The following is a 144,179-nucleotide window of genomic DNA, read 5'->3' on the forward strand; positions in this document are numbered from 1 at the left end:
ATGATGTGAGGCATAGTGTGATGGGTCGATTTTTCCGATCACAAAGAGACTATTTGTCGACAATTTAATGAAAAATTTTTGTTGCTTTTTTTGAAATTGTACCCATGCTTGGTAGCTAACCATGGAGAAGCCATACATGGTGGAGGAACCCCATCTCAGAATCGTAAGTGATGTTAGATATGCACAATATTTCAAGGATTGTTTGGGAGCACTAGATGGTACTCATATTAGAGCCACTTGTTCCTAAGAGGATGTAGAAAGATTTAGGAGTGGTAGGAAGGACTTTACTTCTCAAAATCGTTAGCGGCTTGCTCATTCGACTTGAAGTTCACATATTACTAGTTTGGGAAGGGACTGCACATGACCAAAGAGTTTTGGATAACCTTCGTACTAGACCTAATCCATTTGTTATTCCTTGGTAGATATCTATAACATTATATTTTTGGTTGATTGTTACTACCTAAAGTACATGTAATAACTATGTAATAACTTTGATTTTTATTTTATAGGTAAATACCACTTTGGACGCGGGATATGGTAATGAGCCCTGGGTCTTAACTCCATATCGAATACAAGATACCATATTAGTGAATACATTACTATTCGTGAGCCTCGAAACTTTAAAGAGTTGTATAATAAGCGGCATTCGCAACTTAGAAACACAATTGAGAGGGCTTTCGGAGTATTGAAGAAGCGGAGGCCACGTTTTTTATTTTTTATTTTTGCTTATTGAGTTAGAATAAACTTGGAAGTATCAAATAACAACTTAAAGTTGTGGGCTAATGCTAGATCATGTTGACTAGGTTCAGTGGTGTAAGACACCAAGAGATATCGCTTCTCGAGGTAAAGAGATTACTTTCAAATTTCATACAGATCCCTATTTGGTAACATTTTCAGATTCAAATTGTTTCTTAAGGTATTCATTTTTACTACATAGGCATTTCACAAACGAAGAATACCACCTTTAGCCTAATGTAAAGAGCAAGCAACAGCAAAAAAATTGTAACGCCAAGGCAAATTCAATATCATCAAGCATGGAATAATAAGAAGCAAACAGAACAACTCAGCTGCCGCTGCCATACAACACAAAATACAAAAATATTTTGTACACAAAACACTAATGCTTAACGAAATACAGTTTTTTTACAAAAAAGCTAATGCCTCGGTAAGCCACTAGAATGTAGGAAGCAAGTAATTTCGAAAATTTTAGTGTTTTCGACTGAACGAGAGACTTAATCGGAAAGAATTTCTCACTTGATAGGAAAGAATTTTCACGTAATCGGTAAGTCAATTGCCGAGTGAAATATCTCAGTCCCTCCCAATACAAATTCTTCTGCCGAAAAACTCAGGAGCATGGAAAGTCAGCCATCAAAAGCTTCCTACACAGATTTCTTCTACAACCCAGTGAGATGTACCCGAAAACATCCTCCATAGAACCAAAGCCAAAACCACGGGAATAATAGAATTATGAAAGTTCTTTTTCTGAAAATAATAGAATCACCCCAAAACCACGAGAATAAAAAGAGTAACATTAGACAATCCGAGAAAAAACTCTCCAAACAACACAATATAAAGCATTCTCAAAATAAGACCCCTTACCAAAAATAATGTTTGAATGAATGAAAGAAAATTCACAAGAGTAAAACTCATTTTGGAGTTTTCATGAACATGGGAAATCTTGGGAAATTTCTAAGTTCCTGATAAGTGCTTGATAATCCAAGAAGAAAACTCTCCAAACCAGTGTAGTCAAGGCAAGACACAAAGAGGCGCGCGCCTAAGACGCATGGCGCACTTTAGTGCCTCGCCTTGACCAAGGCGCAAGAGGAAACATAAGGCCCGAGTTTTTGTGCTTTTTTGCGCCTTTTGTTGAGGCGCGCGCCTTATCAATTTTTACAGTTTTTTCATTTTTTTTACAATTTTTGCTATACATGACACATTTACACTCGATCCAATTGTTGTATGATACAAGAAATTGTACAAATTTAGTAAATTTCATTGTGGAGTACATTTTAAATTTAATTTTGACTAGTTTTTGTTAAGTTGTATGGATTGAGAGAAGACACAAAAATGGATTTAATGAAGATTTATGGGATTCTAAAATTTGAATCACGCGTTCTATTTTATGAAGAACTTATTTAGCTCATTTCGATCGGTTCATTATTTTAGTTTATTGAAGTTGAGCTAGATTGTATTGAGAGATACGAGTTTTATTTTGCTCTTTACTTATTGCTTAAGATTTTTCTTTTAAATGACTACAATAGTTTCATGTTTACAATCACATATAATTAATTTTAAAGTTTGGCTAAGCAAATCAGTGATAATTCATGTCATATTTAATATTTATTTTATTTTTTATTTGAGATAGCTATTTTTTTATTACTACACGCCTCACTTCAATCAGGCGCGTGCCACGCCCGCGCCTAAGGCACAAGAGGGTGTTGCGCCTTAGGTGCGCTTTAACACTTTGACTACACTACTCCAAACAACATGACATTTTAAAAATAAAAAAATAATTAAAAAAATAAAGAGAATAAATCCCTAATGGAGAGATAAGACTGCATATTGTAATGTTGCTTTTGATACGATATACCCGGGACCTCTAAAGGAAAGTCTAGAACAATTTGTAAAAGAAGATGCGCAGGACGGTCATGTGTTTTTTAATACAGGTTGGGGTCTGCCTAACCCCTAAATGCTTCAAAAAAAAAAAAAAAAAAAAGTTTGAATGAAGGAGAGAATTTCCATTAGTATGTCCCATTTTGACAAAGTGAATTTTCAAGAACTTGGAATTTTCGATTGATTTTTCACTTAGCCTAGTGGAATTTCTCAATGCCTCCGCCTTTATATTATCGTATGAAATTTTCAAACCAAAAGATGTATCCATAAAGATTACATTTAAAAACAAAATGTTTTCACATAAAAGAAAATGAGAAATTTGTGAATTCGTGTTGAAAAATACAAAAATTTTAAAAAAGCATACAAATAACCCAATAAGAAAACCCACCGTACAAAAGGAAATATAGACTGTTTGTTTCTATGAAGAACCCTAAAGGGTGTAAGAACAGAGTAAATTTGAAAACCTGTGTTTTTAACTAAATGAGAGAATTTTAACGAGTAAACCACATTGGGTAACACAAGTCTACTTTGAATTTTCACTTCTCAAGGTGAAATTTCTCCATGCCCCTCCCGTTGTGTGAATTCTTATTAAAAAAACTCACAATCGTGGAGAATCTACCAGCAAATGTTTCCGATCACAAGATTATTTTCTATGGCCAAGTGAGACGCACCTCAAATATCAACCAAACCAATATACAACCAAACAGTTACTCTTAAATATATCTTTATTTTTAAAAAAAATAGCAAGACGTCATGAAATATCCATAATGAGCTGTAATCCAAGATAGTTACCAAGTCATTAGGAAAGTTCGGTGTCTTTTATTAAAAAGGATTACGCAAGTATCATTTTAAAGAAAAAAAAAATCATAATTTCGAAACTACTCTCTCTGATTTTTGCTTGCCCATTGTATTTCGTAATGTCGCAGTAAATCTTCCTGATGAGTATAAGACTATAAGTAAGCCACTTTCAACTTTATAACAAGAAAAGTAAAAATAAGAAAAAAAGAAGCTCAATTGTTAAAAAATGGCATCGTCTCACACTCTCCCACCTAGCTCTCTCTAGCAGCACAACACTTTCCTCCACCGCTCACTAATGCACCATCATTCGCTCACTCACTTGGTGAAGAAAATAGAGTTCGACAAGCCTATGTACGATTTTTGACATACACATTTCCAGTTTTTACAGTTTTTAACTCTCAAAAATGAACTAACAATATTTCACTAGGCTAAGATTTATGTAGGCGGTGTAAAGGACTCATAGCCCTGAATAATAAGATGAATAACTTCTAAAATTTCCTAAGACCTCTTTAATAGGGGATTTTTGCATTTTGGTCCTAGTGATATAGTGATATTAGAGTTTGGTCCACAATTAATCGTTTATTGCACTTTGGTCCAAAATTGCCGTTAAAGTGTGTTGACTGTGAGTTGACCGAACGGCCCATGTCTATTCCGTCCATATATTTTCTAAAATGTCCATAATACCCTGCACATGTCTTACACGTGACTTACTTGAGGACCAAACTGCAAATATTGCTATTAAAAATGGGACCAATTACTAAAAACTACACATGACATCATCTCATTCATTCAATCCAAGACAATTAAAATTTTTTTTCTTGAACACCGCTCCACCACCACCTCCACCCTCCATAACAATTTGAATCACCACCACCACCACTATCTAAAAGCAATGGTTGCCATTAACACAATCTTTGAAAAACTCATTCTCATATTTTCACAATCACCACCACCACCTCCACCCTCCATAACACAATCTAAAACCAATTAAAAACTCATTTCTCATATTTTCACTTTACAATTATATTTTCAAATTTGTCGGCAATCTTTGAACATTCAAGTTTGTTGTTGATCTTTGATACTCAATTTTTTTTGGATTTCAGGTTACAATAAGAGTTGTTAAGATTTTTGTCTCATTTATTAGGGAGTTTAAGTTGAAATTTCAAATACCCAATCTTATTTTTAAAAAAAATTCAAAATTAATTTTTATAGTCCTATATAAGACAAATGATTTTGATCTTTGTATAAAGTTAAGAAAGCTAGATGACGGTGATTGTAGTAGAATGGTGATGAATGAAGTGATAATTAAGTAGATAAGAAAGTGGTGGTGGCTGTGGTGGTAAGATACGAAGAATATAAAATGTAAGTTTGGGACTCGGTTAGTTGAGATACACATGGTGTAAGACGAGCTGTTGATTAAAATCAGATGATTAAATGATAGCTAATGATTTAAGGGTAAATATGGTACTATAAAATTTTAGATGGACTAATGAGGCCAAAATGCAATAAACGATTAATTGTGGACCAAACCCTAATATCACTATTATCACTAGGACCAAACTGCAAAATACCAGTTAAGTGATGGCCATTGATTAGCTTCACATGGCAGTACACGTGTCAGGGTAATTTGGGTATTAAGTACACGTGTTAGGATAATTTGGGTATTAAGAAAGTATAAACGGACCTCTGTCAATTTGGAACCAAAGTGCAATAAACGATTAATTGTAGACCAAACCCTAAATTCGCTATTAATAGTAGAACCAAAATGCAAAAAACCACTTTAATAGGGTATAAGGGATAACCTTTGAAAAGCTTGGCTACCAACAATAAGCATCTTTGACTATTATTAATCTTCACTTAAGTAACCTCTAAACCCGAGTCTACGATTGTACTAAGTGAGTCACAACTTTACCTTTCTACACCTTGCTGAGTAAAAAACATTAAAAGTTTAGAAGTATTCGACTCTGCCTACACTTTCAATTCCATGACAGTAATAAACAGAAATAAATGAATAATATGCCTAGGTTTAGAAAAAAAAAATAGCACTTAGATATTATCAGTCTACTACATCTTTAATAAATTTTGACATACCTCAGTCAAACTGAATCAGACCATGAGTAAAAAGAATGAAAAACAAAATGCGTGAAATTGAATAAAGAAATGATTATGAACACAACTTTGGGATTTTAACTAGCATTAATGCTTAAAACACAAACAATTAGTAAAAATAAATGGCTACAATAATGATGGTAGATAAGCAACCAGGAGCCTCCTTCCCAATTGAATAGTCACTATTACAATATGTAAACATAAAAGAGGGAGGGAGAAGTACCTCTGCATGCACAACAACAAAGGTGTGCAGTAGATACACCATAGAAAACACCAAGTCTCATATGGTTCTTTAAAACAAACACCATATAGAGGTAAGCCGGTCGTTAAATACAAGTTCTGGCATACCAATGTCAAAATAAAACACATTTACAATAAATGGATAGGAGATACTAGATATGAAAACAATAAATGATTAGGTAAAAGACATTAAGATTCATGCATAAAAAAAGGTCTTAACCTGCTTTATGGAAAGCCAAAAAAACCCTGAAATAGATTAACTAACGTGGGCACTTAGGATTACAGAAAAATTGATGATAACCAACGTGGACACTTAGGACTACATAAAATGGTCGTAATGTGCTTTCTGGAAAGCCAAAGAAATCATTTTCTGTTACAGGGTATCCAGGCTGCGTGAGTGCCCACTGGAGAGGAAGCATTTTTTAGTAAGATACAAATTCGTCTTTTGTCATACCTCTATTCCCCACACCAAGCATAACTGGATCAGTTCGGATTCACATGAACCACATAAACTAACACACAAAATATTTGGCTGAATTATGTCCTAGACCGCCACTCGCCTACTAACTACTTCACTATTTTTGCTTCCATACTAGCAACAAACACATGCAGATGATTTTAACAACTTAAGACATCAGCATATTCCCACAGCAAGCTCAACATGCGCTTCATTTAAGTCAACTCTAGAAACCATAATGGAATTTTTTTAAGTACTCTGCACGTACTAATATAGATCAGACACTGAAGAAAAATATTATTATACGAAAATATCTTACTTTTACCTTTACCAAGTACCATAAGTCTCGTAAGTAGTCCTATAAATATAAGTAAAGTTATGGTACCAGTAAACTATAAATTGGGCAGAAAGGCATGTAGTCATAATAATGTAAATACCACCTAAAGGCAAGTTATAGCAAATACAACTGACTCTTCTCGTCACACGAAACTTCCTCTCAAGTTTTGCATCATATCCATTTATTCTCTACCATCTCAGCCGCATCCAACCCAAATTCCTCATTTTCATCTTGAATGTGCAATTGATATCATCTTGAATGCTATCTAGTAAGAAAGATGTTATGAATTTTTTTAAAACATTGGAAAAACAAAACAACATGAAGAATAGTTTGAGATCCAGATTTAGAGGGGAGGATATTAGCATATTTTGTCAAAAATATATATGTGAACTCGAGTGAAAGTGTTTTAAAAAAAAGGCAAAGTTTTGAAACGAAGGAAAAACAATTTATTTGTAAGTAAGAGGGGCATGTTCCAAACCAGTTAATATTAGAAGAACATAGAACTATTTACATTTTTAAAAGGAAGTATCATGGAAATGTATTTCTTTTGTAAAAAAACAAATGCATTTTGGCAATATTAGTGAAAGGTTTTCAAACAAGAAACACAAAAGAAGTTGGGTGTTTATGACTGACTGATTGAGATAACTTTGACAGGCAAGTATCACATGATACAAAACTTCCATGAAGTAGGAAAGCCAAATGCCAAGTGAAATTTCTCCACGCCCCTCACGCCATGGATTCTTCTGTTGCAAAATTCACATGCATGGAGAATACATTTGCAAATGCTTCTTACCGCATGAAACTATTCTGCTACCAAGTGAGATGTACCCGCAAATATCCCCAAAAGAGTAAGTTAGATATAGGTAAGAGTACTTTCAAAATCATGGAGACGGACACATTTCTTTTATGGAAGAAAACTTTTTTTGGAAAACAGAAGAATAAAACACCAAGTTCTTTTTTGTAAACATTGAGTTTTTTTGTAAGAAGTCTTTTTTTTCGATAATATTTTAGAAGAGGAAAACCATTGGTCAGCAATCAGCATGATACAGAATAAGATGATAAAATATTGAAGAAAAAAAAAACAATGGATCCTTGTTTTGAAATTATCAGATGAAATAATTTTAGCTTCACAAAACCGTTACCAAAGGGTTCTACCCGAGCTGGACTAATGAAGATTCCCTAGTCCCTAATAAAGTAAAAGGAAAATAGAATACAGGACAATCAAAACATGCAATTTCTAAAACAATACAAAAAGTAGATCAATTACAACAAATAATTGATGCGAACAACATACCTTAGTCTTTAGTAGCCAAGCAGGTATATATCTCTTCTACATCATCTCTGTAGGACCTCTGAGACAAGTAATGACAGAATGCTGAGGACCTCAGTTGTAAAGACAGAAGACAGACCTATACACAAAGGGTGTTCCAGCGCAAACTAGTAAAACATAATTCAACCCCAACCTACAGCAATATAGAGCAGAAGAAAGCAGTAAATCATATAGTGTAATGGTGGTGATAGCTCCTTTTGTAACACAGGAGTCAAAATCTGTTTCATTTTAGCCTTCTTTGCCATAACACCAAGGGAAACTTTTCACATCATAAGAACTGAGATAATGTAACCAAAATAAATCAAAACCAACTGACCAGAATTAAGTAACTTGCAACTGTGACCAACTTATTTCAAGGATCTCTAAGAATTGTTTCCCACATTCTGAGATTCGGACATCACTACAAGGAGAAGAGGCGGCCAACATATAGATATATGGGTGGGGAACCGCTTTTAGTATGACACAAATTCGTCTTTTGTCTTCAGCCACATCAAGTAAAACAAGATCTATTTGTATTCACATGAACCATGTGAAACAGACACGGTTTTTGGCTTCAGCCACTAACTTATCGTTTGTTTATTTTTCGCTCCAATACTAACAACAAATACATATACAAACAATATTAACAAGTTAACAATTCACCATTCCAACAGACAGCTCCTAGCAAGATAAGAAAATGCTTCATTAATGTCGACTCTAGAAACTATAATGTCAGTATGATAGGTGGGTAATCAATATGGGATATTTATAAATATATCAGACCTTGAATAAAAAGTATTTTATATAAAAATATCTTATTTTCATCATTCCCATTTATTAGAAGTGTCATGAGTAGTTCTTGAGCTATTTCCTGCCTTGGCCTGTCCCCCTAACAGAAAAATGACCAGCCCCTTAGAAGCCTACTCTTCCGTTGTAGATTCCCTCGATTGAATCTCCTACAGGATCTGCTGCTGTTCTGCACCCGTCTTTATACCTGAAACCATTGACCAGAAAGGAATCAAGACCAAATACTACTCAGTAAGAGGATAAGTACACTTACGTAAACTCCAATTACTAGCTACGAGTCATTAAGGATATCTTCATGAACAATTAAAGTAAGACATAAGACATTCTTACAAGTCGTATGACATTCTTACTTAAAAACCGTCCATTCAAAGTAAATAGGACATTAATACCTCATTGCAGGGTAAACTGAAAAATACAAGTCGTAAGACCTTCTTACTAAAAAGAATTAGTACAAAATGCGTTAGCATCTCATACTTAATGAACAATTGAACCTGGATGGTTTTACTAAAAGTAATAGAATACCTGTCAACAACGCCTAAGTAATATCTGCAAGGGCATCAATTACTTAAATTACTTGGTCATGAATCACGAAAAAAATTACAATTACCTTAGAAACTGAGGATGCTACCATAGAAAAGCCTAGTTTCTTTGATGACAAGAAAAACTCAATTGCTAACTCAATTGCTAAGAGGAGAGAGCTGTTAGTTCGCTTTTCGTGCAATTGCAGTTTGATCTATTCTAGATCAAATTCTATAGTTTTCCAATGAAAACAATAAATTGAGATTAACATATAACTGATTTACATATAAAAACATTAGTAATCTACTTCATTATTTTGTAAGGAGAATAAGACATGCATATATACCTCCATGGTAGTGAGATGGAACGGATTAATTGATGTCAACATGATACCTTAGTATTAGTAGTGAGGACATCAGACTGCCTCAGATGTTTGGAACCGTCAAAAGAACAACTAAGCTTTTGTTGGAAATCTCTTTTACATCGCCTGTGTTACTTAGTATAAAGGGTCTGACAGCCAGGCAGGTTGTCAATAACAACAATTGAAAAGAGGATAACATAAGCAAGGACCATGAGTATGAGAGCTAGAATTTACCTGAATACAGTCAAGTGCGCGCTATACAAACTCCTCAAGTACTCGGAGACGTTTGCTCATCCAAAAATCCTTGAGCAAAGTCGTTACAATTTTCTTAGTGTCAGAGTATCACACACTCATAGGTTTCTGAGGAATTGGAAATTTCAAATAATTGCAGCATAGATTTCACTAAGGATAAACGTTATAGAATTCACCTACTTCATATACGTAAATAGAATCTCAGTTCATACAATGGAGACATTACTTCTAAATAAACACGACATGGGACCCACTGTTAACTACTAAATGTTATATTATAAAAAGATCACTGGATATTCATGGAAGTTAAAGATTTTACAGTCTGGGGGTCCATATATGTTAAATGAGGAATACTAACTAAGGGAGGGACTTGGAGCAACCATTTAAAATAGTAGATTTTTTGCAGATTCCAAGATAGATGACTCTGTTAAATTTTGAAAGCATGGGCATCCAGAAAATAGTATTTTTAGGGTAGTAGCTCCGTGCTACTTCCTTCAAGAGGTAAACTTATATAAATGTAAGTCAAGAGATGGTACCAGTAAACTGAAAAACTGAACAGATATGCATGTACATGTATATACAACCGCTAAAGGCAAGTTACCACAAGACAGCTGGCTCCTCTCGCTCACTGCAAGCTTCCCCTCAAGCTTTGCATCAGACACATTTCTTCTCTATTTCTTGGAAAATGTGAGTCATTACCATCTCATGTATGAGAGTTTGAAACCAAAAAATCGTCATAGAGGAAACGGATAAAAGAATAGGAAATTAATAATGATAAGCCATAAACCAAATGATCTGGGATAAATAGATAAAGGACTCGAGATCTCTACAACCGGGTACAGAGATCATCTCTGTAACCGTGTTATCTTGCCGTTGATCCGAATCCGAGATGTGTGTGTGCTCCGAGATGTGTGCAGATAAATTAGTAAAAATATGAAATACAGGGGAAATAAGGATATTAAAAACCACACAATCAAATAAATATATACAGCAGGCTCTCAAACAGGCGTACTTATACGGACCAAGAGAAAAAAGTGGAAAGTTATCATGTAATCCAAGTCATGAGTTTGGTCAAACAGAAAAACTCTAATAAAGCCAACGAAGGAAACTCTCTCTCTCTCAGAACCAATAGGTTTGCGTCAGAATTGAGGATATATATATTCAAGTAAATAAGTCGATGAGTGTAGGGAATATAATAGATATAAATCTATGTATAGATAAAGTAAAAGAAAAGAAATCAATGTAAATGTGAGAGCAGAGCGTTTAGAGAAGAAACAACGTCGGGTGTGTTTGATTGTACGGGCATATGGGGGATATTGATTGATAGGCTTACTTTGTAGAAGAGAATTCCCGTGAAACAACTCTCTTTGTTTGCTCACTTGCACCGTGAAATTTCTCCCTCTTGAGGGTGGAAAAGTATATCACCGGGAAAAACTTCATGTGCACACAACAATTCCTCCATGACATCAAGTACACCCTTCATTTAAATTAGCAAAAAAAAACATACATTACGATGATTTTGGAAACAGGAAATACCAGTACTGTTTAATATAGGAAAATAAACTTGGCAAAATAAAAACGTGACATAACTGGGTCTGTTTGTATTCACTAGAATCATGTAAACGCACTAACATCATTGAATCATGTGTCCTAGACCACCGGCTGTGCCGACTAAAACAAACACAAATACATAAGACGCTAACAAAGTACAAGTGTCGTGAATAGTTCTCAAGTTATTTCCTACCTTAAGACCCCAAATAGCAGGTGCATGGAATACTCTAATGTCTCTCTCACACTTAATGTATGTGTCGCCAAGGATATCTAAGAAAGAACAACCTGCTTTATATGAAGTACGGTCATCAAGGATGCAACAACCAAATCAGAAACTTTAGACCTGTTTACTAGATGGAACTCCAATTGTTGGGATCTCTTTTGTGCTCTGGGTAATGAGAACAGTGAACAAAAATTTAGTACAACTATTAGACTGATATTATTATAACTTCTTTTTGGTGGTAAAACAGATCTGGAATAGTGGAGAGTATTGGAGGTAGAAACCCTAGAACATCGCTCCGGCCTTCTATCGAAACACTAACCCAGAATTCTTCTGAATCGTTATTTTTCTCCAAGTGTCTGAGTAGGGTGCAAGTGGATATCTAAATATTCGAATCCCATTCAAATTCGTATTCGAAAAATTGGATATTATCCGAAAATTTCGAATTCGGATTCGGATATTTTTTTTATGTCCGAACTGGTTTCGGATACGGATTCAGATACTGACATATTCGCATCCGATAATATCCGATCCGATTTAAAAAATTAATAGTTATTATATATAATTAATTCATTCATTTTTTATTGTACAAAATATTATATAAAATCATAAACTAATAATATAAAACTATAATAACAAAATATTAATAATAAATGACAAATATAATATTTATACTAGTTTTTATAGTGGTAAAATGAATTATTCAAAACAAATAAAATTTTAATTAATTTTAATTTTTGGATCGGATATTATCCGATATCCGTTTCGGATATCCGAAATCGGATTCGGATAATTTTTTTAATATCCGTCGGATTCGGATATCGGTATAAATTTTCGGATTCGGATTCGGATATACCCATATCCGGATCCGAACCTATCCGTTTGCACCCCTATGTCTGAGGGGGTCCCTTATTTATAGGTATTGGGGAGGTCATTGGTTGCGTCAAATCTAGTAATCTACGATAGCGTGAAGCGTTACGAACACGGGTTAAACATGTGACAAGCTAACGAAAACACGTTTTCGACACGGAAGAAACACGTAACGCTACTCCCCACGTGCGAAGCACGCTGTTATTTGATGTTTTGAACCATCTAACGGCCCATCATAATGGACTATTTCTATGTCTTGGGCCTTAATAAGAACCAACAGGCCCATGTCTGGGATTTTGGTGGTGTAATCCATTAACACCCTCGTTTTTCACTGCGACAAAGTATATTTCTCTGTGGTCTGAACTCTGACCAAGCTCTTTCACTACTTCTCAATTCTCATCTTCCAATTTGCAGGCTCACCATACAGAAGTTAACACGGAACTTATGGGAAAGCCGTTTGTATTTGTTGAACGCTCATAAATTCTAAAACATCGTATCCCCTCGCCCTCGCCTCTACCAACTTCTTCTCCGATATATATGGCTTTGCTTTAGTTATATTTGATTACTTTACCATGATGATAACTATATACTAGAATTTTCACCTGCTACTGCAGTCACTCCCCTTCCATTTAACAATGTCTAGGCGAAACCGAATTTGGCCCTTTTTCATATATATTAGATATTTCTTCAAGTTATAGGCTCCCTTTTGTGTCACCAACAGTATGTAACTTACTTCCAACCAGAACTTCATCCACAAAAATGATATATACACATAATAGGACTGCTCCCAGAAATAGCTCTTCACTCCAAGGATCGGATCAAGATGAGATCTCAGGATTCTCTTTCTATCAAGACAAATTTTGCACTGGCTCATCTCTCTTTGAGGTGTCAACTGATTCCAACAGCATTTCCTTTGTCCGATCCTTCTTCCCCAAAACCATTATGCTGCCTTGGTGCTTATTGCCGAGCATAAGCTGCACTCCTGCAACAACCATAGTTTGGCCTCTAAAAAAACTCTGAACAAATTATCTAATAATACATGTAGCTCACTGTATCAAATGAGATTAGAGGCATTGAGCAGAACAACCACGCAGGCCCACTCAATAAACCTAGATGAGAGAACTTCCATATTAATTTAATAAGAGGAGATTATAGGAGAACCTAGAGCAAGAAAATCATGATTCACAAGTTATAATGGGCGTAGTGAGTGCATATTAAGGTTAAACAGACCAGATTCAATGTGCCCAACAAGCAGCTGTACATAGAAGATTAAACGATCGCAGACGCCCCTAGGCCACATCATTCATATTCCCATCATTCATATTCTTGGGTAGGAAAGAAAATGGTAAAAATACAGACGAGTCACTTGTTTAGTTCTTCAGATAACAGTGGCTCACAAAATTAACTAGTGGATCTCATTTACAGACAAGTATATGACTATATGTGCTAGGTTTAAAGTCAGATCTCCTTATCTGAGCAGTTAAAAATGCTACCAATGAAGAGCTGCACACACACAAGTACTTGAGAAGAAGACTGGTAAATAGGAGTTCGTTCCATACCTCTTATGCTGTGCATCTGTGGGGTGTGGGGTCCAATGCAACGAGAGAAGTAAACAACACCAAAAACCGTGATTTAGCTTCCCTAAAGAGCACCACCATCTGGATGCATACTACCTGCACTGGCACTAACTGCCACGATGAGAGAGATAACATCAGATGTGCTGCCAGTGCAAAGAATCAAATGATGTAAACAGTTTAACTTTTCACTGTTCCAACAGACAGTGCCTAGCAAGCTCAGCAAATGCTTCAATAACGTCGACTCCAGAAACGACAATGTTAGTAACTTAATAGGATAGGTGAGTAGTCAATATGGGATACACATAAATAGTCAAGCCTTAAATAAAAATTAATTTATATAAAAATATATTACTTTCCCGCAGTGTCGTGAGTAGTTCTTGAGCTATTTCCAGCCTTCAGAGCCCATAGTGGAGGGTGCATGCATGTCCCCTAACATAAAAAAGACCAGCCCTTTAGAAGCCCAGTCTTCTGTTGTTGATACCCTACCCAAGGTTGCATTTTCTGTAAAGTCTCATCAGCGGTTCTTAAAGAGTTACTTGTAGCCATCCTGGTACAGGATGTGGTGCTGTTCTGTGTCCGTCTTCATACCCTGAAGCCATTAACCAGAATGAAATCATGGCCAAAGACTACTTCGTAAGATGATAAGCTCACTTGACAGAAGAGATACTATTGCCATTTTTATGGAGAGAAGAATGAAAAACCTGGTTTGTTACAAGTACGAGTCATTAAGGATATCTACACAAGTAGTAGATGCAATACCATCATCAGAAGCTTTAAATTTGACTATTTTTTTTTGTTTGGTAAGCCTGTTTTAAATGAGATCAGTAACTCTTTGATGCTGGCGGGATTCGAGTCCCAGACCTCTGGTATCATCACCCAAAGGTTTTACCGACTTTGCTAGTCGGCACCTGCAAATAATGAAATATTTAAATTTGACTATTGAAAAGTAAGGTTGGATAATAAACTTGTAAACATATTATGACATAGTTGACACTTGCCAGTACCCAAAATTCTGGTCTTGAACATCGGTAGTGTTGCAGTTTTCATATTTTAGCTAGTTCACACTCTGCATATATAAAGTAAATAGGACAATAATACCTCCATTGCAGGGTAAACTGAAAAATACAAGTTGTACGAAACGGTCTAATAAGAACCATCAGTATAAATGCCTACATCACTACTTCATGAACAATTAAAACTGGATGATTTTACTACAAGTAATAGAATAATTGTCAACAAGACAGCCTCAATTCAGTGAAGGATAGTATCAATCTTATTGTGCATCTTAACATATTCCTAGCTTAAGTTCCTTCAATTAAGTAAAGTCTGCAATAGTATGAATTAGTAAAAATTACAAGGTCACGTTTCAGGAGAAAAATTTAGAAAAGCCTCCCTTAAGAAATCGGGGTATAGTATAGGTCACCATAGAAAAGCCTCCCTTCTTTAGCGACAATATAAACTCCATGGGTAATGGGAGAGGTCGGTCGGTGCTCTTTTTGTGTGATGTTGGGCTGTAATGTGTTGGGTAATTGCGGTTTGATTTCTATCAGTCCAAATTCTGTATTTTGCCAATGAAAACAACCAATAGAGAATCCGAGATTAGATACAACCAATTTACATATAAAAACATTGGTAATCTACCACATTATTCTATAAGGAGAATCAGGCACACACATATACCACTGGTAGTGAGACGAAAGGATTAGTTGATGTCAACACAATACCATAGTCTTAGCAGTCCATCGACATATCTGAGGGTCTTAGACTGCCTCTGATGTTTGGAGCCGCCACAAGAATAACTAAGCCGTTGTTGGACATCTCCTTTATGTCGTCTCTGTTACCTAATAGAAAGGGTCTGGAACCAGATAGGCTGCCAATAACTACTATATATATATAAGCAAGGACAATGGAGTGTGATATTTTAGAAAACAAAAATATTAACAAATAAAACACTGATTTTGAAACTGAGAGCGTCAAAACGAAAAAATCTGAAATGAGTTCAGAACAAACCCTACAATTACTAACTTTCTTCTGAAAACAAAGTAGTTTCTAGACAGTAAAAAAAACATGGAATTAATTTAGGGTTTACGTGGAATTAATTCAGAACAACCCCTAGAATTACAAATTTTCTTTTAAAAACGAAGTATTTTCTATACAGTGAAAACAATAATAATAATTGCAATAGTAGAGAAGAACGAATTTAGAAATCAAACCATCCTGATCGTTGTTGCGACTTGCGAGAGCTCGAACCGTAGACCTTCACCATCTCCTCACTCCCACCTCGTACCCTAGAATTACTAATATTCTGTGCATACGATTCAGCTAAAAAATACTTCAGCTAAAAAATACTGTCAAAATTTTAAAATTCAAAACCAAAGTTTTGTGGTAAAAATCTCAGTTGGTAGCAAATAAATATTGTGAAATAGGAAAGCCTACTACTTTGATTTGCACCAGCCAAATCAAATATTTCCCATGCCCCTCCCTCAGTTTATTCTCTCCAAAGAAAGTTCCGAGGGTGGAAAATAGATTACCGATTCATGAAAATTTTCGCAACAAACTGAGTTGTGTACCATGGATTCACTTGTGCAAAAAACAAAACATAATTTTGGTCAGAATATATTTTTTCACAAAAATATTTGCGATAAAGAAAGAGGGTAGACTTTCCAGAAAAAGGAAATCAAATTTTATTTCTAGAAAGAAAAATGAATTTCTAGGAAAATTGAGCAAATAAATGCTAAAAAAGAAAAAGGGCTCTTTCAAGTCACCAGTGTAATGAGCGCTAAAGAACTACAATGGTATTGATGAGGTGTTGATTTAACAGTAAGAAATTCCAAGGGTTTCCAGGTACAAACATGTCTATTCAAAATGTAAGATAATATGTGCATTACCCATCATCTGGTCTACGTGGAAGCAGTAGGTAATAGAACAATAAAGGAGTCCAGCCAATACCCAATACACTGAATACAAGGTACAGCATGGAGGTGTCTGTAAGACAATTTTGCTATGACAAAAGCATCAAACATTGCTTATTTTTCACAAAATACGTATGTATAAAAGTTCTCAAAAAGGAAGATATGAAATTGTTCCCACATTTTAAAAACCGTCAATTACTATTGGAAAAAAAGTATTTTGGCAACATATTATACACGTGAAAGGTTTTCAAACAAGAAGCACAAAACTGTAACTGAGAAAGGTAAGGTAGATCTTTGAAAATACAGGAGACATACAATTAAAGAGAAGCAATTTGTAAAATGTTTAAATTGTTTAAATAGTGACATAACATAAATGTTGGAGAACCAAAATACTTCGCAATCACAACTAGAGAATTTTCCAAAAAAATTTGAGATAAGGGAAATTTTATTTCTAAGGATGTTACTTATTATCTCTGCAAATTTGAGAACTTTTACAGCTCCAAAATGGAACTAAACGGGCCTAAATCAGGAACTTGGTACGCGTTTCCACGGTTCCACCACCTAAATCCAACCAAAATATGTGAAAAGTGGGAAAACCTTGGCAGTTCTAAAATGGCAGCAAACTTTTACCAATAGATGTTGGTAGTCTACCAAACCATTTTTTCAACCCTAGCTCACCTGCCTAAGCCCATGATTCATCCTCTGTTCAACACAAATTTGGTCATGTAAAAGTTCCAATATTACGGGTTAAACAAGCACAACCTGGAGTGGTGAATTTTTAACATGAAGTGGTCTCAAAAACCAGAGAAACAGATTTGGGTGGAGAAAACCATTATGACATCATATTCTCTCTCAAATATATTTAGGGGTGTAAGAACAAGCTAAAAATAAAAAACAATGTGTTCCTTCCTTTTAATTAAAAAAAATGTGCTTTAAAACAAATTCAAGGGAAAACAATTTCGGAAAAAAAAAAGGTTTTCAACTGTGAATTGAGTAGTATATCTGATGTTGCCTAGAAATTGTAACATGTGTCGTCGTCGATCGAATAAAGAAAATGCCGAAAGGTATATGGTTTAGTGTTTAGAAGAATAAAACATATAAACTGGGGTTTCCAAGGTACTAAATAGGAACACATATGACTCAAATCTTATACAGTTGGAACTGTATAAGAGGGGATCAGGCAGAGAGAGAACAAATTCAAATGGTGTACTTGGAAGGTGCTCGTTCCACAACACCCCCACCCCACACACACACACACACACACACATAAATTGAATCCCAGCATCCAATAGCACACCATAGGTACAACAGACGAGCATGCATGATTATATAGGTTTTCAACAACTTTGAAAAATAGATCATCCTACAGACCGAATTACCATACCATATCGATTTAATTTGAGAACAGAAACTAAAACCAGTAGAGAATAAAAAAAACAAAGCAGAACCTACCGGGGTGGAATAAGACACATACCCCCAGTTATCTTCTTGTAGAGTCTCTGATCTTATAATTATATAATACAATCAAACTCCTAAGGAGTCGTTCTAACAGCAAAGTCTATAAGAATTACATCTCCTGGTTTCTCCCCTTCTCTAACAAGAACCACTAGTCTACAATCTTCTCATCCCACAAGGAAAAACCACAACAAACAGAAGTAATAGAACTAGTATCAGTTTTGATTGGAACTTGGAAGTAAAAGGTATATGGCTAATTCTGTGTTCTTTTGAGGCTAGGGTTTTCAAGGCACTAAATATGAACAAATATGAGTCAAATTGAATCACATTTCAAGGCACTCAAGTTGGGGTTTGAGGTTTCTTAGGTTTAGAAACAAAAAAATATAACAAATATTGAGCTAACAATCTAATTAGATTACTCGAAAATCAGCATATGCAGATAAGAAAATTAAAAAGTAAGGGTTTGGAAAAATTTACCCCAAAACTCAAACGACGATATTCCACACTCCTCAAAGGTTTCGGGGAGCGTCTAATGCTCAAAGCACACCTGACTACGGGAGAGTGAAAAGGAGTTGGAGACTTGGAAAACTGATGACAGTACTGGCTTGATGGACTGGGCTTGAAAACTACGCAAGGTGTACAACTAAGCAGGCATTGGGTATCAAGTTTCGGTGAAAACGACCTGATATTCTTGGAGGCTTCATATTCAAGGAAGGTTCAAAAATATTAGATGAAAAATATATCACAGGTTAATTTCTGATTTATTCCTTTCTTCCACTATTTATGGTTGTAGATGCATAAAAGGTGTGAGCAAGCTTCGCATAAAAAAACAAGCAGAATTCAATTTGAATTGAGAGAAACAAGCATAATTCAATTTGAATTGAGAGAGAGAGAGAGAGAGAGCTCACATCCATGGTGCGTCTTCAAACCTCGATCCTTCATTCTACAGTTGTCGCCAATAAGAAGAGTTTTAAGTGGAACCTACAGAATACATCATCAAATTTCAGAACAAAATCCAACCTAGAACTGAAATAAAAAGGAAAACACAACGGGTTTGATAATTTACTACGTTACCCTTTGGAATTTAGTAGATGTCTTTCCTGGAATCACCAATAATCGTGTATTTCAATAGGGTAGCTCCAAGCCTTGAGTTGAGGAGGCTATCCTTAGCATTCCTCGTCTAATATATTTGAACCTCAACCTACAACTTCCTCTCCACTTCATATCAAATAGACCAATTGCTCCTCTATATCGAGGAAAAAAAAAACAGTTACCATAATGAGTAGATTAGAAGGGCCAGGTTTTAGAATGTTCACATTTAAACATTGAGATAATATTAAACAGTAGGAAAATCCAAGGATTACCTGCTAGTATGCTACCATTTTGTTCGTAGTAGTAGGTAAAGGACAAATGAAGAGTCCAACCAACAGCCAATAGCTGACAGATGTACATTGCATACAAGGGTAAGGCGCAGAGCAGTCTGCAGACCGCAGCACAGCTGACTATGCCGCCAAAATCCACAAACAACAAACAAGGTCATAATATTATCGGAAAAAAAAACAAGGTCATAAAAAGTACCAATAGCTAAGGAAAAGATAAACAAAGGATATTGACTCACCTACTTAATCATATACAAACGTGAACCAGTAACTAGTTACGTCATGTTCCATAGGACCAATGAAGGTGGATAACAACAGGGTGTGATAGCTCAATATTTGTTATATTTTTTTGTACAAGTAGAAGAGAGTACATGCAGTTCACTAAAATATTACGTACATATAATTCAACTAAAAAAAACGATCAAAATTTTAAACCAAAACAAAGTTTTGTGATAAAAATCTCAGTTGGTAGCAAATAAATATCGTGAAATAGGAAAGCCTACTACTTTGATTTGCACCAACCAAATCAAATATTTCTCATGCCCCTCCCCCTCAGTTCGTTCTCTCCGAAGAAAAAAATTCTGAGGGTAGAAAATAGATTATAGAAGCTTCCTGCTATCTCATGAAATTTTACCGCAACAAACTGAGTTGTGCACCGTGGATTTTCTCTCGTGCAAAAAAAAACACAATTTTGATATAAATATATTTGCTATAATAGAGAATAAGGAATTTAAAAATCAAACCCATCCTGATCTTATGCTGTTGTGACTAGCGAGAGCTCCAAACCCTATCTTATTCCCGCCTCGTATTCTTTCCACTCAGAGAAAAATAGATACAGAAATAAACTACTGGACGTATTTATAGGTTGTGTGTGCTTATCTTGTACGCGCGTAGGAGATAAGCTAACTAATAAACTTCCAGCTGGCATCCATCAACACGGTTTAAACACGGAATAGGCAATTACCACGTGTACCATCTTACTAAAAAGAACAAATATAGCCTTCTAAATGTCCTAAATACCCCTGGAGTTAGGCACGTGTTGCAACCTTTATATATATTTCGACCCTACTTATCGGCAACCTTTATATTTTGACCCTACTTATCGGCAACCTTTATGTCGCTGATAGTATATTTCTAGCACTTTTGCAGATCAGCAGATACATAGGCCTATAGCAAATCAGTAGTACACTAGCTTGTACTTCGGCATATTTACTAGATAACTGCTAAGTAGTGGGGGCGTGAGCGGAGGGTGGAGAAGAGAGAGGGAGAGATGGGTTTGTGGGTGGGGAGAGAGAGAGTTAGGGTTTGGTTGAGGGGAGAGAGAGAGAAAGGGATAGGTGAGGACAGACATACAGAAACCAACCAACTTAGTTTTTGTCCGCATACCATTCCCTTTCTGCCTATATCGTTCGCTCCGCTCATTTGATAAAGACACATTTTCTTCAAAATTTCATAGCAGCACCAGCCATCACAGATGAATAAGTTCAAAACGATGATCAATCTCAATTCGTATTAAAATTATTAACTCATTCATTCTAGAGCCTTATGATTGCACCACATCATTTATTCTCACACATAATAATGCTCTTTTTTTCCTACTCGCAAAAACAAATCTTCTACGAATATAGATTTTCATAGTGTTCTTTTCCTTTTGAAAAATGACTAAAAATGGTATCAAACTTTACACTTTTTGACATTACGAGGACCAAATTTTTTTTCCTAACAGTTTGGGACTTTTCTTTAGGTGTAAAAGTCTACTAAATATATAAAGGTATGTAGCATAATAGTGAATGTATGTTATTAAATGCATGTTTTGTAACATTACATTGAACATGTGTATTATAAATTAATATTAATAATAATGTCAACGACTATACAAATGTATACTATAAATTAATTAATACACAGTATATAATAACTAATAAACATGTACATGATAATATTTATATAAGTGCATGTGTTTGATATATTATACATGTATATATATGATAATGAATGCGTGCAATGTTAACAATTGTAGTACATGTATAGAAATAAACTACTGGAACCTAGGATTGATTGAACATGGGAGATTATGAATAAGATTAAAAAAATCGACCATCCGCCAGTTGGGACTCCAAATCGGATAGACTCATAGACATGTCATCGAAGTCTTTTCTAGAGATGGGACAATCTAATATGCACCGTTGAATGATTGGCTTGATGGATTGGTCCATGAGGCTAACCTTCTATAGATGTATAACACACTTAAGAAAAAACACAATACTCATTTGGGCCCCTCTAACATGGTCACTAATAAACATGTACATAATAATATTTATATAAGTGCATGTGTTTGATATACTACACATGTATATATATGATAATGAATGCGTGCAATGTTAACAATTGTAGTACATGTATAGAAATAAACTACTGGAACCTGGGATTGATTGAACATGGGAGATTATGAATAAGATTAAAAAAATCGACCATCCGCCAGTTGGGACTCCAAATCGGATAGACTCATAGACATGTCATCGAAGTCTTTTCTAGAGATGGGACAATCTAATATGCACCGTTGAATGATTGGCTTGATGGATTGGTCCGTGAGGCTAATCTTCTATAGATGTATAACACACTTAAGAAAAAACACAATACTCATTTGGGCCCCTCTAACCTGGTCATCCATAATGGGCTGAAAGGGTGGCCAAGGGCTTGATAGTTGATACGTTCTCTATTGATCTGCCTTGGCCCCCCTTTGCATTATTAAGTCCAGTATTACACGAATACATGACAAGTATTTTGTACAAATATCATATTGGAAAATATTGATCAGACTCCAAATGTGTGTTTTTATCCTCTTATATTACTACATTACAACTATTCTTACACATATAATAAATAGACAACTCATGGCTTTTACTATCATTTGTAGGTTATAGGCCATTTTAGACTACTTATCGTAAAATATACATTTTAGCACTAAAGGAGTTTTATTAACGATGCTTAGGAAGACTCGAGTTCATATGAGAAAGTGTTAAAAAGTCAAGATCAAAGTCGTCAATGACTCAAACCCAAAAGTTTGAAGATTTTGTCTTTAGCTAAAAAGACTGAAGATGATGTCCTTATCTCAAAAGTGGTATTAGCTTACTCTTGTTTGCCCTAGCTTGCTCAAGAAGAAAAGATAAAGTATAAAACAAAAATAAAATTAAGAAAACAAGCACATCTAGATAAGGAGGGCAAATATGTAAATGTAAAAGTATGGGTATATAAACAAAAAGTGTATAAATAAATCATTATCCTTGGCTAGACAAACCAATGATTGATATCATTACTCATGTTTTTATTTATTTTATTTAAAGTCTTTTTATTTGCTTTATTTTATTTTCCATTATTGTTCTTCAAGTTCTTATTTAATTAAGTCTTTTCAATCAAGTTAATTTATTTTACAAGTCTCTATCAAGTTGTTTTTATCTACATGTTATTTCAATCACATAGTATCTACATGTTAGATTGTGATTGTTTAATATAAATGTTTATAGGTAAATTTACCTATAATAGAGAATGATGTTTAACTTGAATAGGAAATGTTGCTAAGTAGTTGGTGGGTATAGTATTTATACCTTCGAAATCACTCCCATAATATGCAAATATGAGTAAAAGTTCAAAATTTACATTGAATTTGCATATGTTTTGTTGTATTATAAAGGTATAATCATCACTTAGCAACTTAAACATCGTCTATTTCAGTTTAAACTTTACATAAAAAGATTTACAGGCAAACAGGAACATTCTTAATAGTATTAAAAGTTTGGATTGTCAGATATTTTGATTGACATCAAAGACTACAAAATCTCATTATTCTCAAATGACGCCACTGCCGAGGATCTCAAATAGCATCGTTGTCGGGAATCCAATAGAAACAAATGGAATTGACCACATCAAAGACATTTTAATTAGAAACTTTTAGTTTTCTATTCCTTAAATTACTAGTTTCCAATTTTTTCAAAATGACCATAAAATTGTTTTTTTTTTCAATAATAAAATTGTTGAATCTAATTAGAAACTATTGAAAAAATACAATTCTCTTGGGCTTGCGAGTTTACTTCTCCTCTCAATATCTATCCCTCTGCCAATCAATGACCAATCAAATCTGTATAGCCACGATTTATGTAGCAAGACTATTAGCAAATTATATTAAATGGGCATCAAACATATCAAAATATATCATATAAGAAAGTATTTACCTTTAATCGTCCTTTTACATTACCAGATCCATTATTTTAGATTTAAATGTCATTGTATTATAGCCTTCTTCAATCTCCTAGGCAACATAACAAATGAAATGAATAAATCATCATCTCTGTATGAGATCTAAGTCATACCTCTCAAACCAAACATATGGACATATATTAAAAGAGCAAGAAAAAGCGAAGGGAGATTTCGTTACCAAAATCCCTAACCCTTCCTCGCACCAAATCAACCCTTCTTGTTCTAACATTCTAGATCTATTTGAAATGTAATATCAACAAGTTTTTCTATGAATATTCATGAATGTTTATTGCTTAGTTTTTTCCTTGTGCTTGTTTATTTCTCTCTCCAAGTGTCATCGAACTCCACGTCATCAATGAAATCTAAGAATTGCAATATTACCTACGGTAGTCTCACAATCTACAACGAGCACAAACCAATATGTGTGAAAATCATTGAATTGAAGAAGGTGGCAAAAAATAAGCGAGCAAATGTTACAAAGTGCAAGGGTGTCAAGAAGGGAACACCAAAATCCACTTAAATGTAAGGTGTTATGATTACGTATGTGGCCGACAGTATGTGGTTGACATGTTTTACTATGCGCGTGGTATCTTGAATCTCTATGACTGGTGATTTTGAATTCTTAATATGACTTGTATAAAATAAAAATGGTTAGTGAGGTAACAATTATTGTGTTTAATTTAATTGTGAATGTAGTTTGTAAGAATGCTTGTTATATGTATAAGAAATGTTTGCATGCCTGATGATAATTATGGTCCATCCTCCATTTGAGGGTAATTTGATAGGTTCTAGAGTGCAAAATGAAGACACTTTCGGAAAAATATGTTTTTATAAAAGGTGTTAACTGAAGTGTTAAAGTGTTCAAAATTGAAAGTTAATTGGGGAATGAAATTTTACCCTGGGCATGGGTTGACTTATTATTCATATTAGGCTATAAATATTTGTGTTTTATTCAATTATGAATGTATGTTGTTAGTTTTTCTAATATATATACTTGAAAAATTGTTGCGCTGAGTGACGATAAACTATGGTTATCCCTCATTGGAGCTGTGAGTCGGATGGTTTCCAAAAGTGTTGTGTTGAGCCCCAACGAAACATGATTAAATTGTGTTTGTTTAATGTAAATATTTATAGGTAGACTTATTTATAATAGATAATGATGTTTAACTGGAATAAGGAATGTTGTTAAGTAGTTGGTGGGTATAGTATTTATATTTTTGAAATCACTTTCAGAATATGCAAATAAGAGTAAAAGTTCAAAATTTACATTGAATTTGCATATGTTTTGTTGTATTATAAAGGTATAACCACCGCTCAACAACTTAAACATTGTCTATTTCAGTTTAAGCTTTACATAAAAAGATTTATAGGTAAACATGAACATCCTTAATGGTATTAAAAGTTTGGACTGTCAGACATTTTGATTGACATAAAATACTATAAAATCTCATTATTCTCAAATGGTGCCACTACCGGGGATCTCAAATAACGCCGCTGCCGAGAATCCAATATAAACAAATGAAATTGACCATATCAAAGACATTTTAATTAGAAACTTTTAGTTTTCTATTCATTAAATTCCCAGTTTCCAATTTTTTCAAGACGACCATAAAATTGTTTTTTTTTTTCGATAATAAAATTGTTGAATCTAATTAGAAACTATTGAAAAAATACAAATACAATTCTCTTGGGCTTGCGAGTTTACTTCTCCTTCCAATATCTATCCCTCTGCAACGACCAATCAAATATGTATAGCCATGATTTATGTATAGCCACGATTTATGTAGCAAGGCTATTAGCAAATTATATTAAATGGGCATCAAACATATCAAAAGATATCATATAAGAAAGTATTTACCTTTAATCGTCTCATTGTTTTGGTATCTGTTTACAAATTTTGCATTCTTTTTGATAACGATGATGAACTTTTATTTATGTCTCTCTGTTTATATTTCTCATATTGATGTTGGTTTTGTTGTTTTAGCAGCAAAGAATAATATTGAAATTTGTAGGTGTAGTAAGAGGTAACCGTGTTTGTGTTCCTCCACCCCCTTCCTCCCACCACACGACACCTCACCACTGCATAGATGGATTGCTTGTTAGTTCAGTAAGTGGTTATAACTGTGTTTGTGTTGAGAGCCAGCATATCGGATTTTTATCAGCAGAGTCGAACTCCATGAACAGAACTCTGCCATCTTAGGTTTCGTTTGCAGCACCTCGTGGCCTACTTGAGCATTGGCAAACCCGGAACACCCAAATAAAATGCCATGGTCCAGTGGTTCACCCTATTCAGAAATACATCTATGAAGATTTTATCAAAAAAAAAAACCCTATTCAGAGATCACCAGCAGCTTTAGAAGCCGTGGTATCTTCCTATGAATTTCAAATGCAAGTGCATACCGATTGAGATGCTTACCGAAAAGGTTCTTTGTTGGAGAGAGCTGCAGTTCTCTTCATCATGACTCGAAAATTGAGTGTGCATACATTGTTGTCAGAATAATTGCAGGCTTAGGCAAAATAGTTAGTTTCAATGTAATGGGTTCCATGTATACTGCAGTTCTCTTCATCGTGGCTCAAAAACCAAAATGTTTCAGGTGTGCAACCAACTTTATTCCTGGTATGCTCCAGGAATAAATGACGCTCCTTTTTCAACTGAATCAAGGCAGAGGGTCCATTACACAACAACACCATTATTAGAGGACAACCTCAACAATCGACCACATATTTCCATGTACACCCATTTAAATTCAGAAACGTCAAATAAAATTACACCAAAGCAGCTTCAGGTGCCTTGAGTGATCAGTTCCAAAAGAATAAGGTCCAAATACATTTGTACCATCTATGTTCATGCAAACATTAATAGGCCATCATAAGTTATAACAATACAAACCTGAGAATAGGAATAACTTTTTCCTATTTTATTCGACAAACAGAGCCAACTATGAATGAGAAAATTAACTAAAACCCTAAAGAAAGCTGCTGTAACTTTTGACGCTATACGAGTTTACAAAAGCGAAAACTTACTAAAAAAAAGTGGTGTTATTAGTAAAACAGTAACAGCTCAATCATCTAAGCCACTCTAGGAAGTACAAACAGTAAAAGCCCAAACAGAAAAGCTATGTTCATACTTCACAAGATATAACTAAAATTTGGAATATGTTACAATTACAAAAGCAAAGGGACTAAGGAGGACAAAGACAATGATAGACTCTGTACTTTTAACATGTCTTCAAAGCCAAGCTGCATGTTGCCTGGAGTATGTTGTTTTGGTAAGCAAAACAATGAATCATGAGTCATGACATCTCTAAGCAGTTACTTCAGAACTCTCTGGAGAGACCTTGGATGTTCTTGAGAAACCAAACATCTTGTTAAGCGCACTAACATAGGCTCGAACGCTGGAGACAACAATATCCATTCCTGCCCCAGTTCCACTGTCAAGGACAAACAATTATAAAAATGGGAGGAAAATGCTATTACCTTAACATAAATGATAAAAACAGAGAAAGACATCAATATTCCGCACCTGAACGTCCGATTAATGGTTTGTCCACTAATAGCATGAGTAGATGTATGGCTATTCTCTCCAACAATTACAACCCTTGTGGAGGCTATTGCATCAATGCCTTCCGTGACTGAGTTCATGGAGTACTCAAGAAGAGACACCGATACCTACAAGGGGAACAACGCGTATTTGATTGCTAAATTCAGACAAGCTACACAACTGGTAAGAGCTAAAACAAAATTTGCCAAATGAAAATGAGCCAAGAAGGCTGAGCAAACCAACTAAAACAGAAAAGTTCTCAACAGCCCTAACTTAACCCCATGAAAATGCTCCATCTAAATGGGTGTTCACTTTTCAAATACGACCATTCCTGATGAATAACTCCACTAAGGCAATAGAAAATTCTTCAAATATAGCCTCTGGCAAAGCTAAATGTAATTGTATTAGACTAGGCTTCAGATCAAGTATTTGGGAATTTTTCAGTAGTGTAGGGTAGCGGTATAGCACAATGACAGTTATACGCTGGCATTAATGGTAGCGGAAGGATATGATAGAACTGCATCCTTTTTGTACAACAAATGAAAATGAAAAACTAGCTTTTTAATGGTAGTATATATTATTTGTAAAGAAAAAGTTTGTTAAGCATAGTAGATTTAATATAAAAATGCAGAAAATGGAGTCCCCTAAACTCCTTAAAAGCTTTGGAGAAGTAATTAATACAATTTTCAGTTTCCTTTTTCTCTTTTGTGTGCATGTGTGTGTATTTTTTCTATCATCTTTGATATAATATTCATATGAATGCACAGTGGACTTGTCCTGCTTGTATTTACTACGAGTGACTACTCTCAACTAACATATTAATGTTATTTACTACGAGTAACTACTCTGGACTAATATAAAAATGGATTAAAAGAAACCTTTTACTTTTTCAAAATTACACAAACCTTGACAATCTGATCTATGGCTTTGTAAGCTGCATCGACTGGACCTGTTCCAACTGAACAAGCAATATGCTCCACTCCATCTATACCAATAAGTTTCACAGTTGCTGTAGAAAGACCAAGAGTCCCACATGTAACCTGTGTTGTGACTTGTGAGTATTAGATGTAAAAAAGCTTAAAAAGGCTATCCAGAAAGAAGCAGGAACTAGAAAGACAGTAAAACAATGTGGAATACCTGCAGATCACCAAGAGACCAAATGGCCTGTGGCTGGAAAATTTCATCTGATATCAATGCTTCTATGTCGCCATCAGAAAGATGCTGCAAAAATAAACTTTTCTTAGGATAGTAATGTCCAGTAACGGTAGTGCCAACCCACAAGTGCCAGGAGGCAATGATGCATGCGGTTTGCAGTTTGCACTAAACCCTTAACTACATCCTGGGAGGAGATTGTAAAGTAAACACCAACTTCTTATCAGAGACAATGCTCCAAACTTTCCCCAATTTAGGACTAGCACCAAATCCACATAGTATTACTACTACACAGGCAAAGTTTACAAACAGATGCAAACAAATAACCAAATTGTATCAAGACATCTACTCACTTTTTTCTTCTCAGCCACTGCTTTGAAACGCCAAAAGACGTCATCAAGATCCTTGCCATCTAATTCATAACCAAGCTAGAAAACAAAAAAAACACAAAATTGGAGAAAGGAACCTCAAAAATTGTCAATGGAGAAAGTATAGGAATAATCATACCTCCAAGAGTCGAGATCTTAGAGCATGCCGTCCACTGTACCAAAAAGGAACAACAATATGTTACGTTACAGTTTACCTCTTTTTTATTTTGGGTTAATTAGACCACCACCACCACCCCCACCCACCCACCCAAATTATATACTGGTTTAGGCTAAACCCCCTATTGTTTAAATAATTAGCCTTAAATACCCATTTTGTTGCAAAATGGTTGGCATTTCAATTATTTCCAAAACTGCCCTTATTTGACCCTTCCATCTTCTTCCCCAATCACTCAACCTCCCAAACCCCAACTTGATTCCACAATACAATCACAACCGAAATCCCATAACCCCAACACCAGTAACATACTAAACCTTAGGTAAACCCAAGGATACTCAATTTCAACCTCCAAATACTCAATTCTTCTAAACCTTAGTCCAAAACAAATTGGATTGAGTGGGTTTGACTAAAAATTAAAACCTTCTGTTCCAAGAGAGCTCACAATATAGTTTCAACATTTTACCAAGTAGGTATCGTTTCAAATTCTTGGTACTTGGGTTATAATTTTGTATAGATATGGCAGTGATAATGTAACAAAAATGGAGTAGGAGAGTGATTGGGAAAAAACATAATGGGGGGAAGTTCTGGAATTAAATGAAACATCAACCAACATGGGTATTTAAGTCTAATGATTTAAATAATAGGGGATTTAATCTAAATTGGTACATATTTTAGAGAGTTTAGTCTAATTAACCCAATTATTTTTATCGTTAAGGTATTTTAGTAATGCTAATCCCAAAACCCCCTGCCCTGGTGAAGGTGGGAATTGAACCCAAGACCTTGGAGCCCAACTCCCAATGCTTGACCAGTGGCTACTGGCCACATCCAAAATGAATATGGTTCAGCGCTAGAACTCCCCTTCTCAAAGGAATCATAAACATGGTTGTTCATATCTAAAATCCTACACCTTCAAAGTTCAAAACAAGCAAAACAAATAAAAAGGTATTACAGGGTCATGCTTAAGGTTGTTCAGATCGTATATCTTACACCTTCAAAGTTCAAAACGAGTAACCCAAATAAAAAGGTATTACAGGGTCATGCTTACATGATTTATATTCAGAATATTCCAAAAATGTTGCAAATTGACAGAAGTGTTTTAATTCATATAATTTTAAGTCCAAATACTTGATTATGGGCTTATGGTGGAAATACAATTTCAATCAGCCAAGGAAGCACATAAGATGAAAAACTAAAAGGTGCATACCTAAGTTTTCCAAGGACAATGCCAGAGTCATTAGATCGTGATAATCCAATATCTTCAGGAGACATGATTTCGTAAGTACCTTTGAATTTTAGCATTCCGTCCTACAAAATAATGGACATATACAATTTAATATAAAGTTTAAGTGGGATTAAAGCACTAATTATGAACTAAGAAGAGCAGAACATAAGGACTTGAGCATCAAGTAAATAGTAATAAATATAGATAAAATAACAACCTGATGAATACCACTTTCATGGGCGAAAGCATTCGCTCCAACAATCGCCTTGTGCGGCTGGACATGCAACCCTGTGAACTCAGCAACCTGGAAACAAAAATCATCTAATGAGAAAATCAGATAGCCACAAATAACAAAGGTAACCGAAGATGAATTCACAATACCATCTTGCTGGCCATAACAATATGTCTAGTGTTAACCCCAGTGTGAAGCCCTCCAAGTAGTTCCTTCCCACGACATCTTATAGCCATCACAACCTACACAAAACAGTAAGAGAACCTTCAATTTTTCGGCAGTAAAAGAAAAAGTCCTAATTACTTATTAAACTGAAACGAAAAACCATAGAGAGAAAAAGTTTGAAAAGCATAATAGCTCGTTGAAAATCTAAGAAAATAATAATTACCCTTGTAGGTTCTACAGCATATTTTAAATGGATTGTGTACTTAACAATTAACTTGGAATTGATGTCTCAAAAATAAAATAAAAATAAAAATAACTTGGAAGAACTTTAAGAGCCAAATACAATGTCTCAACATCTACGACATAAAGGGATTGATGACATGAATGGATGAACAAGAGTTTCACCATTAATTGCTGCCTACGTACCTTGACAAACAGGGATCAAGGCTTTGATAGTTTCTCAAATAACAAGTTAACAGGTTATCTACGAAACACGCTAACCAGTTTATAAAGATCGTGCATGAACGGAAGAATTCCAATCTAATTGTGGACTCCCTATGTGTCACGGATTTCAAGATAAATCATATACCAGGTATGACAGGCTTGTCACACTCTAGTTGGATGTCAATTGTCAGCATAAGAATAGTCCATGTGTGGAAACAGTATTTCACACCCACAAGAAGCATCATTATCACATGTGTATGTTGGCAGCTTCAGATAGCTGTGAAAAGTAAGAACGATTTTCTTGGTGTTTGCTATTTATCTTAATTCTAATTAGCCTTAATAGTTTTGTGTTGGGTCTCCTCAGCCATTGAAACTTTGTTGACTTTTTTCTACAAAACTCATATTCGTGCTTAACTTATCAATTTACGCTTACACATTTGTTCCTTAGCAGATGCAAATACTATTTTTGTCATTCGATGTATGTAAATGTTAATTTATAACAAAATAAAAAACAATGTGGCACACGGAAGAATTTATAGTGACAAGCAAGTAGACTTATATAAGTAATGTTTCTAACAATACAAAATGATGTGAACAAGAGATAGCCAATACCTTTACAAAACTACTACCACTAAACCAGCATATCATATTCAAATTTAAAGTTATTTTATGACCTATCATATTTCTTGATATACAGCTCGTAACACAAGCATAAGAAAAAGAACTTCATACCTCCTCCAAAGAAGCATTTCCCGCTCTCTCTCCAATCCCATTGATAGTTACTTCTAACTGCCTTGCACCTGCATATGCCCCCTAAATTAAGATGACCCAATAAGTAAGTTCACTTCAATTTTTCTTATCAAACACTACTTCTCACAACAAATAATAACATACCGCAATCGTATTGGCAGTGGAAAGTCCAAGGTCGTTCTGACAATGTGTCGATATTATCACATTATCTATTCCAGGGGTATTCAACTTAATATCGGCAATCAATTTCCCAAATTCAGTAGGTAAAGTATAACCAACAGTATCAGGAATGTTAAGAGTGGTCGCTCCTGCCTTAATAACTGCCTCAAGAACCTCATAAAGGTACTCTCTATCAGACCTGATACAACAATGAAATCCGCATATACACATCACTAGTCACTAGTCACTAGTCACTAAATAGTAAAATGTCAGTAAATAATAATTAAAAATCGAACCTTCCGGCATCTTCAGGACTAAATTCGACATCATTACAACCCAAACTCCTAGCATATCCAACCATCTCCTTAGCAATAGCAATAACTTCCTCTCTCGACTTCCTCAACTTGTACTTCAAATGAATCTCACTCGTCGCAATAAAAGTATGAATCCTAGGCCTCTTGGCATACTTAACAGCTTCCCAAGCAGCATCAATATCAGCTTTATTACATCTAGCAAGACCACAAATAACAGGAACATGCCCATCATCATCAATAGCATTACCGACCTCTCTGGCAATAATCTTAACAGCTTCAAGATCATCATTCGATGAAGCAGGAAATCCAGCTTCAATTATATCAACCCCGAGTTTCGAAAGCTGACGTGCCACATCTAGTTTTTCTTTACTAGTCATTGTTGCTCCCGGGGATTGTTCACCGTCACGTAATGTAGTGTCGAAGATTCTGACATAGTTTGGGTCGGGTATTTTGTTTGGAATGTATTCGGGTCGGGTTTGAGAGAGAGAACACTTTATGGATTTGTTATAGGACAACTTTGATGATTTGGAGAATAATAAAAGAGGGCTGGTTGGGTTTAAGGAAGTTGGTATTTTTGATGATGGGGTTGTGGGAGAGAAAGTAGGGTGGTTTAAGAAGAGAGTGGCCATTTTAGATGGAAAATACGAGGAAACAACTTTGGTAGTATATTCAGAGGTTCACTACACAAGTGGGATTTGCTGACTGTGTTGTCTAATCCAACTTCGGGTTCGAATTGGGCCGTCAGAATTTCTGTGTGGGTTTTTATGTCATGTGGTTATCACTTTATTGGAGTCACGGTATTGATGTGTTTATTCAGACATGTACTTTTCACTCTTTTAGGCTTTTTAGCACACACATTCACGAGTTACGGTTTATAGCATTCCTAAACTATTCAAATACTGCTATCCATATGTCGAATGACAATTATGTGTTTACTGTTCACATTGTTCTCAAATTTGGTTTTGGATTGTGTTTTCTTTAAGTATCAATTTGAATTGTTTTGTTGTTGTGAAATAGTGGAGGAAATTGAAAACTAGTCTTAAGTTTCTCATACTCGGGAATTGATTGTTGCTGAAACAATTTCATTTGTTTACTAGTTGTTGGGTTCCACTTCTCAACAAAATAAAAGCAAATCCTGGAAAAATGGGTTGATCATTGAGATAGAAGATGTTAACTAGATTTTCTTGAAAATTTTAGGACTTGTAAACATGAGCAAAGTTTGGAGAGTATAAATTGTAATGGAACTGGAACTATAATGAATCAAATTTTGTAGCTGATGGGTTCGCAAATTATGTTTCCCATCAAACTAGCAACCAGCAATGCATTGTAAACCCACGAGCACATCACCCTAAACTACCTGATCAGCTCACTTATTTAGCTGCTTTATGTTATTTCTGGTGAATGAAGCCACCATCTTTTGTTGTAAATAATGTATCTTATAATTTGCAAGATATATGTATTGAGAGATTCACGAGCTATTAATAATAAAATGTTATCTTTAGTAAAAAAAAAAAAAAGTATATCAACGTCACAAATATTTTCTAATTGAAAATGAACAAACTAATACAAAATGATCACGCCTCTTGAAATTATTTAGTGTCATTCTAGAAATAAAAGGCATTTCCCATGCACCTCTTTACTTACTATTACAGAATTACAATTTATTTTTCTTTAGCTGTTGGACTTATTAAGATGGAGCAACAGAGCTATTCATGTTAAAGTTTGGTCAAATCGAGTCGGTCGATGTGTCAAAAAATGTCCACGTAAAATCTACGCAGCAATAATAACAGAGAGTGGCTATATAAAGAAGCAAGTGAGCACCTGGTTTTGGTCTCAAGATCCAATCGAGAAAAATGGATTTAATGGAAACAGCATCGGGGGCACACTTTTCAGGTCTACGTCTCGATTCAGGAAAACAACTAGTGTCATCATCCACACCTTCTTCTCCCCACACGCCTTCTTCTTCACTTCTTTCTTTCTAATAATAATAATAATAATAATAATGCCACGCCATCATCACCCGATAAAAACAGACAACCCTTCGTGATTGGTGTTTGTGGTGGCACGGCGTCGGGTAAAACGACTGTTTGTGACATGATTATTCAACAACTTCACGACCATCGTGTCGTTCTTGTTAATCAGGATTCTTTTTATCGGGGCTTAACTGCTGAGGAAGCTGAGCATGTTCAAGAGTATAATTTTGATCATCCCGGTATGATTTATATATTAATTTTTATTAATTTCAGTTATATGGACAATAATATTGTTTTTGGGATAGATGCTTTTGATACTGAGCAACTTTTGGAGTGTGTTGAAAAGTTTAAATCTGGACAAACTGTTCAAGTTCCTATTTACGATTTCAAAAATCATCGTCGTTGTTCTGAAACTTTTCGACAGGTATGTATGTATGTATGTTGAAGTTAATTCATAGTGTGGAGAAAGTTTAAATTACCAACCTTTGTTCTTTATAATACTCCAGGTAAATGCATCTGATGTCATTATTCTAGAGGGGATTTTGATTTTTCATGACCAACGGGTTCGCAACTTGATGAATATGAAGATATTTGTTGACACTGGTAAATTACTGGTATCTCGACATACTCATTGTATATTAAATAAGGTTTATGGGACTCATATTTCAATTATTTTTCATGTCAAGTTTTATGTGTTCACCTTATTCATGTCAAGGTTTCTGTGACTCATGTTCTGTTTATTGGATTTAGATGCTGATGTGAGGCTTTCTCGTAGAATAAGGCGTGACACCGTTGAGAGGAGTAGAGATGTGAACTCTGTCCTTGAACAGGCAAGTAGGATTTCCTACACCATGTATATCATTTTTTTGGACTCGATAAAATTCACAAAGAAAAGAGAGAAAAATTTCAAGCACGCTAGGTAGGGAAGTTCTTTGCTTGACTATCACCAATTTTATAGTCTAAATGCTTTTTGAAGATCTTATATCCAAGCATACTACCTCAAAATGGATATTACCTTATAGCCATTTTCTTAACTGTGCAGTATGCTAAGTTTGTAAAGCCAGCTTTTGATGATTTTATCCTGCCTTCAAAGAAGTATGCTGATGTGATTATTCCTCGGGGAGGTGATAATCACGTTGCTGTTGATTTAATTGTACAACATATTCGCACAAAGCTTGGTCAGCATGATCTGTGCAAAATCTACCCCAATGTATATGTCATACAATCAACATTCCAGGTACCTTGTTTTTTACTGATTGGTTTTGTCCCCTAATGTTTCAGCTGTATGTTTTTTGTTTCACTCAAGGGGCACAAGCTCTGTGTTCTTTGGTTGCCCAGTCCACATGTAAACAGAGCCATGTCAGTCATTCCCCATTTGTGATTTGTTATTCCTATGCACTTGTGCTCATACTGAAGACTGTTGTGACAGATAAGAGGGATGCACACGCTAATAAGAGACCGAGAAATAACAAAGCACGATTTTGTCTTCTATTCAGATCGTCTTATTCGTCTGGTAATTTCTGCAAATCCTCTCTTCCTTCTTTTACGTACAAAATCACCAGTTTCCTAATGTTAACATATAAATTACATGTCAGGTTGTGGAGCATGGTCTTGGTCATTTACCATTTACAGAAAAGCAAGTAACGACTCCTACAGGTTTGTCGAGGAAAATAATTAGCATTGCTTTGTCATGCTGTTATCTTGTGGTCAAGCCCAGAACATTATCTTTTGTTATAGTTATTAATTTTCCTTCTAATTCATGATAATGCAGCATGGAAGGTAAACCCCTAACTCCTCTCCACATTATGAGAGTGGAATTTATACCTAGGAGATTGTGAACAACCACCCAAGGCCTGACCTTAATCACTGATTACATTCCCTCCAACTCCGGTAGTAAAATATCGCATCCAGAAAACATTTCATCGGGGAAAAGAAGGCCTCAGTGAATACTTTCCCTTAACTCAATCAGACCAAATTTAATGGCCTTGGAAGATTATTTAGGGAAGGGACAGAGAAATGCGAGATGGATCAGTATTGGAAAGCACTTCGTGCTTAACCCAATTTTGATCTCTCATGGTGTTCTGTTCCTCTCGTGTACCTTTTAAATCTGCCTTGTGTTTCTCCCGATTTTCAGGGAGTCAAGCATCAAATGCACCCTTGCAGAAAAATTCTTCTGGCAAGTGAAGTGTGTAGATTTGTAATGGTTGTAGCCCACTAACTTTAATATGGCAATAGACACTCTTCTAGTCCATCCACCTCATTTGACTCTCTCACACATCCTAAGTTTGTTTTCTTTGCATATTGTGCCTAATAAGTTACTTTTAACTCTCTTGGCATCATTCCAATCCATGTTATTTTTTCTCCAGGATCAGTTTATACAGGAGTTGACTTTTGCAAGAAATTGTGTGGAGTATCCATTGTTCGAAGGTGAGCCATAAATATTCATTTATTTTTCGTTTGTTGCCCTATTGGAATATATTTTGTCAAGTTTTGTGGTCCCACACGAATTCTTTTATAAGCCGTACTGATGCTCAGTTCTGTAATAACTGGTCTCTTATTTAAAGTATTTTAGTTGTAAACAACAAATTGTTTTGAGTACCCCAAAGTTGGAGCTTTTAAGCTAAGCCAAAAAGTATTTTGTAAGCAATCTGAATTTAAACCTATTTGGTATTTTCTTTTGCCTGGAAACCTCTATTTGATATTATTTATTTGATATTCGGATAGGTCGAAAAAATTGAAATGATTGAACACTGATTTTCCAATCTTGCAGTGGTGAAAGCATGGAAAATGCTTTGCGTGCTTGCTGCAAAGGAATTAAAATTGGGAAAATACTGATCCACCGAGAGGGAGACAATGGCAAGCAGGTCACTTTTTGCAAAGCCATTTTGTTACTTTCTTTTTGTTTATTGAAAGGTTTCCTAACCTGTATATTTCTCACAATTTAGTACCCTCAAACAGCTAATATATGAGAAACTACCTAAAGATATTTCCGAACGGCATGTCTTGCTTCTAGATCCAGTTCTTGCTACAGGTATGCAATTGGTTTGTGATGTCTTTGCTTGTTATGTACATAGATTTGCAGCACGGGTCCCTTTTACAAAATTTGATCTTTGATTTCTAGAATAAACCTGAGAATATGGTCACTCACTCTGAGCTTAGTGCAGTTACTCTATATGCTAGGCCTATACGGGTAGGAAGTAGGATGATAGAGACTGCATATTGAATTCATAATCAATTGATATCTTTATTCAAAATCATTTTTGCACTCTGTTGTCTAATTTGCTACTTCTCTTCTTTTTCTCTAGTTTTAATGCATCATGTTGATTTGTGTTCATTGGCATAATTTTATTTTCATATCTGAGAAGTAATGTTAGGGTAGTAGTTGGTGCCTGCTTCTTTGGTGGACTATATTATAATGACATTTTGTTTACCGACAAAAGACTGATTTATATAAGGATTGAATTGTATTGTTACTCGCGTTGCATCTGCAAAATGTTATTTCAAAACAAAGTATTCAGAGTATGAGTGTTTGACCAAGCACCATAACACTATCCCAGACCATGTCATGTGTTGTGGGCAGGTCATATTGCTTTTTTCTGGTGTCCAAACTTTCTTAAATTTACAACTACAGTTAGTATTGATATAGATTTCTATCCTCTGGGTTCCCTCAGAAAATATTATATACTGTGGTTTTTTTCTAGGTAACTCTGCTGGCCAAGCAATTGAGCTTCTCATACAGAAAGGAGTCCCAGAGTCTCACATTATATTCCTCAACCTAATCTCTGTGAGTGTCTGAATTTGGTATTGTCCGCGGCTGAGCATGTCCTGGTTTACTCAGACATTTTTTGTTTTGTTTTCTTTAATTTTAGGCACCCGAAGGAATTCATTGTGTTTGCAAACGGTTCCCCTCATTGAAAATTGTGACATCTGAAATTGACGCTGCATTGAATGAAGAATTCCGTGTAATACCTGGAATGGGAGAGTTTGGTGATCGCTACTTTGGCACTGATGACTGATTGTGGCAATGAACTAGTGGCGTCATTCCCTTGTTAAACCTAGAAAACAGTATGGAAACACATTTCTAATTTTTTATTTTTTCTCATTATTCGATATTCAGAAGCAATCGAGTACACCATTACTTCATATCATTCCAAAGTATCTTTAAATATTTGGAAAGTGCTCGGAGTTTTCCTGTTTTTTCTCATATCAGAGTGTTCCATAATCGTGTACAATGCATAAGTAAAATTGTAGAATGCTTTATACAGCTCTATGGAACAGTATGATGTAAACAACTACCGTGTTTTGTGAGGGGTCAACAGGTTTAAAATACTAGCTGTGTATATAGCATCTAACAGGTACCTTGCAGCAACGTTTTTTTGCCAAAATGTAATTTGTGAGTTGTGACCGCTCCCAATTAAAGGAACAATGTAAAGAAAATACCTATCTTGTTGTCAGAACAATAAAGTATATTCCTTGTTTTCTTCGAAACTCCTTCATAAGTTGCTCTGCAGTACCTGAGATTGAGGTCTGATTAACTATTGCTAAGAAAGACTTGTCTATCTCATCCAGATTGAGTTGAATATTTGAATATTTAGCTGTTTGAGCAAATGTGATTAAGGGACTGGAGACATGCGAAAGTTTGAGTGATTTCAGTCACGGTTTTTATGTGTTTATGCAGTCATTGGCTTTCCACCCTTTTAGAATACATTCAGAAGTTGTGATTTTTGTATTTGATTTGCACCCTAGTTTGTGGAATGTATAAATAAAGAACTAATGGTCTTGTGTCAAACGACTGGGTGGTGACAAATTATGTGTTATGTGTTTGCATATTTCTTAAATTGAGTTCGGATTGTGTTTTCTTAGGTACTGTTCGTTTTGTTATCATGAGATAGTGGAGGAAACTAAAAATTAGTTTTAAATCAGTCTTACGAAGAATGTTAGAATTTATTGTTGATGAAACTATTTCATTGGCTTAGTAGTTATTAGTCTACCATTCTAGGCAATAGAGAAACAAATCTACAGTTTTATCGTAATCAGACAAACATATTCACATGGTAATGGAGTTGGTAATTGAGTGGGAGAAGATGGTCAGGAATTTCCCTATCATTGTGGGGTTTGTTTATTTGGTTATTTGTTATATTATTAAGTTTTGTATTATCATCCCATTTTAACAATAAAATTTGACATTAGCTTTAATAAACATGCTTTTACAGTTTTGCCCCTGTCCTTTTTATATATTGACAATTTTACTCTTTATTTTTTATTATTGTTTTGCCCTTTACTTTTTTTAACTGTTTTATCTAACTGTTTTATCCCCGTTTTTTTACTATATTGAAAATTTTATCCCTATTTTTTAAAAAGTAAAATCTAGAGTGAGGTATACCTGTACTCTCGAATTTGGGCTCTCCAATGACCAAAGTGAAATGACCAAAGTGCGTGTGTACTGCCCCACAGAGTCTTAAATCAAGAGCTGAGCATCCAGGGCACCGGTGCAGCAGGAGTACTCTAGAATTATCATAAAAAAAAAGCACAAACTGCGTGCTTCTATCTAGTTATTTTTAAGAAACATGAGCCGCGTGAAATTTTGAGTTTAGTTTGGCTTCCGTGTCAAACTTGCGGATAGTACTGTATAAAGCTAAGATGCATCATCGCATCAAGCCCTCCTGTTGTATTCATAATGTGCGCACCGTTGACTTTCGTCAAATTGAGTCGGTCAAATTATGTCATTCACTCTCCTCGTAAAATCACACGATAAGAGAACAAGTCCCAGCACTCGCAACAAAAACAACTAGTGTCATCATCCACACTCATCACCCGATAAAAACAGACAACCTTTCGTCATTGGTGTTTGTGACATGATTATTCAACAACTTCACGACCATTGTGTCGTTCTTGTTAACCAGGATTCTTTTTAGAGGGGATTTTGATTTTTCATGACCAACGAGTTCGCAACTTGATGAATATGAAGATGTTTGTTGACGCAGGTAAATTATTGGGCATCTTGTCCTAGTTCTGTTTCCTCTTTAAGAAAAACGAAAATCTACTCATTGTCTAAATGGATATGTACCTTATATAGCTGTTCTCCTAATTGTGCAGTATACAAAATTTGTAAAGCCTGCTTTTGATGATTTTATTCTGCCATCGATGTGATCATTCCTAGCGGAGGTGATAATGACGTTGCTATTGATTTAATTGTACAACATATCCGCACAAAGCTTGGTCAGCATGATCTGTGTAAAATCTACCCCAATGTAAATATCATACAATCAACATTCCTGAATGTGTTTGTCCTGTTCTTTGGTTGCCCAGTTCAAATGTAAACAGAGTCATGTCAGTCATTCCCCATTTGTGATTTGATATTCCTATGCACTTGTGCTCATACTGAAGACTCTTGTGACAGATAAGAGGGATGCAGACACTATTTAATTACATATTTACATGCCAGGTTGTTGAGCATGGTCCTGGTCATTTACTATTTACAGAAAAACAAGTAACGACTCCTACAGGTTTGTTGAGGAAAGTAATTTGCATTGCTTTGTCATGATGTTTTCTTGTGGTCGCATACCGTCTGAAATTGTAACTAAATATCCTGTTGAATACTTGTTTTTGGTTTTCAGACTATTAATTCACACTCACTCCCTTAAAGCACAAAGCACACAACACATCGTGTGAAAAGGACTTGTTTCCACTTTTCTGCTCCCTCAACAGTTCTACTTACCTTCAATTTTATACCACCAGTCCTAAAAGTATCAACCATGCATGCCGATATCAGTGATCCTGGGGCCCAGAAAGGTTATAACACCAAAACACAACTTTGATTCAGACTAATTGCTGTCCCAGATGAGCTAATCCATCTCCAATAATTTTTGCTGTCCCAGATCAGCTAAATCCCATATCCAACTCAAAGCAAGTTGCTCTCCGGAAACTGACGGCAGATTTCAAGCAACAGGTTATATTTACCAAGGCCCAAAATATCAATATCGATCAATATATCGGTGTACCCAAAAACCGATATATATCAAATATATCGGATATATCTATTATTTTGGTGACAATCCCAAACTATTTAAAATATCAAAAATATTAGATATATTGGACATATAATATCAGAAATATCAAAAATATATCAGAAATATATTAGAAATATCGGATTTATATTAAAAAATGGTCAAAATATCAACCGATATATATTGTAAATATCATATATATCAATTATATTAGCGATATAAAGTTTTATATAAGAAATTCCGATATATATCGGAAAAAAGAGTTCTATATTTGGTGAATATATATCAAAAATATCAATATCGGTGTACCAAAATACCAATATATATCAACAATATATCAAATATATATCCGCGATATTTTGGTCCATGATATTTACAAGTTGTACAACAGAACAGAAACAAGCAGTAGAGCGAACACAGATTTGTTCACTGCCCAATGGAATTCATGTGATTTTTTACCTCCCTTACAATAATAGCCAAATTGTAATAGCCAAATTGACTTCGAAGCTTTGCAAAGCGAAGCTGACCCTCTTACATGGCACCTGTGACGTAAGAAAGGATAAACCAAACATGCTTTTGTTAACTTTGGATTTCTTCAAGACCTGCTCTCTCGCATTCCATTCAAACGATACACGATACACTGTATAATACTATAATAGTATGTGCACAGCGTATTAATTTTGATCACTGACTGCATTTACCTTTTAACTACCACAGAACTGTTGATCCGTCTAAGTGATATTTTACATGCTACACTGCTACTATGTACTAGTCTATAAGGTAACACCATCAATAAATAAAGAAAATAAACTTACTCCCTCGGATAAAAAAGCTCCAGGATTGAAAATCTCCATTTGTCAATTAAAATAACGAACTCTATGTAGTATGGAAGTTAGACTTAAGTTTCATCTATGACAATACTACTTTACATTCAACTTAAAGTGTCAGACCTAACATACGGGTACTGGCTCCGAATCCTATCACTATATTTAAAAGATAAAAGCTACAAAAAGAACATTTTTGCATCAAAAGAAAACCATAGATCGCTTCCCTGAAAAGATCCCGAGACAATGACTGGAATTACAAATGCAGAACTCCAAAAGGCTCAAGGATAAGAACTAAGGTATCCATCTTTCTTGTGAAACCATTCGCAAAACGGGTATAGGTTAAAACCTGACTGTAGTGTACATACAAGGATTATCCACTTACTTGAGTGACATACAGAAATCACTGGCACAAGAGATTCAGATCACCTTTTAAGAGTTAGATGAAAATAGGAAGGTCTGATAATGGGATAATCTGCTGTTAAAACTGTTGGCATCACCATTTCCACTGTGCCTAGGGGAGGCTAGAGGTGGGAAATCTTCATCTTTCATCTGATAATTCCTCTGGCCCACTAATCTGGAAAATAATCAAATCCCCCTGTTAAATACAAGAAAACCATCACAAGCAAACCCAATTGAGATTACTGTCATAATATATAAGTTATCAAAGTAAATCATGTATAGAAAAATATATGAACAATTCATACACATTTATCATATTGAATTTATGGACAACATTTTAATTTTGAATACTAGCAAAAAATTACCTTTGAAATTGAGGAGAACAAGGTTGATCAGGTGAAGAAATTGCCGAACCTCCACGAAACATTTGTTGCTCGTAGACACCCCTTCCTGGACTGTCTTCACCATTCGGTGGAGTTTCATTCACACCTGACATCTGCACTGGCCCAAGAGACCCAAATTCAACCTGCTCGCCACTCAAACCATAACCAACATTTTGGTCGTAGGAGTATAACATAACAACAGAGGGGACACCAGGTCCAGTTGGTGGCATACCATTGGAGTTCAGCATTTGATATGGATACAAACCACAAACACCATTAGAAGAATCAGTATTAGAGGAGTTTGAGGAACTGAATGGGCCATTTTGTGTGTGGTATGCGGACAAGGACTCGTGCCTAAATGAATCCCATGGTTTGTTGGCTCTGTTCTCATTTGATGTACCCCGGTCGGTCCTTAAGCTTGCCTTATCAACTTGACTTCGACCATTATGGCGCCCCGAATATCGTGATTTTGAAGTAATACTCCAGTTCCCTTCTCCTTTGTCACCAAGATGGTCATTGTGGTCATGACTGTAGTTCCCTCTGTGATTTTTAGTACCAGAAGACGGTCTATCCCTCAAAGGAACTTTCTGAAAATTGAAAACAGTAATCAGCTTTCCATACTTAAATTTCACTCAGTTCCAAATGCAAGTAACATTCAAAGTTTATTGATGAGAGAATATTGAACGCTAGTGTTAGCGAGAAAGTCCAAAACACAGGTGCAACAAACACAGACAACTCCAGATAACTCCAGGAATGATGCTATGCCTGCACAGAGCACATTGGACATTCCGACACACCGCAATTGGTGTTCTAATTTTCTTTTTCTTTTTGTTTTACTAATTGGTAAAAAGTGGATATACTCTATGAACTGTCTACGAAACTGCAGGATGGGGTATCCTACATGCATCAAGAGAATCAAGGAAAATCAACATATCAAACAATCAAAGATTGGGCATATCAAATTTTCGCATGACAAAAGTCCAATAGTGAGTCCTATATAAACACAAAACACCACAGGTTGAGTCCCTCCACTAATTGGTAAAAAGTGGATATACTCTATGAACTGTCTAAGAAACTGCAGGATGGGGTATCCTACATGCATCAAGAGAATCAAGGAAAATCAACATATCAAACAATCAAAGATTGGGCATATCAAATTTTCGCATGACAAAAGTCCAATAGTGAGTCCTATATAAACACAAAACACCACAGGTTGAGTCCCTCCACTCCTACCATCGCCCAGTGTGTCACAATTCCTTTAATTGGAATAGCTACGTCCACTATCCTTATGCTCTGTTGTAACAATGTCTTTTGTTCCTCTCCAGCCAACAGCCCCACACAACTCCAAGATTACTAAATGATAGCCGACTTCGAAGTTTTGGCAAGAATGGGTTATTTTCCACCAGATCAATCAATTTTGCTCCCTTCTCCCAAGTACTCAGGGATTCAACCCCTTACCAAACTTCCTATTACTTATCTTTGGAAATGTAAGATCCCATCTCAAGTGTCTTTCTATATGTGGCGTGATGCATGAGAACAGATACTTACCATGGATAAAATTATTTGAAGAAAGACAATTATTTTTAGTTTTTGCATAGGGATAGTCTAGGGAGGCTTGTGTAGGGTATTTGGCTGGAGAACAGCATAGCAGTAAGCATACTAATGATAGAGCGATTTCAATAGAGGAGATAATCATTTCAACCAAAGAACTTAATTCCCATTGGTCATAGATATGGGAAGAATAGTGTGATACTCCTTTTGGTGAATTTGCATTCAGATGGGAGTCGCTGATGGGCTGTGCTAAGCAAGTTTTAGCATATTTACTTTTACACTAAATTGATATTGTATTATTTATGTAAAGATATCTCGTCAACCTTGTATTCTTTCTTTTTCATATATAATAATATGTCTCTATCTATACCAATAAGAAAAAAAATAAAAAATAAAAAAATAAACAAGTCAAAAATTTCATCAGTGTTATACTATTATTCTATTTAATGTAGTGTGGATGACAAGATGAAAGTTTTATTTACGAATTATTAATAAATGAACATAGAAATGATTTCACTGTTATTTCCTCACCCGTGTCATAGCTTTTCAACATTTTTGTATCTCTGAATCTGTTTCGGACACAGCACATGTGTCTGTGTCCCTGCTTCCTAGACTACAAAACGACCCTATGTCAGTGATTGACTTCTGCAAAATATCCATGAACATGGACAAAGTAAGGAATGACCCGTTGTAAGAAATAACTCATTCTAGTGACATAAGCATACGAGGACAAAACCCAAAAAACTTTTAATGTACCAACCATTTCTTGCTACTTGCAGATTGAACTGAGAGTGATTAATATATAGTTACATACTCTTATGGTGCAGAATAATCAGCAACTGTGTAGTTCTGGGTCTGATTGAATCATTGTAGTGATAATAAGTAAATCATTTCTGTGAACGCCACTTCACAAAGAAAACTTGATACCGAGAAAACAGTCAGGTAACAAGTTAGTGGGTTACATATATTAACATGCAAATCAAGAAAAAGGGCTCTCCCATGTCAATATCAGTGGCCAAATTCAGCATTTCATTTCCAGCAACCCAGAAGAGATTTTATCACATGGAGATCAACTCATCTGCGCAATAATTGTGACCGTGTGGGAATATGGTCTATCTATTTAAAACCAACAGAACAGGAACTACATCTTGATAAGCTAGGATATGAGCCAGGCAACATCTTTACAGTGCACGTATAGAAATGTTTGCACACTTCAAGCACAATGCACCTATTTTTGCATAAGTAAATAAATGAAAACTATTCCAGATTAAAATTAAAATCAGCCACAAAGGTGATCTCCTTAACATACCGTATTTGGAAGATATGTCCCAGTCCCACCACGATATCTAGGGGTTTCGTCACCATAATGCTGATAAACACCTGCCGGCCTACTAGAGCCAGGCTGGAGAGGTGTAACAGGAATGAGTCGAGGCCCATAACCCATTTGCGGAGTGAAGTGGTTCACATTAGACAAAAGAGGTCTTCCCGGACCCTCCCAAGGGAAATGTCCCTGCATATACATTGGTGGTACCGCAACAGGTGAATGATAAACAAAGGGCCCATGCGGCCGTGGATTTTGACAAAAACGACCATATTGCAGATTTTTCAAATGGCTGGTGAAATCACTATGCAGAATATCAGTTTTGTGCTCTTCCAAAGGCTCCACAGGAAGCCCATTCGACATAGTAGTAGCACCTAAATCAAAGAACTCTGTGGATTCAGTACTCTGATCAGGTTGGTATATAAGACTTCTCTCCACTCTCTCTTCCTTACCACACTGGCTAGAGGATCCTTCAGAGTCTTCCGTCTCAGTAGGATAGTTATATATTAAGAACGGAACTGGTGGTCCTGTAGGGTAAAATGCAAAAGGTACCACCCCAGAACTATCCATTGCCCTATGCCGTAAATGTGAACCTACTAACATCGGAGTAATGGGTAACATAGATTCCGACCCACTCACCTGTGCTGAGTCATAGCTAGGTATCTGGCGGCTTTGGCTGTGTTGTGAAGCCACACATGTGTGCCCTGTACTTGTTTCTGTCACTTCAGTGCCCATGGTTGAAAGAGGAATCCATTCTCTAATGTCATCATCTGTACGTGATGAACCATGATCAACTGATGCACCCTCATATTGCCAGCCACTCTTACCTTTCCCCAACACAGTAGATGATGCAGGAGAAGGAGTTGTTCTCCTTCCACGCTTGTCCCTCGTTGACCTAGAGACATTCACAGATGATCCATCCCATGAACTTTCAGAAGATGCTTTGCTTCTTGAAGAACTAGTATGTGATGTGGCTAAAGATCTCATATTAGCACTTACTTCAGTGGAGTAAGCCTCATTTCCTCTGTTGTTGTCATAACGACAGGGTTCATCTTGGTCTTCTCTTACCAATCCTCTGTTTTCTTTGGCAAATTTACGGTGATCTCTCATGAAAGAACTTCCAGAGAATGGGACTGTAGTTGAATGTTTCTTGTCCTCGAATTGCATATACTGGATATGTCCATTAACATCACTGAAAGTTCTGGTAGAAACTGTATCATCTTCATTCCAGAAATCCTGGTCACCATGCTCTTGATTCACTTCTGACAATTCTGGATCCACACTATCTGGGCCAACCTTTTCTTCAGGATTTGATGTCAGTCCCATGCCAGGGAAATAATGGGATAACGGTGATGATATTAAACCTTGAGGAATATGTACATTTGTGCCCCAATGAGGGTCAACAAGGGGAATACTTGAGGGAACCATTCCCGACAGGTTTCTCTGTGAATAACCAATTGAAGCAAGAAGGGAAGGTGGTATGGGAAAAGGTAAGCGAGGGGCACCGATATTCATTGGCATCTGAACTTGTCCACTGTAACCATGGACACCAGAAGATGCCATCAAGTTCACACGGTCCTGCTCTTCCTGATGCATCTCCATTGTCTCAGAAAATGAAGGAGGCCCCTCGCCAAGTCTATTCAAGCCAGATTCATCACAATTATTTAAAGCACTATTAGAGTCTGCAGAAGTATCAATACTGAGATGAGATGAGCTATGTCTCAATGATGATGGATCATTGGTTGACGATCTGGCATTACAACTGCCAGAAACTTCAGAGCCCCAGTTCTTCTTCCCACCACTATGACCTTGCCTAACAGACTCATTGTGATCTTTCCCTGTTACTGTTGCCCTGTTACGCCTTCCTCGGGATGAACTCTCAGTGGAAGTGTCCAAAAGCTCTGGACTAGAACGCGTCCTCGCAAATGGATATCTTTCCTGAGTATCATTCACCAAGTATTCTGGTCTGGAACTTCTCCGACCCTTCTCAATATGCAAACTTTTGTTAGAGCTAATATTCCAGACCACTTGATCAGAGACCCTCGAGCCGGTCAAGTTGCCGTTACTTTTCTGGCCCTGAGTATGAGAAACAGAAGACATATTACTCTTTCTAGATATGCTTTCTGAGGTGTGGGTGCCACGCTGATGGGCTATACCAAGGAAGGCATGGTTCCCCTCAGTCTCAGATTCTTGACTAGTACAGTTCTCATTCTTTTTTTTGCTGCTTACAATATTCTTGAGATTCCTAGGCTTATTGGGGAGATCTGAATTTAACTGACGCAAGGGACGCAGACCAGCACTACGAGCATCAGGACGGTTGCCACTGCCATGTCTTTCCCATGTGTTCATGAAGAACTGATTAATTTCAGGAATGATATCCTCTTTCGGACAATCAAGTAACCTGGCCAGTCTTTTAGCTCCAAATGCAAAGGCACTACGAATTCTAAAGAAATTACCTGGAAAAAGTGCAAGGTAAAATATTAATGATTTTGGAAAATGAGAAAAAGAATGCCACAAAGAATCACCAGCCACCTAAAAACTTCATATACAACATATACTTTCATATTACATGTAATCGGATATATTGTAATTGCTACATTTTGTTATTGATAAAAATAGCGCAGCAATTACATCAATACCCTATACCCACTTCCCTATATCAATTATCCTAAACAGTTTCTAATGTACAAAATGACTCGTGTACGGATATTACAGCCGAAAATAAATGACAGCTGTCTTGCAGTCGATATTTAATTTAAGAACAATAAGAAGTAAAGTAGTTTAGAATCCGATACCTTTACTAACACTGCGTCCAAGGTTGTTGTTTGTACGCAATGGATCAATAACATTAAAATGCTTAGAAACAAATGGTTGGCCTTGATTTTCTTGGCCACCAGGGAAAACGGCGTATGCTGAGCTACAGCCGTCAAGAAATTTTCTGTTGAGTAGTAATTCTCCACTATCCTTTCGAGGTGATTCAGCTGTACGGCATTTTCCAGAGAAAGTAAATTAGTGGGCAAATAAATACATAGTATGACAAGAATTAAGCTTATCCAAAATCCTAATTTCAAAATTAAACATATCAATGATCTCTTACGTGTCTAATATTATCCACTATGTACTGTTTGAAGTGGAAAAAAAAAACATATGCCCACAAGCTAGTACTGTTTAAATGATACTAAATCTCACCTCAAGGTGAGGCAGTGGGTTAAGTCACTGAGGTGTGCGCCTTGAATCCTTAATGGTAATATGATATAAACCAAAGATTATGCTCACAGATTGGCGGCATACATGTCAATTCATACTCCTCAAGGTTATAATACCTTACCTTCTATATCTCAAGAGCAAATTTTACAATTTTGAAGAAAGCGATGGAAGAATTGTTGACTTAATTGTGGCAACTTTCTAGCCACATAGCAAGGACACTCTTTACTTACATTTTAGTTAGTTGGACTATTTTGTAATTTGTATTTCTCCTTATGTACTACAATTTTTAACTCCGTTTTTGCACAGCACAAACAGTTTAATCAGAAAGGTAGTACGATGAAGAGTATGACATGACGTGGCCCTCGAAATAAAAAGGAGATTAGTTAAACCTTCCAAACTATTTCTCATTCCTCTTTTCAATAAAGAAATCCCTGCTGAGATTCTATATATTCATATATTTTCTCTTGTTGTTAAGCAGTAGATTCTAAAGTTATTCATATATTTTCTCAGTAACTCTCAGATTAGCATTGAGCCATGAATTAGAAGAAAAAAAAAGAAGCTTATTTATGTATCTATCTTTACCCGTCATATCCGGAAGTGACCTGATAGGTACTGGACCCCAGAGGCTAACACAAAAGTTTTCCCAATCGAAGTTACTGAAGAACTCCAGAAAACGATAAAGAACCTGTATATGTACAAAATAGTTAAGGTGCAAGATCAAGCAACATGGTTTGCAGGAAACATAATGACTTGAAATGTGTGATAAATATTACCTCAAGTGGTCCAGCAAAGGACTTGTTATATACATGGAAAATGTATAGAACCAGTGTTTCAAGAGCATATGTTGAAATAAGTCCATGATGAGCACCCAATATACGACTTTCATAATAACACCATGCCTTAATTAGTATGATGCTGCGCTTGAAAAGATGATTTTGGTTTATCTTATGATCGACCTATACATATGAGAACTATTGGTTAGAAAATTCATACAATAAAAATGCAGCTAACTTTTTTTTGCTTCAGATTTAGTGCAAGATGCTCATGTCAGCAGCTCACCTCCTCAAGGAAACATAGAGTACACAGACCACCTAGTTGGTTAAAAGATATGTCTACGACAATGTTTTCTACAAGGCATTTGATTATCTTCACCTGTAAACAGAGAAAAAGTTAGTAGAGACCTACTTATGTATATCTTATCGTAGAGTAATTACATCCAAAAGTAAGGCAATGCGTAAAAATTCACAATTATCTCCTGAATAGTAAACCAACTCTACTTTTAGATAAACCAAACAGAACAAATAAAGTAATACAGTATGGCAAGCCCAGTGCTACATGTGGAGGGAGGGGGTAAGAGGATAGTGATTCGACCTCCAGTAAAACTCAGTGACTCCTCTGAGGGTGATCTCTCTATCATTGAGACCAACTTCACATAAAATCAAACCACTTGTAAACTTCAAAGCTTTGATATTTTCATCAACATCTGATGCTCCTTTTGTGTGTGTTCTCTAGTACTCCCACACAAATAGTACTTTCTTGGTTTCGTACCCATAGAGATTTTTTATTAATAAGTAAAATATCTTTATTTTGATATAGATACAGTAGCAGTTACCTCAAGACCAGACTACAAAAGCCAAATGAAAAAAGAAAACCCCAAAAACATAATACTGAAAGGACTACAGACAACAACTATTTGAAAAAACACAAACAATCGCTCCATATCCAATAACAACTGCTAATTATATTATCTTCCAAACTGTGTCCAGCTCAGTTTCGTCACATGTGAGAAGTTATAATTGTATAACAAAAGCTCCAGGCTTCTAGAAACACAATGTCTGCAAAGAATACAGCTGAATATAACTATTGGGGAACGACAAAAAAATAATACATACTTCTGCCTGAATGTACTGAACCTCTTTCACATGAAATTCAGCAGTCTCACTCTTCTCTTCATTCTCAAGCATAATGCGAACATCATTAGCCCATGTGTCCTTTAAACTCTGATTGTCGCTAAAAGTTGTCAGATCAATGTCCCCATCTGGTAAGTAGGTTTTCAAAGGCACAGATCCAAAGGTAAAAACCTGCAAATAAAGATGTAAGAATCGAAAACTATAAACGAATATTGTATTGATTAAGTAAAGCTATAGTATACCTGACAAGAGAAGCATTTAGTGATAAGGCGTTGGACGTAATCAGCAACAGCATTCCTAAGTTGTTCAGAAGGCTGGTTTGGCTGAATACGACAAATGAGCTCTTCAGTTCTCTCTTCAGCAATACACCATCTGTTTCTATCAACAACTCCTCCACCAGTCATATGATGATAACCACCTTCCTCCTCCTCCTCTTCTTCTTCTTCTTCATTATTATCTATTAATCCATTCGGCATAAATAAGTTACCCTCGTGATCTTCCATACCACCACCAAAAAAAATACTAACCCGTTCTAATTTACACACAATTTTTTTTTTACAAATTTACACGCAACATTTGTACAACTGCAGATGAAGGTGGAATTAAATCAATGTCGACGAATTTTAATTAATCTAACAAATGAAAAGAAAGTTTGATTGAGATAAAGGAAACCCTAGAGAGAGAGAGAGAAAAAAAAGGAGAGGTTGATAAATTCGATTGAGAGATAAACTGGTTTTATGGATCGGGTTGGAAAATTAGGGTTCAGATTTTTTATTATTATTATAATAATTTATTATGTTGTTGAGAGAGAGAGGGCAAATAAAAACCAACGGAAGAAAAAACGAAAAAGAGAAAACAGAGATGGGGAGAAAATGGGCTTTTTAAAGAGGGGTGGGAATTACCTGGGTTCTGATTTGTTTTTTGTTTTTTAACATTTGGGTTTGTTCTTTGGCTGTGCTAATATCTCCGCCGGGCCGATTAATCGCGTATTTTTTGTAAACTGATTAGTTTTTACTGATTTTTTAATTTTTTTCACTTAACCGATTTTGATGACCAATTTCTCATTAAACCGAAAAAAAAATTATTTAAAATATCGATTCTCCATCTCAAAAAATATGTAAAATTAACTGTATTAATAATAATATAACCAAATCAATATACAAAGCCAAAAATTTACTTATTTTTCTCTTTTAATGAAAATTAAATATACAAATTGTTGTATTATCTCTCTAATAAATATTATCGCTTCTCAATCTCCTTATTCTTTTAAATATTTAATATAATTTTTATGTTTGACATATATGTAATATTCCAAAATTATGATTATGAGAATTTGATATTTTTTATTATATTTCGAATCACTGTTTAGAAATATTTGATATGATTATATTATTATATATTTTGAAAACGTAAAATATATACCTCCAATAACCGATTAATCACATATCACATATCGCTCTTCGACCGATTAATTTCGAAAACCAATTTTAACTGCACTTAAATCTATGGGTCTTATTATTTTAGTTGGAATGGTTGCTTAAAGTAGTCGGAGTGGAATCTTTCTAAATTTAGTGATTGAGTCAGTGTTCTCGGTTGTGTATTCATCTTCTGTATCTCGTCTGACAAAACTATTCAGGTCTTAATTTGACAATCTTAATTACGCATTAATCCGAAGGGATACGTGGCATTATGCGATACGAAACACCCAGATGCACGTGCAAGCCTTTAATAAGTCTATTCATTGACTAGTTTGACACAAAATTTACTAAATCCTGGGTCCAGCCCACGTCAAAGTCCATAAAAGCCTTTTATCGGTTGCTTAAGATTGAATGATTGATATCTTTTCGATCGAATTATTTTTCCCAATAGGAGAGATGAAAAAAATGCACAGAAAATAAATTTGTTTGGGTTAATATAAAGATAAATATTCCGTCGGGGTATTCAGAAGATCATCGAAGGTGTTATGCGCAATTCATTGACAAGGTTAGTGTACGTATCTTGGATTTTGATGGATTATCACCAATAAAAACAGACAAAATTAACAAAGGTCTTGGGACTACATTTTTTTTTTATTTACATAGCTGGGTGTGGAAAATTACCAGACCTCAAACTCTGTGTCCCAACATTAGCCTCTTCGGGGCTTTATGGATACTGAGATTTACAGAAGAGATTATACGTAGTAATTTACACACCGCTGACTAGTTCCATTGTTGCTAACTTGAAGTTCTCCAAGTTCTGTTCATGGCTCCATGTGTGAGGAGATTGTGTTGCAGTCAAAAGTGGCCACAAATGATCCAACCTTTCTCTCCTCGTTCTTCGTACTACAGATTTCGTGTGTTCTCTTAAGATGCCGTTCACAGCCTTCAAGTAGTTACTTGAATCATGATCTCTTAGGATTGTTCCTTCTGAACCATAAGCGGTTGGATCACTTAGAGTCTCTAGTGGGTGAGGTGAATTGAAAAAGGCCCTAAGAGCACTTGCTACCCCTGCGTAACAGCTAGATTGGGACTTGTCCAGCTCATAAAGGGCACTTCCAATAGGGAGTAAAGGGTGATGTGGAGATGACTTCTCATCTGGCTGTAGAATGAACAACTGTCCTAGTGGCGTATACAACATTTTCTGCACAAATTAACATGATTTACAAAGTGAGCAAAAGAAACACTCCATCGTTTTCCACTTTTCCCCTTAATAAAAAGGAATGGAAGGAAACTAGAAATTCAATCATGATTAAATACTTAACTAACAACTGCAATTCTTGTAGTAAATCTGTAAATGGTCAAGAACATACTTACATTTCTATTAAGGCAAGGATGGGATCGAAATGAACCATTCAGACCCTTGAGTATTCGTGCTATTTGATTGGGATAGTTGCAAGCGAAGGCTCTTGGGACAATATCTCTGTGCATCATTACGCATTGGATGTGACTTTCATCCAATCCCAACATATCAAGAATACAACGCCCTCCACAGAATACAAAAGGTGATCCAAATGTTACCACTGGTAGTAGAGTAGAGGGTTTCACAATCCCCCTCGACAAGAGCATCAAGTTGACTAAAAGGGAGAGACTCCCGCCTAAGGAATGCCCGGTAAAACGAAGTTTTGCTCGCTCTCCATATTTTTTCAAATGATTTAGAATTTCTGGCAGAAATTGCTCATATATCCCCTTAGCAGCTTCGTAGATACCTCTGTGAACCAAAACATCTGTTCCCTACAACATAATCAACAAACTCCTTAATAATGTTGTAAAATCGTAACTCGTATCTTAAACCGTAGAGGTTAAGAGTCAAATTAAATCTTAAACTGTAAATCGTAAGATTTTTTTCCCAAAGTATTTTAGACTTCAAACAATATATGTATGATTAGAAACCTATACATGAATGAAGTTTATGTGAATTTTTCAATGATTTCCAAATTTACTTAAGTAAATAACACAAAATGATTCCAAATCCAAATTTAAATCCAAGAACATACTAAACTACATGACTCCATCAATCATTGCATAAGGTTTACAAATTTACATAACCAATAACGACAAATTAGATCTCTTGCATCTCTTATTCTTTGTTTGGATTTTATTCTCTTTATTTTTTTTGTTGAAGTTCCAAATAAATTTTTTGTATATAAACTGAAAGATTTAAGATTTAACTTGCGATTTGCAATTTTTAGACAATTCACATGTGATTTAATGCGGGTTTGACAATTTCCGATTTTGCCAATGAGTCAACTCGATTTATATGAGGTTTGAGTTAACTCGCGAGTTATTTTTACCGATTTCTACACCACTGCTCCTTAAATTGTTGGTGTCCACTAGTAGAATATGATCTAAAAAAGATCCTACAAATTAAATAAGTTGAAAATACTATATCATATGTATGAGCAAGCCTCTACTAAAACCACGTGAATGCAACCTAAAATAACAAGACAACATAATTGATCCCAGGACTCATATCACCCAGAAATATTATATACACCACCTTCAAAACACAGACCACACCAGCTAAAAAGACATTTGGTTTGGCCATTTTCATGTGTGTTTTGGAGGAAGAGCATGTTCCTTTCTACAGTCCCACGACCAAATCTAGGCTACAGGATGAAAGGTTACGCTAATTAGTACCTCAAATTTGGCAGGTTCAAAGAAGAGGTTTGCCTGCCAAGATGATGAGGAATCTGAGCCCTGCCATCAAAGTGGGCAGTCAATTCAAGTTAGTTTGCTGGTGAAGCCCAAATTTTCATTAGTGAACAGTGTAATAATCATGGAAGTAGACTATGTACCTGAATAACAAAGCAACGAGTATACGTGCTTGGATCATCACATACGAACCAGTCACATGGTGATGAGTGAAGGGATCGAAGCTCTTTTGCAGCTTCTTGTTTCGCAGCCTCCTCCGCAGCAACAACAGCTGTCATTGCTGAGGCTGCAACATAAGCTGCTATCTCAGAATTGTACATCCGAGAAGGATACGCATAGCGCCTCCTGTTTACAGAGCTGCTATCCTTTTTCATAGTGTTCTCTCCAATGTTATTTTCCTGTGGTGGTTCCGCTTGGGAGTCTTCTTCAGGGTCATCCTTGTTACCCAATGCGAGAAGATCCTTTGCACGAGAATGGAGATACGATGCAGCAGTTGAAGCAATATCATATGCTACTGATGGTCGAATGAGAATCTTAGGCTTGGAATTCTCTAAATTGGGTTCCATCCAGGAGGAGGATATGGGCGCACAAGTTGAGTCGTGTTCCAATTGAAACTTTATTGCAGCCTCAGCTTTTTTTTCCAAGGAAGACGTCACAAAATGAAGATCGTAATACTTTCGCAAGTCTTCAGCCTATAAACAAGAATGGAAACATAAGGATGTTCAAGTTACTCCAGTCTTTGCACTTAATAAAACATATTGCCAGCTCCTTTTTTTTTGCAGGTGGAAAGTTTGCCTAGCATCACTTTTTGGTTGAAATATTTCAAAAATATAATTGACAGAATTTAATCTACACGTAATTGTCAAAAAGAAAACAGAGTTCATTTTAAAAGCACACAACCATTTTACCAAAAGTTCAGGACCGAAATAATTCAATTTGTATTAATGATTTTGTTGACCAAAATTTCCTGAGTTTCGAGAAAGTTGGTGTTTATAATCTTCATTTTTCTAAAAATTCCCAAGGTTTATGTATTTTCGACATTCAAACAATGTTCAGAAAGGACCAAGTCTTGAGTTAACACCAGTTTTTGAAGTGGGCATAAAATGCAGAACTCATCAAATAAAATGTATCCTCCATTGTATTTCTTAATGCCCACATAGATCAGGTTAATATGCCTAAAAGACCTATACTATTGTAAAAGGGCTCATATATATCAAACGAAACACTCAAATCAATTTGAGTACCACCTTAAATTGAATTAGTTATATGCTTTTGTCAATGATGTTAATAAACAAGAGAGAAGAAATTACCTTAATTTGTGGAATCACGTATGCCAGGTTGCAGAGGAAAGCCAGTTGAGAGAAAAGCTTAGTACCGGACCAAGGGACTGGGACCAACAACTTAGAAAACTTTTCTCTATCATATATCTCCTCCTCCTCAACTTCATATTCCACCTCACAACCTCCTTCTTCTTCATCGCCTTCTGAGCTTTCATCTTCTTCATGTTGTTGATCTTTCGGTTTTCTATTCCTCCAAGTACCGCGAAGTTCCAAAAGCCTTTCCATCCAATTAGTTCTCTTCTCCAGTTCTGTTGTCTCCTCTTCCTCAAATTCGCTTTCGTCCGAATGGTCAATAAAGCTAGTCATCTCCTTATCAGTCTCAGGATTGAAAAGAAAAGGATTTGAGGGCGCAGAAGCCGAAAGAGTGCTTGGGAATTGAAATAACTTATCTGAATGACTATGCTTCAGTCTTGGTTCAGCCGATGTTGCTTGTACGGAACTAAGTGCACGGCGTAGCTGGGGGTCAGAGTGAGATCTTCGCATACTACCTCCATTATATAGATCTTTGTTTGATTGTGATCGACGTAGATTTTTGTGTTCTTTGAAGATGTCTTTTCCCATTGTAGCACTAGAGATGCTCACTGAACTGCATGCCATGGTTATGATCTAATACAAAATTTCTTCTCACTTATTTTCTATATATCTCTGCCTAGCTCTCTCTTTTCCTTCGTGTTCTTTCCAATGCAAATAGGCCTGTAAAACAACCAACCGTGTCAGTGAAGACTCTCTCTATGTTTCTCATTGTGGCTTCTGATTTGATGGCGGAGTTCTTGAAAGTTGAAACTATATATACAAGGTGGAGGAATCCTATAGAAATAAATAGGCTAAATAAAATCTGAAACCACCAAAATGCCATTAAACTGTGAGATGCTTTTGGGATCAAAACTAATTCCAGTAAATAGACTTGGTCACATCCTAATTTTAAGTTTTAACCACTTTGAACCGTACTATGGAACTAGTCACAGGAACAATTTGACATCTCAAAAAACAAATAAAATAATAAAAACTTAAAATTAAATACGAACAATTATAAATAATAAATAAAAAGTGTCCAGACTTATGATTTTATGAATTGAAGATGTAATTATTTCAAAGCTTGAAGCTGATTTTTCGGTGGGTGGTGGACTAGTCGGTATGCCATAAAAATACTGTACCAAATAATAAGGGAGTCTCCGAGTGGGCCTAGGTCAGTATTGTAGTAAACTTTATGTTGGGTGGCAAACATAATTTGAAGGCATGCAATATGTCAATTGTTGTTCCACGAGTGTTTTAGATCAGTGTTAGCTCCAAAGTGTGAAAATAGTAACTTGCACAAAGGGGCAGGATCATCATCGAATATATGTTTTCTGTATGGGATGAATGTATGAGGCATCTACAATCAATTTTTTTTATAGCAACGAGTAATATGAACAGAATTTGCTATTGCGTTGTGTTACGCTGTGTCAAATAACGTGAAACTCCAATTGCATATTGCCAAAAACATCAATTGGTGTATATCGCCCATTTTTTGGGAATCAGATCCTAGATTTCAACTCTTGGTGTAGTGTTTAGAAAAGGACCATACATTCACTTTCATGTTTTTAGCAGAGATGGTTCTGTCTAATTGGAAAAACGTTACATCAAATTTACCAGGAAATGACAAAAAACAGGAAAAGTGACATTTTTTCTTCGTCTAATCCCGTGGGCCAAACAAACGGTTATGTTTTGTCTAGGGTGACTTCGGATCGGATCGGATTAACCTCCTTCGGAATTTTTCCAAAAAAATTTCGGAACCTAATATGCTAGCCAAATCCGATCAATTTTTTTCGGATTCAAAATAATTTCAATTTCGAACTTTCGAAATTTCGAATAACTCAATTTTTCGAATTTTGGTAAATTTTCAAAGATCTCTTTACTTTCAATTATTTTTTGGAATAAACGTTCATGTAGAGGAGAGAAAACCACGTCCACAACAAACAAAGAAAACCCATTTTCACTCAAACAAGTTGATGTTTTGTATAGTATTTGTAATGTTTAAATCTTTTTCGTGTGTGGAAATAAAAGCGTGAAGTGTCTGAGATAAATAATGGATTACTCTAAGTAGCTTTACATAATATTCTATCTATCGGAATTTGGCTTTTGTAATCCGGAAGTCATTCAATAACATTTTTTCATATCATTGTTGTTACGTGCAGATTGTAATGACTTGATAGAGTGGTCCGCAAAACGCCATCCCGTGGTAAAAAATACGTTTTGTTATGTTTTGTTTTGTTTTTGGAAGAAAAAACTAAAATGAATGAACGGTCGAGAGAAGAGTTGGATTGTATATATTTTAAAAACAATTTCGGATCGGATCGGAAGAATTATATCCAAACCGATCCAATTTTTTCGAATTTTCGAAATCGAAAATCATCGCCCTTACACCCAAAGCCAAACCAAGAAAAATCGGAAATTCGGCAAAAAGAGACACCCCTAGTTTTGTCTAGAAAAAACCGAAGCTAGCGTCCATTAAACAGTCTCAACCAAAATCTACAGCTTAAATTAATTTTGAAACCTTGTAAATTCCCTTTAAGCATAAGGATAGAATTGTACATACATGCTTCAAGGAGTTACTTGCGTGCTAAAATGTACGTGCGAGTGTTGCCAATGAGCATGTGTTGTGTCGCATACCTAGAAACCAAGCAGATCGATGTTCATATCGAAGAGTTCGTTGATCATTTCAAAACAAGACCCTCTCTCTCACCACGTCCACCACCTTGAAGATCTCTCCGTGTTCACTACATAACACACAAAACCCCAAACACAATACAAGTCAAATTTAAATAATTAAATATTTAAGGTAATAAAAGTACAAAATCATTGATCCCTCTTAGGTACTATTCCCTTAGGCTTTCACGGTGTTCAACGTTCTTAGCCTGAAAATTTGTTTTATTTCTAGTTCTTATAAATTTACTTTTATAAGTACGACTGATTAAATTATTTTTTATTTCAAAATAGAATATATTCTCTAATATATTCTTTCACGGGAAAAAAGGTTTTGAAAAGAACAAGAACTCCTCACTTCACTGCTAAGTTAGGTGAGCGTGAGTTGCATGAATGCCACGTCCTTATTTGCCTTGCTCTCTGATCAGGATTCAGGAAACAATCGTGATTGGATTAGTTTGACTGAAAATGTCCTTAGAGAAACATAGCATTGGTCACTCTGCTTATAGAAAAAAGGAGGGGCAGTATTGAAGTTTCACCCGCATGTTCATGCAAGGGAAAATTTGCATGATTCAAAATATAGATGGAGAGAAAAATGAAGATTTTCAGGAAAATTGCTTAATAGATATACCTAAATTTCAAAATGGCTTCGCCGTTGATGTAATCAGATCTCTTCAGTGGAGCAGATATATAGATGTAGATGCAAATGTGATAGTTTGGTGTGCTTGGAACAACTTCTAGAAATAAAAATAATGAACGGGAAAATTGGGTGAGAGACTGGAATATAATGACTTAATGAGTAATGTGAAGAATCTGAAACGATACAAAAATGTGTTCTTATTTTTTCTGGTTATGTATCGCAACCGATCTTCAACTCCCTCTCTATTTTTCTGTATTTCTATTTCCGTGGACTCTACACTGTGAGATCTGGTGTTCAGGAGTCCAGTTTACATATATTGGCGGTATAGCAGAAAGGAAGGTGCCAGAATCTAAGCACGTGTTTGTTTGTGTCTTTTGATGACTGCCACTTAGCTAAACGAAATTTGTTGGCCACCAAGATATTTAGCTACCCTTTTAATTTGAGTATCAATACTGATTAATCTGGAAAAAAAAATGTGGATTCAGTTGGAAATATCAGGATTTCGATTCAGTACAATTCTAGAAGCTCTAATATCTCAATACCAATATTGATGGCACCTGCACGATCCCTATGGCGTTTAATATTTAGTATTGGTAGCTATCAATATATGTTGGTTTTAAATTTGTGATGTTTTATTTAGAAAAGAAAAATACATGTTAGCGAAAAAATAAAAAATAAAATAAAAGACATAATTTAGAAAGAAAACCAAGTGGTGTTAAAGTTTTGGTTGGTATGACGTTGTTCAAAACGTGGCCTTTCAACTCTAAAACTTATGTTGTTGTAAGCTAATGCTTTTTTATCACTAATAAACATCTGATTTGATTTGGTTTTATTAGTTCATTACTACTAATAATCACATCACGCTCAGAGTCAGAAACGTTACTCCCAACACTTGGGTTTCGATCAAGGCCCAAAATTTCGATATCGGTTAATATATCGGTGTACCCAAAAACCGAGATATATCGGATATATTGGATATATCGGATAACTTTTTTCTGCAAAGTTTCATCGGATATCTGTATAGATCTCCAGATATATATCCCGATATATAGGAAGAAACAATATTAAATTATTAACAACTCAAAATATATCGATTATCTCGAAAAATTATACGATATAAACTTTTTTTCGATATACTCGAAAAAAAAGGGTTCAATATGGCGAAAAATGTACGGTGTACCAATTTTCAGATATTCGGAGATATCAACGATATTTTGAGCCCCGGTTTCGATATTTACTTAAACTTTCAATCACAAACTCATCTGCATCATCAGAGATGTTAGCCAGTATATTACAAGACTAAAACACTAAAAAAAGCAAATGTACTATTTTTTTTTGACTAATTTATGCAATGTACTATTTCAATTTGAGCAATTGACATAACGACTGTAATTCAAGCCAAATTAGATTTGTCGGAGTGATAACGTGCCAGGTGAAAAAAAAACTTTAAATTAAAAAAACTCTAAATTAAAACACAAAATTGTAAAGAGAGGTAAAATAAAATTTTAATACAATGAAAATATGAAAACTTACTTCAATTGATGTTGAAGTGATCTTAAATTTCCTGTCAATTTCAATTTAAGGGTTTTTTTCACTTGACATGTCATCACTCCGGCAATCTAATTTGACATGAATTACAGTCGTTATGTCAATTGCTCAAATTAAAATAGTACATTACATAAATTAGTCTAAAAAATAATACATTATTTTAATTGGTAAACTTCAAATAGTGCATTGCCCTTTATAGTGTTTTAGTCTATATTACACGAATCTACTTGTATATAACATTAGAAATCAATTCGTGAATGTAGTTGTGGTGTGCCAAATCATATTATATTATTAATTAATATTGCCAGAAGGACCCAACAACTTTATTCCTTTTAATGTGGAAATCATTTCTTTCCATATAAAGTTTCCATCATTTTCAATCAATTTGTTGGTGAATTGATTATAGCTAAATAGGTTAGTGCATAAATTTGTTGGTGAATTGATTACAGCCGAAATAGGTTAGTGCATAAAAAACAGAAGGGTAATTTAGGTACTTCGTATTAATTTTGTAGGTGAATAAGCATAAAGTTGTAGACAAATGTTCGGATGCATGTAAAGCCACTTATAGCCACTTATAGGCATGGCATGCCACTTCTCTAAACTCTATATATGAGCCTATTTCGCGCCAATTCCAACTGCGAAAATAAAATACAAAATGCGCACGTGTCGGGAAGATTTCGAGGAATCTTCGATATAACAATCACAGCTGGAACTGAGCAGGTCAACGTACATTTAGGCCCATGCAAGACTTGGGCCAAAGTTTAAATAAAGATTATTTTGGGCTATAAGATTGGATCGAGCTCTAATCAACAGTCAAAAAGCAAGGGTGCAACTTGGTTCGGGTTAAACCATGACCGGCTAGTTAAAACCCGAATACTAACAAGTTTGGGCTGCAATAAGTTTTTATTGGGTTGGGCTTGGGTTGGAAAGTAAAACCACCCCGACTTTAATTCAGGTTGGGATGTGGGAAAATCCTCCGAACCTAAGCCCGATCAATATCTCGATAATTGCTTGATTTGTTTCGTTCATATATTTTTACTAGCTTTCAAACTCGTCCTACGAACGGGTGCCGTTATATTAAATTATTAGGTATAACCCGTGACGTACGGCACGGTTTGTTATTCGGCATTAATTATATTGAATGCATTTGCTTATTATGTATTATTTGAAAACATAATTGACTTAATCAATCTCAATCGCAACTGAGCGTAAACCACTAACATTTCAGTTACATGAATGAATCGCTTACATATAGTTAGTTATTCACACAATACCAATGCCTGAATAAAACTCATGTTAAACCTGTTTCTGTCACCTGATTGCAATGCCATGTGAAATATGGTGTGGCAATGTTAATGTTTATCTAAAATCATAAATTTTCATCATCAGTTAGTACAAAGGCTCTTATTCCAATTTTGTTTGTTCCCCTCATCAGTTATTCATATTCAATAATAACACATTAAGATAAGAGAGAGTTCGTCTTGAAACACTCATCCCTATAGGGATATCCTCGTGGTAGCCCAAAGATTTGGGCTACCGCGAGGATATCCCTATATAGGATGAGTGTTCGATCAACGGTCCGAAAATCAAAACAAAAAGGAAGAGAGAGAATATGGGTTTGTTTTTTATTTTCGGACCGTTAGATCTCGGATCCAACGGTCTCGGCTGGCGTCCCTATAGGGATATCCTCGTGGTAGACGAACTCTAGCCCAAATCTAAGATAAATGGGTTTCCATTGACAAATTACAATAAGTAAATAATTGTTATGTTGTACTTCTGCTATCTACAAAGATAGATCCATACCTTTTAATCTTATAGTCGCCAAATGCTTGGCACATGTGTGTATGTCACTTTCGGTCACTTTCCAGATTTCCTATGATTGTCGGACCGATAAAAGACCAAAGACAACATCAACATTAAAAGACGACTTCGAGAGAGACTTTAAGAACTTAACGACATTTTCATGGACTACCGGGAGCCCGACTAATATATGGCACTTTGTAGATGATTGAAAGGAACCGAGTCGCCTCTCATGTCCCATAGTACATAGCAAAATCCAATACGGTATGGATGTAGTCTAGGGCCCACGGAGACTAACATGGGGTCCTATAAATTCATTCGCAAAGAGCAATTGAACTACAACCGACTTCCTTTTGAATCCCATTCTCTGCCATCACCATCCTCATCTTTCTCGCCTTCTCCCATCGATCCGAGGCAAAGATATATATTTGACAACACCACATAGTATGCATCATCGCTTGCACCATTCTCGAGAATTGACCATACCAACCTCCGGCTCCACTTTCGCTTTGCCATTTCGTTTTCGAGTAAATCCGCAAGCTCCAAGCAAAGCCCCCTGACGACATCATTTGGCTTCATTGCCATTTATAGAGCGTAAATTCATTTGGAGGAAGACTTATAGGAAATACGAATGAGAAGATATCCTTTTCATCAATAATCGGGAATATGTGACATAAATATCCTTTTATCAATAATCGGAAGAGTTTTACAAAGACTCTAAACTCCGTGAGTGCAACCCTACCAACCGCAAAGATTAAGAAATATTTCGACTCTAACTACTAAGGCGTCAAACGAAGGCATCCATTGAATCGAACACGTTGTCCATCACACCTAATCGCCAACGCTTGAGCTCTCTGCCTATATGCCGCTTTAGCGGATAGATAACATTTGTGAGTAAAACAAGCAACTTAAACCAAAGAAAAGTAGCCGTCACAATTTTTCATTGAAGATCAGCAACTGACATCAGTATCAAGTGTTTATAATCTGCTCATCTTGGCAAATAAGTTGCCACAAAACTGAGCGTCCTTCTTTTTGTACTCCTTAATTTTTTTTCCTTGGAGACTTTATACTCAAGCTTTACGGCCCTGTTTCAATAAAGATTAAACCCCAACATACATTCAGTCAATAGACATTGGACATCAATGAATTAGGTGGTACGTTACGTTGAAAAAGGCATAATGCATACCTGTTGTTGGGTTCAATTTCCAATGCCTTCTTAATATCAATCTCAGCCAGGTCCAAATCAGCCAGTTGGATGTAAGCTTGGGCTCGTCTATAGAGTGCCTTGACATTCGTACTCGCAAGTTCTAGTACCTACAATATTATTAACGGAACATTAATCCTCGGCCCCTTGCTTTGATGTGATTGAGTTGTAGGTATAAGTTGGTCTTCAGTTACCTTTGTGCAAACCTTCTCTGCCTATTTGTAGTCCTTTAACTTCAGCTTGCAAGCTGCATTGTTCAAAATTTATCCCCTTACTATACCTAAATGGGTCTCACGTGTCCTTGCAGCTATAATTATCTCTATTATTAAAAGGGCTCAATTAAATTCCCAAAGCCCAAAAAAAAAAATCACACACATCCACAAAAAACACAAGTTTGACAATCTTGTAGTATGATACTTATGTTACAAAGGTCATGGATCATGGATACCATTGTTCGACTTCTCATTGCGTACACGATGCACTTCTCTGCCAATCCCATTTCCTATTATCCACTCTTCATTGGTTGACTCCAAGATGAAATACCATGTTACTGAATACTGATCTTTCTCAAGAAGGATAGAAGATCAACAGAGAAGCTTAAAAAGGATGATGAGAGGTTAGAAATGTGGACAAAAATAACATTGGAGTTTACCCAAAAGGAAGTGCCTAGGCTTTTTCACGTAACCAAAGTCCATGTGAGCAATGACCATATTCCCTTTACCAAAAACAAATGAATATTTTCAAGTGATTCTCGGATCATATTCCTATTTTGGATAAATCAGCATGCACCAAAAAGCTGATCTCTTCTCTCTGATCTTACATCCATGTGAGGCACATGTCCACTTAGTATCCCTGTTCTTCAAATCAAGATTGAGACTTAGATTCTTGATAATCATAATTGTCTACATTTGGCTTGTCTAGTACATGCTCTTGAACTGTTGATACACCATTACACCCTAATAACTAATAATAAATAAGAACATGGAAGTGCGCAATTATACTCACCATGTACCACAATTTCAGGGAAAAAGAAAGAATTATTGACACCAAGTGGATAATAATGATTTTTGTTTTATTTCATATCGAAGTCAAATGTGTGAAAATAAAAGTATATATGTATTAGAATGAAACAAAACATTGTAGGGCTATATAAGTGAGCAATATGTTGGAGAAAGTAAACTGAGTATATTTGAGTGATTAGCAACTTTAGGTATATTCTTAGAACCCTAAATGAAATCCAAAAGCAGTCGTTGAAGAATACATACCAGGGAGAAGATGGAGTTCTCCCACAGGAATTCTTTGTCTGAGCATGACTGGCGAATGAACAACTGTGTTGGGAATGTTTAGGAGTGAGGAAACACTACCAGTAATAGCATTCATGCGTAAATAATAGATAAACTTATATGTACGGCTATACTGTGCCTCGTTCTTTAAGAATGTTATTGGAGCTTGATCAAGCTTCTAGAAGAGACATATTTATGTACGCAAAACTTCAAAGATTGAATAAAAGCAACTATATCAAGAAGAGATGAATTTACCAGAGGAACACTTGCATCAATGATATACCTTTCGATGTTCCAGAATGAAGCCGACAATGCATAAGTTGGGGAAAATTTACATTGAAGGAGTGGGCTGAGTCCCAAAGAATTGCTGAGAGCATTGAGATCATCAAGGCTGAAACTCACAAATTGGCAGATATATAGATCCTGTAAATATTTTAATAAAGCCGTGGGACTAATTTTCAACACTATATTTTCATGATAATCAGAGGTCATAATCGAAAGTGGCTGATTATATGTCAATATAAACCTTCAGCGGTCAATCAACCATAAAAAGCAAGGAGCATAAATGGCTAAGAACCAATATAAGGAAAAAAGGAAAAAAAATAGCACCTAGGGGTTTGAGATTTTACATGATATCCGCAGCTAGAAGCCATATCCTTTGTGCTGGTAAGACAAATGGGGCATACCGGTGGACATCCATAAGAAAGATTCACGAGACCTTAATAACTTCTTCCAAGATTTGATTGCTCCTGGTTCCCCCTAATTGATTTATCAAAAGGGCAAAATAGCCTATTAGTTCTTCCTAGCTTATCAGAAAAATGCTTTGATTTTTATAAATAAAACGCATACACAAGAATAACAAAAGGCTAAATAAAAGACCTACATTGTTTTTTCTTAAGACTTAATCATTGAAAAGTCCCTTAATGATAGCTAAGAAGTAGGTTGTAGGCTCTTATATATATATATATATATATATATATATATATATATATATATATATATATATATATATATATATATATATATAAACAATAGTTTGGTGCACAAAGTGTGGGAAAATATGTTGCATCTAAAATGTATCAAACGAAATTAATAAGTTAACCTACAATGACAGGTCCTTAAATCATTGTAGAAGTTAGAAGAGATAAGATGGCAACATGAAAGTTTGACCTTGTTATCGAATGTTGAACTTTCAGGTGGAGCTGTCCCTCTAGAGGTTGCTTGGGATTATATGGTGGCACACTATGCTGGAAACTGCTGGACCAGGACGGTTTCTTTGTGCTAAATGAAGCAGCATTGTAAAGCGGTGGTGAAAGAGGCACCCTTTCTACTAATTTCCCATTCCTAGAACTGCTTTAAAAAATGCCTCTAGAGTAAGTGCATCGTTGTTATGTTTATGTGGAATATGCTTAAAAAAATCAGACGGTTAAAAGCAAAACCTTTAAAGGAAAGACGTCTCTTGTTACCCCAATATATTAAAGTTCACTGTCGCTTTATACTGTGCCGAAATTCCATCAAAGCTGCAAGAGCAAACTCCGTGTTTTTTCTGTATATAGGCATATTCTTTGACATAATTTCAGTAAAAATCACAAACTGAAAGAGAGAAATATAAGGTTGTGATCATAAAATATGTGACGTGCAGTACAATCAAACAGAGTAAGGGGTGTTATTGTCGCCCGCTAGCAATTACCTTGAAATTATGAAAAGCTCGAGCAGGAATATTGTCGTTAAATGCCTTCATCATATCCCAAGGTCCATCCCCAACTCCCACTAAAATAATCGACTATGAGTATTCATTGGAAAAAAAGAAGCATCAAGGACATGATTTTGCCAAAAATTAATAAAAGTAATAATAATAACCAAGAGAAACCATAAATGTACCTTGCTTTTACAATTGCTCCAACAGTTTTGTGATACGTGTTGCTTAGCCCAAATTTGAGGAGACGAAAACGGAGATAATGACAATGATTATTCCTTTGGGTTTGGTTGTATTCCCTTAGCCTTAATAGACTGAATAGTGTTGTTGTACATCATATCCATTGCTCTTTTGTTGCGAGTCTAAGATTGCCTGAACATATCCACTCTCTGGTATCCCTTATGGCCACATTGGTACCACAACATAGACAGTAAACCTTTCTCCAGCTTTATTTCTTCCCCATTTTTTGAGCTTTAAAACTGAGATGTGAGCCAAGGCTTAATCTTACGGCAAAATAACAGCCGAATACACCCTTATTTGCCGTGAGTGGGATTGGTGGAGGTAGCCAAAACCAAATTATAATATTAACGACGTTAGACCAAAAAATTGTGGTACTGAGTTATACTAAACAAAGACAATTCGTAAAGCAAGAAACAGTGTTACTGAGTTGTACTAAACAAAATACTTTAAAAGGGACTAAGGGCGCAGCTAATTCAGGGAAAGAAAGGTCACCCACAAACAGAAAAAGAGAGAAGGAAGCGGCAATATAATCACATATGCTACTTTTCATGATATAAATAGTTTGTAGAAGCATGCTAATGTGCAAAGACCATCTAAATCAATTCCATTGACAATATGTGTTTTAAGTGGCAATTAAATAGATAGATACCATGAGCTCGATGTCCACATAATCTTAGCCAAGATGTTTTGCTAAACAAAGTGCATCAAGTCGTGAAGTTTTGTGACCTTCCTAATGACAACCATCCGACTTTGGCCTGTAAAAAACACAGCAAATATTAGTTCATGGCACCGAGTAGACCAAACTTTATATGAATGAAGAGGTCATTATATGTTAAGCATTGGAAAAGACTGCTATTGAGCTTGTTGATATAGTGGAGGTGGAAGCACTTATTGAAAATTAGAGAGTCCACAAAGTAGGTCCATAGTATTAACCTTGAGTCCAATTATCATTTTTTTCATCGTGTACATTCTGCAAGTTTTGTCACTTACAGTACAAACACAAACAGGGATTATATCACGAAATTTCTCATTTTATTTTCTAACAGTGTAATGTATTTCGGATAGTTCAACTGGAAGCAAAAAATATGATTTCTTCATCCAATGTTGGTAACAAAAACACAAACACACATTGAGCGGGTACAAAAGTAACACAACAAAATCTATCAGAACTCAAAAAGGACAAAAAAGAAGAACAGTAAACAATCAAGGTGGCTGTTATGTCAGCGTAGAGTTTTATCTTTTTTTTTAGCTGTATTACATAAACAGAGTAATAAAAAATCACTTAAAATAGATGATCAAGTAGTGGGCACAGGGGTTATGAAAATGTTTGAACTGTCCTCTACTAAGCAAGCTAAAAATCCTGAACCCAAACAATAATATAATGCTGTAGTAAATCGTAATTCATAATACGTTACCTTAGCTTTCTTCGGTATCTTGATGATTGTCTTCATATTTATTAAAAAGTTGAAATTGAAAGCATAACAAATGGATAAATTGAACTATTTGTTCTCCAAAGGGGTTAAAAAATGTCAAGAACGGTGGTTGACATCCTCATCTTCAAATGGGTCATATTGACTATCATATTCCTCTTCACTTTCAGCATGCTCATTCTTTTCCATTATGAGACGCTCTTTCAGAACTTTATTTTCTTCAATCAGCTGCTGATAACTTGCCTGCATAGCTTGATGTTCTTCAAGTAGTTTGTCAAAAGCGAATTCTATTCGTCGGTAGCGCCACAGTTTTTTTTTTTTTGTCCTTATAGTTGAAGTCTTCGATTTTGCAGCTATGGGCTTCTTGTAAAAAGCAATTGCTTTCTTTGCAAAGCATCCCCGTTCGATGTTTTTGTCATGTGAACGTATTCCTAAGAATATCTTACTTTTTTTTATTCGAGATTTCAACTTCTACCCATGCCTCATATAAATTTTCGTGTAGGGTGCATCCGTAGGAACTTTTGCGCATGTTGAAATGCTTGAGCATGTGGTGGAGTATGGTTTTGAAAGAAATGGTGTAAACTGACATACCCGATTCCATGACCTACATATTAGGCAAAATTGTTAGTTGTGCTATGGAATTGAAAAATACTACCAATGGGCAACCAAGCAAGATAAACAATATGCATGTTCATAACCACAAGGAGAATGAATTAAAGTTGTTAGTTTATAATTGAAGAAGACATAGAAAAAGGTTAAGCCCTAAATTGTTTTGCACCACTTTTGCATAGACAACCCAATACAATTGCAAAGAAGCCTGTAGGGGCGCTTGGCTATTGTAGGGTTCTAATATGGATTTTATATTGCAGTACCATTATAAGTTGAAAGCATAAACCAATGCGTGGGATGATAAAATGATGCCTGGGTGATTAACTTAAATGCATTGAAGATAGTATGATGTAAAAAAAAGAGAAAAGAAATAAAGAACTAAAAAGAAAGAACATAGAAAAACCAAAAACAGTACGCAGAAAGACAGTTGGCGGCGCATAGATAGGGTCAAGTAACGCAATCATAATCAATTTCTTGTCAATGACACAAAAGCAGTATGCAGATGATAGGGATGTACAAAATCAAATATTTGGTTTAAACCTTTGTGGGATTTAGAAACGAAATAGCAGGAGAATTGAATAGGCCAAAAAAAAACAATCAGAATGGATGTGGAAGGAATTTTAGCGTACAAATGAAGACAATAATTTAGTATAGAAATGTTAGCATAATTTAAAGTTTTTGGATTCGTGGTGACTGCTTTGTGAATCTCTTTTTTAGTGTTGAATACAATCTAAAAACACACCACTGAGAGAGAGGGAGAGAGTAATAATTTGAAAACACACGATCAGAGCCAAAAAGCTCCGGTTGTTAGGTTGTTTTTATTTCTTTAAATTGGAAACCAAAGACATGAATTCCCAAAATTTATACAATAAACCAATTGAGTTTTTCTATTACACAAGCATAAGAACAATAATAAGGGAAGGGAAATAAAGGAAAAAGTCAAAAAGTTTAGTAAAGAGAGAGAATAGTGAAACAACCATGGCTCACCTCTTAAAAAAACTTGAGGGCGTCTTGAAGTTTAGGAGGTTGTAACAAAAATGGTGCCAAACACTAAGTTATCTGGAGGATGTCTACACCAAGTAGCTTTGTTCAAAGTGTTGAGGAGAAAGGTTGCAGACTCGCGGGTTTTATACTAGTATAGGTGAGAGAACAAAGCGGGAACGTTACTTGATCCATTACTTCGTAACCGACTACTTTTATCTTTATGAATTTATTGGGCAGAAAATGTGGACGAAGAGGCAGGCCTGAAAAATGGAGTTAATTTAGCGATCTATTATGTTGATTTCGATTTTAATTAAGTAACGGTTCGGAAATGGTGTTTAAGGGAGAGGATAAAGGGCAACGCGTTAAGCCCACATCGAAGCCCATTAGGATTTTTTTTTTTTTTTTTTTTTTTTTTTTTAATTTTTTTTGTTTGATTGGATGATGGTCAATACATAAAAATGGCAATCAACATACATTAACCCATGTAACGGTGAATAATAATATTCCGTTTAAACCTTTATTAAGCTCTTTGTAAGCTGTTAAATTTCAAAGGTTAGTTAATCAATACTCTCCATGCATTGTGAACTGTTAGGAAAAAACACAAAACATGGGTTCTCATCGAGACTTTATTTCCATTGTTATTTCTAATCTTGACAGTGAGCTTTAGATGTGCTTTGTTATTGTAGTCGTACATTGTTAAGGCTGCATGGCCACCCCAGGAGCCCTTGGGAGGTGTTGCTTCGCGTGTAGCAAGAAATTTGTCGCTGGATTCACCGGGTACTTTGCAAAGATTATCCATTCTAAAAACCCAGCATTATATGTCAATGAGAGGTAAGACTGCATAATTTAACTAAGTATATTCATTGTAAATAAATAACAAACCTTTGAGTGGAAGGAGTTGATTGTGAATAACATTGTACAGAAGAATCACTAAGTCTTTATAAAGGAGGTGCTTAGTAATGTGCTTTTTTAATGCTATAAATACCAAGCCTACGTATATGTATAGTTTCTATATATTAATAATAAAATTATTTGCTGACCCCATTTGGTATCAATTACCAAGATTATCAATGTAAAGAAAAGTATAGTATATAGTAAGTTACCTAGATTTGAAGTATTTGTTGGGTCAGTATTTTTTCTTTAGATTATTTCTTCAAGGGAGTGAATTTTGTATGTCCATATTTGTAGTTGGTAATTCTACCATCCATGGGGTAAAGAAATAAAATGTATATAGTAAGTTATTATGCTCAAATATAGAATGGACTACTTGTACACGAAGCAGATCCTAATATATTTGTTAGTGGATCCTGTTACCTAATATATCATAAAGTAATATGTGAAGACATGCTATTTGGATTTTGTTAACTAATGTTTTATTATATGACCAGGATGACCAAATCAGATAACTTCTTGAAAGCGGTAAAAAATTCTGATTGGAAATAGTATTGCCCTAAACCACGATCAAAGATAGCATAGAAGCAAAGAAAACAGTTGAACTGCATAGACTTCCTTTCAAAGTCAATCACATTAATAGGATGAAAGCTAATTGAATGTCATGTTTTCTTTGCTGGTCGGCATTACTGTGATTTAGCAAATCTGAGGTTGAACTGGGATGGTAGCATAGGAGTAGAATTGGTTGCTTCCAAACCGCTACCTATATTGAGCCAACCTAAACGGCCTCGCACCACTTGAGAATTAGGATCCCGGTTACAAAGAAATGGAAAAAAAGAAAGGTACAAATGAAAAAAAAAAAGGGGGTTAAAGAAATCATTCAACATGAGGAAGTCGTGGTTCTTTAGATTTTTAGAAATCGTGAACTAACACTCTCGTAAAAAGGCAAAATAAAAACAATTCTCCAATCGTACCATATTTTATTTGCAGTTAACATTCCTCCCGAATAGAACTAACACCCTAGAATGGCACAAGTAAGCTTATTTTACCTAGAATAAAAAAGCAAAGTTCCATTTTGATAGTATAGAAAGACCAAAGAAGGAGACCTAACAGTAATCTGAACTCAGGGTCTCTGTTAATCACTAATGCCAAGCATGGGGATTTCAAGTGGCTATAGTGGCATGGTAGGGAAATCCGATAAATCGAGAATTGAAGCAAAATACCCAGCCCTATTGTTCAAGCAACACCTAACTGCTTATGTATGGAAAATATATGGAATGATACGTGACAGTTTGAATAAAGAGATCAGATCATTCTTGAACCTTTGCATACAGGTAGTACTTTGTCTTAGCATCACCTAACAATTTAGAGATAACATTTAGCATTTGACCAATCTACAAACTCTACTAACAGGCCCCAAGATCTGCAAGGGTGAGATCCATAAGAGGGTTGACTAAAAATTTGCATCTGAGCATTGTTGCAAAGCAGGCAGCATCAAGCATACACTGGCAAAGCATAGTACAAAGGATGTGTAACTCGATGCATGTAATGTGTGGAAAATCATGTAAGTATAAGCTATTCATAATATATCATGTCAAACTATTACTTTGACTATATATGGTTCAGAGAAATACTGTATGGTTATCTCACATGAGATCTGCAGGTCCCATACCGCAGCTTTTCAATAGGTAAACTGTTTCTTTTGAAATTGGACATTTGAGTGATTTGAACCTGTAGAATCAATAAGTAAATTTTCAGCTCAGTTACAGTCCAGCTTCACAGAGTAGTGCTTAGTGAATAAGATGAAAAACAGAAGGACGGCCAATAAATGCATGCAGCTTAATACCCATAATACTAAGATCATGTTCAAAAGTTGATCTAACTCACCTGCCCATGAGTGATTCATGTGCCACAATACAGTCATCGATTATAGACATTTGTTTTAAGAAAGTAGTAGTGCCATTATTAAGGTGCTGATAATGCCTAAGTGCTCTTATAAACCCACGACCAAAAAAGCCAAGATGTACAGTACAATCAAGAGGAGGGTATAGTTATGTATACCTAATAATAGGCAATGTAAGAAATGCATAGACATAAGCCGGCTTACCTTTAACGATGCTATAGAAGCACTTCAGGGTATACAATGTTGGTGGTGCAATTGGATGAATCGGGTGGTAGTAGGACATTAATTCTTTTTGAAGACGTGCACCTAGAAAGTGCGACATAGAGCTGGCCATGACTGAATGCTGGGGTCTCTAAGTTGATGCCGACATACTTGACTGATTGCCCTTGAGACTTGTTGATTGTCATTGCAAAGGCCAGTCTAACGGGAAATTGCCGTCTCGACATTTGAAACGGCATTTCAGTGGTTGATGGCGTTAGGGATATCCTTGGAATAAATACAGTATTTCCAGCCTTGGCTTCAGTTATGATCATTGCTTCCAGTACTCTACTTTCGCAGCGTAATACAATCAGACGGGTTCCATTGCAAAGCCCATCTCTTGGGGCAATATTCCTAAAAGCAACATTATAGGGCGCAGCCTATTTTCAGTTGGAGATTAAACGGTGGCAAGCTTAAGGGATCTAGGGAATTTAAAAACTCGCTTGGGTATGTGGATCCGTTGTTTTGAGGGCTTGTAATATCATCGACAACTTTATCTGCCGCTAAGTAAGAAATCTCTTGCCCGGGGAACAAATTCAAGGCCGCTCAGTTAACGACGCTGACATCGTCATTTCGAGCAGCTAGGATGGTTCTTTCAGTCAAGTAAACTGGTGTTGCCGTCCCAATCACATTCAAATCGGGATAAACTGACGAAATAAGATCCCCTATGTCAGCACAGTTTCGTATCCCTATTGGCAACTCAACAATATCTAAAGGATTCGTGCCAATCTAAAAAAAATTAAGAGGAGTTTGAGTCAGTAACATGCCTTTTTAATCTTTAATTTTTATGATGTTTTTGATTTGTAAAGTACCTTGATCAAGTAATCTGGGTTGGCATTATTAGGGCTCGACATCTCCAATCTCATGTTATGTACCAAGTGCAAGACTTGTATGCGTGTGTCCATATTGGGATCTTCTCACCGATGTTCGACGAATTGTTCTCGGCTGCCTTTTGGTACAATAGGCAACGTTTGCCTGAAATCTCCGCCTAGAACCATAGTAATTCCTCCGAAAGGCTTTGAATTTTCTCGGATATCCCTCAGTGTTCTTTCAACGGCTTCGACGCAGTGTCTGTGCTGCATGGGGACTTCATCCCAAATAATTAAGCTAACTTCCTTGAACAGTTCAGCATGTATGGAGTTTTTTGAAAACCCGCAGAAGGTGTTGTCCATAATATCCAGTGGGAGGCAAAAAGTAGAGTGTGCGGTCCTGCCACCAGACAGCAGCAGCGATGCTATCCCCGACGACGCAACATTGATGATAATATGGTCTTGACTGCGGCAAGTAGCAGCAATTGTGTTGTAGACGAACGTTTTTCCTGTCCCCGCTGCACCATTTAGGAAGAAAGTCTTTCCCATATTGTTTTGCACTGAATCTGTTATCTAGGTGTGGGCATGAAGTTGTTCAAAGATTCAGGCGTTCCAAATTTGCATTTGCCTCTTGTTCAAGACCTTCGTGATCGCAATTCCTCTCGCTCCCAAATAAGTCGATTTCCCACCCACCGGTCCCAATCTTTTTGGTTGTGGCATGTCCGGGAAATTAGATAAAGTCTTACCCGCTTCAAAAAGCAACTTGTTAATTAGGAACAAACCATAATCGGCTATTTCCCTCAGTAGTTGGACTATGGTTGTTAAACTTGGAACGTATCATGTGAGCCAGATCGTCACAAATATGCGAGAAAATTCATTCCATAGTGTTGCAGGACTGGTTGGGGAACATTCCAAAAGGATTACACTGAACAATCTGCGCAGTTGGTATCCGGTCTTCATCACCGACGCCTCTTGTAGACATTCTCTCCACTCGTCGTCGGATTCGAGAAGTCCACGCAACGCATGCTGCTTTGAACGTGTCATGCTCAAAGTCCAACCGTATGAAGATCTTCAAATGATGTTGGTCCTCTAACAGTAGAGTAGCAAAAGCTTAAGGTAGAAGCGTTCTCCGGCATTTGGATTTGCAAAGTACATTCTCCCAATAGCATAACCGTGGTCCCTTAGTTTCCAAATCTTTTTATCTCTTTTCCAGACATAATACTGTGGGAACTCCTGGTAAGTATATCTACGGGCACCCGGATCTTCGGCACAACATTTGAAGAAAGCCGTTAGAGTTGATCTTTGATTTATAGCTCTTGCGAGAACTGTAGCCCTTGACTCCTTTGCATTGTAAACAACTCGATGCATCCCTTCCAAATGAACTGCCAGCCTTTCAACGTGTGGTAACTCTTTGTGCAGAGGGAACTCGAGAAGACGCCATGCAGCTTCGGGTGGCCCGACATACCGTGCATCAATGTACTGTTTGATCTCATCATCAGTACCAACAATAACCATAGTTGCCCTATCATGCCCTTTGTAAATGTATTTAATTGCACGAACCGATGCACAAACTTCAACATTTATATGGCAGTTGAACAGCTCTGATAAGTGGGGGTTGTAGGGGACGACATCTCGGTTATCAACTTTGCAGTCGCGCACCTCATATTCGTTCCCAGTATTGCGTCGTCTGTAAACTGGATATCCAACTTGATCCATTGTAGTTTCATCTGTAAAAGCGCGGGGGTAATGTTTTGTACAACGACCATTCTCCATGCAGGGGGCCTTTGGATTTTTAGGTCCACATGGGCCGTGTACCATACACCTCTTCACTGTCTCGAAAAGATTAGGTTCCGAGATAGGGTTTGGGAACTCCGCAGAAACAATCTTATTGACTTGATTGGCATTACGGATCTTATCGGGTTGCTTGAGGAAGATGAGGGCGTGCATGTGTGGCAGTCCTCGTTTTTGGAACTCGATAGTGTAGACGGATGCAGCTTGTTCGCCAAACACGCCGTTATTTTTTATCTCTTCCATTATTGCTTTCCTTTTCATTTCGAATACACGGGCAACCACCTCAGGTCTGTCAGACGCAGTTTGGTGTGGTTTGAGAGCTCTTATGATTTCTGGCCAATTTGGATTTGCTGTTGCTGTTAGGAATACATCTGGGTGTTTGTTGTATCGCGTAATGGCCATTGAGTCTTGGTAGATCTCATACATATGTCTTGGGCTACCCGCGTGAGATGATGGGAGAATGTAACGCTGGCCAACTTGATCAAGAGGCAGGCCACCTGCTGCAATGTCCGTCAAACCGTTGTACACTTCCGCATCTAATGTTGTCTCCGATTCAGCGAAATATAGCGCAGCGATTCTGTTCAGTTTGCAGCCTAAGCATCAACTATCCATTGTTGGTGAGGGAGCCTCCCCGAGTATGGAAGAGTATTCAGTTGGACGGTCAAATAAACGGTATGAATAAATCGACTTATGCGTTAGTCCGGCATCACTTGGGCAATTGTTCTTGACATCCCATTGTCGCAACCGTGCCCAACCAAGGTCTCCTCTAGGGAAAAGAAGTACGTAATGAAGAGGTGTATAAGCAGGATGACATTCACTTATCCTCTCTAGTCCACCTTCTTTGTAGTGAATAACGATGTCTCGTAACATATCATACTTTGTCTCATCACCAGGTAATACCACATCGATTTCAGAAGTTGCCGGGAGATTATATCGGCGGCGATCCGTTCCTGGAGTGTATTGTATGAAGGCTGGTATATTGTTGTCCGCCGATGCACTTGAACTTAAGACCTCATGTGCATTTTTGAAAAACTTTGACCACGCATTTGCCTGTACCAAAACACCTTGTACAATACTTAGCACCTCCTTGAGTAAATGCTTATTGCGTTGTTATCGATAATCCAAAGCCGCGCCAGCATCATAAATGTATAACTGGGTGTATTTTGGGTCGACATGTTCATCAGGTAAAAGTGATCCAATCTTATGGCAGAGCTCTCCATGTATAGTGAACGACTTTGGTCCACGTCCTTTCAAGATTCGGTCATTTGCTTTAACGCCAAGACTGGTGAATGCATTATATCCCTCAATGTTCTTCAAAATCACGGCAAGCCAATCGCTACCTTTCAAGAGTGATTCTAGCGGAGGGGCAGTGGATTAAGTGAGGGCAGTTTTATTTTTCCTTGGAGACGATGATCCGAATAAAGGTTTTTTTTAGTTGAACTGAGAGTTGCTCTCAAGGCTCCAATGTAAAGCCAAGCAAGATCGACATTGAACATCTAGTTCCCAAGGTAAATTTTTCGAGGGGGATAGAAGGCATTGTTTGGTTGGATTTTCAAGTTCATCAATGTCATAGTATTCTTCGTCAGAATATTCGATGCTTCTTCAGAATTTTCCTCGGCCTAATAGCCTTTGAGTGGGAACATCCGCTCAAGATCGCTTTGGAGGCAAATTGTTTGTGGAGCTAATTTCGTGGGGAAAAACAATTAGTATAGTAATTTATAATTGTTCATAACGGAAATATTTAAGTTTGGACATGCTACTTACATGTTGCTCGTTAAGGAAAATGACCCAAGATGAAAACCGGGGTGAAGTTACGCGGTTGATAGAGGGAAGTGCTCATGCCGAAGTTGCGCCGTAAGAACATCCACCATATGACGGTCCAGCAGGGTCCGAGTTGATGTAACGGCTGGGGTGAAAGAGTCTCAAAGAATTACAATATGCTTTCCTTTATCCGCCGCTTCTCGCTGGTTGTAGTGAAATTTGTTGCATCGATAGAATGTACTGTTGTTTCCACCGTGAGGCCGGAGTTAGGGAAGGAGGATATATGCGATCCCTTTGGGTGGCTGAAACTCTTAGAGCTTCCTCCCATTGACGACATGCACAATGAGCTATTGAACGGTAGAAGGTCCTAACCTAAGCGATTTAATGCATGTTCCGTGGTGGACATAGAGGGCTTTCGCTAGATCGATAGTTGACTGGCTACTTGATTCATCGCGGATCGTAGCCTCATGAGATAACCGTGTTGTGTTGATAAGTCTCCCATAGTTACATCGGATTCCATTGTGGGATAGTGCATGCCGTTGGTGTAATCGAACAGGCCGTAAATAGGTATCCGTAGGGCCTTAGACAGATTCATTCAAGTTTAAAGTTTGATTATAGATTAGAAAACCAATAACGGGGAATAAGTAGGAAAGCCAAGACATGAAAAAATCTGTTTTTAAAGGACATCTAACCTCAAGTTGGGCTGCTCATCGGGTTCTTAATGTACTTTGTACAGTTTCATTATGTATGTATGATGATGCTTGGGTGTCCATGGTTTCTATAAACAGTTTGATAAGATTGGGGTATTAGGTAAATAAGGACATAGAATAATAATCTTGGCGATATACAATTTGATGATAAGGTCCACGGAAAGCAAAATTATGAGACAACATCGTAAACCGACAGCTTTAAAGTATAGTAATAATGGGAACCAAAGATTGATTATATAATGCTTAAAAAGACTATAATCCATTATAACGATAGCAATGAACTAACCTTGATTTCACCAACTTGATTAAGGTATGATTCCACTGAACGTATTAGAGAAGGACGAATAATTAGCATCCAACACCGATGTAATGAAAGACAAAATATGTTATCATTAAAAATCGGCCCCAAAGTGATGATATTCCTAATGACTTGAGTTCTTTGGAGTTCCTATGACCTACCTCATCCCTATGAGTTTCTTTTTAACGGAGTCCATAAATGACATATATATATATCGCCTAGTTAATTATTTATCCATAGATACCCCTTTGATTTTTAATCTTTTGATGTCGATATGCTATATAATTTTCAATTAGCTCCTACACCGTGATATGGTGTAACCGTGGATATGGTTTATCATTGTGAGTGCCTCCGGTAACTCCAAAGCCTCAATCGCAAAGATCTATTCTATCGCCTTTACTCCCTTTTTTTTAAGAAATATAAATGGGTGCTAGATACAATGTGATGATAAGCTTCATGAAAAGCTAAATTATGAGACAACATCTCAAACTAACAGTTTAAAGTACAATATTAATTGGAACCGTAATTGGATTACCAATGCTTAAAAAGACTATAATCCCTTTCCGACGATAGGATGTATTTAACCTTGATTTCATTGAGTTTGCATTAAGGTTTGATTCCGCAGGAACGAATAGAGAAGGAGGTAATGATAAGCATCCAACACCTGATGCAAATGAAAGGAAGGGTTCAAGCTAGCTTTTGAAATGGAGGTAAATTGGAAAACAAAAAAGTGATTAAGTAGTTGAAGGGGTCGCATTGGTGAAAGCATGGGCTTAATCGCAAAGAAGTTCAGGGCCAAGAGAACACTTAATTGTAATAATAATAATGTCCCTAAAGATCATGTCACTTTGTTTGAATTATAAGTTAGAGATTATAATGGAAAGGTAATATGTCACGGCTTAGCTTATGCCGCGGTGGCATTAATACAATTAAAATGAGTTCCAGCTTGATGATATTCATATGACTTGGAGTTCCTATGACCTACTCCATCATAGGAACTCGATGATTTGCAAGCGCTTTGAATTCGATCGACCGGCCTCAAATTTTTAGAGAAGCATTCGTGGGGGGTAACGACTACTTGACTCCACCTCCCACGGGCATATTCCCCTTAAAGTCATGGATGAGTTGTAGCTAGAACCCTACTCCAGTCCTTATGAGCATTTAACTTTATATCGGACTTTAGAAATACATAATAAAAAAAAAATTTGCAAATGTTGTAATGCATTATTTCTAGCATGGAGATTTTAGTCAAGTTCTCGCTTTTTTTAGGCATGGATCGCCGTAATTTGGCGATATAAGATTTTGTTTATTGGTGATCATTAATGCATACATAAGGCCTGTTCCTATGTTGCAAAATTTGAGATCGTAAGGGCTTCTCAACGCTTTAATTGCATGGTCAAGAATTGTGGAATGCAAGCATTGAACCGCCTCTTTGATCCTAACCGTAGGAATGCCTCCAGGTTTGAACAAATGCAACCGGGCTTCACTGTGTTCAGAATTATCGGTGTATGATGAGAGTCCAGCTCGAGGCATTTTCTATGTGTACCGCAAAAACACAATTGTTCCTTAACCGATGCAAAGATTCCCCATAAACCTTATGTGCCTCTAATGGAAAAGTTTTGAGGATAGGACTTGTGTCATGAGGTCAGCCGAGGATCTCTTTGTGGGTTGGTTGGGAGGTTTAGATTGAGTTACGTGGTTGTGGGGGGGCGTAACCCCGCGATGATCATTTTCCTTGTCAATACCAGGTTTTTATAGAGGGAAAGCAAGAGCCGCCATTTTGGTATGAGCTGTGTTTTCAAGCTAGCACTTTGACTCCGAAGTATCTGGGAGGCGTTTAGATATCGAAGTTAAAAGAGGAAATATTCCGTGACATTTAATTTGAGGTTTTAGATAATGGTGGGTGACAAATGACTTTTGGACAGTTGTTGATGTTTCTGATGATCCGAAATGGGGTTTGTTTCATTATAGTGGCGCCGCTAAGGTTGCAGGCGTCTTTATATCGGGCTCCATTTGTTCGCCAAAATGGAGAGTACCTGCATGAGATAGAGAAAGAGAAGTTGATTTCTACACCGGAGAAGTGTGGAATCAAGGAATGGGAGCCTTATATAGTTGATAACCGTCATGTCCTGATCCGACTGGTATTCCCAAGGATCTAGGATTGCATATTAAGATTGAAGTTAAACGTAAGAAACAATTTACTGTGATAGAGAGTGAATGTGATAATCGCAGATCTTCAATTTAGGAGTTGTACATAATGTATCACGTAAAATGGAGAAACCATGAGATTCCTTTGGTAAGGAACAGATGAAGATTAACAATACTTGGTAAGGAACATGAAGATTAGTGGTGAAGTTTTAAATATTGGGGGATGACATGTTGCTGTTCTAGCATTCAGCCTCTACCAAAGAGTAGGCCATGATAATATCAAGTTCATGGAAGCGTGAAGAGATTTTGCTTAAAGATAACAAATTTCTTGTGGAGCTCAAGTTGGTCAAGATAACAATGGCCTTCTACAAGGTTTTGAGATCCCAGTTGAAATGCTTTGGTCATTTTTTTTAGTGGCCTACAATGAAAATCTCCTAAGGCCGGGAATGAGGAAGAACGAACCCGGTTCTTGGTTTTCATTATCATGAAGAGCCCTTACTCTCAAAGTTAAGTACTCCTTAATTTTTTCCTTGGAGACTTTTATACTCAAGCTTTTCATTTTTGTTTCAATAAAGATTAAACATACATTCAGTCAATAGACATTGGACATCAATGAATTAGGTGGTACGTTACGTTGAAAAAAGGCATAATGCATACGTTGTTGGGTTCAATTTCCAATGCCTTCTTAATATCAATCTCAGCGAGGTCAAAATCAGCCGGTTGGATGTAAGCTTGGGCTTCGTCTATAGAGTGCCTTGACATTAACTTCATAAAGTTCTAGTACCTACAATATTATTAACGGAACATTAATCCTCAGCCCCTTGCTTTGATGTGATTGAGTTGTAGGTATAAGTTGGTCTTCGGTTACCTTTATTGCAAACCTTCTCTGCCTCATTTGTAGTCCTTTAACTTCAGCTTGCTGCATTGTTCAAAATTTATCCTTTACTATACCTAAATGGGTCTCCGTGTCGTCCGGCCTATAATTATCTCTATTATTAAAAGGGCTCAATTAAATTCCCAAAGCCCAAAAAAAAAAAAAAAAAGTCACACACATCCACAAAACACAAGTTTGACAATCTTTAGTATGATACTTATGTTACAAAGGTCATGGATCATGGATACCATTGTTCGACTTCTGGCAAGCAGCAGACACTTCTCTGTAATCCATTTCCTATTATCCACTCTTCATTGGTTGACTCAAGATGAAATACCATGTTACTGAATACGATCTTTCTCAAGAAGGATAGAAGATCAGCGAGAGAAGCTTAAAGGCGATGAGCAGGTTAGAAATGTGGACAAAAATAACATTGAGTTTACCCAAAGGAAGTGCCTAGGCTTTACGTAACAAAGTCCATGTGAGCAATGACCATATTCCTTACCAAAACAAATGAATATTTTCAAGTGATTCTCGGATCATATTCCTATTTTTGGATAAATCAGCATGCACCAGGCGATCTCTTCTCTACGATTACATCCATGTGAATGTCCACTTAGTATCCCCTTGTTCTTCAAATCAAGATTGAGACTTAGATTCTTGATAATCATAATTGTCTACATTTGGCTTGTCTAGTACATGCTCTTGGTTGTTGATACACCATTACACCCTAATAACTAATAATAAATAAGAACATGGAAGTCAATTATACTCACCATGTACCACAATTTCAGGGAAAAAGAAAGAATTATTGACACCAAGTGGATAATAATGATTTTTTGTTTTATTTCATACATCGAAGTCAAATGTGAAAATAAAAGTATATATGTATTAGAATGAAACAAAACATTGTGTGGGCTATATCGTGAGCAATATGTTGGAGAAAGTAAAAGCGAGTATATTTGAGTGATTAGCAACTTTAGGTATATTCTTAGAACCCTAAATGAAATCCAAAAGCGCCGTTGAAGAATACATACTGTGGAGAAGATGGAGTTCTCCCACGTGAATTCTTTAATCCGAGCATGGTGAATGAACAACTGTGTTGGGAATGTTTAGGAGTGAGGAAACACTACCAAGTAATAGCATTCATATAATTTAAATAATAGATAAACTTATATGTACTGCTATCAGGCCTCGTTCTTTAAGAATGTTATTGGAGCTTGATCAAGCTTCTAGAAGAGACATATTTATGTACGCAAAACTTCAAAGATTGAATAAAAGCAACTATATCAAGAAGAGATGAATTTACCAGAGGAACACTTGCATCAATGATATACCTTTCGATGTTCGAACGAAGCCAATAAAATGCATAAGTTGGGGAAAATTTACATTGAAGGAGTGGGCTGAGTCCCAAAGAATTGCTGAGAGCATTGAGATCATCAAGGCTGAAAATCACAAATTGGCAGATATATAGATCCTGTAAATATTTTAATAAAAATGTGGGACTAATTGTCAACACTATATTTCGTGATAACTCAGAGGTCATAAATCGAAAGTGGCTGATTATATGTCAATATAAACCTTCCAGGCGGTCAATCAACCATAAAAAGCAAAGGAGCATAAATGGCTAAGAACCAATATAAGGAAAAAAAGAAAAAAAAAATAGCACCTAGGGGTTTGAGATTTTACATGATATCCGCCAAGCACCAGAAGCCATATCCTTTGTCTTTGGTAAGACAAATGGGGCATACCGGTGGACATCCATAAGAAAGATTCTGAGACCTTAATAACTTCTTCCAAGATTTGATTGCTCCTGGTTCCCCTAATTGATTTATCAAAGGGCAAAATAGCCTATTAGTTCTTCCTAACTTACTTGTAAAAATGCTTTTGATTTTTATAAATAAAACGCACACAAGAATAACAAAAGGCTAAATAAAAAGACCTACATTGTTTTTCTTAAGACTTAATCATTGAAAAGTCCCTTAATGATAGCTAAGAAGTAGGAAGCTCTTTATATATATATATATATATATATATATATATATATATATATATATATATATATATATATATATATATATATATAAACAATAGTTTGGTGCACAAAGTGTGGGGAAAATATGTTGCATCTAAAATGTATCAAAAACGAAATTAATAAGTTAACCTACAATGACAGTCCTTAAATCATTGTAGAAGTTAGAAGAGATAAGATGGCAACATGAAAGTTTGACCTTGTTATCGAATGTTGAACTTTCAGGTGGAGGAGCCGCCCCTCTAGAGGTTGCTTGGGATTATATGGTGGCACACTATCTTTGGAAAGCGGACTGGACTGAGCCGGTTTCTTTTGTGCTAAATGAAGTAAAGATTGTAAAGCGGTGGTGAAAGAGGCACCCTTTCTACTAATTTCCCATTCCTAGAACTGCTTTAAAAATGCCTCTAGAGTAAGTGCATCGTTGTTATGTTTATGTGGAATATGCTTAAAAAAATCAGGCGGTTAAAAGCAAAACCTTTAAAGGAAAAGCGTCTCTTGTTACCCCAATATATTAAAAGTTCACGGTCGCTTTATCTTCAGGAGAAATTCCATCAAAGCCTGCAAAGAGCAAACTCCGTGTCTTTTCTGTATATAGGCATATTCTTTGACATAATTTCAGTAAAATCACAAACTGAAAGAGAGAAATATAAGGTTGTGATCATAAAATATGTGACGGCAAAGGTACAATCAAAAAGCAGTAAGGGGTGTTATTGTAGCCAGCTAGCAATTACCTTGAAATTATGAAAAGCTTCGGCGAGGAATATTGTCGTTAAATGCCTTCATCATATCCCAAGGTCCATCCCCAACTCCCACTAAAATAATCGACTATGAGTATTCATTGGAAAAAGAAGCATCAAGGACATGATTTTGCCAAAAATTAATAAAAGTAATAATAATAACCAAGAGAAACCATAAATGTACCTTTGCTTTTACAATTGCTCCAACAGTTTTGTGGATAATGCGGTTGCTTAGCCCAAATTTGAGGAGACTAAAACGGAGATAATGACAATGATTATTCCTTTGGGTTTGGTTGTATTCCCTTAGCCTTAATAGACTGAATAGTGTTGTTGTACATCATATCCATTGCTCTTTTGTTATGAAGTCTAAGATTGCTGAACATATCCACTCTCGTGGTATCCCTTATGGCCACATTGGTACCACAACATAGACAGATAAACCTTTCTCCGCTTTTATTTCTTCCCCATTTTTGAGCTTTAAAACTGAGATGTGAGCCAAGGCTTAATCTTACGGCAAAATAACAGCCCTAATACACCCTTATTTGCCGTGGGAGTGGGATTGGTGGAGGTAGCCAAAACCAAATTATAATATTAACGACGTTAGACCAAAAATTGTGGTAATCGAAAGTTATACTAAACAAAGACAATTCGAAAAGCAAGAAACAGTGTTACTGAGTTGTACTAAACAAAATACTTTAAAAGGGACTAAGGGCGCAGCTAATTCAGGGAAAGAAAGGTCACCCACAAACAGAAAAAGAGAGAAGGAAGCGGCAATATAATCACATATGCTACTTTTCATGATATAAATAGTTTGTAGAAGCATGCTAATGTGCAAAGACCATCTAAATCAATTCCATTGACAATATGTGTTTTAAGTGGCAATTAAATAGATAGATACCATGAGCTCGATGTCCACATAATCTTAGCCAAGATGTTTTGCTAAACAAAGTGCATCAAGTCGTGAAGTTTTGTGACCTTCCTAATGACAACCATCCGACTTTGGCCTGTAAAAAACACAGCAAATATTAGTTCATGGCACCGAGTAGACCAAACTTTATATGAATGAAGAGGTCATTATATGTTAAGCATTGGAAAAGACTGCTATTGAGCTTGTTGATATAGTGGAGGTGGAAGCACTTATTGAAAATTAGAGAGTCCACAAAGTAGGTCCATAGTATTAACCTTGAGTCCAATTATCATTTTTTTCATCGTGTACATTCTGCAAGTTTTGTCACTTACAGTACAAACACAAACAGGGATTATATCACGAAATTTCTCATTTTATTTTCTAACAGTGTAATGTATTTCGGATAGTTCAACTGGAAGCAAAAAATATGATTTCTTCATCCAATGTTGGTAACAAAAACACAAACACACATTGAGCTGGTACAAAAGTAACACAACAAAATCTATCAGAACTCAAAAAGGACAAAAAAGAAGAACAGTAAACAATCAAGGTGGCTGTTATGTAAGCGTAGAGTTTTATCTTTTTTTTAGCTGTTGCATTACATAAACAGAGTAATAAAAAATCACTTAAAATAGATGATCAAGTAGTGGGCACAGGGGTTATGAAAATGTTTGAACTGTCCCTCTACTAAGCAAGCTAAAAAATCGAACCCAAACAATAATATAATGTCAGAGTAAATCGTAATTCATAATATCGTTACCTTAGCTTTCTCGTATCTTGATGATTGTCTTCATATTTATTAAAAAGTTGAAATTGAAAGCATAACAAATGGATAAATTGAACTATTTGTTCTCCAAAGGGGTTAAAAATGTCAAGAACGGTGGTTGACATCCTCATCTTCAAATGGGTCATATTGACTATCATATTCCTCTTCACTTTCAGCATGCTCATTCTTTTCCATTATGAGGCGCTTCTTCGAGAACTTTTTATTTTCTTCAATCGGTTCCGATAACTTGCCCGCAGATAGCTTGATGTTCTTCAAGTAGTTTGTCAAAAGCTTAATTCTATTCACGCCGGTAGCATTACATAGTTTTTTTTGTCCTTATAGTTGAAGTCTTCGATTTCGCAGCTATGGGCTTCTTGTAAAAAGCAATTGCTTTCAAAAGCAAAGATCCCGTTCGATGTTTTTTGTCATGTGAACGTATTCCTAAGAATATCTTACGCTTTTTATTCGGAGATTTCAACTTCTACCCATGCCTCATATAAATTTCGCGGTGGTGCATCCCAGAGGGAACTTTTTGGCGCATGTTGAAATGCTTGAGCATGTGGTGGAGTATGGTTTTGAAAGAAATGGTGTAAACCGACATACCCGATTCCATGACCTACATATTAGGCAAAATTGTTAGTTGTGCTATGGAATTGAAAAAATACTACCAATGGGCAACCAAGCAAGATAAACAATATGCATGTTCATAACCACAAGGAGAATGAATTAAAGTTGTTAGTTTATAATTGAAGAAGACATAGAAAAAGGTTAAGCCCTAAATTGTTTTGCACCACTTTTGCGCGATAGACAACCCAATACAATTGCAGCAAGCTCAGAAGGGCTTTGGCTATTGTAGGGTTCTAATATGGATTTTATATTGCAAAGCATTCATTATAAGTTGAAAGCATAAACCAATGCGTGGGATGATAAAATGATGCCCGGGTGATTAACTTAAATGCATTGAAGATAGTATGATGTAAAAAAAAAAAGAGAAAAGAAATAAAGAACTAAAAAGAAAGAACATAGAAAAACCAAAAACAAGACTGTAGAAAGGCAGGTTAGTATAGATAGGGTCAAGTAACGCAATCATAATCAATTTCTTGTCAATGACACAAAAGCAGTATGCAGATGATAGGGATGTACAAAATCAAATATTTGGTTTAAACCTTTGTGGGATTTAGAAACGAAATAGCAGGAGAATTGAATAGGCCAAAAAAAAACAATCAGAATGGATGTGGAAGGAATTTTAGCGTACAAATGAAGACAATAATTTAGTATAGAAATGTTAGCATAATTTAAAGCTTTTGGATTCGTGGTGACTGCTTTGTGAATCTCTTTTTTAGTGTTGAATACAATCTAAAAACACACCACTGAGAGAGAGGGAGAGAGTAATAATTTGAAAACACACGACTGTAGCCAAAAAGCTCCGGTTGTTAGGTTGTTTTTTATTTCTTTAAATTGGAAACCAGTACATGAATTCCCAAAATTTATACAATAAACCAATTGAGTTTTTCTATTACACAAGCATAAGAACAATAATAAGGGAAGGGAAATAAAGGAAAAAGTCAAAAAGTTTAGTAAAGAGAGAGAATAGTGAAACAACCATGGCTCACCTCTTAAAAAAACTTGAGGGCGTCTTGAAGTTTAGGAGGTTGTAACAAAAATGGTGCCAAACACTAAGTTATCTGGAGGATGTCTACACCAAGTAGCTTTGTTCAAAGTGTTGAGGAGAAAGGTTGCAGACTCGCTGGTTTTTATACTAGTATAGGTGAGAGAACAAAGCGGAACGCGTTTTGATCCATTACTTCAGAACCGACTAATTTTATCTTTATGAATTTATTGGGCAGAAAATGTGGAAAAGAGGCTGGGCCTGAAAAATGGAGTTAATTTAGCGATCTATTATGTTGATTTTGATTTTAATTAAATAACGGTTCGAAATGGTGTTTAAGGGAGAGGATAAAGGGCAACGCGTTAAGCCCACATCGAAGCCCATTAGGATTTTTTTTTTTTTTTTTTTTTTTTTAATTTTTTTTTTTAATTTTTGTTTGATTGGATGATGGTCAATACATAAAAATGGCAATCAACATACATTAACCCATGTAACGGTGAATAATAATATTCCGTTTAAACCTTTATTAAGCTCTTTGTAAGCTGTTAAATTTCAAAGGTTAGTTAATCAATACTCTCCATGCATTGTGAACTGTTAGGAAAACCACACAAACATGCTAGTTCTGTCGATACTTTATTTCCATTGTTATTTCTAATCTTGACAGTGAGCTTTAGATGTGCTTTGTTATTGTAGTCGTACATTGTTAAGGCTGCATGGCCACCCCTGTGAGCCCTTGGGAGGTGTTGCTTGGCGTGTAGCAAGAAATTTGTCATTTGGATTCAGGGTACTTTGCAAAGATTATCCATTCTAAAAACCAAGCATTATATGTCAATGAGAGGTAAGACTGATAATTTAACTAAGTATATTCATTGTAAATAAATAACAAACCTTTGAGTGGAAGGAGTTGATTGTGAATAACATTGTACGAAGAATCACTAAGTCTTTATAAAGGAGGTGCTTAGTAATGTGCTTTTTAATGCTATAAATACCAAGCCTATGTGATATGTATAGTTTCTATATATTAATAATAAAATTATTTCTTCAACCCCATTTGGTATCAATTACCAAGATTATCAATGTAAAGAAAAGTATAGTATATAGTAAGTTACCTAGATTTGAAGTATTTGTTGGGTCGTAAGATTTTTCTTTAGATTATTTCTTCAAGGGAGTGAATTTTGTATGTCCATATTTGTAGTTGGTAATTCTACCATCCATGGGGTAAAGAAATAAAATGTATATAGTAAGTTATTATGCTCAAATATAGAATGGACTACTTGTACACGTAAGTAGATCCTAATATATTTGTTAGTGGATCATTTACCTAATATATCATAAAGTAATATGTGAAGACATGCTATTTGGATTTTGTTAACTAATGTTTTATTATATGACCGGGATGACCAAATCAGATAACTTCTTGAAAGCGTAAAAAATTCGATTGGAAATAGTATTGCCCTAAACCACGATCATAGCATAGCATAGACAAAAGAAAAACAAATGAACTGCATAGACTTCCTTTCAAAGTCAATCACATTAATAGGATGAAAGCTAATTGAATGTCATGTTTTGCTGCTGGTCGTGCGCGCTGTATTTAGCAAACTGAGGTTGAACTGGGATGGTAGCATAGGAGTAGAATTGGTTGCTTCACCGCTACCTATATTGAGCCAACCAAAACGGCCCGCACCACTTGAGAATTAGGATCCGGTTACAAAGAAATGGAAAAAAGAAAGGTACAAATGAAAAAAAAAAAGTGGGGGTTAAAGAAATCATTCAACATGAGGAAGTCGTGTTCTTTAGATTTTTAGAAATCGTGAACTAACACTCATAAGTAAAAGGCAAAATAAAACAATTCTCCAATCGTACCATATTTTATTTGCAGTTAACATTCCCTCCCGAATAGAACTAACACCCTAGAATGGCACAAGTAAGCTTATTTTACCTAGAATAAAAAAGCAAAGTTCCATTTTGATAGTATAGAAAGACCAAAGAAGGAGACCTAACAGTAATCTGAACTCAGGGTCTCTGTTAATCACTAATGCCAAGCATGGGGATTTCAAGTGGCTATAGTGGCATGGTAGGGAAATCCGATAAATCGAGAATTGAAGCAAAATACCCAGCCCTATTGTTCAAGCAACACCTAACTGCTTATGTATGGAAAATATATGGAATGATACGTGAGAGTTTGAATAAAGAGATCAGATCATTCTTGAACCTTTGCATACAGGTAGTACTTTGTCTTAGCATCACCTAACAATTTAGAGATAACATTTAGCATTTGACCAATCTACAAACTCTACTAACAGCCCCAAGATCCGCAAGGGTGAGATCCATAAGAGGGTTGACTAAAATTTGCATCCGAAAGCATTGTTGCAAAGCAAAAAAAGATCAAGCATACACCGGCAAAGCATAGTACGAGGAGGATGTAACTTCGATGGATGTAATGTGTGGAAAATCATGTAAGTATAAGCTATTCATAATATATCATGTCAAACTATTACTTTGACTATATATGGTTCAGAGAAATATCTGTGATGGTTATCTCACATGAGATCCGGCAGTCCCATACCGCCAGCCTTTTCAATAGGTAAAACTGTTTCTTTTGAAATTGGACATTTGAGTGATTTGAACCTCAGAGAATCAATAAGTAAATTTTCAGCTCGATTCTGGTCGGGCTTCGAGTAGTGCTTAGTGAATAAGACGAAAAACGAAGGATCGCCAATAAATGCATCCAAATTTTAATACCCATAATACTAAGATCATGTTCAAAAGTTGATCTAACTCACCTCCGCCCATGAGTGATTCATGTGCCACAATACATATCATCGATTATAGACATTTGTTTTAAGAAAGTAGTAGTGCCATTATTAAGGTGCCGATAATGCCTAAGTGCTCTTATAAACCCACGACCAAAAAGCCAAGATGTACAAAGACAATCAAGAGGAGGGTATAGTTATGTATACCTAATAATAGGCAATGTAAGAAATGCATAGACATAAGCCGGCTTTACCTTTAACGATGCTATAGAAGCACTTCGGGTATACAATGTTGGTGGTGCAATTGGATGAATCGGGTGGTAGTAGGACATTAATTCTTTTTTGAAGACGCGCACCTAGAAAGTGCGACATAGAGCTGGCCATGACTGAATGCTCGGGTCTCTAAGTTGATGCCGACATACTTGACCGATTGCCCTCGAGACTTGTTGATTGTCATTGCAAAGGCCGGCCTAATCGGAAATTGCCGCCTCGACATTTGAAACGGCATTTCAAAGTTGGTTGATGGCGTTAGGGATATCCTTGGAATAAATACAAGATTTCCAACCTTGGCTCCAGTTATGATCATTGCTTCCCAAAGACTCTACTTTCGCAGCGTAATACAATCGACGGGTTCCATTGCAAAGCCCATCTCTTGGGGCAATATTCCTAAGCAACATTATAGGGCAGCCTATTTTCAGTGGAGATTAAACGGTGGCAAGCTTAAAGGGATCTAGGGAATTTAAAAACTTCGCTTGGGTATGTGGATCCGTTGTTTTGAGGGCTTGTAATATCATCGACAACTTTATGCGCCGCTAAGTAAGAAATCTCTTGCCCGGGAACAAATTCAGGGCGCCGGTTAACGTTACCGACATCGTCATTTCGAAAGCTAGGATGGTTCTTTCTACCAAGTAAACCGGTGTTGCCGTCCCAATCACATTCAAATCGGGATAAAATGACGAAATAAGATCCCCTATGTCGAGACAGCCAGATCCCTATTGGCAACTCAACAATATCTAAAGGATTCGTGCTAATCTAAAAAAATTAAGAGGAGTTTGAGTCAAGAATATGCCTTTTAATCTTTAATTTTATGATGTTTTTGATTTGTAAAGTACCTTGATCAAGTAATCGCTGGTTTGGCATTATTAGGCTCGACATCTCCAATCTCATGTTATGTACCAAGTGCAAGACTTGTAACGCGGTGTCCATAGCTGGGATCTTCTCACCGATGCTTCGGACCGAATTGTTCTCGCTGCCTTTTGGTACAATAGGCAACGCTTGTTCTGAAATCTCCGCCTAGAACCATAGTAATTCCTCCGAAAGGCTTTGAATTTTTTCCGGATATCCCCGGTGTTCTTTCAACGGCTTCGACAGTGCAGTTGTTCGGCCGCATGGGGACTTCATCCCAAATAATTAAGCTTAACTTCCTTGAACAGTTCAAAGATGTATGGAGTTTTTGAAAACCCGTAAGGTGTTGTCCATAATATCCAAATGGGAGGCAAAAAGTAGAGTGTGCGGTCCTCGCCACCGTGACAAAGAAGAGCGATGCTATCCCCGACGACGCTAAACATTGATGATAATATGGTCTGGATCGGCAAGTAGCAAAAATTGTGTTGTAGGATTTAACGCTTTTCCCGGCCCCCCGCGCACCATTTAGGAAGAAAGTCTTTCCCATATTGTTTTGCAATTGAATCTGTTATCTAGGTGTGGGCATGAAGTTGTTCAAAGATTCAGCGCTCCAAATTTGCATTTGCCTCTTGTTCAAGACCTTCAGATCGCAATTCCTCTCGCCCCAAATAAGTCCGTTCCCACCCACCGGGTCCCAATCTTTTTTTGGTTGTGGCATGTCCGGGAAATTAGATAAAGTCTTACCTTTGAAAAGCAACTTGTTAATTAGGAACAAACCATAATGGGCTTATTTCCTCCTCAGAGTTGGACTATGGTTGTTAAACTTGGAACGCATCATGTGAGCCGATCATCACAAATATGAGAAAATTCATTCCATAGTGTTGCAGGACTGGTTGGGGAACATTCCAAAAGGATTACACCAACAATCCGCGCGAGTTGGTATCCGGTCTTCATCACCGACGCCTCTTTTTGTAGACATTCTCTCCACTCGCCGTCGGATTCGAGAAGTCCACGCGGTAACGATGCCGCTTTGAACGCGGTCATGCTCAAAGCCGCCAACTGTATGAAGATCTTCAAATGATGTTGGTCCTCTAACAAAGAAAGAAGCGAAGGTAGAAGCCGTTCTCCGCATTTGGATTTGCAAAGTACATTCTCCCAATAGCATAACCGTGGTCCCTTAGTTTCCAAATCTTTTTATCTCTTTTCCGCATATAATATCGGGAACTCCCCGGTAAGTATATCTACGGCACCGGATCTTCGCGGACAACATTTGAAGAAAGCCGTTAGAGTTGATCTTTGATTTATAGCTCTTTGAGAATCAGAGCCCTTGACTCCTTTGCATTGTAAACAACTCGATGCATCCCTTCCAAATGAACTGCCTAGCCTTTCAACGTGTGGTAACTCTTTTGTGCAGAGGGAACTCGAGAAGACGCCATGCAACTTTCGGGTGGCCCGACATACCGCATCAATGTACCGCTTTGATCTCATCATCGCATTCAACAATAACCATAGTTGCCCTATCATGCCCTTTGTAAATGTATTTAATTGCATCGAACCGATGCACAAACTTCAACATTTATATGGCGGTTGAACGACTCGATAAGTGGGGGTTGTAGGGGATGACATCTGGGTTATCAACTTTGCGGTCGCAAAGACCTCATATTCGCTTCAAGATTAATTGCCGATCAGAACCGGATATCCAACTTGATCCATTGTAGTTTTATCTAAAAAAGGGGGTAATGTTTTGTACAACGACCATTCTCCATGCAGGGGCCTTTGGATTTTAGGTCCACATGGGCCGCGGTACCATACACCTCTTCACCGTCCCCAAAAAGATTAGGTTCCGAGATAGGGTTTGGGGAACTCCAAAACAATCTTATTGACTTGATTGGCATTACGGATCTTATCGGTTGCTTGAGGAAGATGAGAGGGGTGCATGTGTGGCGATCCCGTTTTTGGAACCTCGATAGTGTAGACGGATGCATCTTGTTCGCCAAACACGCCGTTATTTTTTATCTCTTCCATTATTGCTTTCCTTTTCATTTCGAATACACTCGGGCAACCACCTCAGTCCGGCATGTGACGCAGCTTTGGTGTGGTTTGAGAGCTCTTATGATTTCCTCGCCAATTTGGATTTGTTGTTGCTGTTAGGAATACATCCGGGTGTTTGTTGTATCGCAGAATGGCCATTGAGTCTTGGTAGATCTCATACATATGTCTTGGGCTACCCGTGTGAGATGATGGGAGAATGTAACGGCCAACTTGATCAAGAGGCAGTGCCGTCTGGCCGCAATGTCCGGCAAACCGTTGTACACTTCCGCATCTAATGTTGTCTTTGATTCAGCTTAATAGCGCAGGCGATTCTCGTTCATTTGCAGCCTAAGCATCAACTATCCATTGTTGGTAGAGGAGCCTCCCCGAGTATGGAAGAGTATTCATTTGACGGTCAAATAAACGGTATGAATAATACTGTATTTGGCGTTAGTCCGCATCACTTGGGCAATTGTTCTTGACATCCCATTGTCGCAAAACGGGTGCCCAACCAAGGCCTCCTCTAGGAAAAGAAGTAACGAATGAAGAGGTGTATAAGCGGGGATGACATTCACTTATCCTCTCTAGTCCACCTTCTTTGTAGTGAATAACGATGTCTCAGAACATATCATACTTTGTCTCATCACCGGTAATACCACCGCGATTTCAGAAGTGCCGGAGATTATATCGGCGGGCGATCCGTCCTCGAGTGTATTGTATGAAGGTTGGTATATTGTTGTCCACCGATGCACTTGAACTTAAGACCTCATGTGCATTTTTTGAAAAACTTTGACCACGATTTGCCTCGTACTCAAAACACCTTGTACAATACTTAGCACCTCCTTGAGTAAATGCTTATTGCGTTGTTGTCGATAATCCAAAGCCGCGCAAAGATCATAAATGTATAACCGGGTGTATTTTGGGTCGACATGTTCATCGTAAAAGTGATCCAATCTTATGGCAGAGCTCTCCATGTATAGTGAACGACTTTGGTCCACGCCCTTTCAAGATTCGGTCATTTGTTTTAACGCCAAGACTGGTGGTGAATGCATTATATCCTAAATGTTCTTCCGAAAAATCACGTGCAAGCCAATCGTTACCTTCAAGAGTGATTCTAGCGAGGGGCAAGTGGATTAAGTGAGGGCAGTTTTATTTTTCCTTGAGAGAAAGATGATCCGAATAAAGGTTTTTTAGTTGAACTGAGAGTTGCTCAAGGCTCCAATGTAAAGCGAAGCAAGACCGACATTGAACATCTAGTTCCCCAAGGTAATGACTTCGACCGGGATAGAAGGCATTGTTTGGGTTTGGATTTTCAAGTTCATCAATGTCATAGTATTCTTCTTTAATATTCGATGCTTCTTCAGAATTTTCCTCGGCCTAATAGCGCTTTGAGGGGAACATCCGCCAAGATCGCTTTGGAGGCAAATTGTTTGTGGAGCTAATTTCGGTTGGGAAAAACAATTAGTATAGTAATTTATAATTGTTCATAACGGAAATATTTAAGTTTGGACATGCTACTTACATGTTGCTCGTTAAGGAAAATGACCCAAGATGAAACCGGGGTGAAGTTACGCGGTTGATAGAGGGAAGTGCTCATGCCGAAGTTGCCGTAAGAACATCCACCATATGACGGTCCAGCAGGTCCGAGTTGATGTAACGGTGGGGTGAAAGAGTCTCAAAGAATTACAATATGCTTTCCTTTATCCGCCCGCTCGGTGGTTGTAGTGAAATTTGTTGCATCGATAGAATGTACTGCTGTTTCCACTGTGAGGCCGTGAGTTAGGGAAGGAGGATATATGCGATCCCTTTGGGTGGCTGAAACTCTTAGAGCTTCCTCCCATTGACGACGTGCACAATGAGCTATTGAACGCCGAGAAGGTCCTAACTGAAGGAGCGAATGCATGTTCCGTGTGGACATAGAGGGCGCTGCTAGACTGATAGTTGACTGGCTACTTGATTCAAGGATCAGTAGTAGCCTCATGAGATAACCGGTGTTGTGTTGATAAGTCTCCCATAGTTACATCGGATTCCATTGTGTGGGATAGTGCATGCTGTTGGTGTACTGGAACAGGGCCAGAAATAGGTATCCGTAGGGCCTTAGACAGATTCATTCAAGTTTAAAGTTTGATTATAGATTAGAAAACCAATAACGTGGGAATAAGTAGGAAAGCCGATTACATGAAAAATCTGTTTTAAAGGACATCTAACCTCAAGTCATCTGCTCATTGGTTCTTAATGTACTCTTGTACAGTTTCATTATGTATGTATGATGATGCTTGGGTGTCCATGGTTTCTATAAACAGTTTGATAAGATTGGGGTATTAGGTAAATAAGGACACAGAATAATAATCTTGGCGTATATACAATTTGATGATAAGGTCCACGGAAAGCAAAATTATGAGACAACATCGTGATGGCGGACAGGTTTAAAGTATAGTAATAATGGGAACCAAAGATGGATTATCGAATGCTTAAAAAGACTATAATCCATTATAACGATAGCAATGAACTAACCTTGATTTCACTCAACTTGATTAAGGTATGATTCACTGGAACGTAATAGAGAAGGGCGTAATAATTAGCATCCAACACCGATGTAATGAAAGACAAAATATGTTATCATTAAAATCGGTTCAAGCAGGATGATATTCCTATGACTTGGAGTTCTTTGGAGTTCCTATGACCTACCTCATCCCTATGAGTTTCTTTAACGGAGTCCATAAATGACATATATATATATCAGTCTAGTTAATTATTTATCCATAGATACCCCTTTGATTTCCTTAATCTTTTTGATGTCGATATGCGATATAATTTTCAATTAGCTCCTACACTGTGATATGGTGTAACTGTGATATGGTTTATCATTGTGAGTGCCTCCCAGAACTCCAAAGCCTCAATCGCAGCATCTATTCTACTGCCTTACTCCCCTTTTTTTTTAAGAAATATAAATGGGTGCGCAGATACAATGTGATGATAAGCTTCATGAAAAGCTAAATTATGAGACAACATCTCAAACTAACAGTTTAAAGTACAATATTAATTGGAACCAAAATTGGATTACCGAATGCTTAAAAAGACTATAATCCCTTCTGACGATAGGACTGTACTAACCTTGATTTCATTGAGTTTGCATTAAGGTTTGATTCCGCAGGAACGTAATAGAGAAGGAGGTAATGATAAGCATCCAACACCTGATGCAATGAAAGGAAGGGTTCAAGTTAGCTTTTGAAATGGAGGTAAATTGGAAAACAAAAAAGTGATTAAGTAGTTGAAGGGGTCGTACCTGGTGAAAGCATGGGCGAATCGCAAAGAAGTTCAGTTTCAAGAGAACACTTAATTGTAATAATAATAATGTCCGTTACAGCATCATGTCACGCCTTGTTTGAATTATAAGTTAGAGATTATAATGGAAAGGTAATATGTCACGGCTTAGCTTATGATGTGCATTAATACAATTAAAATGAGTTCCCAGCTTGATGATATTCATATGACTTGGAGTTCCTATGACCTACTCCATCATAGGAACTGATGATTTGCAAGCAGTTTTGAATTCGATCGACTGGCCTCAGCTTAGAGAAGCATTCAGGGGGGTAACGACTACTTGACTCCACCTCTTACTGGCATATAGCTAGAACCCTACTCCAGTCCTTATGAGCATTTAACTTTATATCGGACTTTAGAAATACATAATAAAAAAAATTTGCAAATGTTGTAATGCATTATTTCTAGCATGGAGATTTTAGTCAAGTTCTGTTTTCTTAGGCATGGGATCGTCGTAATTCTGATGATATAAGATTTTGTTTATTGGTGATCATTAATGCATACATAAGGCCCGTTCCTATGTTGCAAAATTTGAGATCGAAAGGGCTTCTCAACGCTTAATTGCATGGTCAAGAATTGTGGAATGCAAGTATTGAACCGCCTCTTGGATCCTAAATCGTAGGAATGCTCTCCGCTTGAACAAATGCAGTCCGGCCGACCGTGTCCAGAATTATCGGTGTATGATGAGAGTCCAGCTCGAGGCATTTTTCTATGTGTACCGCGCAAAAACACAATTGTCTCCAATGGATGCAAAGATTCCCCATAAACCTTATGTGCCTCTAATGGAAAAGTTTTGAGGATAGGACTTGTGTCATGAGGGCTGCCGAGGATCTCTTTGTGGGTTGGTTGGGAGGTTTAGATTGAGTTCATGGTTGTGGCAGGCGTAACCCCGCGCGATGATCATTTTCCTTGTCAATACCGTTTTTTTATAGAGGAAAGCAAGAGCGCCATTTTGGTATGAGCCGTGTTTTCAAGTTAGCACTTTGACGGGAAGTTGGTTTGGAGAAGGCGGCGATATCGAAGTTAAAAGAGGAAATATTCCGTGGACATTTAATTTGAGTGTTTTAGATAATGGTGTGGTGACAAATGACTTTTGGACAGTTGTTGATGTTTCATGATCCGAAATGGGGTTTGTTTCATTATAGTGGTGCCGCTAAGGTTGCAGGCGATCTTATATCGGGCTTTACTTGTTCGGCCCAAATGGAGAGTACCCGTGATGAGAGAGAAAGAGAAGTTGATTTCTACACCGAGAAGTGTGGAATCAAGGAATGGGAGCCTTATATAGTTGATAACCTGCTCATGTCGATCCGACTGGGTATTCGAAGGATCTAGATTGCATATTAAGATTGAAGTTAAACAGAAGAAACAATTTACTGTATAGAGAGAGTGAATGTGATACTGCAGGACTCCGAATTTAGGAGTTGTACATAATGTATCACAGAAAATGGAGAAACCATGAGATTCCTTGGTAAGGAAACGATGATGAAGATTACCAATACTTGGTAAGGAAACGTGATGAAGATTAGTGGTTGAAGTTTTAAGCATGGGGGGATGACATGTTGCTGTTCTAGCATTCAGCCTCTACCAAGAGTAGGCCATGATAATATCAAGTTCATGGAAGCGTGAAGAGATTTTGCTTAAAGATAACAAATTTCTTGTGGAGCTCAGTGTCAAGATAACAATGGCCTTCACAAGTTTTGGAGATCCGAGTTGGAATGCTTGGTCATTGCTTTAGTGGCCTACAATGAAAATTTAAGGCCGGGGAATGAGGGAAGAAACGAGAACCGGGTTCTTGGTTTTCTGTTATCATGAAGAGCTCCCTTACTCTCAAAGTTAAGCCCGCAGTAGTGCTCTTAAACCGCATGTGTGCTAGCATAAGGAAGGCCGCGGAAAACAGATTGTCATGTCGTTCTCGAGAATTGAAACTTTGGAAGCTTGAGATTACTTCGATTTGCACCCTTGAGAAGATTGGCATTTCATAAGATCATTTTCTTTAAAGAAACACATGGCTGTTGTGAATAATTGCAATAAAACACACTTGATCACTTACACCAAATTCTTTTGATTGAATCAAGGGAAATATCATAACAGGGAAGAAAAAAAAAAAGCAAACGCCAAAGAAGATACACCGACTATTAAAGCTAAGAACATTCTTGTAAGGTAATCAATTTGAATGCCTTTGGTAGTTGTCTTTGGCCGCATCTTGCAAATGGAGTAGCCCTTGTGGTTGGTGGAGGCCACTTATTTGAGTGGTATTCCCTTACGCCAAGTTAAGACTTTCCAAGCCAGATTTGGCCTTGACCACCAAATATCGCAGCTTTGGCCATGACTTTCCATTATGTACATCAATCAATTCTCCGCAGGTTTTTTGTCTTTGGTGGGTCCTCACGGTTTTCTTGGGGGAGAGGCTTTTTTAGGTGGCTTCACCTGGAACTCCCAATATCGAACCCGGGTCACACTGCATTGGGGCAAAAATTAGTTTGGCAAGGCTGTAGAGATGTAATCCTTTAATCAAGCCAAAATTAGTCGAAATTTAGTACCTTATTTAATACTTCTTTGCCTATTGTTTTATCAATGTCTTCTCGGGGAAAATCTTTTCGATGGTGAATGATTCATACTTGTCCTTGTCACTATAGTCACTGACTTAACTTGGAAAACATACTGCTTCAAGCTTCAAGGTGCTGCAGTTCTTTCCTAAGCTGTAGCGGGCCATTTTCCTATACGGCGAAATACACAAGGTATAAGACAACAAAAATTTCATTAGATTAAAAAAAAATTGATGCACAATCTGGTAGTAGCATGCCTTTGAAATATGGACCAATTCTTTAACTGGCTTTTGAATCAAGTGTTCAGCGTTTTTATCAAAAGCAACAAATGTGGTGTCCCCCGATGAATCATTAACTGTCATTCGTAGCATATACCTGCATCGTCATTTTTTTTTACGGGACAAAAGGAATAGATCATGGATGAGAGTGTGGACAACACGATGGGAAAAGGGAAATGACTTTACGAAGAAAAAAAAAAGATATTTTTTTGCACACCCATCGACCACGCCAACACTACAATTTGTGCACACTGTTCCAGTGACAGTTTTCTTACAACTAACACACGAAGTGTAGAACCACTTGCTATCGGGGACGTAGCTTATGGTGGCCTTGCAAGTGTACATTCTCCCCTAAACAAACGCAATAAAATAAGGATGGTGGTTGTTCAAATGAACATAACAATCAATAACAGGGCCACACATTTTAATCAACTAGCAAATAAATAAATAATGAAAGTGCGCAGCGCAGCGTGTGTGTGTGTGTGGGGGGGGGGAGCACATACCTTGCATGAGTGATCCCTACCCATTTCCTTCAATTTACCAATGTCAACCCTCCTATCAATGAGAAGGTCTTGCTCGTCGAGAAATTCGCGCCAGATTGACGAGTCTTCCAATTCAACAACTATTTTCTTTGTATCAAACCGAGAAACAAATATAACTCATCAGCTATTACTTAAAAAATCATAGGCCAAAAGCAAACCGATAAGTAAACCATGCTTTAAACTTTTTGTAATGAGCAAGTGGATCAGATTAAGGATTGGTCCATCGTTAAGGATGGGACGCAATCAGCAGGACAAAAAAAGGAAAAAAAAAGAAAAAGTATTCCCTAGGAATCTATTAAATGGCAAGGAAAAAGAAAAGCAAACAAACAATAATGGTTTCACTATCACACAAACATGGCATGAGAGGGAGCTGATGTCCCTAGAGAAGAGATTCTCGTTTTCGTTACGAATTAATGAAAAAGCCATTGAGGAGAGAACCAGATGGAAGCGGGGTTGTTTGGTATATGGGATGATATTTGTCTAGCCTATCTCTCGCTTTTCTGTAGTTTCTGTGTCGTCGGTGGGAATATGGAAAGACTTGGCTTTGGGAATATGTAGGTTCACATTGGGACTTTTCGATGTTTTGTTTGGCTCCTTTCTCGGATCTTCAACTTGGCTGCTTTGTCAATATCGACTTTGAGGTTTTCAGGGGATGATCCGGGAGTGACAGGGAGTAGTGCTACGGCGCCTTTGGTTTAATATATGGGGCTGCCCGGAGGATCCAGTGAGAAAGAGGTACAATTTTACCGAATAAGTTATCTTGTGGTAGCCCGCCGCGGATGGACAGGCAATGCCGGCTTTTCTCGTTGTTGGTGGCGCTTGCCGTGTGCTAGCCCATCGAGGCTAGGCATGGTAAACGCTCCCAGGGTTAGCTGGTTTTCAACCTTTGATAGCTGCAGGAGCACCTCTTTGTCCTTTGGCCTGTTTCATGAGACCTTAGTTCAACTCTACTAAAAAGATTTTGAGAATGCCGTCAGTCCTGTATTGTTGTTGATGATAGTCCAACTACATATGCAACTGCATTGAGCTATCAATTGTTAAGCCTATAGCCAACTATCGACCAACTACATTGGAGGTGCAATGACAGATTGCACTTATTCAGTTCATTTATGTTCAACTATTTCAATCTTTTCTTCTCCAACAAAAATCACAGCAGTTTCTGACCATCGAACCATACCTGTTTTTTTAGCCAGTTTCTAATCTTACTTGTCTTTGTTTTGCTATTAGAAGCACTGTAGTTTCTAAACCATTTTTGTTTGTTAAGCAAATTTCCAATCTTTCTATCTTTGTTTCTCCATTAATTTGCATTGTAGTTTCCGCCCACCAAACCTTTTTTTTTGGGACTTCTTCTCATATTGCATTAACCGTATGTCCATATCCGATTTCAATCTTTTTAATGTAAAACTTTGTTACTAATGTAAAGCTTTACTTTACACATGTTTGTGGATATTATGCGAGTGCCTAAAAAGCTTTTTTTACCATTTGCCATTGATTCGGAAAAAAAATCATTTGTGGTCTTTGAGAAAAAAGAAGACATGGTTGAAAGACATGCTCTTAACTATCTATGCTATTTTGTACCCCTTCTCTAATTTGTCACAGGTAACCATTACAATTTCACTGAATCTATCCTGACATGTCTAATATATTGGTCTCACTTAACAAGGTTTGTAAAATGGAAACTTTTCGGAACTATCTACATTACTTCTTTAAAAGTTGTTTTGCAATACCTAAAGGTTCGTTTCCTTTTATGTACTATGCATATTGTCATCTATGAGCCGAAGTAGCTAAGAGCCCATGCAAACCACATACACCAATCTAAGCACACACTTTCATTGAGTATGTTATGGCAATAGGAATCTATTCCCAATGAGAAACTATCCTATTATTACAAGGTTTGTAAAATGCCTTTATCTCTTACTTCTTTAAAACTCCTAAACACTTTAAACCAATCTCTTTTTTCATTGAGTATTGGGAATATCAATGATTATTTTGTGAAGTTATAACAATTTCAATTTAGAAGACAATTTGTGGTTGTATGATTTTCATTTCTAAGTTGAGTAGAAATATTGTCAGAGATATTGTTGTGGCTGTAAATTTTACTATTTTCTGACAGATGAATATTTTGTCCATCGTTAAGGATGGGACGCAATCAGCAGGACAAAAAAAGGAAAAAAAAAAAGAAAAAGTATTCCCTAGGAATCTATTAAATGGCAAGGAAAAAGAAAAGCAAACAAACAATAATGGTTTCACTATCACACAAAAACATCGAGAGAGGGAGCCGATGTCCCTAGAGAAGAGATTCTCGTTTTTAGATTTAATTAATGAAAAGCCATTGAGGAGAGAACCAGATGGAAGGGGTTGTTTGGTATATGGGATGATATTTGTCTAGCCTATCTCTCGCTTTCTACAGTAGTTTCGTGGTCGCCGGTGGGAATATGGAAAGACTTGGCTTTGGGAATATGTAGGTTCACATTGGGACTTTTTCGATGTTTTGTTTGGCTCCTTTCTCGGATCTTCAACTTGGTCTGCTGTCAATATCGACTTTGAGGTTTTCGGGGATGATCCGGGAGTGACAGGAGTAGTGCTACGCGTCTTTGGTTTAATATATGGGGCGTCACGGAGGATCCAGGTGAGAAAGAGGTACAATTTACGCCCGAATAAGCAATTCATCGTGGTAGCCCGGCCGGACCGATTGTGCACGGCTTTTCTATTGTTGGTGCGCTTGCCTCGGTGCTAGCCCATTGAGGCTAGGCATGGTAAACGCCCTGTGGTTATCGGTGGTTTTAAAAAGGCTATGGTGTCCGACAGCAATTACCCATAGTGATGGAAGAGTTTTATGTGAGAGGTAACAACAAAACGTTTCAACACCGCTTACTCCATCTTTTATACAAAGAGAAGGGGGTGTAGGCAGGCCCATTTGAATCTAAGTCGTAATGTGGGGGAGATAAACTTGATTTTTCATAGACCACAAGTATATTCAGTTGTAGAGAAAATGGGAGGAATGAACAATGATCCGAGAAATTGATGTCGTAGGAGGCATCTATACTTTGTGCGGAGCATTAAAACTTCGGGGGCTTTCAGAGAAGTTCAAGGTTTAAGCAAACTATTAAAGAAAAGGAAGGAGGCTATCCAGAGAAGATATCGATTGAACTTTAAAGGGGTATTTAAAGTCGAGGCGTTTGGTCCGGATGTGGTGAGATGGTAGTGACTCACACAATGCAAGAGATAGGGGAAGTTGGTCTGATCCAAAGCTTTAGGGGAAGAGCCAACGGTTTTGTGGTAACTAACATTTGGCGGGGGGGTATATAGTTGTACATGTATTTCTGTTCAGTTTCTAATTTACTGGTCCCTTTCTTTACTTATCTATATAAGTTGGCTAAGGTAAATGCTAGGTACAAACAAAAGGAACGTAACATTACATGGATAAGATACGCAATTTATTTACCTCTGTTTAAAGTCCTTCACATCCTGGATATCCATGTTTATATAAATCTTGGTGCCACTAAGGGTTGACAGCCCAAGCTTGCCTACAACACAAAATAATTAAATTCAAATTCAGACAGTCATTTTAAATAGCAACAAAGGTAGGCATACAAAACAAAACGAAATAAATAACGAAAATCACCTCGGTAGTAGCCTGCCTTTAGGGACGTCGCAATGATCACTACGTTGGGTTGTTTCATCGTGTCTTCAGGAATGATTGATGTCATACCTGCCCACCAGCCCACTGAAAAACAGAAAAATCATCCCCAGAGGCTAACATGATACAGGGAGAGTGAACAAACAGAGCCGACGGGAAAAAAAATAATGGGATCATTACCCTTTATTCATGATAACGACTTCTTTTAAAAGTTTCCAAATGGGCTATTCTAGCTTTGCCAACCTTTGTCAATACACCAATCACGCCTATGAGAAAAGTTAGCTGCCTTGCTTTAGTGGGCATATTGTCAAATTCGAATTTAACTTGAACATGTGCTTTGAGATGTCATTGGCTTCTTCTGGTTCGCGATCTTGACCAATGTCCCATCCTTGAAATGGATCTTGTAAGCATTGTCGACGGGCGGTAGTCCTCGCGAAACGCTAACGCCAAACTTCTCCAAGGTGTAGATGTTGCCCTCCCGACAAAGTCTTCCTTGACAACGCTTATCGAAATATTGGAAATCCTTTTTCGAACAAAACGGCATGGATTTGATAACCCCGAAGCAAGATGAAAATTAAGTAAGGTGAAATCTCCCCCAAAGACGACATTTAACCGCATGAATAACAAAACGGATATACTATTATATTGAACAACACATTGAATACTCTATTCGGCAACAACCCATATCCCGCGATAATTCATATATGTGTCAAGCACGCCCTAAACGAATGGGCTACAGCCTCCCATGTTAATTAGTGCAATCAATGATGGCATAGAAAGGAATCGGATAAAGTAAAAAAAAAATAGACCAAAAAAAATAAATGGAGCGAATGATTCCAATGGACAGGGATAAAATATAAAAAAGCATAGCGATCTAACAGGGTAGGATTGATATGGAAAAATAAACACCAAAGGCCGTTACATAATAAGATCAATCACTTGAAATAATAAGCAACTTTAAAATAGTTATAATGAGAAGAAATAAAAAAAAAAACAAACTTAGGAAAATATATATACAAAATACTTATTAAAGGACATACCATTTAACATTGGAGAAAAATTTGGGAGGATATGATATAGTGGTTTTTTGAATATTACATCATATCTGACACTATCCCACTTAGTCTACATGACAAAACTATACAGATATCTTATTTGATAAAACGTTTTGTACAACGACTCGTGTAGGTTGACAATCTTTTTTTTTTCCAACCCAAATCCAACGTATAACCAGTGTACCTTAGAATCGAGCATGACAAATTCAATGCTAATAGCGCAATTCTTCTTCGAATTAATGGGTTTCCACATCCGGGTGACTCGAACCCTAATCTTCCATCGGTCCGTTCGAGTGTGAAGTTTGTCGAGATCGGTGAATTGCTGATTCGACATTCTCGCCAAAAGCTATCATGTGGAAAATTAAATATGTTAAACCAGGAAAATGGTAAACATGACAAAATGACTCAAAAGCAATAGTAAAAAAGACCCATCTCGGTTTAAGACCCATCTAGGAAATACATACGACATAAACATGGTCAAGAGTCACAACATAAATACCAAACATTAAGTAAGCAGCTATGTCTTAAAACATGCTCACTACGTGTTGGATCAATTTAGTTTTAAGACCTTGCTCCAGGAGTATCTGCTTACTAACTCGCGTGCAAATTGAAAGAAACACTAAAAATACCGTAATGGCCTAGTCTATTATATTCTTGTATACATAAGATTAAGACTAACAGAAAGACCCGGGCAGCAAATGCGGCACCAATATTCCAATATCACTAAGTGTGCATACGTAGGGGTTGACGTTTTAGATCATGGCAGCATGTTAGCAGTTACAAATGGTACTGGTTACCAAGAACGCTTAACATATCTCACAAACACCTTAACCCAAACTGAGCCACGCATAAACGACTAAACTGTAAACACCTTAACCCAAACCGAATTAACGATAAACGACTAAACTTGTCAAAATGTTTTGCTACATATTTAGTTACGTCAATTGGATTTCAGAACATATGGGCAATCAACATAAAATGTCGTAACAACAACAACAACAACCCCTTCTTCTACAACTATTAGTCTTCCACCACTTTGTCAATCACCACTTCCAACAGTTACTACTGCACCATCTCCACCTCCATCACAGCCCATTTCGTCGGATTTTGATTCGGGTGAGTTGGGGTCGGGTATGAATGGTGATGAACCAGCTCGTACCCTGAAAAGGCCCAGATTAGTTTGGACACCTCAGCTTCATAAAAGGTTTGTTGATGCTGTAGCTCATTTGGGTATAAAGAATGCGGTGCCGAAAACTATAATGCAGTTGATGAGTGTAGATGGGTTGACACGAGAATGCAGGGTCTTTCTTCTGGTGGTGGTGGTGGTAATGGTAATGGTAATGGTGGAGGTGCTATATCTGGCCGGCGATGCCGCTGACCGATCATTTGTTTGCTAAAGACGGCCGCGTACTCATCATTTTTGCCTCCGGTCGGCCTAATTCGGATCAGCATTTCATGCCCTTTTGTGCTATTTGCAGATGCATTTGCAAAGATCACCATAACCAACAGAGATGGCGGTGGCTCTTTGTGGTCGCAAGCTCGGCGATAGTATCATCGAGGCAAGTTGGGCAATTTGGGTCTCCACCAGTGGGCAATTTGAGAACGGTTTTTTACCTCGACACCGCAGAGCCCTATGCGCATAGGATTGCGCGGTTTCTCGTTCCGCTCATCCTCCAAGTTATGTGGAGGATTTGGATTCGCCAATTGGAGGAGGAGGAGGAGGTGGTGGTGGTGGAGGAGGGAGGAAGGTTCGACTCTTTTTTCCCACCGGGACGACATTGAATGGGTAATCGCTGCATTTTTCTTACATGTTTTTGTAGTCCTTGTTGTGCTTTTATGCATTTCTTGTTTGCTAGATATTTCGGACGGTGGAGTCGCGGTTCCTTTTGTTGTGTTTTAGGATTCCGTTTGTTGTGTTTTAGGATTCGAGGTATTATTGTTGTTGTTTTCCCTGTTGATGTCCTTGTATCGCCGTTATTTGCTTTATGTTATGTCCAGTTGTTTGGGGGTTGGTTTCATGTTTCCATGGATATCAAACTTCCCTCTCTATCCAGGATCACTTGTAATATGTCGTTGTTCGTCATTGACCTGATCTATTTCCTAGTGTTATCTCGCTTGGCAATGCTAATCTTGATAGTACTCTTTGGTGTCCGGGTTTTCATCTTGAGTAGTTAGGAGTGTCAGTGAAAGTCTGTGCCACTCTTTGCTTCTGGTGACTGATATTGGTCGTGATGTTACCTATGGTGAAAGCAGTGGTTCTAGACCTTGTAAGGATCAGATATAGGAGGGTCTTTTTCAGAGTTTGGTAGTGCCAGAGTGGAATCCAGTTCCTTGCATAAGTCCTTGCTGTTGGAGTGATGTTGCTCTTTAGTGCTGATAATAGTGGCGGGAACAATGATCCTTTCATTAAGCTTTTGGAAGGGTAGAAGGTGAATGTGAGTTTTCCTTTTCTTTTGACTTCATAATGGTTTTAATAGCGGCACATTTCCATTTCTAGACTACATAGAGGCATAGAGCTCGTTAATGTAAAGAAGAGGAACTTACATCATTGATATTGTTTCTACTTGAAATTTGTAAATTGTGTTATTTTTCGCGTGGAGAGGGATGGTGGAAGTGGCCAATAGTAGGGGTGATTGTCAATAACTTGTTGGAACTTAAATGTATTTCTATACTTTAAGAATGCCGAGATGTAACCAAACTTGTTAGAGTGGATCGTTTATTCCTTACTTCCATCAATAACTCTTGTTTATTATCTATCAATCCCTCTTATGTTAATTAAATCATTTTTTCTTATTTATCATCCATGAATAAGAATCTTTGAGATGTACCAAAACTTGTTAATCCTTATACATCAATAACTCTTGCTTATTATCCGACAATTCTTCTTATGAGTTATGTGAACTAAACACCGCCTTATTTGTCTTCATGAATTTGGGATGTGTTTAGTTCATATATCAAGATCTTGCTTGTTGTGTGTGTGTTTTTGTGTTTGTGAAATCCACAACTTAAAGTCATGATTGGCTATATCTTTTATTATTTCCACCGGGCACATAGCATAACTAACGGACCGCTCTTTTCGTGATTGTGTTGCATTATGATGCGGTTCCGTCTTTTCTAGTCTCAGTGGCTGATATATACATCTTCAATTTTGGTCTGAACTAAATCCCGTTAATCCTACAGATTTCGCTGTGGCCACAGTAACGTAGGCCAATTTCAGTAAAAAAGATAGCACGCAATAGTAAATTACATAAGGTTCTGAAATCGAAAACTAATTTAAGGGAAAGCAAATTGAATCATGTAACCTGAAATCGAAAACTAATTGAAGGGAAAGCAAATTGAATCAAGTAACTTGAAATCGAAAACTAATTGAAGGGAAAGCAAATTGAATCAAGTAAAGAACCTGCTGGAATCCTGGCAGTAAGAGTTTGGTAAGCCGAGGCCGCAAATCTTGAGCGAGAAACAAACAGAGAACATGAATTGTTAAATGAACAATTAGAAAATCATGTAAAGAAATAGACATTAGTAATAGAAAAGCACCTCTTTGAACAATGGCTTAATCTGGAGCGAGAGTTTAGCTTAATTGTGAGAGGATGAGTGAGCCAGGTTTTATCTTGAGAGTAGAGGAGCAACTTAAGGGAAAAATCATGGCTGTTTTAATAGCAATCAAGATTGGCCGAGAGAAATGAGTCGATTGTGAAATTAACTCCTGCCGTTTCTTTTTGTTTCTTTGAGAGCTTGAAAGGTGGGAGCGCTAGACTATGCTATTACTGGAAGATGAAGCTGGATCGTTCACGCTCTCAATTTAATCTCTCGTGCTAGAGTGTAGTGTGGTTGAAGCCCAAGCCCATACTTATATTTGAGAAATGTATATATTTAATTTAGAATGTATATATTTGAGAAATAAAACTAATAAATTAGTTGTTAACGTTGTTTTAAATGCAATAAATAGGAAAGAGCCAAATGGGAAAGAAGAGCAATAATTTTTTGTTTTAGTAATTGAAAATTTTGATAATGCATGCATGCATTGAATTTACAACATTTAATTCATTAAATAAATCTTTTTAAATGCCTTTGAGAATTAGAAACGGTTTCAAAACGTTCTAAGTCATACACGTGTCTCTCTTCAGATCCCCATGCACATCAAACTCAGATCCCAAGACGATCCCGGCCTCTCTTTGTCCTGCCATTGTGTTTTATTATAATAGATTGTAAAAAATATTAGCAACTATGCATAGCTATGAGATATGAAAATTATATTAATCAGTCATTCAAATTTCTTGCACCACTCTCTATAAAAATGAAGTATCAAACCTTGATAAAACTCATCGATTTCTTTTTGTTGCTATGTTTAATATTAGAAATTTAATTGAAGTTTTGTGAGAATGCCTAATGTGACGAAAATAATATTGAAGCTTCTTGAATAGCATGACATTTTTAATCATAATAAAAAAATTATGATAAACACTACTTAAAATGCAAAGCTATATTTGTCGTGACATTTATTCCCCCTACATATAATACAAACATGTTTTAGGGTTATTAGTTCAATGCATTTGCATCAAGTTTCTGATTTTCCATTAATTATTATTTAAGGTTAGTTCAATGTAGTACATTGCATTCAATTTCTAATTTCTCATTAAATATTCTTTGAGGTTAGTTCAATACAGTTGCATCAAGTTTCCGATTTCCCGTTAATTATTATTTGAGGTTAGTTTAGTGCAATTGCATCCACTTTATAATTTTCCGTTAGTTATTCATTAAGGTTAATTCAGTACAATTGCATTCAGTTTTCGATGTTTCGTTAATTAGTCTTTGAGATTAGTTCAATGCATTTGCATCAAAGTTCCAATCTTCCGTTAATTACTCTTTGAGATTAGTTCAATACATCTACATCCAGTTTTTTATTTTTCGTTATTTATATTTTGAGGTTAGTTGAATGCAGTTGCATCCAATTTTCGATTCCCGTTATTTATTTTTTTAGGTTAGTTCAATGCAGTTAAATCCAATTTCCAATTTCTCGTTAATTATTATTTGTGGTTAGTTCAATACATTTGCAGCCAATTTTCAATTTCATGTTATTTGTTCTTTGAGGTCAGTTCAATGCATTTGCATCCAGTTTCAAATTTCTCATTTATTATTTGATAAGATTGCATTTGCATCTAGGTCTAGATTTCCAGTTAATTATTGATTGAGGTTAGTTAAATGAATTTGCATCTAGTTTCCAATTTCCCGTTAATTCTTTCTTGAGGTTAGTTCAATGCATTTGTATCCAATTTATTATTTATGCTTTGAGGTTAGTTCGATGCAATTACATCTGATTTCTGATTTTCCGTTAACTATTCTTTGAGGTTATTTTAATGCATATTTGCATTTAGTTTCTGATTTTCCACCAATTATTCTATGAGATTAGTTTAATGCAGTTGCATTCGGTTTTTGATTTTCTGTTAATTATTTATTGAGTTTAGTTCAATGCATTTGCATCCAATTTCTGGTTTTCCATTAATTATTATTTAAGGTTTGTTTGATGTATTTCCATACCGTTTAAGATTTCCCATTAAATATTTTTCAAGGATTTGCATCCAATTTCTAATTTTTCGTTAGTTATTATCTGACGTTAGTTTAATGCAATTACATCCAGTTTCCGATTTCTAGTTAATTACTTTTTGAGTTTAGTTTATTGCATTTGCATAAAGTTTTCGATTTTCCGTTAATTACTCTTTAAGCTTAGTTATGTATTTGAATCCAATTTTCGATTTTCTTTTAATTATTCAATGTGGTGTGTAATACCAACTTCTATTGATCCATCTGCAGTGTCCTTGCAAACATGACATAAAAAATAAATTATGTTTGATTTACTATGTTGGATTATCAAAGATTATACAGCTCCCGATTCCCCATTAATTATTCTTTAAATTATGCATGACTCACTATGTGGAATATGCAAAGATTATATACGAACGGGTGTTGTTATATTAATTATTCTAAAAAATATTTGCAAATATGCAGAACTATTATATATTAATATTATATTGATCACTCATCCAAATTTCTTATAATGTGAAAACCTCACTCTTCATTAAAAAAAAAACTTATATTTGATAAAACCCTTCAACTTTATTTTGTTGTTTAATAATTGAAGTTTAATTGAAGTTTTGCGAGATTGCCTAATAAAGCAAAGCTTATATATATTGAAGCTACCTGAATATCAAAGAGTTACCAATCATACGGAAAGAAATAAGATAAACACAATTTTAAATGCAAAATTATACTTATCGAGACATTCTCACAATATATAATCCAACTATGTTTTGAGGTTAGTTCAATGCATTTGCATCAAGTTTCTGATTTTTCGTTATTTATATTTTGAGGTTAGTTCAATGCAGTTGAATCAATTTCGATTCCGTTATTTTTTAGGTTACTTCAATGCAGTTGCATCTAGTTTCCGATTTTTCATTAATTATTCTTTGTAGTTAGTTCAATACATTTGCATCCAATTTCCAATTCCCTGTTAATTGTTCTTTGAGGTCATCTCAATGTATTTGCATCCAGTTTCTGATTTTTCGTTAATTAGTCTGTAAGATTAGTTTAATACATTTGCATACAATTTCTATTTTCTCGTTTATTATTTGATAAGGTTGCATTTGCATATAGTTTCCGATTTCTCGTTAATTATTGTTTGAGGTTAATTCAATAAATTTGCATCCAGTTTCTAATTTTCCGTTAATTATTTCTTAAGGTTAGTTTGATAGGATCTAGATCCTATATAGAACAATTGATCGCTTGATTGGTCGATCCACCACCTTTGATCTTTTGATTAGAAGATCTAACTACCAAACCTTAAGGCTTAAAAGAGATATTATTTATTATCCTCCGTATTACAACCTAAAGCAACCTTATATAATGGTTGAGATATGCTAAATAAGGAATCCTATTATATTAGGAATCTAATAATAAGAAAACTACTAAAATAAATATATGCCTATAGAACACGGTTTGCATGCATAGACCTAGTGGTCATGGTAGTGCGGTCGACCGGGCCGAAGTTAGGGTTCCCAACATCCCCTCGCCCTTGAGAAGAGGCTTGTCCACAAGCCTTAAACGATGGATAACGGTTCTGAATAGTAGCAACATCTTCCCAAGTAGCTTCTAAAATTGAAAAACTGTCCCACTGAATTAACCACTGTAACTCGGAGCCTTGGTATCTTGAGTCCAATACTGTCATTGGTACCCAGCTAAATTCATCTGCATGTACTGGTAACTCTGTAGAAACAATTGTTCTTGCTCCCAATGATTGCTTTAATGCCGAAATATGGAACACGGGGTGTATTTTGCATGTAGTAGGTAGATCCAACTTGTAGGCAACTGTACCAATTCTGCTTACTATTGGGAATGGCCCATAGAACTTTGGAGAAAGTTTTGAATACGATTGCATTGTTGCGGTGCTTTGTCGATATGGCTGGAGGCGTAAATATACCCAATCATTCACTGCAAACTCCCTTTCTGTTCTTTTAGCATCTGTATAAATCTTCATTCTGTTTTGAGCTTCAGCCATGTTGGACTTGAGTAGTTGAAGTGTGCGGTCTCTGTCTCTTAAAGTAATATCGACTACATGAATTGTTGTTGAGCCTGGTATATGGGTTAAAATGGAGGGTGGTACATGGCTATAGACTGCTTCAAATGGAGTCATTTTAATTGATGAGTGATACGTGGTATTATACCACCATTCGGCCCAAGGAAGGTAAGTCACCCAAGTGCTTGGACGTTCGCCTACAAAGCATCTCAAATAACATTCTAATGTGCGATTTGTGGCTTCAGTTTGTCCATCTGATTGAGGGTGATAGGCGGAACTGCGACACAGTTGTGTTCCTTGTGAACAAAAAAAAGCTTCCCAGAAGGTGCTGATGAAAATCGAATCTCTATCACTAACTATTGAGCGAGGTGGTCCGTGCAGTTTAACTATGTCTCGGATGAAAACATTAGCAATAGAGCTTGCAGTGTAAGGATGTGCTAGGGCGCTGAAATGCGCATATTTACTGAGTTTGTCTACTACCACAAGAATAACTGTTTTGTTGAGGGACCGTGGAAGGCCTTCAATAAAATCCATGGATATATCGAGCCAAACGTCATCAGGAATAGGTAATGGGTTGAGGGTGCCAGGAGGAGAGATTGCTTCGGCTTTATTCTTTTGACATGTCACACATTGTGCTACAAAAAATTCTTCTTCGCTGCTTTCATTCCTTGCCCGGTAGAAACATGTTTGCAGTCGTTTGTAGGCACGTAAAAATCTCGAAAGTGTCCCTTTGGGGTAGCATGAAACTCAAAGAGAATGTTGTCGCACCATGCAGAGGTAGGGGCAACCACTATCGCCCTTTATAACGCAAGATGCTTTGATCAAACGTAAAACTTTACGTCTTCGAGGAGTTGGCTTGGATAGTCTGTAATGATTTTTTCATTCTTTGGATCGTTGGTGCATTCTTCACTGATCGATGTCAGCAATGCCTTCAAAGTTTGGAGTAGACAGCGCAAATAGAGTATTTTCGAGAGAGAGTCTTGAGAGAGGATCAGCTGCTTTATTGAGGTTGCCTTCACGATAGCAGATTTCGTAATCGTAGCCAAGTAACTTTGAAACCCATTTTTGCTGCTCTAATGTAGAAAGCCGCTACTCTTGAAAATATTTTAAGGTACGATGATCTGTGAAAACTTTGAAATGTCTGCCAAGTAAGTAAGGTCTCCACTTGTGGATCGGCGACATCGCCATCATCTCTTTATCATAGATAGGTAGATTAAGATTTTTCCCTGCCAGAGCTTTACTAAAATATGCTAAGGGTCTTCCTTGTTGCATAAGGACTGCGCCTAAGCCAAAGCCACAAGCATCACATTCAATAGAGAATTCAAGTGAGAAATCAGGGAGTGCTAAGACTGGTGTTGTGGTCATTGCGACTTTGAGATTGTTGAACGCTTCTGTAGCTTCAACCATCCACTTGTACGAGTCTTTCTTGAGTAATTGTGTTAACGGTGAGCTTATTTTTCCATAATCTTTAACAAATTTCCTATAATAACCTGTCAAGCCAAGAAATCCCCGTAATCCTTTGGGAGATGTAGGTACTGGCCAGTTTGTCACAACGTTGATTTTGTCATTGTCAACTGATACACCTGAGGCCCCAATGATATGTCCTAGGTACGAAATTGAGGTTTGAGCAAACGAGCATTTAGAAGCCTTGACAAACAACGCATGTTTGCGTAGAATTTCCATGACTGCAGTGAGGTGCTGCAAGTGAGTCTCAAGGGATTTGCTGTAGACCAATATATCATCGAAAAAGACTAGAACAAACTTCCGTAAATAAGGTCGAAACAACTCGTTCATTAAGCTTTGGAAGGTCGATGGTGCATTTGAAAGTCTGAAGGGCATCACAAGGAATTCATAGTGTCCATCGTGTGTACGAAAGGCTGTCTTATGTATATCTCCCTCATGGACCCTTATTAGGTGATATCCAGCCCAAAGATCTAATTTGAAGAATATTGTTGCACCGTTGAGCTCATCTAACAGTTTATCCACGATAGGAATAGGAAATTTATCTTTAATGGTTATGTTGTTTAAAGCTCGGTAATCAACACAAAGTCTCCAAGATCCATCTTTCTTCTTAACTAATAACACTGGAGATGAAAACGGGCTAACGCTCGGGCGAATGAATCCTGTATCTCTCAGTTCTTGCACTATCTTCTCGATTTCTGTCTTTTGAAAATGTAGATATCTATAAGGTCTAACACTAACAGGATTGGAATTATCTATCAATGGAATTCTATGGTCGTGTGAACGTGAAGGTGGCAGTGCTGGAGGAATACCAAATATATCTTGAAAACATAATAAAACCGCCCGATAGCCTCGTGTTCAATGTGGTAATGTCACTGTTCTTGACTCACCATGTAGTGATAGTAGAAATCCATGTTGTTCCTGCTGTAAAGCCTTGCATATTTGGGCCATCGATCAAATGGGCTATTGGAGATCCCGGCCCCAATAAGCGTAGAACCGGTCCTTGCCGGTGCATAACGAAGTTATTTGAAGTCCCAGTGATGATTCGACCTAGTGAGCATAACCATTGTGTGCCCAATACAACGCCACATCCTTTAATGTCTAAAACATAGAAATTTGTAGTGAATATGTAACCTTGAAGGTTATGACGTTCAAACATGAGCCATGGCATTGTAAAAATCCTCCATTAGCAATCATTACAAAGAAACGCCTGTTTTTGTGATAGAATGTTGTTGAACTACGCTTGGGTGTATGAAATTGTGGGTAGACCCTGAGTCCATGAGGACTGATAAGGGCTTACTTTTGCAGTAAACTATAGCACGCATCGTAGTTGAGCTCATGGTGCCTGTGAGAGCATATAGTGAGATTTCTACTGCTCCATCATCTTGTGGCTCGTTTGTGGTTGCATCATGATATTCTTCATCATAGACACGGTATCGCGGGGTTCCCCATAAGTAAGAGTTGAGGCTTTTGACAGATGTGACCCGGCTTGTATATTTCGTCACAGTTAAAACAGAGGCCTTTAGCACGCCTTTCTTGTTATTCTGCCCAAGAGAGTCTTTTAACCCTATAGGAAGTGAACTTGTAGTGGCATTAGGTTTAGTGGATGGCTGTGGAATAGGGGGTCGATGGTACAGACGGTTAGGAGGTCTGTTGGTGCTGTGAGATAATGATGTGTTTGTGGTCTTGATTGCATCCTCGTGTTTGAGTGCAAGGTCAATACCATGACTAAGGCTTAAAGGATTGTGAATACGAACTCCAGCTTGAATCTTTTAACTTGGACACAAAAAAGGCTAACCGATGTTGATCTTGAATACCGGTACAAGGTTTATGAGAGTCTCAAAACGGTAATATATTCATGAACGGTACCTTTTGCCGAAGTTAGTTTGGACAAAGAACTCATGGGATCAATATGCTTCCGGAGCCAAATCTTTTGCAAGAGACGTAGAAAACTGTCTCCAACTAAGTTCGCCAAGGGACTGATTTAGCCACCGATACCATGCTATTGCGTCTCCCTTAAGATGGATAGACGCCATTATCACTTTCTGCTCCTCAGAAATAGGGTTTAAAGTGAAGAATTGCTCACTTTGGAATAGCCAACTCTCTGGGTCTTCTCCCTCAAATCGGGGAAAATCAAGGCGTAACGGTCGACCTTGGATGATGGGTTGTTGGTGCTGTCTTTGCTGAATTGGATTAATGTTAGATGAATTTGGTTTGAAGGAGTTCTGGTTGGGGTCATCTAACTTTGCTAAGAGGCGTTGCATGTTGGTGGTTAGGTCGTTGAGGAGGGTGGTGTGGTTGGTGAGCGTGGTGGTGTTGTTGTCAATAGCAGTGGTATGATTTGCGAGAGTGGTGTTACGGCGGCCAGTGAGTTCTTCGAGTTCTTTCACCGTCATGATGATGAAACCCAAAAAAAAAAATTTAGAAAAATTGAACCTTACTCTGAAACCAGATGATAGGATCTAGATCCTATATAGAACAATTGATCGCTTGATTGGTCGATCCACCACCTTTGATCTTTTGATTAGAAGATCTAACTACCAAACCTTAAGGCTTAAAAGAGATATTATTTATTATCCTCCGTATTACAACCTAAAGCAACCTTATATAATGGTTGAGATATGCTAAATAAGGAATCCTATTATATTAGGAATCTAATAATAAGAAAACTACTAAAATAAATATATGCCTATAGAACATGGTTTGCATGCATAGACCTAGTGGTCATGGTGCGTGTCGCACTGGCTGAGTTAGGGTTCCCAACATAGTTCAATGCATTTGCATCCAGTTTATTTTTTAAGATTAATTAGTTCAGTGCAGTTGCATCCGGTTTTCGATTTCCCATTAATTATTCTTTAAGATTAGTTTCACGCATTTGCATCATGTTTCCAATTTATAATTAATTTTTCTTTGAGGTTAGTTCAATGCAGTTGCATCTAGTTTTCGATTTCCCGTTAATTTAATCTTTGAGGGTTAGTTCAATGCATTTGCATCCAGTTTCCGATTTCTCGACAATTATTTTTTGATATTAGTTTGATGTATTTGCATCCAAGTTTTGATTTTCCGTTAATTATTCTTTGAGGTTAGTTTAATGCAGTTGTATCCATATTCTGATTTTCTATTAATTAATTTTTAAGATTAGTTTAATGCTTGCATTTGCATCCAGTTTCCGATTTTCTGCTAAATATTATTTGAGGTTAGTTTGATGGATGCAAATGCATCCAATTTTTGGTTCTCCATTAATTGTTCGATCTTTGACGTTAGTTTTATTCAGTATTATATATGTTTTAAAATATTTGTCATTATTGCTTTACCGTTATTTTTTTTTCTATTATATATTTTGTGATGTTATTTTTTGTATAATTTAATTTTCCACATGTAATTTGTTTTGTTTTGGTATATAATTTATTTAAGCCCAACGTCCACTTTAACTGAATCTCATTATTTCGCATATATATATATATATATATATATATATATATATATATATATATATATATATATATATATATATATATATATATATATATATAGTGTTGAAAATTTATAAATTTATAAATTTAATTGGAATATATCGTAATTATTGTGGCAAGAATTGTGATTTTTGGAATCTTTAACTATGAATAATTGTTTAAATCTCATTGTGGATGACACATCAAATTGAAAGGGTTTTAAGAAAATCATTTTCGGTGGAAACTATTGCTTTTAGTAATTTAGTTTTTTGTCTTATTTTTTTTCCATAATTAGCTATATTGTTTAGGAAAAGTTGGAAACTCTGTGAAACTCTAGATGAGATTATTTTTTTTCATAATTAGTTATAGTGTTTAGAAAAAGTTAGAGACTTTCTGAAACTTTAGATGGAATTGTTTTCTTATTTATATCATACTTTTTTATAAGTAGCAATAGAATTTAGAAAAAACTGAAGTCCCTACAAGTGTTCCAAAAAATAGATTGGTGAGGGTATAACTATAATATATATCTAAGGAATTGAAATATGTCATAATTATTGTGGTCGTAATTGTGATTTTTTGAATCCTTAACTGAATAAATGTCTAAATCACACAGTGGATGACGCATCAAATCGAAAGAGTTTTAGAAAAATCGTTTTCGGTGGAAATTATTGTTTTTAGCAATTTAGTTTTTTGTCTCCTATTTTTTTTCGTAATTATATTAGTAATATTGTTTAAGAAAAGTTGGAGATTCTGTGAAACTCTAGATGAGATTGTTTTTTCGTAATTAGCTATAGTGTTTAGGAAAAGTTGAAGAGTCAGTGAAACTCTAGATGAGATTGTTTCCTTATTTATATCATACTTTTTTATATTTAGTAATAGAGTTTAGGAAAAACTGGAGTCTCTATGAGGGTATAGCTGCTATAGTGTTTAGGAAAAGTTAGAAAGTCAGTGAAACTCTAGATGAGATTGTTTCCTTATTTATATCATACTTTTTTATATTTAGTAATAGAGTTTAGAAAAAATTGGAGTCTCTATGAGGGTATAGCTATAATATATATCTAAAGATAAAGATAAATATTTGTTTCATATTTTATCTCATATTTTTTTCTTAATTAGCCATGACACGTGGACACTCTAGAAACGCTTCCTCAATTGAAAAGAGTAGAGCTATAATATATATATAAAGATTATGTTGATCATATAAATTTCAACCGTAGCATACATGAATATCTTAGATTTAGAGAAATAACTAGCCAAATTAAGTAAATTTCTTGTTCTCATTTTCCAATCTATTATGTTTCAATTCGTTCAAAGCTTGTAAATTAATTGCGCGTTTTCTAAATTCAAAATAGTTATACAATAAGAAACTATTCAATTAAATTGCAACACGACCAGATTTAATTATTAATTCTTCTTCCATTTTATCTATTTCCTTGTTGGGATCGAAATCATCATGATGGAGTTACCTAAATGTGTTGTCTTCCCTTCATCATCATGTAATTCACTATTATAATAATAATAAAGTAAGTAAAATCAAAAGAAAGAGAGGATCAAACCTTTGTTTCGTATACTTTAATGAAATATATGACATGTTTTTATCAGAAAAATAAAATAAAAATAAATAAATAAATATATATATATATAAAATTAAAAAAACAGTCGTGTGTATATATGGGATGGACTATAGACGAGCACACGGGCTTGGACTTTGCGTTTTTCTTATGCTAGTAAGTCTCACGTTGCGTTTCCCCTAAGTTTTAATCAACTGGGCTTTGGACCTACTTTTTTATAGACCCACCTACCCGAGCTTATAAACTCTGCGTTTTTCTTAAGACATTTATAAATCTCACGCGGTTAGTTACCTAGTGTTACTCGCAAGCAAACTATTTTTTATTTTTATGGGCAACCACATGGTCACTTATTCGTGTTACTCCTTTGATGGGTTCAGTTAAAAGAAAGGACTACCTACATACCCCGAATCTCTCAACGCATACCCCATCTCAATGCATACCCTATTTTTTCTCAAAGCAGACAACTTAAAATTATCTTTGGGCACACCCCCTGGGCCTATTAATATTTTGACGGCTTTGATACAGGGGCAGCCCAATTCAACCAACTAAAGCAGAAAAGGCTAGCCTGGTTATAACGTTTTTTCTCTTTAAGTTTGTTCAGTTAAACCGATCTTAATGCAGGACTAGCAAAATCTAATATAAATGTAAGACAATCCAATCCAACCAACAGATGCATAAAGGGAGCGTCTAATTTGAACATATTTGTTTTTTATAAGTTAGTTTAATTAAACCGTTTCTAATACAATGTAGAACCTACACATCTCGTCTATATGCAAAACGGTCCAGTCCAACCAATTACGACATAAAAAAAAAAGCCTAATATGAATGTATTTTATTTTTCAAGTTAGTGTAATTAAATTGTTCTTAATGCAGGACCAATACATCTCATCTCATCTATATATAACGAGAAAGTAAATGCTTCTTTAAACACGTGGAATTTAAGACTAAAAAAATAAATGGAAGTCACGTGCAAGTGAAGTCACGTGTGAAATTTCTCTCAAAGGCATTGGGTTTTGCTCCTATAAAAGTATAAAATCATCTACAGAAATGAAGACATATATCCAGAATGACAAAGCATGCAAGCCCGACTGTATCTAATTTCTTGGCTCAACATACAAAGAAATGGAAAAGCCCATGAGACTATGAGAGTATGAGACTTCTCAAAACAGTATTTCTCGCTGTGCTGTATAAATCTATGAAATCAACAGAAAAACCTTAAATTAAGCAATGTGCATGGAGCTCTAGTCATTTTAAACAGTTGTCGGAAACCAATTAACTGACTGATTTACTATTTTTATCTACAATAGTTGGATGAACAGATGAGGCGATGAATGTAATTAACTCGTTTTTTTTCCTCTATAAGTATTGGAACTTTTGGCGACTAATATGTATTCAGTCTCTACCAAATTAATTAGCACGAAAAATGGCGAGGCAAACAACATTCCTCCTTGCCACCCTTGTTTTATCGTGCAGTATAGCTCTAGTTCAAAGTAATGGAGAAGAAGGGAAAACAGAGGGAAAATGGGATAATCATACAGAACAATATAAGAACAAACCTTATTATGTTCGCATCGAACCACAAGATGGGCTGAAGGAAGCCGATAGAATTGAGAAGTTGCCAGGACAACCTAAAGTGAAGTTCAACCAGTACTCGGGCTACGTAACTGTAGATGGTGAAGTGGGACGAGCGCTTTTCTATTATTTTGTTGAATCTCCTGATAAACCTTCCACAAAACCCCTTGTCTTATGGCTTAATGGCGGTAATACTCTCACCTCTCTCTTTTTTTCGATAATATATTAATATGTAATACTCTCACCTCAAACTAAAGATTACAAGTACTCATTGTGTTTTAGTCATGTATCATACGTACTATTTGCCAATATAGTTGTGGATTATATGATTTTTATCGTATTCCTTGAATGTTACGAATAGGACCTGGGTGCTCTTCATTGGGAACAGGAGCAATGACGGAATTAGGACCATTTAGAGTGGAAAAAGATGGAACAACACTAAAGATAAATCAGTATGCATGGAACAAGAGTGAGTGATCATTTTACATATGTATGTATGTGCGTTTCAGTATATAATTAATAATGATCAATCTGGTTTAACACGCTTTGCAGAAGCAAATATCCTATTTCTCGAGTCTCCAGCAGGTGTTGGATTTTCGTATTCAAATTCGACACTGGATTATGAATTGAGCAGAGATGAAAGAACTGCTCAGGATTCTTATACATTTCTGCTCAACTGGTTAGAGAGGTTTCCTGAGTACAAGAACAGGGATTTCTTCATGATAGGAGAGAGCTATGCCGGGCATTTTATTCCACAACTTGCTCAGTTGATTCTTCAAAAAAACAAGGAAACAAATCAAACAAGGGTCATTAACCTACGAGGAATAACAGTAAGACTTCCATTAAGTGTTTTAATATGTATTTATATGTATTTGTAAATTATCAAGGTACAGACAAGTTTATCGTGTTGTTACAGATCGGCAATGCATTAGTCGATGAATATTTTAACGAGAAGGGAAAGCAGGACTTCCTCTATACGCATGCTATTATTTCCAAACAATTGCACGAAAGTATTCTCAACTCATCCTGTGATGTCAAATTGTTAGCAGATGAACAATTAACCGCAATATGCCAAACAAATGTAAAAGAGTTCAAAAGTTTGACAAAGGACGTCAACTTATACAACATATATGCTCCCAGGTGCGATATGACATTAAAGAGCCCACAGGTATGTATTTATTATTAAGCTATACATATGCATGAACTAAACTGTGCTTTACCTAAATCTGAATCTAAACACTTTTTACCAAGCTAGCCGAGCTGGACTTACAAGAGGCTCTGGTGAGCTAGCTAGCCGTCATAACCAACCAATTTTTGCCGTGTTGTTTTTTTAGCCGTCTAAGCCCATGGATGTCCTTCCGGATTTCTTAACCAATAAAAAAATAACACGTGTGACGCAGCTATTGAGAGCCGGCTGAGCAGTTACTTTTGAATTTTGATTTGTTTATTTTGTAACCCCACGTCCCCACTTGCAATCATAACAAGAATTTTTTCTAAAATTGAGTCAGTAATATGGGCAGCACAGTTTAAAACGTGGCGTAGCACATAATAATGCATTGAGTCCGATTTTACTGCTCTTTAACAGTTTTTTAGTACAGTAAAAATATTTTCGGACAGCCACTCCATCAATCACCAACTGAGGTTTTGTAGACAGCAAACAGTTGCTTGTCCACAAACTTATTCTTATTGAATCTGATTTTGTAGACAGACTTGTCTATAAACAGTATTTTTCTATTGGTCAAAACAATTTTTGGACACTTTAACAGTTTTTTTTGCCAAGAAAAACAAGGTATTTTCCTACTAATCAAATAAGGTCTCACAAATATATTCTCATCATGCATTTTATAGAAATCTCTCCTTCCTGTTATGATCCTCCAAACCAATTTTCTTTATTATTTTTTTAGGAAAGGAAGGATGCTTTTAAGTTTCGAGGTTTGTAAATTGAGTTTAGAACAATTTTAGAGTTAGGTTAAAATTATGCAAGATGTCATTTGGTTATTTTGGTATTAGTTTTTTCAACTTAATTTTCGGCCCGTTTAGATTGTTCTACCCATTTCTTTGGTGGGTTCACCTATGTTTTAAACCCAGGCCTCCTTTGATATATACTGTCTCCACCTAGTTGCCGAAATCGATACTTGTTTTAATTTCTTTTAATTTTTGAAGACCATACATGTTTTGGAGTTCTGGATTTTATTTGTTTGAATCTTTTTATTTGACAGATCATACTTCATATCCTTAATATAACCAATAGCTAACATATCTCAAATTTGAAACAGAACACAAAAAACGATCCCTGCACATATAAATACACAGCGATTTATCTGAATACTCCCGAAGTTCAAAAAGCTCTGCATGCAAATGTCACGGGTCTACCATTTCCATGGGCGAACTGCAAGTACTGATTTCAATAACTAAGTTCATGTCTAGTTCAGTTTCAAAACGACCAATTTTTTTTTGTAACATTATATTTTCTTCTTCCGCAGCGGGCCACTACATGGAGTGCATTTTAGCCGAAACACACTCTTGCCAACCATTAAAGAGCTTATGACCTCTGGTATAAGAGTGTGGATATACAGGTACATATAAGAGATTAGAGTTTCAGAGATATCAAACTCTGTAACAAAAAATTTCTTATTTCAATTAGCTAAAACTATTACTAAGTTCTAACTTCTGACTACTATGGGCTTCTTACAACTTTTTAACAAATAAATGTGCAGTGGAGACCTTGATGCTGTGGTACCCTTCACAGGCACCGAGTACGCAATAGATGCACTTGGTGCTTCTCTTAAGAATGATCGGTATGCTTGGTACAATGGCCCAGACGAAGTAAGATCAATTACCATCATTTTCAATAGTTTGAAACTTTGAATCACTTAGATTAGCTTTGAATATTCTCAATCTTATATATATTTATTTTAAAAGATTCTAATTATACTCTTTTTTAATGTTTTCCAAAAAGGTCGGAGGTTATGTTGTTGAATACCACAACTTGACATATGTGATTGTGAGAGGGGCTGGACATATGGTGCCAATCGATCAACCAGTTAGAGCATTGACAATGTTCACTTCCTTCTTAGAAGGAAAGCTTCTTCCTCGGGCTAACTTGACAAATACAACTCATTAGGTCCAATGACGACTATGCAAACTCAAAGCTGGCAAATTCAATTATTGAAGATGATGTGAACTAAGATCGGTGGAAGCTTCAATCTTATCAAAATCCACTCAATAAAATAATTGTTTAGCAAATCTCACTTTGAATTAATATTCTTTTAACCTAAACTGAATAACAATTGAACCTGTACCTAATGGAGGCTCATATTCTATTTACACTACGCCTTAATCTCTTCAAACCTAACATAACTTGCATGAGCCTGACCTCATTCCCCCCAAGTTTGGAAGAGCTTGACCACAAGATAGAAACCTTGTAGTCATTATAAAACTCATGATCAATTTGTTGAAGGGCACCTTTAGAAATCCCCAAATTGTCAGAATGAGGTTTGTTCTTCCATTTAACCAAATTCTGAGTACTATTTTTGCCATAGGATAAGTTGCCTTGTTTTGTATAAGCTAGTATGGATTGTCCAATGCAAATGTAATAATGAAAACTGGATGGAATCAAAGGTTCTACCATCTGGGGAAAAAAAAATCACGAGAAACAAAATTAAACATCCCGTTATTAAATACATGGGAAATGTCGAAAACACGTATCAACCAAAAAAACAAAAACAAGCGACGTAGACAAACTCTTATATCCCGTCCCGTGTGTTTATAGAGGGAGATAGAATGTTAAATTCCGGCTTTCATGAGAAGTGACATCATCCAATGTTACCAATTGCATTGGATAACTCTTTTTAGCCCAACAATGTAGTTTTGGGCATCTTAGGAGACAATGCATTGGGAATGTTCGAAAATGGATGACGGTCAGTACTAAACATTCTTCTCGGCTTTTTGCACACAACCCATTTTATACAAAAACCCTTTAAATTTTGCATAGGATGCTTTGGGCTTTGAGCGTCATGGACCTATTGCATCATGTGCTAACCTTTCACACATTTCGAAATGACCGAGTCAAGTCAACAAGACTGCCACAATTATTATATTATACAACTAGTACATTGGCACATGCAGTGCCTAATCCCATGAGGACACAATTTTCTGAAGCACAATAGCAATCTTGCAATTGTTTTTAAAATTGTGAGCAATGTGTTAATTCAAGAGAGAGCCGTTTGAATTTTACTGTACAAATTGACAGTTTTATTTTTCCTTCATTTATCTATATAATAAATTAGGGTGGTGCTGGACATCTAATACCACTCTCTAATTTTTGGATCTAATTTATGACGTGGCGAATCGTAGGGCTTATGAGGTGTTAGTCGTTTAATAGTGTGGAACAAGTGTTACATTATCATTATTGAAGTCAACAAATATCGTTGAATTTTTAATGGACTTGGGTTGGGTTTTTTTATCGGGCTTTAATCGGCTTCGATTGGATTTTTTTAGTCAGGCTTTGAGTTTTTTTAGTGTTGTACAACACGGGCAAATATACTAGTCTTCAAATATATATTATAGATGTACCCTCTTGGCTCTATTTTTTGAGCATTGACAGAGTTTCTAATATTTGTAAAACTCTTTGACTAATTACTAAAAAGTAGGAGACTAATATGAAACAATTTTTTCTAAACTCTATTACTAATTAGTAAAAAAATATGATATAAAGAAGTAAACAATCCTATATAGATTTTCATAGATTCTCAAACTTTTCCTAAACACTATAGCTAATTATGAAAAAAATATGAGACAAAAAACTAAATTGCTAAAAACAATAATTTCCATCGAAAACGATTTTCCTAAAACCCTTACTCTACGAATAATAGTTTCCACACTAATCTTAGGTAAAGTTTAACATAACAAATTTTTTTTTTTAGAAAAAGACAATGAAATAACGAAGGAAAAAATAAATTGAGTTGCCTGAACATTTAGTTTCTACATTTGTTAACCACACATGTGACTGGGACAAAAAGGAAAAATAAAAATCAACTAATCATAAAATAAGTAACAGTGTACATTCAAAACTAAACGGACAACAAATAAAATTATATTGTTTGCACTATATGTCTATATGGGACTAAACAAATAAAATTGGATAGATTTAATGCATCATCCACTTTGGGATTTAGACATTTAGTCATCGTTAAGGATTTCAAAAACCATAGTAATTACGACAAATTTATGAATTTATAAAAAAAAAACAACAACATTATAATGTAATTTCTAATTTTATAATATATATATATACCAAACCAAAACAAATTACAGTGGAAAATTAAATTATATAAAAAATAACATCACAAAACATATAATATAAAATTTTGCATTCATTTTAATGCAAGCTCACATGTATAAAAAATAAAAATAACGGCAAACCAATAATGAAAAATATTTTAAAATATATATAATACTACATGAAACTAAGATCAAAGAACAATTAATGGGAAACAGAAAAATGGATGCAAATGCATCGAACTAACCTCAAATAATATTTAACTGAAAATCAAAAACTTGATGCAAATGCAAACATTAAACTAATCTTAAAAAGTAATTAATGAGAAATCAGACTATGGATACAACTTGTCACACCCCGAATTTCGACAGAATTCGGAAAAACATTATTTGTTCCCGACTCTTCGATCTCCGAGGTGTGACGTACTCTCAACTTCCAAAAACTCATAAACAGTTTTAAATATGCAGATAATTAAAAACCAATAAAAATTTCAATTAAACAAATATCCTCTTCATTACAAAAATTTACAGATAAGATTAGGTTACAAATCTCTTTTCAATAACTCCTTATTTAAAATTACAAATGAAAGTACAAATACATTGTCTAGACTGAAAATCTATATCAGCTTAAGGGAAAACAAAATACATCCGAAATGAAATGCAATGCTAATACAAACCAAACGCAGCCTACCCACCTTCTTCAACACTAAACCCGGCCAAAACTTATCAACTATGTTCATTGAATGAGCACACCCGATAAGCAAACATGCAAATCGGGTCAGCATTATAAAAATGCTTGTGTGAGTAGCTCTAAAAACAACATATACTTATACAAATATATACATAATCCATACGGCAGTTAGTTCCTCCACCGGAAGTTTTAACTTTCAACGACTAATACAACATCCTTAAGTTCAATAACTAAGGCGGGTAGTTCCTCCACTGAGGCACCTTAACTTCCCACTAACCACACAACAAACTATACTCATAATAAATAAGGCATGTAGTTCCTCCATCGAGGTGCTTTTAGGTTATAACTAAACTATAACCCCAAGCATATACAATCATCTATCTAAAGATACATCATTAACCAACACATTACCATAATTAGATTATTTCGGGCTTTTTTTGCGTGTCCCTAAAATCACGTCAGATCTATGTCTTATCTAGTTTTTCCGCTACCACAATCGCTACCCAACGCGAAGAACATGTACATCCACATGCCTCCTTTATATAATGAGCCACTCCGCGCGTAACTACCTTGGCGGGATGTAGAACACACCGTAAATCCTCACACGGAAGCCAAATCTATGTAATGCCGCCACTATTCGGCATAAAATATTGCGCATCATCGTTCTATTTTGCATGGAATGGAATAATCAAGCCACTATTCGCTACGCCGGGAGGGCCATTCATCTTTACAAACGCAAGGAGGGGCCATTACTTTATTAGGCCATCCAGATTAATCAAACGAAGGGCCAATCACATTATTTACGCCCGAAGGCCATTCAGATTAATCGAAACGCCAGAATGGCCAATCACATGAGTTGTGGTAGTCAGGTTCTAGGATTTTCGTTACGTAATTTATTCAGGTGTCATTCATTTATGACTCATAAACATTTCACTATATCACGTGCATGTCAAATACATTATTGCACTAAGCCACAATATTTAGAAAATATCTCAATTATATCTCATAACCACTTTCATTCTTTCACGTGTCAATATATTATTGCACTACGCCACACTCTCGTGGCCAAATATTCACCAATACTACTACCTCATAGTAGCATCTCACATATATACTAATGGAGTGTTTATATATTTATTTCTCCCAAACATATTGCATTATATATATATCCCAACATATTATATAATATTACAATATCCACGTCAAATCTTAATTAGATAATGACCACCAAATTTATACAATTTACAACATAAAATGCAGCACAATTAAACAGTCCACAGTCCACAATCAAAGCCCAATATATATATGTTTTACACACTACTCACGTCAAATCTTAATTAGATAATGACAAACAATGTTATATAATGTTCGACAATATATTATTACTATATTTATCCATATAATCAAATATGTGAAAAATTGGAAAAGTCAACATTCCACAGTCAAAGTCAACGGTCAAATGTCAAAGTCAAAGTCAACATGTCATGGTCACAGTCAACATGTCATGGTCAAAGTCAAACTGTCGTTTCCATGTTCGACAGGTTCAGGGTCATAGCCATGGTTCATGGCTAAGGTCAATGTGCATGGCTCGTGGGCTCATGACTAAGATAATGGTTTGGACCCAACTGGCCGAGCCCAAACCTTAGAACCCGAAAGTCTAAAAGTTGAAAGACCCATATAGATCTATTTTAAGTCCTATGGACTGGCCCCAAGCAATATTAGAAACGGGCCCAAAAACTTTAGACTGAACTGGCCTAAAGCACAACTGAGTTCGGCCCGAAAACAAACAAATAAAATTGTCCCAAAACTTAACTTAAACTGGGCCCAAACTAAACTTAATTAAACTGATCCAAAAATTACAAAACAAATAGAAAAGGGCCCAACCACTTAAATCAGATTTCGGTCCACATAAAATTAGAACTTGGCCCAACCAGACAAACAAGCCCAAGAGAAACCGACCCAGGCCCAAGCCCAGCCGGTCATCTCCTTCCTCCAGCAGTTCTCCACCACCACCAAATCCGGCCACCACCAAGCACTAATCGACCACCCCTTTTGATCAGGCGGTTTTAATCCCCATAACAAACCCAACAACATTAATGAAAGCAAAAACCCCAAATTGTTAAATCCAAACCTCACCCAAAACTAGATCTAGAAATTTTTCTGCCGCCATTAATGGTTTCTTGGAGCTTTCAACAGCACCATTAGCATCCCCTACACCCACACGACACTACCCCATCAATCAATCAATACAAAAACGCAACCATCACGGTCCCCATACTTTTACTGGCGATTCTCTGGCCGCCATTAATGGTTATCCCAAGCTCCCAAATGACCCCAAGAATCAACCACTCGATCCCCTCACGACCCCTCACTAGCTACCAAACCTTTAACCCAATCAGTATTCCATCCCTAACTCCTCCGCCATCAACCAACAACTTAGAAAACCCCACAACAACGAGTTCAAAAAAAACAGCACCTGCGACGCCATTACTGCCGAATGCAAAGCTTCGACAGTCCCAACACCACTACACCACTATACTATGACAGCCCAACCTTCATCCTTAACTCCCCCGACATCATACAACCCAAAACAAAACCACCCACGCACAACAGTAGAACGAATTCAATACAAAGTTAGTTTGGGCGTGGGCGCCGTCCTTAACAGCCCATTCGTAGTTTCGACAGTTTAATAACTACACAAAATGGTATACTAACGTTACCTAGTTTTAACAGTTCAACAGGACGCCAAAGATAATGAGCAGTAACGAATTGAAATAAAACATGGGACAGTAAACTGTTGTTGTATACGGTGAAGTAGAAAAAACTAACTACTCACCTGACATAACAGCTCGACGAATCCTCCTAGTCCGAATCGTCGCGCTCCACCCTCTAGCAAACAAGCTTCAAGCTCTGCCTCCATTTTTAATATTTTATTATCTTTAAAACCATATTATCTAGAAAAATGTGTTTATATACTTGGGTTCGAAACCCAAGCCCAACACGCACTTCGGGCCCAAAACCAGGCCACATGTCCCAGGAGTCCAATCCAATTTAATTTTGAAAAAATAATTTAATTAATTAATAAATAGAAAAATACGTATTTAAAAATACGGGCGTTACACAACTGCATTAAACTAACTTCAAATAATAATTAACGGAAAATCAAAATTTTGATGCAAATATATCGAATTAACATTAAAAAAAAAAAATTGTCGAGAAATCGAAAACTGGTTGGAAATGCATTGAACTAACCCTCAATGATTAAATTAATGGGAAATCAGAAACTTGATGCAACTGCATTGAACTAACATCAAAGAAAAATTAACTATAAATTGGGAACAAGATGAAAATGCGTAGAACTAATTTTAAATAATAATTAATGGGAAATCATAAACCGGATACAACTGCATTGAACTAATCTCAAAAATTAAACTAGATGCAAATGTATTGAACTAACCTCAACAAATTATTAACGAAAAATCGAAAACTGGATGCAAATTCATTGAGCTAACCTCAAACAATAATTAATAGGAAATCAAAAACTAAATGCAAATGCAACCTTATCGAATAATAAATGATAAATAAAAAATTATATGCAAATGCATTAAAATAATTTCAAATAATAATTAACGGGAAATCGGAAATTGGATGCAAATGCATTGAACTGATCTCAAAGAACAATTAATAGGAAATTTGATGCAAATGCATTGAACTAACCTCAAAAAATAAATAACGGGAAATCGAAAACTAAATGCAACTGTATTGAACTATCATAAAAAAATAAATAATTGAATTGAAAATCAGAAACTGAATGCAAATGCATTAAACTAACATTTTTTTTTCTCAATAAGTGTAAATTGAATTAAGGAAAGAAACGAAATAAAATAATTGTACAGGAGTGGTAGAACCTACATGCTATACGATGTAGGTTCAAGATATTCTAAAATAGCAACCATTTGGAACCTCCCATTCATATAAGCATGGGGGTCTACCATTTGATACAAAAGCCTTATTCTCAGTTAAGAAAGATCCAAATTTTTCCGCCTGGTCTGCGACTAGGTTAGCCTCTCTCCAGTTGTGCAACACTTTCAAGTTTTGCACCTTTGTCGTGCAAATTTTCCATCTACATAGGAGTTGCCAAAGGATTCCCTATAAGTTAAAAGCTGTGACAGCTGCTGCCAAATATGATTCCACCCAGAGATTACTTCATCCTTTTGAAAGGGCAAGCTCCACACTCTTCAATATAACCATGCACTCGGCTGTATAGTTGTCTGCAATTTCGATACCCTTGCTCAAGAGTAAGACAAAATCACCATAAACATTTCTAAAGGATCCACCCAACCTAGCTAAACCTGGGTTCCCTCTAGAAGCCCCATCTATGTTGACCTTAATTTGATCACCAATTGGAGGAAGCATTAAACTAACATCAAAACATAGTTGTGTTATATGTTGTAAGAATGTCTCGATAAGTATAGTTTTGCATTTAAAATAGTGTTTATCTTATCTCTTTTCGTATGATTGAGAACGCATTGCTATTCAAGTAGCTTCAATATGAACTTCGCCTTATTAGGCAATCTCACAAAACTTTAATTAAACTTCTATTATTAAACAACAAAATGAAGTTGAAAGGTTTTATCAAGGGTTTTTTTTTTTAATGGATAGTGGGGTTTTCACGTTATAAGAAATTTGAATGAGTGATTAATAATATAATATTCATATGTAATAGTTCTGCATATATAGTTGCAAATATTTTTTAGACTAATTAATATAACATCACACATTTGTAGATAATCTTTGAAGATCCCACATAGTGAGTCATATATAATTTAAAGAATAATTAACTGGAAATCGTGAACTAGATAATTTTTGATGATCCCACATAGTAAATCAAACATAATTTATTTTTATGTCATGTTTGAAGTTGATATTACACACTACATTAGATAATTAAAAGAAAATAAAAAACTGGATTAAAATACATTGAACTGAGCTCAAAGAGTAATTAAAAGGAAATCGAAAACTTTATGTAAATACAATAAACCATACTCAAAAAGTAATTAACTAAAAATCAGAAACTGGATGTAACTGCATTAAACTAACGCCATAAAATAACTAATGATAAATTAGAAATTGGATGCAAATCCTTGAAAAATATTTAATCGGAAATTGGAAACGGTATGCAAATACATCAAACAAACTTCAAATAATAATTAACGGGAAATCGAAAACTGGATGCAAATACATTGAACTAATCTAAAAAATAATTAATAGAAAATAAAAAACCGAATGCAAATGCGTTGAACTAACCTCATAGAATAATTGGCGGAAAATCAGAAACTAGCAAATGCATTGAAATAACCTCAAAGAATAATTAACAAAAAATCATAAACCGGATGTAATTGCATCGAACTAACCTCAAAGCATAAATAATAAAAAACTATATATATATATATATATATATATATATATATATATATATATATATATATATATATATATATATATATTTTTTTTTTTTTTTTTTATGGTTGATGTATATATATTGAACTAATCTCAATGAATAATTAACCAGAAAGCATAAATTTGATGCAACTACATTGAACTAACATCAAAACATAATTAACGGGAAATCGGAAACTTGATATTGAATTAACCTCAAAAAACAATTAACTAGAAATCGAAAATTGGATGCAACTACATTGAGCTAACCTCAAAGAATAATTAACAGAAAATCAGAAACTGGATGCAATTGCATAAAACTAAAATAAAATATTAACTAATGGTAAATCAGAAATTGGATGCAATATCTTGAGGAATATTTAACGGGAAATCAGAAACTTGATACAAATGCGTTGAAATAATCTCAAAGAATAGTTAACTAGAAATAAGAAATCGGATGTAACTGGTTGAACTAACTTCAAAGCATAAATAACCAAAATTTTGAAACTAGATGCAAATGCATTGAACATCGAACTAACATCTAAAAATAATTAACTAGAAATCAGAAATTGGATGCAGATGTATTGAACTAATCTGAAATAGTAATTAATGATAAATTGGAACCTGGATGGAAATGCAATGAAGTAATATAAAAAACTAATTAAAGAAACATCGAAAACTGGATGCAACTGCATTAAATTAACCTTAATGAATAACTAACGAGAAATCATAAACTTAATGCAACTGCACTGAATTAACCTCGAAAAATAATTAACGGGAAATCGAAAACTTGATGCAACTACATTTAACTAACCTCAAATAATAATTTATGGGAAATCAGAAACTAGATGCAATAACTACATTGAACTAACCTCAATGAATAATTAACATAAAATCGAAAACTTGATGCAAATGCATTAAACTAACCTCGAAACATAATTGTATTATTTGTAGGGGAAATATAATGTCTCAACAAATATAATTTTGCATTTTAAATAATGTTTATCATAATTATTTTATTATAATTGAGAGTGTCTTACTATTCAAGTAGTTTCAATATCATCTTCGGTATATTGAGCATTCTCATAAAACTTCAATCAAACTTCAATTGTTAAACCTAATAGCTAAAAGAAGTCAATAGATTTTATCAAGGTTTGGCGTTTTCTTTTTTATTGAGAGTAGTGCAAGAAATTTGAATGAGTGATTAATATAATTATCATATATATCTCATAGCTATGTATAATTATTAATATTTTTTAGAATAATTTAATATAAAGACGAATTCGAAAACTAGTTTTATTACATAATATCATTTTTACAATGGTCATAATAATTGAAACCGGATAGAATTATAATAGGAAAAAGTCACTGTTCACAATCAAGTATTGAGATTTTGGAACAAGAAGCTTCCCTTTCTCTGTCCACATGTAAAAAAATTGAAAATGCGATCCCAAAAAAAGTTCAAGAAGCTTACGTGAGGTTAAACTAACATTCAAACCAATGATTATCAAATACGTGGAAGGATATGAGTAGTTCAAAGTTGTCTCCGATTTTTTTACATAGAATTCCGAGTAAAACAAGAAGGTCAGAACCAATGTTGTGGTGGGTCGGTGAGAAGGGGGTGTTAGTTGTGGGGTTTGGCTAGGAATATGGATTACAGAGTAGGCTGAAAAAGGAAAGTTTGGAATATTTTATTGCTATTTTAATATTTTTTGTATGTTAAAGTATAGCCAATCGCGTTGTCCTAATTTTTCAACGACATTTACTAGACTACCACTTGCTACTGTAGCCAATCGTGTTGTCCTATTTTACCTTATCACTTTACCAAACTAGCACTTGCTAGTGTTTGTTATAGAGTAGGCTCACTGCCGTGATATTACTCGAGCATTTCCAAATTCATCTCCAATCCTCCACAGTCCACAGTCCACACTTAAACATAGAATCTCAATGCCACCTCTTGAAATATCAGCATACATCCCTAATATAATTTTGAGGCCGCAATGAACGGGTATATATGTGTCATATTTGAAGAATTTAATATATCGGACCATATGGACCTTTTAAGAATTTAATATATCGATACGGAAATTATTCACTTAAAATTCGAAATGTTTAATAATAATATTTTTAAATATTTGGTCCAATAAAACGTTAATGGCAAAAATACGATATATGTGTTTTAAACGGATATAATCCGAATGCATTATTTTAAAATTGGGCTATATGTTATACATTTAAAACTTTGATATATAAGAGCATCTCTAGGTGGCTTTATATTTGGTCGCATCCTTCAAATTTGAAGGAATGCGTCGGAATTTGCCGAAATTCCATCTCTAGGTGGTAGTAATCAATAGATTTTTTAAATTTGGCAATTTATGCGGATCGCGGGCGACATTAGTAATGTCGTGCGCCATGCAAATGTCGCCCACTTTTTTTTTTTTTGACTTTGAACCAAAAATGTCGCGTGGGTTACTTTTGGAATGGTTGCGCCATAATGTCGCGTGGGTTGTTTTGGAATTAGACCACACGGATATAATGGCGCGACTGAATGCATTATTTTAAATTTGGGCGAAATTTGCACCACCACCTACATTTAAAACCAGGTTTTTAGATTCTTCAAATATGAAAGTATATACCACCACCTAGAGATTTTAAGTATATAACGTTTTTATTTTGATTTTTACAATTTTATTTATAAAAAAATAATACAAATGTCACTTTGTTTGTTCTACTTACTATTACTATTACTAACACAAACAAAGTTAAAAACATACAACCAACACATCTATTATTGATAAACAATATTGCTTTTGAGTTTTGATCTTCAAGGCTATGGCTTCAATAACTGAAAAATGGTGAAATTTGTTTTCTAGCTATGACTTAAAGTTTTCAAAAACTAAACACATATTTTTCTTATTCTTTAGTCTAACCATTTAGGGGTTATTTGATATTTACTTTTTTAGTCGGTTGAGTTTTTCCAAGTATTAAAGTACTAGAGTTTCTATTTCATTTTCCAACTTTTACAATAAAAGCCCCGTTTTTTTTTTTTTTTTTAATTTCAATAATTCGGACATTACAATAAGCCCAACCCAATAAATTCGCGTATTAAACCGCATCTTTCAAATATTCACTGTATTTATTCGTTTTATACGGGAATCCTTATAATACGTGAATAATATGCGAATTAAACGGCGAATTACTAACTATGCTCAAAATACCTTGACACATCATTTACTTTAATATCCCACGTTTATCTAACGCAACTGTATATACTATTTTCGACAATGTTTTCGGTCATGAAGTTACTTTTTTTTTGTCCGATCAGAATCATGAAGTTACTATCACTATCAATGCCGGCTCATCTATTAGGCTACTTAGGCGGCCGCCTAAGACCTCAAAATTTTCTTGTTTCTCCTTGCGCATGTTTGATATTATAATTTTTTAAATTAAAAAAAAAAACACACAACAAAGAATAATGTCATCTATTTGTTTTCTCCAATTCTCCTCACCACGCTAAATTTCGGGAATTGAATTGGTTTAAAGGAAATAATATCTAATAGTCCACTACATAGTTTGCATCTCAAAATTATATGACAAATCTAGTGGCTATAAACGCGTAGTAGTCTCATTTTTTATGTGGGTGTCATAATATAATTAGATCTCTTAATTAGAAAAAAGAAATGAAAATGGAAAATCTCACGTTTAATGCAAAATCTCCACATTCTATGCGCTTTTCCACCTGTTCTCAAATTAATTAAAGACCAATTTACCAATTTTCATATCAATATATTATCTATTTCTCAACGTTTCTCTCTCACTATTTTTATGTTTCATCTCAACTACTGATCATCTTAAACTCATAGTCTAGCATCTTGCAACTTTGTATAACCATGCCAGTTTTTGTTTGGTGCTAGCTTAATCATAATGTTCTCATTGGTTTCTCTCGCACATATATATAATGAAAAAAAAAACACATACCTTGTTAATTGGGGTATGTTATAATATGACTTATTGACTTGTTAATTATTGGTGTCATTTTAGTTTGGCTTTGTTTCTTTTGCTATTACGTTTTAGAAGTCGCCTAATGCCCTGATCACAATACATACATTCTAAAGCCCTGATCACTTTGGATCGTCGCCTAAGCCCCTGATCCTTTCCTTATCTTCGGTATCTTTCCAACGCCTAATTTAAGGGAGCCTATAGTTTATTGATCGAAAAGAACAAAAATAACTAAAAAAAGTTATCCTATAGTTTGACTATTACAATTCAAGAGCGATTTCGATTAGAAAAGATTGACATATATTTTGTTTTACTCAACAATATCATTTTCAGAATGCTCGATCGAAATTATTTTGTGTAACTTGCATGAGGTGAAGAACAGCTACTATTTGGAAATGATGTTTTTTTATCGTCTTGTTTGGATGTGGAGTTGTAAAAGACTGACAGTATTAACTATTAAGCGCACCTTCATTCCGTACGGGAATATTCTTCCCTCAGATTAAACTCTCTATCTCGATTCTTGATCAATGGTCTTATAATCAGTTTTATTAGCTACTGGCTAGATTGCTAGATTACTGTTATAATAACTAACATTCATGCACGTATTTTTTTTTACACGCTAAAACTATGAAATCTTGCATCAGACCATAAATCACATACAAGTAAACAACAACTTATAAGGTTTATAGAGAAATGGAGATAGGAGTATTCATTTTCCAAATTATAAGACTTGTAGAATTGAAATAAATTCAATTTTAGTGTTTATAGAATTATAACTTCTTGTAAAATATTTCTAATAGAATATTTTTTTTATAAGAGACAAAAAACAAATAAAAAAAATATCTAAAATTACTGGTCCACATCTTATAAAATGTAATTCAATATTTTTATTTTTTTCCCATAAACAATACAACAACTTGAAAATGCACTCATTTGGCTCCCATATTAAAGCTGAAAAATAAAAAGATATCTGCACACAGGCAGCACACGCACTATTAGGCACTATCCTGAGTTGATCACGTGATATTCACGTGTAAATGATGTCATAGCACTAACTTAAAAGAAAGTCACAAGCTTCCAAAACTTGAATGGGACCCACAACATGGCCAATTGGTACGTCAAAGCATTGAAAATCCAGACACACCATTTAAGTACTTAACACGATAGCTTTCGAGATATAAACTAAAACTGAAAAGAGGAAAGGGAAAAAACGAGTTCTCGGAACGCCCGACATCTTTAATATATAGAAAATTGTGGGTTGAGCAACAGTGTTTTGATGTATGTCTTAGAGGTAATTTGGTAATTTTTATTTTTTTTAGAAATAAAATAGTAATTTAACATTTATAATTTTTTTTTAAAAACTCAGTAGAATCCACGTGAATACTACGTGCACAGTGGCTAGTTTTCCATAAATGAACATAAACGACTCGTTGGCTCGTTTGCTGCTACGGTTGAGTACGTAATTCCACTTTCGGGACAAGGGTATTATCGTCAGATAAATCAAACCACCCAACATAAACGACAAATAACTGGTATAACCGTAAAAAGAGGGAGCCATCATGGGCTTTATTTTAGTTGTTTTTTATTAAAATATAAACAGATAAAGAAGAATTTAATATTATTATATAGTTTATTTCAGGCAAAGAAAGAGATGATAGAATGAGTTCTCGGTGGCGGTGGGAGATTCAGATTAAACAAGCTTTCTCATCAGAAGCAAAGTGAGAGAAACAGATAAAGACTCAAAAAGACTGAGAAAAGAAAAAGTAAAAAAAAAAAAAAAAAACCGGTTTTCAGGTTGGGTTTTCTGGAGACCGGTTTAAGGATGAACGGGAATGGATTTAATAGAATGGAAGCCGAGTATATTTACAGACACCATAAACACGAGACGAGAGAGAATCAGTGTAGTTCTGCACTGGTTAAACACATCAAAGCTCCTGTTCTTCTCGTAAGTTTAATTTATTGACTTTATATGTTTTGGTATGATTAGATCTGAACTGATTATAAATATATATTTTTTTGTTGACTTTAGTAGCTGATCGAACTTGTTAAAGAGTTTATAGATAAAATTTGTTGTGAAAGGTGATTTTGGTAATTTGGTTGTGAATTTTTGATTGGGATGGGAAACAGGTGTGGTCATTGGTGAGGAGATTTGATCAACCGCAGAAGTACAAGCCGTTTATCAGTAGGTGTGTTGTGCAAGGGGAACTTGAGATTGGGAGTGTAAGAGAAGTAAATGTTAAGTCGGGTCTCCCTGCGACGACTAGTACAGAAAGATTGGAACTTCTTGACGACGAGGCACACATATTGAGTATCAGGATTGTTGGTGGTGATCATAGGCTCAGGGTAAGGCTCTTTTTTTCAATTGAATTGATTTTTTATTTATTTATTTTTTTCTGTGACTAATTTTGATAAGAGTGTTTTTTATTTGTGCGCTGTGCTGTTGATAGTTGTGTGTAATATGAACAAGTGTATGAACTATTTGATTTCCTATTACAACGATGTCAATTATTTGCCATACTTGTTAAACTACTTTCTATCTATGCTTAATAGTTCCAAGTGAGCGACTGTGTTGTTGATTCTCGACATAGCAATATATATTTCAAAACGGTTGTAGTTTCAATGTGATTCTGCAACTGTATTAACATTTCTTCTCTCAGTTTGACCATTGAAATTTTCTTCTTCTGATCATTAGTGTCTGAGACGTCAATTTGGTTAGGGTTTTATGAAAACCCCTCGAGTCATAGCTCGTAGGGCTGGAATCAGGATGCTGATTCCAAATTTTGGTTCCTGAACGTACAGCCATTGAAAATACTACTACAAGGATAATATGCTAAAACATTCTTCTTTCTACCTTTGGGGTTTTGATACTTTTGGTGGTGAATTCAGTTTGTAGAGGTGTCCTCTCCCATATATGGATTCACACTCTATACATGAAAGTGGATTGCGAAAGACAATTTGACTGATCCTACGGGATTGTTAGGTGAAACACTGATACCTCGACTGTCAAATGTCAAGTATGTTTTACCTATGCATTCATTAAGGAATACAATTGTCATGACCAACCCATGACATTCATAAAATGGCAAGTATATTTATTTGTTATGCATGGATTGAATTTTTCCGATAAAATAATAATAATAAAAATTATAATACTTGGAACAGGATACCTTGAATGATCACCAACAAAAAAATGGTGATTCATATTCAAGTCGCTCTACCAGCATTCACATGTGTGGTGCAGTTTAAATATGCAAGGATCATTCTAAACCAGTTTCTGTAGTGGATTCTGTAAAACTTCTTGTAGTGTTTTTGCTTTGTTCACTTGTTTGAGTTTGAACCATAACATCTTTTCATTGCTAAGTTTGTCACTTGCACGTGGTTAGCTAAAGCTCAATCTTAAACTAAGAGATATCCAGTAATGCAATTAAACACTATATTGAGGGGCATGTGACATAGTAGGATAAGTTATACCTCTCCATCTTCTTTGTTTAATCAGCCAAAATCAAGCCGCCATTGATTTTACCTCGGTTTTGCAGAACTACTCATCCATTATCACCCTCCATCCTGAGATCATAGATGGCAGACCTGGAACTCTTGTGATTGAATCATTTGTCGTGGATGTTCCTGAGGGAAACACCAAGGATGAGACGTGTTATTTTGTTGAGGCTTTGATCAAGTGCAACCTCAAATCATTGGCTGATGTCTCCGAGAGGCGTGCTATCCAGGATCGTACTGAACCCATTGATCGAATCTGAGTATATGAGAGGAGGCTCTGATCACCACGGATGAAGCTTCCATGGCTTTCGGATCTTGGAGGCTTTGGAGTCAGACTGGTAGTAGTTCTTCCATGTACTGTCCCCGGACGTGCTCTACCTTTTGTTGTTTGTTTTGTTTAGCTCCTTTTCTTTTGTGTGTCTGTTTCATTAGTAGTTTAAGAATCATATATTTTTAAAAGTTTCTGAAGCCTATTCGTGAGTTAGGGAAAAGAAGATTGAGGAAAAAAAGAGGCTAGGCCCCTTTTGCCCTTTGTTGGTTGAGAAATTCTGTACTGCTCTATTGTTGTAAATGTGTCTACTGGAAAATAGCTGTTATTCATATGTTAGGTGGTTTATTGCAAGTCGTGTTGTTACATACTATGCAGATATAGACGACCCAGAAGAAGTGAGCCTGTGTGGAATTCTGCTGCTTGGTCGAGATGTTAAAATCTTGGTAATTGGAAAGAGCCCAGGTCAACTGGCTGCTTTACCCAAATTGCTCTAGTCGTTTTGCTGAGGCGCTTGTTTAGTAGTAAAGGGTAAAGGGTAGTTCTTGGGTTATTACATGGTTTCTTGGTAAAGGGTAGTTCACATAGTGTTATCACTTATTAAGTTATTAGTCACAAAGAAAGGATTTCAATATTAAGAATGCATGGTACGGAAAATAAGAAAACTTTAAAAAGCTAAATTGGAATCGAATGAATCCTTGTTCGTACTCGGACAATCTCTAAGCGCTGAGACCTTAACAGCACTGGAGAGTAGAGACCTAGAGTGGTGAGTTTTCTTCCTGTTCCCAGTTGGATATCCTTGAAATGGCAAAAGGAGCTGGATGGGGTGTTAAACAACTACTTTTTATAGATGTGTTAAACAGCAACTTGAGGTAGAAAAGATTTGCTCAAAGTTGAATCGTATGAGGCTATGAGCCTATGAGGTGATTTTGATACTAGGAGTAGTGCCGCCATTGCCAACCTAGCAGACAACTGTAGGTCCAAGTTTCTTCAGATATCATGTACTTTTGCAAACTTTATGTAGTTATAAAGTTATGGTATACGAAGGTGCAATTTGTCTTTGAGCTCGACAAATTTTCCCTTGTATTTACAGGCCCTATTTACACTGCAGCATTCCCCTAGTGAGACTTGCAAACTGCTCTTTTTAGTCAGTCAGAAGTCAGAACTAGGCAAGGAGGCAGCACATTTAGAGAGTTGCACTTGGGGGCTGGGGCTACTTTGAATTGACTGATCAATTACGCATTTTGGCCTTCGTTTTTTTTACTTCTTTAAATTGCTCACATAATTCCTTACACAATCCATTTTGCTTCGTTTTTTTTTTCACTGTTGCGGATCCTGAAGTGTGTAACACGTTGTATCTCTAACGAGAAATGTGTGGCAATTTACAAAAAGTCTACCCGTGTTTGACGAGTAGGTGAGTGAGTCCTGTCAGAGTAACAAAATCTAAGGGGAGTTTCTTTAATCCAACGGCCAATTTTTCATCGAAACTCAAAATTCGATAATTACGAAGAAAGAAAATAATAAAACCCAAAATTTCCCAATTGACTCTTCCCAATTTTCCTCTCTCTCTCCTACCACTCCACTCTCTCTCTCTTGCGAGTCTTTGTACGAATGCATCCAAAGAAACAGACTTTTGCTCTCCAAATGGGTTTGCTCAGTGTCTGTCTATAATGTCGTTTCAGTGATATTTCAAGTTTGAAGCTTTAACTCGTTTTAGAAGTGGAAAGAGAAAATGTCGTCTTCTTCTTCTTATGCGAAGAGAGGACGAGGGAGAAGTGTAGCTAAGAAGAAGGAAGAAATTGCTGAAGATTATTGCTTTGTTTGTAAAGATGGTGGACTTCTTCTTGTCTGTGATTTCAAGTACGTTCCCTTTTTTATTCTTCTTTCTTTCAACATTTTCTTCATAATTTATTAAAAAATCAATAGCCAAATAAAAGTTTCACTCTTTAGGACACGTGGTACATACAAATTTGGAAAGTCAAAATCGTTTGACCAAGTCAAGCCTGTTGACTTAGGAACCCATACAACCTGATTGTTTGAAAAAGTTAAATGCACATAGCACCTCTCTAAAAGACAAAGTTAGTGTGAATATAGAATATAAAAAGTAGAATATATTTGTCATGGATTGGGCAGTTTCTTTTTCAAGAAAGAAACACAACCCCCCAGAAGGGGTAATGAAAAGGAACATTTAATAAGGGCATATTTGGCAACTCAATTGGTTTCTCAGAAAAGGAAAACATAAAGACTCTTAGTCTAGTATTTTTTATGTTTTCCTTTTCTTTGTTTTCTTGGGGTTGTTAACTTGTTAGTACAAAACTTCTGAAAAAAAAAGGAGAGCTTTGATTGGTTTATAAACAAGGTACACATGATTCTCCCTTTCTTTTAAGTGTGGTTGTATTATTTCATTTCCCATATTACCCTTGTATGCATAACTTCAAGTGTTTTGAGATGTTTTTGTGTCTTTTAATTGCATGTTATATTTGATTTTATTTTTATTATTATTGTTATTAGTAATTACACATAACCAAAAGTATGGTTGTTAGCAAATATTTGAAAGAAAATATGAACATAATTTTTTTTTTTTGCAAACAAACTGTTTGTTAAATGGACTGTTTAAGATTCAAGGTGATAAGCTTTTGTTTACTTGATTTTGCATGGATAATATTTTATTGACTTTGAAGTTTAAATGGTTATAAGTTTAATAATCTGTATTGTTTTTTCGTAGGCATTGTATTAAGTCTTATCATCCTGACTGTGTGGGAAAGGATGATACATTTGTAGAAACTGGAAGGCGTTGGGTTTGTGGTAAGTTTATCACTACTAGTCTGTAAATCGTTATGTTCCTACCCTTTTTTTTTGTTAAATTGATTTTGAAAGTGTTTTTTCAAACCTTGCAGGTCGGCATACATGTTTTATTTGTAAGAAGAAGTCAGCACTCGATTGCTTTTGTTGTACAAGTGCTGTATGCAACCGCTGTATTAAAGCTGCTGAGTTTGTGCAAGTCAGAGGTAGACGTGGATTTTGCGCTAACTGCTTAAACCTTGTTTTGCTCATTGAAGAAAATGTGGACGTTGACTCAGATGGGGTAGGTTGGCTTGCAAAGGCTTCTTAACAATTAAATGAAATTCTCATGCTAGTTTTAGATTTTTTGTAAAAGATATACTGCATGGTGCATGGTTTTAAAACTGGATATTCTTTCAAATAAACTCTCTCTCTCTCTCTCTCTATTAGGAACACCTTTAAATAACTTCACTTTGCTAATGTAAATACTTCAATAACTGTGAAAGGACAGTGCTATTATTGTTGGGCCTCTGACAGTCCTAGTATATATCTGAACCTTAATCATGCCATGCATTTTCTTGAAGCTGTTGCATTCAGTCATGCCTTTCTAAATAGTAAATATCTATTTTACAAAAAATAACTTGGGAGAAATGTGTTGGAAATTTTAGAATTTAGACTATAAAGTGACTTTCTTAGTGGAATTGGGATAGTTTCATCCTAGCTATCCGTTTTTTCTTGTAGCCAAGAGCTGTAAAAAGTGATAATCACAATCCGATGGACTAATTCTTTTGACTTTCGAGAGGCAATTTTTTCCACTTTGTGAATTTAGCTGTGCCTTAGGCACACGTTTATCCTTCAAATGGTCCATTGTAAATCAAGGTGATCAGAGTGAAGAATCTTGATATTGAGGAGCACCCAAGTTCCTTGGATGTCCGTGCCTGTTAAATTTCCTTACTGTTTCTTCATGTAACTTGTTTGTGCCTCCGTGGTTATTTTTCACGTTATTATCCTTCTCGTGGTTATTATCCTTTGTGGTTATTCTAATTCCTTTATTTTGCAGGGAAAGATAGATTTTAAGGATAGAGACACGTATGAATGTTTGT

The 144,179-nt window shown here is 36.1% G+C and overlaps 8 protein-coding genes, 3 long non-coding RNA genes and 1 pseudogene across 41 annotated transcripts in view; 6 read left to right on the forward strand and 6 right to left on the reverse strand.

Moving 5' to 3' along the window:
* Window positions 1-4,536: 4,536 nt before the first annotated feature.
* Window positions 4,537-20,581, reverse strand: LOC147513280 (uncharacterized). Of its 20 annotated transcripts, XR_015215363.1 has the most exons (14): window positions 20,006-20,314; window positions 19,752-19,889; window positions 19,462-19,633; window positions 19,296-19,368; window positions 15,745-19,085; window positions 14,373-14,721; window positions 14,003-14,131; window positions 13,046-13,425; window positions 11,136-11,279; window positions 10,404-10,479; window positions 9,785-9,910; window positions 9,583-9,699; window positions 7,849-8,857; window positions 4,537-6,819 (listed from the first exon to the last, which is right to left on the reverse strand). It is a non-coding gene; the product is annotated as an uncharacterized LOC147513280 (long non-coding RNA). The 20 variants fall into 20 exon arrangements; XR_015215371.1 differs by having other exon boundaries at window positions 9,785-11,279; window positions 15,745-15,900; window positions 18,865-19,085; XR_015215369.1 differs by having other exon boundaries at window positions 9,785-11,279; window positions 15,745-15,890; window positions 16,234-19,085.
* A 6,442-nt stretch (window positions 20,582-27,023) lies between these two features.
* On the reverse strand, window positions 27,024-33,275 carry LOC147513281 (2-isopropylmalate synthase A-like). The gene is made up of 12 exons (XM_086596303.1): window positions 32,528-33,275; window positions 32,217-32,430; window positions 32,055-32,135; window positions 30,863-30,955; window positions 30,699-30,785; window positions 30,464-30,564; window positions 29,221-29,254; window positions 29,067-29,141; window positions 28,699-28,782; window positions 28,467-28,601; window positions 27,544-27,689; window positions 27,024-27,451 (listed from the first exon to the last, which is right to left on the reverse strand). Exons 1-12 carry the CDS (start codon window positions 33,172-33,174, stop codon window positions 27,325-27,327), a joined length of 1,824 nt encoding a protein of 607 aa, XP_086452429.1. The 5' UTR covers window positions 33,175-33,275; the 3' UTR covers window positions 27,024-27,324.
* Window positions 33,276-34,168: 893 nt separating this feature from the next.
* LOC147513282 (uridine/cytidine kinase UKL1, chloroplastic) lies at window positions 34,169-38,661 on the forward strand. The gene is made up of 12 exons (XM_086596304.1): window positions 34,169-34,757; window positions 34,824-34,942; window positions 35,025-35,121; window positions 35,269-35,348; window positions 35,561-35,755; window positions 35,948-36,031; window positions 36,114-36,174; window positions 36,885-36,945; window positions 37,289-37,382; window positions 37,477-37,549; window positions 38,220-38,302; window positions 38,388-38,661. The coding sequence occupies exons 1-12, from the start codon at window positions 34,640-34,642 to the stop codon at window positions 38,532-38,534; spliced, it is 1,212 nt and encodes a 403-aa protein (XP_086452430.1). The 5' UTR covers window positions 34,169-34,639; the 3' UTR covers window positions 38,535-38,661.
* Window positions 38,662-40,252: 1,591 nt separating this feature from the next.
* LOC147513283 (uncharacterized) lies at window positions 40,253-41,339 on the forward strand. The gene is made up of 2 exons (XR_015215376.1): window positions 40,253-40,502; window positions 40,615-41,339. It is a non-coding gene; the product is annotated as an uncharacterized LOC147513283 (long non-coding RNA).
* A 1,026-nt stretch (window positions 41,340-42,365) lies between these two features.
* LOC147513284 (uncharacterized) lies at window positions 42,366-51,973 on the reverse strand. Of its 8 annotated transcripts, none has more exons than XR_015215377.1 (10): window positions 51,366-51,973; window positions 51,106-51,294; window positions 50,273-50,365; window positions 49,987-50,169; window positions 49,796-49,898; window positions 48,802-48,987; window positions 45,995-48,462; window positions 45,217-45,298; window positions 43,117-43,721; window positions 42,366-42,926 (listed from the first exon to the last, which is right to left on the reverse strand). XR_015215377.1 is itself a non-coding variant. In XM_086596308.1 (10 exons), the coding sequence occupies exons 1-10, from the start codon at window positions 51,624-51,626 to the stop codon at window positions 42,782-42,784; spliced, it is 4,080 nt and encodes a 1,359-aa protein (XP_086452434.1). In that variant the 5' UTR covers window positions 51,627-51,768; the 3' UTR covers window positions 42,366-42,781. The 8 variants fall into 8 exon arrangements, 5 of the variants coding, with proteins under 5 accessions (XP_086452434.1, XP_086452431.1, XP_086452432.1 ...); XR_015215379.1 differs by having other exon boundaries at window positions 45,217-45,330; XR_015215378.1 differs by having other exon boundaries at window positions 42,366-42,947; window positions 45,217-45,330.
* Window positions 51,974-53,105: 1,132 nt separating this feature from the next.
* On the reverse strand, window positions 53,106-60,197 carry LOC147513285 (alpha/beta-Hydrolases superfamily protein). Of its 4 annotated transcripts, XM_086596310.1 has the most exons (7): window positions 59,907-60,197; window positions 59,243-59,349; window positions 56,564-57,286; window positions 55,397-55,945; window positions 55,239-55,298; window positions 53,916-54,332; window positions 53,106-53,742 (listed from the first exon to the last, which is right to left on the reverse strand). In XM_086596310.1, exons 3-7 carry the CDS (start codon window positions 57,188-57,190, stop codon window positions 53,308-53,310), a joined length of 2,088 nt encoding a protein of 695 aa, XP_086452436.1. In that variant the 5' UTR covers window positions 57,191-57,286; window positions 59,243-59,349; window positions 59,907-60,197; the 3' UTR covers window positions 53,106-53,307. The 4 variants fall into 4 exon arrangements, with proteins under 4 accessions (XP_086452436.1, XP_086452440.1, XP_086452437.1 ...); XM_086596314.1 differs by lacking the exon at window positions 55,239-55,298 and having other exon boundaries at window positions 59,907-60,176; XM_086596311.1 differs by lacking the exons at window positions 59,243-59,349; window positions 59,907-60,197 and adding an exon at window positions 59,169-59,184.
* Window positions 60,198-75,659: 15,462 nt separating this feature from the next.
* Window positions 75,660-76,763, reverse strand: LOC147513286 (uncharacterized). The gene has a single exon (XM_086598896.1). The coding sequence runs from the start codon at window positions 76,761-76,763 to the stop codon at window positions 75,660-75,662; it is 1,104 nt and encodes a 367-aa protein (XP_086455022.1).
* Window positions 76,764-76,866: 103 nt separating this feature from the next.
* Window positions 76,867-98,817, forward strand: LOC147513287 (uncharacterized; annotated as a pseudogene).
* A 1,422-nt stretch (window positions 98,818-100,239) lies between these two features.
* Window positions 100,240-100,838, reverse strand: LOC147513288 (uncharacterized). Its single transcript, XR_015217364.1, has 3 exons — window positions 100,764-100,838; window positions 100,478-100,611; window positions 100,240-100,357 (listed from the first exon to the last, which is right to left on the reverse strand). It is a non-coding gene; the product is annotated as an uncharacterized LOC147513288 (long non-coding RNA).
* Window positions 100,839-120,759: 19,921 nt separating this feature from the next.
* Window positions 120,760-124,448, forward strand: LOC147513289 (serine carboxypeptidase 1-like). Its single transcript, XM_086599527.1, has 8 exons — window positions 120,760-121,311; window positions 121,485-121,592; window positions 121,676-121,953; window positions 122,040-122,291; window positions 123,400-123,518; window positions 123,607-123,699; window positions 123,841-123,949; window positions 124,083-124,448. The coding sequence occupies exons 1-8, from the start codon at window positions 120,975-120,977 to the stop codon at window positions 124,245-124,247; spliced, it is 1,461 nt and encodes a 486-aa protein (XP_086455653.1). The 5' UTR covers window positions 120,760-120,974; the 3' UTR covers window positions 124,248-124,448.
* Window positions 124,449-137,782: 13,334 nt separating this feature from the next.
* On the forward strand, window positions 137,783-140,649 carry PYL7 (PYR1-like 7). The gene is made up of 3 exons (XM_086596319.1): window positions 137,783-138,477; window positions 138,660-138,875; window positions 140,069-140,649. Exons 1-3 carry the CDS (start codon window positions 138,355-138,357, stop codon window positions 140,285-140,287), a joined length of 558 nt encoding a protein of 185 aa, XP_086452445.1. The 5' UTR covers window positions 137,783-138,354; the 3' UTR covers window positions 140,288-140,649.
* Window positions 140,650-141,761: 1,112 nt separating this feature from the next.
* The window catches only part of LOC147513291 (uncharacterized protein At5g08430-like), an 11,544-nt gene continuing 9,126 nt past the window's right edge, over window positions 141,762-144,179 (forward strand). For both annotated transcript variants that reach the window (XM_086596318.1, XM_086596317.1), the window contains exons 1-4: window positions 141,762-142,155; window positions 143,021-143,100; window positions 143,193-143,380; window positions 144,137-144,179. The exon at window positions 144,137-144,179 is cut by the window's right edge and continues 825 nt beyond it. In XM_086596318.1, coding sequence (XP_086452444.1) covers window positions 142,028-142,155; window positions 143,021-143,100; window positions 143,193-143,380; window positions 144,137-144,179 — 439 coding nt within the window. In that variant the 5' untranslated portion in view covers window positions 141,762-142,027. The remainder of the gene's footprint in view (window positions 142,156-143,020; window positions 143,101-143,192; window positions 143,381-144,136) is intronic.

This window comes from Coptis chinensis, chromosome 3, assembly GCF_015680905.1.
Source record: "Coptis chinensis isolate HL-2020 chromosome 3, ASM1568090v1, whole genome shotgun sequence".
NCBI lineage: Eukaryota > Viridiplantae > Streptophyta > Magnoliopsida > Ranunculales > Ranunculaceae > Coptis > Coptis chinensis.

What these genes read in the sequence shown, in the direction of transcription:
- LOC147513281 (XM_086596303.1), bottom strand. Translation starts at nt 33,174, where the DNA reads ATGGCCACTCTCTTCTTAAACCACCCTACTTTCTCTCCCACAACCCCA. An exon ending in AGTCCTGAAGATGCCGGAAG is followed by an intron (nt 32,431 to 32,527) that starts GTTCGATTTTTA and finishes TTGTTGTATCAG; the next exon opens with GTCTGATAGAGAGTACCTTT. An exon ending in TTGTTATGGCCAGCAAGATG is followed by an intron (nt 30,786 to 30,862) that starts GTATTGTGAATT and finishes TTTTGTTTCCAG; the next exon opens with GTTGCTGAGTTCACAGGGTT.
- LOC147513282 (XM_086596304.1), top strand. Translation starts at nt 34,640, where the DNA reads ATGATTATTCAACAACTTCACGACCATCGTGTCGTTCTTGTTAATCAG. An exon ending in CAGATCGTCTTATTCGTCTG is followed by an intron (nt 36,032 to 36,113) that starts GTAATTTCTGCA and finishes ATTACATGTCAG; the next exon opens with GTTGTGGAGCATGGTCTTGG. An exon ending in TATTCCTCAACCTAATCTCT is followed by an intron (nt 38,303 to 38,387) that starts GTGAGTGTCTGA and finishes CTTTAATTTTAG; the next exon opens with GCACCCGAAGGAATTCATTG.
- LOC147513284 (XM_086596305.1), bottom strand. Translation starts at nt 51,626, where the DNA reads ATGGAAGATCACGAGGGTAACTTATTTATGCCGAATGGATTAATAGAT. An exon ending in TGGACGCAGTGTTAGTAAAG is followed by an intron (nt 48,463 to 48,801) that starts GTATCGGATTCT and finishes CACTTTTTCCAG; the next exon opens with GTAATTTCTTTAGAATTCGT. An exon ending in GGACATATCTTCCAAATACG is followed by an intron (nt 43,722 to 45,994) that starts GTATGTTAAGGA and finishes TTCAATTTTCAG; the next exon opens with AAAGTTCCTTTGAGGGATAG.
- LOC147513285 (XM_086596310.1), bottom strand. Translation starts at nt 57,190, where the DNA reads ATGGCATGCAGTTCAGTGAGCATCTCTAGTGCTACAATGGGAAAAGAC. An exon ending in ACGTGATTCCACAAATTAAG is followed by an intron (nt 55,946 to 56,563) that starts GTAATTTCTTCT and finishes TCTTGTTTATAG; the next exon opens with GCTGAAGACTTGCGAAAGTA. An exon ending in ATCCTTGCCTTAATAGAAAT is followed by an intron (nt 53,743 to 53,915) that starts GTAAGTATGTTC and finishes TAATTTGTGCAG; the next exon opens with AAAATGTTGTATACGCCACT.
- LOC147513286 (XM_086598896.1), bottom strand. Translation starts at nt 76,763, where the DNA reads ATGGCCATTACGCGATACAACAAACACCCAGATGTATTCCTAACAGCA.
- LOC147513289 (XM_086599527.1), top strand. Translation starts at nt 120,975, where the DNA reads ATGGCGAGGCAAACAACATTCCTCCTTGCCACCCTTGTTTTATCGTGC. An exon ending in TGTCTTATGGCTTAATGGCG is followed by an intron (nt 121,312 to 121,484) that starts GTAATACTCTCA and finishes TGTTACGAATAG; the next exon opens with GACCTGGGTGCTCTTCATTG. An exon ending in GGTACAATGGCCCAGACGAA is followed by an intron (nt 123,950 to 124,082) that starts GTAAGATCAATT and finishes TTTTCCAAAAAG; the next exon opens with GTCGGAGGTTATGTTGTTGA.
- PYL7 (XM_086596319.1), top strand. Translation starts at nt 138,355, where the DNA reads ATGAACGGGAATGGATTTAATAGAATGGAAGCCGAGTATATTTACAGA. An exon ending in TCAAAGCTCCTGTTCTTCTC is followed by an intron (nt 138,478 to 138,659) that starts GTAAGTTTAATT and finishes GATGGGAAACAG; the next exon opens with GTGTGGTCATTGGTGAGGAG. An exon ending in GTGGTGATCATAGGCTCAGG is followed by an intron (nt 138,876 to 140,068) that starts GTAAGGCTCTTT and finishes TCGGTTTTGCAG; the next exon opens with AACTACTCATCCATTATCAC.